Source organism: Brachyistius frenatus, unplaced genomic scaffold (assembly GCF_029030835.1).
Source record: "Brachyistius frenatus isolate BFR_SWC_R1_liver_20210118 unplaced genomic scaffold, ASM2903083v1 Contig_206, whole genome shotgun sequence".
Classification (NCBI taxonomy): Eukaryota; Metazoa; Chordata; class Actinopteri; family Embiotocidae; genus Brachyistius; species Brachyistius frenatus.
In genome coordinates, this window is record NW_027210805.1 from 1 (window position 1) to 142,172 (window position 142,172).

Sequence of the window (142,172 nt, forward strand, 5' to 3'; positions counted from 1 at the left end):
TGCTATAGTATGACTTTTTTTATCATATTTTGGACGACATGCTATAATATGACTTTTTATTCATAATTTGGACGACATGCTATAATATGACTTTTTATTCATAATTTGGACGACATGCTATAGTATGACTTTTTTTTATCATATTTTGGACGACATGCTATAGTATGACTTTTTATTCATATTTTGGACGACATGCTATAGTATGACTTTTTTATCATATTTTGGACGACATGCTATAGTATGACTTTTTATTCATAATTTGGACGACATGCTATAGTATGACTTTTTTTTATCATATTTTGGACGACATGCTATAATATGACTTTTTATTCATATTTTGGACAACATGCTATAATATGACTTTTTATTCATATTTTGGACGACATGCTATAATATGACTTTTTATTCATAATTTGGACGACATGTTATAATATGACTTTTTATTCATAATTTGGACGACATGCTATAATATGACTTTTTATTCATAATTTGGACGACATGCTATAATATGACTTTTTATTCATAATTTGGACGACATGCTATAATATGACTTTTTATTCATAATTTGGACGACATGCTATAGTATGACTTTTTATTCATAATTTGGACGACATGCTATAGTATGACTTTTTTATCATATTTTGGACGACATGCTATAATATGACTTTTTATTCATATTTTGGACGACATGCTATAATATGACTTTTTATTCATAATTTGGACGACATGCTTTTGAATGACTTTTTTGTCAGATTTCAGACGACATTGAGTTTTGTAAAGTAAATTAACCTCTTTCATCATTTAACCCTAACACAATTTGATCACTTTATTCCTACACAAGTCACTCCCTTTAATTCCAATACTGTGATCCCTTAACACGAACACTATTTTTTAAAAAAGTCAATTACATAGCTTTAAATGTACAAATTTACTTTTATATATTTATAAATGTAATGTGATGTAAATATAAAAATCTATTTTAAAGATAAACAATAAATTACAATTAAAATGGGAGCAAAACATTTTTTTTTTTGTTTTAATACTTTTCAATTAACTTCTTAATCATTGTGAATACTGCCCAGCATGTTTCTCCCCTATTTAAAACGATGAAACAATATTGTCTCCAACTCTTTATTGTAGAATTGATGCACACCAAGAACTGTTTTTAAAACCATCAGAATGGGATAGTCGTTACAAATATAAAAAAAAAAAAAAAACATCAATTACTCCTTTACTGGTGGTAGGACCAGCTACACCTGTCATTCCAGGAATAAAGAGTTTCAATAACTGCTCTAGCAGTGAGCCAAACACAGGTGTGAGCTCTACTCACTATTATCATTTTGGTATATTGTGTATTTTGTTTCTGCCTTGACAGTTGAGTTGCATCCAACTCCATTATTACTTCTGGAGGTGTAGTGAAGTCTTGGCAGGCACCTCCTATTTAAGGCATACAAAAGTCTAAACAACATGCCAGTTGCAAGGGCCACGTTCTCCAGATATAACTGAAACAAATTGAAAATGAACATCCAATAAGAAAAGACAGAAGCGTTGACGTCGTTGATAAAAGTAATATTTTCTACTCTATACTAGGGGGGGAGGGACATGACCCTCCAAAAACGTCTGTGGTTAAGCCCATGATTTCAACTGATCCATCACATACATAGAACATAAACAACACTGTACAGACAAGACTAGTTTGTAATATACCACTTTTTAACACAGATATAGATATTAGCACAAAAAAAAAAAAAAAAAAACTTTTGTGGCTGAGAACTTTAGATTTTACCTTTAAAAATGTAAAAAAAAAAAAAAAAAAATACAAACTAGCAATAAAAAAAATATACATTTTGACCTCATTCCTGAAACCCACTAGGTACATTCAAATATTGAACAAACAAAAATAAATCATTCAGTATATAATACAGATCATACAAAGCATAATCAATGAGGTAAATATTTGTTGAAATGAAATTAGTGGGCCTTCAGACTGTAGAGTTGGTTTGTCAGTCCCTGCGAAATGCGCAGTACTTCTTTTTACTTTTGATACATACAGCTACCCTTAAAAAGTATGTACTGCTGCATGTAAGCATGTATAACAATTGGCACATGATACTTCATCATAAAAATACATCTTGAACTTTGACCCTCCTGGTCAGATCCATCTGTAGCGCGACATTTGAAGGAAAAAGAAAAAGAATGCAATTTGTAAGGAGTACGGTTCTTTTGAAGGCCTCTTCTTTTTCTCCTTCTTCCGTTTGCTTTCCTTCCTTTAGTATTAAATCTTTTCCTTGCATACTAAATAGTATTGTAGTATGGATATTGGAACGCAGAGAGTATGAGGGTTAATAAAAAAAATAAAAAAAAGTGACCCAGTTTGATCCGTTTTTGTCCTTCTGTCTTCGTTGTTCAATCCACCGAGACACTGAAAGATAAGAAAATAAAATTAGGACACGTGAGTGAACAGTCTCGGCTCATTTGAATCCACCTCCGTATTACGTTTGAGTACGCCGAGTTGTTGTTTACGTGAGCAAGTTATTTTTAGAGGAACAGTTCTCACTCTATTGTACGCAGTGAGTATTTCAGGTTCTTTGTTAGCGCCACGAGCGTCATGACTTCAGAGTCCTCCAGTTTGTTGCCCATCAGCTGCAGCTCCATCAGATGACACGGGTTCGCCTTCAGGGCAGAGGTCAGGAACTGAATGCTCTTCGATGTCAGGCTGCAGCTTCTCAGTCTGCAGGGAAGCACAAAACACCACAATAAACATCTTTGCTAAACTTTGTCCCGTCTCGTTGCTCATCCGGAGGTGTGCAAGCTGGGTGTTACGGCTCTTTCTCTGGGACACTATTTGCGCTGAGGCACCGACCCAAAACAGTAAAAGTGTATTTCTGGTAAACGATAAGCAAGCGGCAACCTGCAGTGACGTCACCAGTTGATTTGCGAACGGCTGTAATGGCGCCCCGGGTTCAGATATTGGTCGTGGCCAGAATTACCATATTAGGGCGATGCGGGAAGGAGCGAACGGTGGATTTGACTCGATCTGATTGGAAACCCGATGACACTACACCCCGCCCACCGACAGTCGTAACCTGACTGCACCGCAGGCCTGTCAACTAAAAAGGCACGCCCCCCCCAAAAACACGACTTCTTTTTCCAATTACCGATGGGATTATTTTCAGATGGACCGCCGGAAAACTAATAAGAAAAGAGTTACTTCAGTTAACAAGACCGAAATAACTTGTGAAAAAAAAAAGTGTTGACATCAAATTTCATGAAAGAAGTTGAATGGGAGTCTATGGAGCAAGTGTTTTTTTTTTTTTGGAGCCAACCTCTAGTGGCGCTCGGTGGTATTGCAGTTTAAGGCACTTCCATATCAGCCTAATTTTTCCAGACCCTGAAACTACGTCCACTTTTATATGCAGATTATGGTTTGGTCTGAGAGTGGAAACACTTTTACATTTAAGAGATGATATGAACAATTAACTTACGACAGTTTCTTTAGTTTACACTGAGGGTTCTTGAGCCCCAAGCAGAGCTTCTTCACGCCCTTATCCCGAAGGTCGTTGCCAGACAGGTCCAGCTCGACGATGACGCTCTCCTTGGACGCTAATCCTACTGCGAGTTCGGCACAGCAGTCGTCGGTGATGCTGCAACGACTCAAGCTGAAAGGAAACCCAAAACGATGTGTCGATACACGTTTCGTAAAAAAAGAAAACTTTAAACACACTGTCATGCAGAAGTCTGTTAAAAAAAAAGAAAGAAAAAGTGTCTCACTTGAGAGTTTCCAGGTGGCTGAAGGGATTCTTCAGGCCCGCTGAAATTTCTCGGACCCCTTGGTCTCGGAGGCAGTTCATGCTGAGGTCGAGGTCCTTCAGCTCGACCGCCTGCCACTCGGATTGTTTCGTCCACCCGCTGAAGAGCTGCGAGATCGAACACAGGACCTTCGCCAAATAAATGCAACCCTTACCAGTGATTCCGCATCCTGAAACGCTGAGAGGGAAATATGAGAAAATGACATTAATCAGTGGTTCATGTGCTTTTTTCATACAGTCATAATAATAAAATTGTCTTGTGCCAGTATTTTTTTTTATCAAGGGTCCTTACTTGAGCTTCTCCAGACGACACCACGCGTACATGCCTTCGCAGATGATGGCGAACCCTGCGTCTTTCAAGTTGTTGTTGCTCAGATTGAGCTCGACCAGAGAGCCGGTTTCAGACTTCAGAGCCTCGCCGATCCCGATACAGCTCAACACAGTGAGGCCGCAGTGGTACATCCTGCCGAAGAGACGTGAAGAGACAGAATGTCGCCGGATCTCCTAAGTCTCTCCATTTATGTGGAAATGCAGTGCTGCAGTTATACTCACTCCAGTTTGGCTAAGTGCGATATGTCAAACATTTTAAAGAGCTCGTTGGCGCCCTGGTCTCCGATGATGTTGATGCTCAGATCCAACTCTTTGAGATAGGTGGAGTTCTTGTGCAGAGACATGGCCAGATAGACGCAGCCGTCCGTCTCAATGTTGCACTGTGACAGTCTACAAAAAAAGAAAAGAAAAAGGGGGCAACATATATGACAGATCTGCTGAATACAGAGAGGGACAAAGAGGCTCAACTCAGAAAACTCGAAGCTGTAAGTGCTGTCAATAAAAGTACTAAATCAAGCATCGGAATACTTCTGCAAATAAAAGTTCTGTTTTGGATTTTAAAGGAATTTGCCAAAAACTGTGGAAATGGGTGCGAGCCGAAAGCAATAGAGAGGCTGAATGAGAACATCCTCTGAGGGGTGAGTCTGGGTGGGTCACACCTTTAATGCATGTCAATACTATTCTTTCTACCCCCTTCATGTCGTGTCTCTCTCTCACTCACTCACTCACTGGTCCTGTCAAATAAAGGCAAAAATTCCCAAAAGTTACATCTTCAAAAACCCCAGTCGAAAACCATGTTTTCACTTTGTCATTTTGGGTTACCGATAGGAAGATTGACGGGGAAAATATTGCACGTGCAATTGCGACCGTAGGTTTACTTCCCAGCACTTACTTGAGTTTTTCTAGGTGGCATTCTGCAGTTTTCAGACCAACTGCAAGATGCCAAATTCCCATATCTCCTACTTCGTTCCTGCTGATGTCCAACTCTTCCAGTTTCGGGGCGCTTCTCAGAGCCGTGGCCAGGTATTTACAGGCCTGCTCGGTCACTCCGCAGCCCGACAGCCTCAGCACTTTCAGCCTGCAGTTTTGATCGCTCAGCCCGTGTACGAGGTTAAACACTCCGCTGTCGCTGAAGCTGTTGTAGCCCAGGTCCAGCTCTCTCAGGTGGGACTCCTTGGTGCTCATGACCGCTGCCAGCGCCGGACAACTCTTGTCTGTCAGGTTCGAGAATCGCAGGCTGCGAGGAGATTGAAGTTAGTGACACGTGTCAAATTAAGACACACCTCGAAGGAAACAGAAAGCAATTTTTTTTTTTTTATCCCCCCCCCCATCGGTCAACAGATCCCATAGAAAGACCAAAACTAACAGCCTGTTGATCTCATTATTATCATTAATAAATCAATAATTAATTTTAAATCAATTTTCTTTAATTTAAAATTAATTTTATAAAATTGGTTTTGATAAAGGCATGATCTTTAAGGAACCAGTATCTAAGTCAAGGTATTTGTACCAGTATTAAAAGTTTTTTGAACAATACCGAGCCCTATGTATACCATAATGGATATGCAAAGGGACATTATTTTTTTTGCGGTACGGGTTAGGTGACCCATTTGGGAACATGTAAATGCACAAACACTCATAGCATTTGTGTACATAACTAATTAAAAGCTGAACGTAATGAGTTCCAACTTACATGGCTTTCCTGCTTCTGAGAATATCCGGCAGCTGCCGGAGGAGTTTCTCCTCACATCTCATCGGCACTGGCATCTCGAATTTGTCTTGAATCCCATCAAAGTCCATGATCTTGTTCACCATGAACTCCCACTGCATTGGAGAGAATTCACCCATCGGACAGACATCGAACTTAGTGAAAAACTTGGCCTCGCTCTGGAGAGCCTGGCTGTCGTACTCCCTCAGACACTGAAAGAGCCCGAAAAAGGTGTCAGACAAAACGTTCTCCATGATCGTCCTCTTGGTGTAGACGAAGAGCACATCGTTGGAATCCAACAGGTGACGTTCCTTAATGAGGCCGAAGAGGAAACGTAGGAAGGTATCGAACTCCCCGTCGTTGCTCTTCAGAGCCTCGTCAACCAAACGCTTACAAGTGCAGCGGAGGGAAACCCTCGACGCTTTGAGGTCGTCCAGTTTAGCCGATGCGGCCAAGAACTCCAGAATGCTCCACTGGCCGAAGCGAAACACCGTGTGGTTGTGCAGCCCGGTCTCCTCTCTCAACACAAGCGGGCACTCTTTGGCGAAAGCGGATGCTGCTTCGGCGCTTATGTTCCTCTCCAAAAGGTCGGACTCAAATATTAGAGTGTCCTCGTTCTTCCGAACAAGCGCCAGCCTTTTCAGCTTGGCGATAACGTTGGAGTTCGATGCCTTCAACAGATTTGTGTAAATCTGGGTGAGATTTAAGGGATGTATTTTATACCCTTCGATTACTTTTAGGTGATCCTTAAAAACATGTGCCACGATGGTGCAGATCGAAGGTATCTGACACAGGAAGTCCAGGCTCCTCGATAGTCTCACATGGTCAATGGCTTTGTTGGCGAGATCCTCATTTCCAAGAACCGTCCTGAAGTACTGCTCCTTCTGTTCGTTGCTGAACCCTTGCAACTCAGTCTCTTTGAGAAAATAGCAATTAGGGATTTTTGCTGCCGCCGAATATCGCGTCAGTAGCCATATATGAGCATGGGGAAGTAAATTTCCCCTGATCAGATTGGTCACAAGACTGTCTACCGTGCACGCCTCTGAAACATTAATAACGGCGGGACAGCTGAAGTTTAGCGGGCGACGATACTCATCCAGTCCGTCGAGGATGAACCACACGTTTTCTTTATTTAAACTGGAAGCGTCAAGCTCCTTTAATTCTGGAAAAAATGTCTGGAGGAGTTCAATTAGGCTCAATTTCTGTTTGAGCAAATTGAACTCCCAGAAAGCGAGAGGAAACAGAAAGCGGATGTCATGGTGATCTCTCCGGTCGGCCCAGTTGAGAGCACAACTCTGCACCGTCACGGTTTTTCCAACTCCGCTCGCTCCTACAGTGATAACTGTTCTTTTGCTGGTGTTATGGAGGCAGTCGCAGGAGAAGATTTCCGCTGGGGTGACCCGTGTATAAACAAACTGCAAAGGAAATCCAGATTTGTCAACAAATCTCAATTCGTTCTGGTTCAGATTCGATAATCTTTGGTCCTCCTTGAAGTCCCGATAGCAAAGTCTCGGAGGAAGTAACGAGTTCTCAGGATACGCTTCAAAAAGTGTCCGATATTTTTTCCTCAGTGCGGTTTGGAGACAGGCTTGGAGATCCATCGCAAAGGCAGACCGTTCCTGAAAAGACGGGACAACAGTGAATGCAGTACCTACGAATTGGTGTTTGGCTGTGATAGTCTTGCCTGCAAGAGAAAAAAAAACAAAAACCACAAAGTCTCAACGAAGAGACACTTCGCTAAGAAAAGCACAGCCACGCATACAATATATGCTATAAAAACATCACATCAATATTTTTCATATTAGTGAACAGATGGTAAACTTTTATAGGAAACAGGAAGTGTGATGTTGCCATGGATACATGGTGAGCTAGACCGGGCAGCGACATCAGCTCAAACAATATTTGTTTACATTTAGGAGAATTAAAAACGCGGAAAAAAAACCTATTCACAAGTTTATTTTTTGCTACTGGAAGTACTCATCACTATCAGAGAATGACGCATCCTGGAAGGGTTTATCGGGGTTGTTGAACGTCACTGCGCATGCTCAGTGACGTCATGCGTAACTATTTAAAAAAAAAAAAAAAAAAAAAAAAAGTTTGAAAAACCGAAACTGATCATTTTAAATTATGCAAGTTAACCATGGTTTTAACCCACGAAACGGCCTTTCTAATGAAGAATAAATGACACCCGCAGCGGTAATAACTTCAGTTTGTTCAAATCTGGGTAAATAACGAAAGTAAGACGCCCATTTCCTGTTAGCGAAACGAGCTAAATACTCGCTCAACGGCGTTTAACGCGAACACGCTTCAGCTTTCACCAAACTGAACTGCGGCACGTTTGCGATGAAGCAGCTGCCGGTGTGACGTCATAATCACCCGTTTACTCATTAACACGCGAGAGATTGACCGAGTGTGGCAAACTCACCCCGAGCAGCAACTTCCTGGAAAGACACCGACGCGAGCCTGCGAGATGAGCTCACGTGTGAATCAGTAGCTGGAAACAAAACAAACAAAACACGCCGGAAATCCGTGTAAAACTTTGACCTCGGGGAGGGGGGGGGGGGGGGCGTAAAATGACGCGTGAACCGCGTCCGTGCGTCGAGAAACCCGGTACCGGTACCGGTGGCTGAATTTACCGACGTTCACGAGTTCTCTTCCCTGCAATTCGGGGGCGGGGTCTAATGTTTAGGACACGCCCACTTATATTAAAAAAATAAAATAAAATAAGGATTAAGAAAGTGAAACTGGATTTCTTCTCATTCGTCAGATTAAATCAATCCGTAAAATTCAAAGGACTGCTTAATCAATACAATTTAAACAAACTTATTGTTTTATCTGTGTTGGCTATTTTTAATATGTTCATGTTTGTAAAATTAGCACTATACAACGGAGCAATGGGATATATAAAAATTTTTTTAAAGAACATTTATTTGCATTGTTTTGCATTTTGAGAGCAAATTTTAAATGTCAAAAAAATAAAAGTAAAAGTTTGGGTATTACAGCCAGGCGTACAACATTTAGATTTGGTCCTCAACATCTCCACTTAATTCTTGTAAATCCCAAATAAAAAAACAATCTCAATCTTTTTATTTGTTTTAGTTAGCGTAAAATATCTTTGTATGTTATTATATTATTATTATAAGAGATTATGTGAATTACATTCTTCTTGGTGCACAGTTAGGCCCCAAAGTCCAAGTGAGGATACTTAGGGATTTATTTTTTTTCCAATTTAACGTGTTATTTTTCAATACAAATGATAGAAATTTAAGAATTTCATTAAAGAAAATGTGCATAAATTTTTTTATGTTTAATTTCCACTCAGTATTTAAATATGAGACTGGTAAATCGGCAGTAAAATATTCCAATGTTCCCATGCTGAAGGAGTGACACTGCCATTATGTGACTGTGAGAATCCTGAAATCCTATATTGTGTCACTGAATTCAGAAAAAAAAAAAAAGCAGCACACCTTTCAGAAAATATCATGCGGGAGTCAGCCTCGTTCAGAGAATATTTTATATATTTCCACAGTCAGCTTTGAGATTTTCATAACAAACAATAGAAACAGTGTTGATTTAAGTTGACCTCTAAGAAAAATATCTGGCATGAGTAAGTCCAGTATTAAGTCCAGTACAGAAATATTAAATCAGAGTACTAATCCTTGTCACTTTAGGGATGAAAAACATTTGAATATAAAAATATTTCTACACAGAAACACAAGCTACAATTGACCAGCAATTGCAGAGCAATAATAATAAAAAAAAAGACAATCATATATTGTACAATATTTCATTTTACTTATTAAATTAATGTTTTAGCAAGAAGTTTGAATGCTGACTAATTACTGGATGACAGCTGGAAGCTCTCAGTAGCACACTGTATGTTCAATTCCTTTTGAAAGCACCTGGAGGACAGCAGTTAAGGCAAAAGTTAATTACAAAAAATACAATATTTTACTGTATGACTTCTGTTTTGAGGATGGTATACACGCCCCAACATGTCCAGACCTTTCCTCTTTCTCAATTTACCACGGCACATGCTAAAATCCTGCACACCACGGCCTCGCCAAAGCAGACATTGGCCGACCAGACTTGCAACCAACCAACCTTACCATTCCATACTTCCATTCTTTCTTCTTCTTTTTTTTTTTTTTTTTTAGATGTTTGAGTAAAACACCTGCACTTTCCGGAGCCCGTCCAACAACCTGGTGGTTCCTCGCGAAAATCAAAAGTCACCTCATCATTTGCAAATCAAAGACATATTTTAAATCAGCATGCTTCCGTCTCCATTCAAATGCTCTCAGATCTATCTACAAAACAAACTTCTACAACCAATAGAAGAACAAAAGACTTATTGTTTAGGATCAAATACATCCCCTCCCACCCCAGACTATTCAACTTGAAGGCAGTTTCCGTTTTGCACGCTGGCAGGGACGCAGAGGTTCAGGTTCAACACCCTCCTGTAGACAAAGTGGAAGATCAGTGCGTGCGGCCGGCTGTGGATCTCGGCTTTGATCCGTTGAGGGTGGGTGTCCAGGGCGAGCTGCTGGCTGGTGTCCTCGGTGACCAGGAACAGCGCGTAGTTCTCGGGGTCGGGGATCTTGAACTTGTAAGCGCAGAGAGAGCAGACCTCCTCCGTGGTGGTGTACGGCTGGACGAGCAGGGTTTTGGCCGTGCAGCCCATGTCCAACTCTTGCAGGGCGACACGGAGATAGTTCTACGCAGAGAAAAAGTCCAGAGTCAAGATTTGGCAGAAAACTCCAAGAATGAAAGACAGACACAGGACTGATGTGTTAATAAACAAGCAGGCAGGAAAATCCCATGCGCTTGAAAGATATTGCATGCAGTTGTTCCACTAGGGGGTGCTGTCTACCACAAGTACTGACCCACAGATCCACATGCTGTGATGTTAGTGGAAACTGTTAAGTCCATTTTCACACAGCAGCTTTCATGCGTCTTTTCAATGCCGAAACGTGAAGTGTGGATGTATTTGGGAATTGGTACAACTTAGACTCACTGCCTGGATGTTCAAGGTGGGCTCAGGTCAGGCGGGATACCTGAAAGTCGTCCACGGACGGCACCGAACGCTGGGTGGTGCGCCGGCGGTGCCACTGGTGCAGAGTGTTTCGGGCCTCGGAGCTCAGCACCCGGGCCGCCTGCTCCTCTTGGAAGTTCTTGATGAGGGCCATGGCTCCGTAGGCGCTGGTCAGGTAGTAGCCTCCTGAGATAGAAAGCAAAAAGAAAAGACAGTTGGGAGATGAATGGAAGACAGACAAAACAAAACTGAACAGCTAAATACGTCAGGACTAGTTATTTAGAAATGAAACTAGCTGGCATAGGAGGGAGTTGAAGTGTCAGACACTTCCTTTATCGTGATCGAGGTGAATCACAGAGCTATATTTACAGTGCTGATGATCATTTCATCAAATGCTTCAGAAATTCAGGTTCAGCTTCTTACATTAGTTTACGCGCCAGACCGTTTGGCACTGATAGGAAAATATTTCATTCTGGCAGGGCTGAACCTGCCGTCTCTTCTGAACTGGTTCCAGCCCATTGAAATTAAACTGATTGGAATTTCCGACCCTCATGCTGAGGACTTTTCCTTCCTATGACTATATTTATGAAGCTTTCTCACTGAACCTTCAGGGTAAAGTCAACTTAGCTGAGGTGGTTGTGGTAAAAGGACTGTTATAGAATGAGCTCAAAAAATCCAAACAATGACAAATAAAGAATAAAATGTGCAAAACAGGGGCCTATACTTCTTCTTTCAAGCTTTAAAGTTGCATTTATTCATGTTTCTCGGCCACCATGGGGCAGCACAACAGACAGTTAAACACTGACATACAGTATCAAGTTGAGCAGCTGTTGGGGGCATATTTTTATCAACTGGTTCTTCTCCTGTTGCCGTTTCAAAAATATCTGTCCTTCAAAGTTTTCACCAGCTAATCGCCAACCAGCAGTGACGTCACCCGGATTTTGTCCGTCACCATCTTGCTAGTTCTGCGCGGTTTACGGCAGGAAGTGACCATATTTGGGCGAGCGGTGGATCTGACTCGATCTGATTGGAAGCCGTAGCCTGACTGCACCACAGGCCTGTCGATCAAACAGACACGCCCCCAAAAAAACACAACTTTTTGAAGCCTATTATTCTAATTAATGATGGGAATATTTTCAGATGGACCTCCAAAAAAACGAATAAGAAAGAGCGACTTTGGCCAACAACACCGAGATAAGTCGTGGAGAAATATTATTGACGGGTTGAATGGGAGTCTATGGCGCCTGAGGCTTTTTGGAGCTGACCTCTAGTGTCACTTGGTGGTATTGCAGCTTAAGACACTTCCGCATCGGTCTAGTTTTTCAGAGACGGAAGCTACATCCAGTTATATACAGTCTATGTTTACATCTCAGTATAAAAAATATTGACTACAGCAACTTTAAGGAACAACAGGAGGCTTTCTCTTGTTCATCGATACACCACCGTTGATCTCGGGACAGTTGGGAAAAGGCTACTCTGTTGGTGAGGACTTCTAATACGTGACTCCCACCCTTCATCTCTAATCACGCAAACTATTTCCAGCCATTTAACTTCCATTGACACACAGTTGAATGGTCACTGCTGACCTTCCTTTGATCAGGTTATACAACAGGGTGGACCTCACTTTGAACTGGCACCACACTGCAATGTGGCGGACCTCAAAAAGGAAACATCCAACATTATATAACTTCAAGTGGAGGTAGCGTCTCGTAAATGTCATTTTCAAAGCTCAAAGGAAACTTTCTGGGTCTCTATCTTTGACAGGGTGCGAGTTCACTCAAGAGTTTTGAATAAATAGTTTGAGAAATACACTTCATTTGTCGTTTTTCAGAGAGAAAAGAAGATTAACGTCTGAGTGTTAGCATGTGGTTAGCCCAGCCTGTTGTAAAGAGCCCGGCTCCGTCCAAAGTTCAAAACGGGCCGTCCGAGAACTCTAAAGCTGAAAAATAAACATGTCGGATCTCGTGTGTTTAAGGGAACAGAAATGTAAATATTTGTATTTTTATGGGGAGTTGTGGAGGGAGATTATTTCTCTCGACAACGCTACACCTTAAACACAGAAACTCTCAGTGTTTATTGGTGAGTTTTAGAGGTAACAGTATTATTGACTATGTATTTTCTACCTACTACTTGTAGATATCAGGGAAGCCAGCTCAGCAAATACTAAAAAAAAAAGAAGCTCAAAACATGTGTCTTTGCTTTTGTATGAAAGGTGCTATACAAATAAAGTTGATCATTTGTATTATTATGACTGACCTTCTCCTTGAAGCAGAGACGGGTCCAGCAGCTCCATCATGTACTGGATCTCCGTGTCCAGCTGCGGCATGTCGCACTGAGCCACCACGTAAGTGAGCATGGGCAGGAAGTCGTCGGCTCCGTACATCCTCCCTGGAAGGAAGCAGACAAGAGAGCGGAGGGGAAGTTAGGTGTGGTGGTCAGACCGCGGTCAGGCAGGCGGGAGGGAGCAGAAGTCATCGCTGTAAACAAGCCAAAAATAACGACTGAAAGAGGTGGAAAGGAGCTGAGAAATGAAAGATCGCCTCACCTGAGTTATCCTGCATGATGGTGTAGATGAGTTTACACACTCGCAGCAGCAGCGACACCTTTTTCTCGGGGGAGTACATCTTCCTCATGCTCAGGAACTTGTGGCGGATTTTCTCGATCGCCACGGGGTCGGGGGGCACGGCTCCGTCCACTCCCAGGTCCTGGGGCCTCTTGGTCTTCGCCAGGGCCAGGTTCTCCCTGAGCTGCTGCCAGGAGCCACTGTTCACCTGCAGGACGGCAAAAAGACAAGAGACGTTCATCCGGCCGGTCGACACATCGATGATATCATGTGATTTCCTCACGTAATAAAATTTGTATTTTTTTTTTAAAAGGGGGCAAAGAGAGCACCTGAAAGTCATATAGAGCCACCTCGATCACATTCTTCAGAGGCTTTAGGACACACTTGTGCATGGCCTTCTCCAGCACCTGGTCTGTGGAGGATGACACCAACACACACACACACACACACACACACACACACACACACACACACACACACACACACACACACACACACACACACACACACACACACACACACACACACACACACACACACACACACACACACACACACACACACACAGGTAAATGAGACACCAACTCATCAATATATTGTTAGAGGAAGCAAATGAGTAACATTTTACAACTGAAAGTGCGTCACCGCTGGTGACTGGATGTCATATAAAACTGAAACTTTCCTATGAGCGATTGTAAATACTGACATCACTGTAAATAAAGGAACTGGAATATTTAAAAGAAAATCCCTGTCTGGTCATCCAGGCACTTTATCACGTTGATAATTACATGCAATACGTTCACGATCATAAACCTTCACAAACCCCGAACATGGCAACTAATTCGGGCTTGAATGTTGTTATTCGGATTAAATCATCCTGTTTATTTTTTAAATGCATTTCAACCTCGGAATAAGTCATCTATAAGAACTTGAGTCGTCTAAATCTGATGGAAAAACATCAAGAGTGAAGACTGTGACCAGCTGAGTGCAAATCACATGACTGAAGGCATAAAGCTGGACGTGGGTGATGTGTGTACCATCGAGTAGCTGTAAAAATCAACAGGCTGGATATTTTACGAACGTCGTGAATTCAGTCGAAGCGTAGAACGTTTTTACCATATTATATATTTGTTTAAGTGACAAATTCCCATCAGATAAATGTAGTTAAATGCCATGACTTCTTCCTCCAGCTGGTTTGGTCGAGTTTTTCGTATATATAAAAAACAAAATCGGGGTCGGTTCTTGAACCTAATGAATTTTGTTGTGTGTTTAACCATATTACGTCTGTTATTTGTACCTTAAAATAAAATCAGTTAAAGACATTTTCATCTAGCAGTGAATTTTAGGCTGTTGTGTGCAGGTGTGGCCTTAACGCTTTAGGTCAGAGACTATTTAAAAAATATATCCCTAAAATAACAGTAACACAACTTTGAGGCCAAAATTAAAAACGGTGGGCTCGATGGATCGGAGAGACTTAAGGGAAATTTGAAATACATAAATCTCTTTCTCACCAGATAACAGTGAGATCTGAAAACCTTCAGTAACAACTGTACAGTATTACCAGGCAGCCTCTTCGTTGAATGTGCTCCGTTTAGCGGCCATGAAAAGCTGGTTGTGTTTTAACGACAGATACAGACTAAGACCTCTACGGTGGACTGGGTTAATGATTCGGCAACAGTTCCACATTGATTTCAAAGCTGCTTCAAAGAACTACATATTTCTGTCGCGTGTCAAATCCAGCTAAGTCAGTTATCCGTATAGTACATGATGAACAGGGTTATTATCTGTGGAGCATTAACACTGGTCGACTCTCCTGTGCTACACTAACTGCATCCTGCCAGTTATCATATCAACCATTTCTCCCTGAATAGCAAGAAAAAAATGAACCAAATTAGTAAATAACTAATTGACAGTAAAGCCAAATAAATTTCTTAATAAAATAAGAAACACAATTTCTTTGCTTTGAATTGAGATAATTATTCTCTCACTTCGTTTTAATATAAATGTTGATTGCTTTCATTTACCAGATAAACAAAACAAAACTAAATATGATGGTGCCTGATATAGGATATAATATCATAGTAAAATATTCCTAATAATGTATATATATTCAGATTAATTAAGGAAACCCTGTAAATGTCAGATCAATCGTATTAATGAAACGCTACTACCGAGTTTAATAAAACACTGATTACTCTAAATGTTCAAAACTACAGACTTCAGATGATAAATCATCATTGATGAACCTGACAGAGAAGATTAAATCGTATTTAAACAGCAAGAAAATCATTACAACGTCTGTAGTTTCACTCACGGTCCTGTGAGCTGCATGTAATTCTCAGCGTGCGGGCACGACTCTGTAGGACACTTGTCATGATACCTGCATATCAACTGTGGCAACGGAAAATGCTCTATTTTAAACTTAACGAATCACTGAACAGACTTTTCTTTTACGATTAATTGTGCAGCCCTAATATACAGCATTTTTAAATGAGTAATTTTTTCAAACCTGAATTTTTTCTCTCTTTAATTTCTGCCTTTTAACAACTTTTTTTTAGCCACAAAAAACTAAACCTTTGAAGTTTGACATTTCAACACCTTAAAAGTCATGTACCAAATAGATTGCATATTCACCATTGAGCTACAGTCTGGGTGGCTGATTTGTTGGAGTCTGACCTCGACACATCCAGGTATTTCACCACCCTATTCATGAGTACAACATTCATTCAGCTGACGTGCATTGAAAAGTCAAGACTACAACAATGGCTCCGTCTGTACCTCGGACCTCCGTACACGGGCCTGGAAACAATTCCTCATATATGCCCAGCGTGTTGCATCGACACAATTGTGTCTTATTGTTTGACTGACAAGACTATTCATGCTGCCCAGGCGTCCCCGGCATCCCCGGCCTCCAGCCGGCGGGTACTGCCGTGTTTATGCAAAATTACATGTTTTGAAACGCATGCAGGAATGCTGTTCGTATGATTGATGCTTTTTGCGGTGAGTCAGAAGAACGCCAGAAGATAAATGGTCCACTTACACTCCATCACAATAATCCTCCTCCCTCTCGACAAGAGCAAAGTGTTGTGGGTCACCTGAGGTAAGGCTTCGGCAGGCCTTTATTGCACGCTGTTAACACAAATGAATCAAAATGGACAGGAGGAGGCCCCGGATGTATACAGATGTGTACTCAGGGAGGGGGTCCAGATCCTCCCGAGGAAACACTGGTGCGCTTTGTGGACTTCCTGATTCCTTCCTTTTCAGAAAGGCTCATTTCCTTTGGATATTGAGCAATGTTTGTTATGGTGGCTTTATCTCGACCACAACCTGTTTCAAAGGCTTCCCTTCGCTGCAATAAACTAAAAGGAGCAGCGGCGAGGCAGTGGAGCGCAAACAAACACGGCCGGTCCAAAGCCTGAGGACAGCAAAGTGCACGAAAGCAAACTTTTTCAGTTACTGATTTACAAGCCAGACACTGACAGCTTTTCCTCTGTCTTTCTACTTCTTGACCTCGCCACAAATTTCGAAGCTTTTCACGCTCAGGCACTTTGAAGTTCAGATTTCTAGCTCCCACTTTCACTACAAAGACAACAAGCCCTAGAGCCGTCATTTCTCCGCCGTATAGCCGCACTCCTCCGTCTCTCTGTAAACGCTCTGGACTGGAGGACAGCAGCCACCAGTAAGCCCCACTTCTCCTTTCTTTTAAAACACATTCGGTGGGATTGTAGCACGACATCAGCCAGACCGTCTGCTCTCTGCTCACACTTCTGAGTCTCGGTTTAACACACACACACACACACACACACCCCTGACCATCGAAAAGCAGATATCTTTCCGGTTTATTTCATTTCCTGCTGTGCAAAAACATCTCGACATTTGTTCATCATCTCATTTGTGAGCCGCTTTATGTGCGTATCTGTGGTGTGTTTGCACAATCCGAGCGGATCACTGCCATGTCTCAGAACAAGGGCGTGCTGTTGTTGTTTACAATGAACAAGAGAAGTGAGATGTGCGCAGAGACATTCATATTCATGTAAAGCTATTTGGCAATAATTTGATCCCTTTGACATAAACATGGCTTTGATAAGAGTTTTTCCATATGTGCAAACGTTACCTTTTCAAATGTCACGACCTCAGCGGAGCAAATCGTCAATTTTAACAACATCCAATCGGATATCACTCTAGAATTATACAAGAATTTCAGTGTCAATTTCAATTTGAATACTTCTTGCTCCTCTTTTTCAAATGCAACCAAAGTGCAGCCAAGAATGAAAGTGTCTTCAATCGAAGATCAGATAATAGACCAAGATTATTTGATGGCACTCAATAATCAGTCCCAATAATTTTTTTTTAAAAAAAAACACAGAAGTGCCTGCCCTTTAAAATCTGCCTCAACTGCACTGAGAGATTATTCAAACAAGCCCAAGCCAAGAATAACTCGCTGGGTCGCAGCACACTCGTATTTCTGTAACTCCACACCAGTAATGAGGCAGACTCATATGGAAAACTTCAACTACAACTCTTGATTCCAGAGACAGTGGCAAGTTGGGGCGCTTGACGAACATCGTCAATGAATGAGGTCATTTTGAAATCCTTCTCCGAAGCACTGACACTTGGTTTTACTTCTCTAATTATTTAGAGTGAAAACATGGAGAGAACTGAATGCTGTCAGAAATAGGATATGACTAAAACATCGCACGCGCCCACGCGTGCGTGTAGAGATGACGCACAAAATCGGGACGTGCGATCCCTAGCCGTGCAAACCAACCAGCAAATCTCATAAGACTTACCGATCTGGTCCTCGGGTATGAGGGACTCGATGGGAGGGTCGAGCTCGGAGCTCTGGCGCAGATAGGCCTTCATCTGTGTCAGAAACTGCCTGAGAGTCTGTAGAAAGTCCATCCCTGACGTGTGACAGCTTCGATTCTCCTGAACGAAGCCGATGTAGTCCTGAACCAGGGAGCCGAAGTACGAGCTTTTGTCCCTGGACAGCTCGGCGATCCTTTTCACCGCCCGTCTCTCCGGGGTCATGAGGGAGCTGAGCATGCCGCTCATTTTGCTGAAGCGCCCCTTCAAGGCCCTGGGGAGGATGAAGGATCCCCCGCTCAAGCTCACGGCGACCCTTCGCCTCCGAGATTTGAAGGACGGACGGAGGCGCATCTCTAGGTCCGTCTCCAAGCCGACGCCGTAGTCTTCCTCCTCCTCTTCTTCCCCATCCTCGTCCTCCTCGCTGCTGTCCTCCACCGGGTCTTGGTGGTTGAGGTGTCGTGACGGGCTCGGGGCCAGACCCAGGGAGAACCCAGGCGACTGCGAATATTCCAGTGAGTCAGAGGAGGAAGTGGACATGCTCATGTCACTGAGCCGCTGGCGTCTCCTCTCGTTGGGACCCGACGGACTCCCGGCCGTGTTCTCCAGGAGGGCATCAGCGGGGACGGCAGGTGGAGGCTGGCAAGGCGGGAGCTTGGCACGAGACAGGGCCTTGGCGATGGTCTCGTCATCCAGGGCGATGTGGCAGCGGTGGGCTTCCAGATCGGGCTTCTTGGGCCTCGGAGGCGGCGGGTTTGAAGGCACGGGTATCGGAGAGCTGACACTCTTGGACGGGCTGCTGTGTTTGGCACCCATCGGTGGTCGAGCGGGTGCTTGGCGCCTGCTGGTGGACTGTTGTTGCGTCGCGGCCACGGCTACGGCCTCTGGCATGCTCTTGGGTCTGCCGGTAGCCGCAGGGGGTCCGGGCGGAGGCGGAGCAGGCCGCCGCCGCCGCGGCATTGAGCGTGGGGGAGGTGGGCGAGGAGGAGGGGCCGACTTGCAGTTCAGTTTGATCGGGCCTGCGTGCTGCTCGCTACTCGGGCTGCCGGTTAACTGCTTTGGTTCTCCAACATCGTCGAGGTCGGACTTGACGGCAGGTGAAGGCGGGTCGTCCTCAGAGCGTCGGTGGGGGCGGTGAGTTTGGAGGAAGAGGGGGTTGACAAAGCACAAGGGAGCGCTGGAGTGGCTCCTCTCCAGGCGAAAGAAAGGCGGAGGAGCGTACGATCGTAGGGTCGGAGGCGCACTGTCGCAGTGCGCGCCGGTATGCCACTGCTGTGACCCCTCGACCTCCTTGTTCCTGTTCGTGCGCTGGGGGCTGAGAGTACGGCTGACAGGGCGACAGGGACGGGGGGAGGTGCGGCGCTGGCTGCACAGAGCAGAGTCCCAGAAGCCTGTAATACACAAACACACAGAAAACACTCAGAGGCAAACATGAACTACCTTTCATCCAAACAAACACTTCTCCGAGGACAAGCCGAGATTCCCAGGAAGAGAGTATTCTCAAGACAGTAGCTGAAGGCAGCAGAATAAAAGATAAAGAACAAAAGGGAAGAAGTGAAAAAAAACACAAAAAAAACACAATGACGGCGTTCCTAAATATTTCTCACCAAACACTTCAGATGTTTGCACAATGTTTTCCGAGCCTCGTCTGTCTTTCTGTTGGGTTGTATATCTGTTTTCGTTTAGCCGGTGGCAGAAGCGCGGCGCACTCAGCCGCGCTTCTCTATGGTCTCTGATTCACTGGATGCCGACACACACACACACACACACACACACACACACACACACACACACACACACACACACACACACACACACACACACACACACACACACACACACACACACACAGAGAGAGGGAGTCACCCAAAGTGATCACAGAGTGGGAGGGCACTAAAACACACCACACGGTTCCAGTTCCTCCACTCCTCTTCCTCCTCTAAATTTCCCTGTAACTCCTCCACGGCCGGTTTAGGATACTTTTCTTTTCTAATGGACGTCTGTGTATCTTATCCGTGTGATTTTCCAGCTCCTTCTCCTTCCTGTTTTGCAATCGCCCCATAACACTGGAGCACATGTGCTCTCGTTTTGAAGCTCTTGTGTGCTTTTCCATTGAATCATTCCTTTGTTTTCAGCTATTTGTCCAGACGGTCCTCATTCTAACAAACTCTGCAGTAATAACTGCTTGAAAAGAAGGAACCTACTGTATCCCAGCAGAAATGCGTAGTTACAACACAACAATTTAATCACACTGGAAAAAAAAAAAACAAAAAAAAACAGGCAATAGATGTCATTTGAATGTGAAAATATCTAAGCAGGATCAGCACAGTGATGACCAGTGCTGCTGGGTAAAAATGGAAACGTTAACTCTCCAATTCCCGGGGCGATAAAAGAAGCAGGCACCAGCTGATACAACCGTTTCATATGTCTGATAATATCTCGGGAGTCTGGAGGCTGAAATGTGACTGTGGTGATCTTTCCTGGTCCACGTGAGCAGTGAGCACCTGACGCCGAGATGTCCGTCCGCAGAGCGAGATCGCCGCAAGCAAACTGACCCCAGTAACACGTGTAAAACTTAATGACCAAACCGAGGAGCAGTCTGATTCTACAGAGAGCACTTCCCTTTTATTCACTCAGCTGTAAACTCTCTTATAGAAGACTGTACTTAGCCTAAAAATGTTTTTATCTCGTCACCTAAACAGGCAGAATAAAACCTCTGACGAGTCGGCTTTTGTCTGTGCGTTTTGGTAGAAATTTGGTTTTCATTCACAAATTAAATCACTTCTACTTTGTTTTTTTGTTTTTCAAAAGCATTGTTGAGTTGCAGACAATAAAACTTGCCACTTCCTTCATATATTTCAAACTAAAAGCAAACCAGGAGGAGGAGGCTTTGTTCCTTCTGGTAGGCTTGACCTACGCTTTTAATGTGAAATGTCTACAAAGGAAGCTTCTAGTTCCACTCCAGGAGATTAACATCTATAGAGAAAACAAAAAGAGATCAACTATAGTGAGCAGTGGTGACTGACATTGCTCTCTTTGTACTGACGATACAATAAGATGTGTATGAACAAGAGAAAATTTGAAATAAAGATGCATCTCTAAGCCTTTTTTAAAATTTAGGTCAAATAAACCCTTTAATGCTAATAAAGAAATAGAGCATTGTGAATGTATTCCTGATTAAAATGAATATAACAAGAAGCGTCAACTAGCATTCCTGCAGTGGTTTTCAGAGCTTTTTGTTATTTGATGGAGAAATGTACAAAATGTCATGTAACACCATCCAAGCGGGGGGAAAAAAACTGCTGCTGCTTACCTGGCTAAAAAAGTTGGAAGATGTCATAAAAAAAAAAACATCAACAGCTGATCTAATTTTCAAGATAAAAAGCAAAGCAATAAGTTGAATTGGCTCAAAGCAAACACGACTGCGAGTCAAACGTCTCCGAGGCTCGTTTTGAAACACGAGTTTGTTTGTCGCATGCGTGAGTCCAGATTCCACAACACAGATGAAGGCGGTCTGCGTTTTGTCTTTAAATAGAAGCTTTCCAAGTGTGGAAGGGGAGTTTCCCCCTTCGATGACAGGACGGGCTCACACTTCCAAGGACTCTCTCAGCCTCGTCGACATCAAGAGGAGCGATTCAAAAAAGGCATCGCTGTCCGTCCCGACACCCACATCCATTCACAGGAATTCAGAAGTCGAAAAACACAATGACGGCGTTTCATCTTTGTGCGGCGCTATGACACGGTTAACAGCAGACGCCGGCTCTCGTGTGTTTTCATACATGTGAGAATGTGGTGTGATGGCATGTGTGTGTGTGTGTGTGTGTGTGTGTGTGTGTGTGTGTGTGTGTGTGTGTGTGTGTGTGTGTGTGTGTGTGTGTGTGTGTGTGTTTCCGCTCGCCACTCCCTTCTCACCCACAGTCAGCACTGAGCTATGTCGTAGGCCTCCGCTGTAGAAAGCTGACTCACTGCCGTTTCGCGGCAGCCGAGCCGCGAATAATTCCAAGAGATAAAGTGACTGAGTCTGCTGTGAAACCAGACCCGAGCGCTCCGTGTGAGCTGACGAAACAATAAATAAAACACAAAGACTGTCTGTTTTATCTCTCTTTGCCTGGTCTGACTGCCTGTTGGCAGGTTTATGTCAGTTTCTGCAGGTAAAGCAGTGAAAACAGTGAGATCAAATCACACATCTTTGTTTTTTATTTTTTTTATTTTAATGCTTCATTTGAGGGTTCGCCGACAGAAAACCAGACCACAAATGAGAAAGCAGGGACCTTTGGGATGATTATAATGTTAACTTTTTCTTCTTCCAAAAAAAAAAAATTGTTTTTCTAAATGCACCAAGATTTTTGTTTTACAGTCTGTCTGTTTGCAGTCCTTTTATAATTAAAAGAAAGTGGATATCCAATAAGTGTTGATTGTAAGTAAAACATTTCTCAATGAATTCTCTGTTTTCGTCTGTGTTGCAACCTTCAAATTTGTTGTTGTTCAAGCATGAGCGCCATGGACATTTATGTAGTTGTTGGCCCGAAGAACTGCAGGCTAACTGAGCTCTCTGGGTCACCAGGGGGCGCTCTAGATGCAGCGGAAAAAAAAACAAAACCTTGTTCTTTTTTTATGGGATTATTTTCAGATTGACCGCCAGAAAACTAATAAGAAGGAGTTACTTTAGCCAACAACCCCATAATAACTTACTGAAAAAAATGTATTGGCTTTGTATTTTATGAGAAGTTGAATGGGAGTCTATGAAGCCAGAGGCTTTCGGGAGCTAACCGCTAGTGGCACTCGGCGGTATTGCACTTTATGGCACTTCTGATTTCAAATAGCTGCATTTCCAACTCTAAATATAATCCCACAATATGCAGCGCGAAGGATGCTAAGGATCAATCTGGAGAGAGCATGCAAAGTTAGCACGACCATGAGGCCCGATTAGACGCATCAATAGGAAATACAGCAGGCTAAAGTTAAACCAGAATTATCCTTTTAAAACAGATCATTTATAGAGAACCTTGCAAAACCTCGAATGTGGTAATTAAACACGCGTGTTTATACAAAAAACAAAAAAACAAAACGAATACATAAAGCTACCTGCTCCAAGCTGGGCCACCTCCTCCAGTTCTTTCTGCGTCTTGGCCGACGCAATGGCCTCTGGGAGTTTGAGCATGAAGGGCAGGACATCTCTTAGGTAAAGAAAAACAGACAAACATGAGAAAAATGCAAAATGTGCTGCAAAAGAAACATGAAGAGTGAGAACAAAGATCGAAGGAGCAGCTGAAGCAGCAAGTCTCTGCACATTTACTGATCATTGTTTCCATGCATGCTGTCCTCATGTGTCAGCGATGCCTTGCCACAAAAGTGATGATGCCGTACGTTTGGTTGGCACAACACAAACTCTGAACGCTGGCATACAGAGAAGTGAAAACACTGATATCATCACTGATAAACATGCAAACAAGACCCTCTGTTTCCGTAACGCGGCCGGAGATGCGACGCTCTGCACACACGTCGGGAACTCCAGAGCGAACACGTATGAACATTTCTGAGCATCAGTGAAATATCAGATGCCTGTTTGATTTCGAGGTCCTTCTCTGCAGGCAGATCTATTGTTGTTTTTCGGTGTTGCTTGCAGCGCAACTATTTCCTGTGTCTGTTGTTTAAGTCCTGCGTCTGTCTGTGTCTCCCGAGATGGCACGAGATAAAACAAGAAGTGAGAGCCCCGGGGCACCGAGAGTGGACTGCTTACTCAACAAACATTATTTTCATCCATGGATTTTCCTTCTCTGAGTTTTTCTCTCACTCATCACAGAGCAGCAGCAGCAGCAGCAGCAGCAGCTCGAGCAAGAAACAAAAGAAGCCGTATGATGCGACAGATGGACAAACAGACAGAGAGAGATGCTTGTTGTTTACCTGCTGATACAGTAGAAGGCCACGAGGCGAAACAGATCCGCAAAGCTGATCCCAGATCCCTCCAGAGAGAAGGCTGCAAGGAGACGAAATGCAGACAGATTGAAACGATATTTAAACTCTGGCAGTCGACGCAGGAGCTGACTCTGCAATGTTCTGCCAATAAACTCCGGCCTCGTCAGCAATTTTTCAATTTTTTTTATAGTTGAAATTATGGGATCAAATTGGAGTCATTATTTAAAATCTACCAAAAATCCCCCCCAAAATAAACAAACTGAAGGCGTTTCACTGTTCACGATTTCACCTGTGAAAACATTTTTTTTACAGTTTCGGTGCTTCATTTTTCAGTTTCAGTTCTGACCAAGTAGGGAACCACTGTGATATCACCTATCGGTTTTTAAACGAGTATTTTAAAGCCGCCAGTCAACTTTGTATTTCATGAGAAGTTGAATGAGAGTTTATGGAGGGGGAGGCTTTTTGAAACCAACTCCTAGAGGCTCCTGGTGGTATTGCGGTTTTTGGCACTTCCGCATTGGCCTAATTTTTCAGACTCTGAAGCTAAGTCCACTTTTTTTTTTTAAACAGTCTATGTTTTTGAATGTGATACAGAAAATGTTGAATTTGTATGAACAGTGTGATGCACTCACTATAACAGGTTAAACGGGAGCAGATCGAAACTACCAACATTTAATCTTCTTACTTAAGAGATAAACAAGTGGCACACCACCACTGGACATTAGTATCAGGGCGCAAACCACTATTCAGCTCCTCTTTGGGTTACTAATACTTTTACTTTGCCTCATTTGAAACTGCATTTGCAGAGCTGTCTTTTAGCATCTAAATTCTACTCACAGCCAAAATCAAAAGACGGCAGTTACCCGTCTCAGTTTGGAGTTGCAGGAGAAAACCTTGTTGCAGACTTGTATTATTTTTGTTTTAAGAGTTAAGTTCATACTGTACATGCACCGGGCCAACTTGATACGGCGGCAATAGACTGGAGGCCAATTGGCGAGCAGCTGACCCACATCTGAAGGCCAAACCAGGCCAAGGGCTCCTCCCTCCCCCTCCTTCCCTCACCACCATATCTGCGGTTATCTCAGTAGGGAGCATCCACAGCTGGTATGTCATCATATTTTGGCAGCGTCACAGCTCCACGCCTATTTCCCAAAAGTGACTAATTATTATGATTTCAATCATCACTTTTACCGCCAGTAGAATAAAGTTTTCGCGAGAAATACACTAAAATCACAGCGTACAAACATTTGATGGGTGAAAACTGTTGAGCGCCTAAATGTGAAGTCGTACCTGTTCGCCGCCACTCGCTGCTGCTACGCAAACAAACGTGACCTACAACTACCGAAGATAATTGCATTCTCAGCAAATCTTACCCGCTTGAAGAGAAGTTACGAGAGCGGGAATGTCTGCTTGCGTCCACAGAACATGTTTTATCACTTCATGCCAGCAATTTCATGTAATTGGTGCATTTAAAAAAAAACATGGAATTTATTGATGATATTCTGTGTTAGGAATCTTTAATAAGACAAGACACACACACACACACACACACACACACACACACACACACACACACACACACACACACACACACACACACACACACACACACACACACACACACACAAATGAGGGCCAAACTGACTCTAGACTTCCATTTCTCTTTTTTGTTTTCTTTCGGTTTATCTTTCTGCACTGCGGAGGCAGACAGGAAATGAAATTAGTAAATCTCTGACTTGGAGTACAGTGAGACTACAGGAGAGCAAAGGAAACTGAAAAATCACAGTTTTATCTCAGATTCATCTCCAAATCACAGCTTTATTTGTGAAGTAAGTCTAAATGCAAATAATAACGTTTACCATCATCTAAAAGTGAGTTATGACTTGTGATATGTGTGATCTATTTGACTGGACATTAATTATTGAAATGATTGAATCCAACAAACGTGGTACTTACTGTACTGACTCTCTCTGACGGGGAAGTGGCTGATGTTGCTTCCTGACTGTTCTTCCTTCACACGCACGGAGAGGATTTTCCTTTGCAGAGCGGCCGACTTCCTGACCATGAACACCTGCACCAGGAAAAAAAAAAAAAAACACGAGACGTAATGAAGTGTAACATTCGGAGACACTCGCACTCACATCCCAGGATGGCAACCCCCCCCCCCCCACCCTGCTCACCCCCGGCGGCTGTTTGAGCAGCATGCGGCTGGCCTCATCCTCGCTGACCGCCAGCAGCAGCCACACCGGGTGGGTTTGAGTCAACCGGTCCAACACGCTCATCCTCCTCCGCAGCGAGTCGTACCCAGAATCCCTTTCACCACCACCCGCTACGCCGCAGTGGGAGGCCTGCAGGTAAACCCCACTCTCCAGCCTGCAGAGGAGGGGATACACAGAGAGAGTTAAACACGCCTGCCACCTGCTGGTGAAAAATGGACATCAACATTTAAAAAGAATGTGGAAGGAAAATACTATCAGCAGTGCAGAATAACCTGGAGTCAACCGATACTAACATGTTTGTTTTTTTTTAAATATAATTTTTTTAAAGTTTTCCGTTTTTCGATTCCCTTTTTCTTCTTCTGGGCTGACGGAGTTCTTGCTTGGTCTTTTTATTTCGAAGTGCAGCCGGGCGTGGAAGCAGCTGACTCGTTCTCAACACTATTTTTCTCATATTTTTTACCCTTCGCTGCTGATTTTACAAAACATTTTGAAAAAAAATGTGATCGATATCCTGGTTTTGACTTAAAACCGTCTCTGGTTGCATGAAATATAAATAAATTCCGTCTGTCGGAACTTGAAACAGCAGAGGAACCATCAACATTATTAAAAAAAAAAAAAAAAGCAAGATCAGATTATTATTTTTCTGCCACTGCAGTGTTAACAGAACTGCATCCTGGAAATTTGTCAAATCCAGTTCAGGATCAAAACGGACCAATAAAAGTGACCCTGTTGAAGCTACATGTGACATATTTAATAAACTCCTAAAATCCTAGAAACACTGGTCAACACTCGCTCGGTTTTTTTTTCGCTGGAGGATAATAATATGGATGACATTGGTAACTCCCTTGATAAAAACAATAAAAGACCCCCCCCCCCCCCAAAAAAAAGGGGTTAAACATTTTGTTAAATAAGCTGCTTTCTGATGGTTTCGGTGATTCTTCCAACGACTGCGTCATAATCCTGCAGAAAGAGGCCACTCAGGAAATATCGCTGCCACGTGGGTGCACATGGTCTGCAACGTTCCTTAGGAAGGTGGAACGTGTTGAATTAACATCGACGTGAATGTCGGGACCCAACGTTTCCCAGCAGAACATTTCCCAGAGCATCAAACTGCCTCGTCTTCTTCCCGTCGTGCATCTCGCTGCCGTGCGAGACAATTCATCAGACCAGGCCGCCGTCCTTCTGTTCAGTTGTGACGTGACTGCGATTGTAGGCGCTCTCGGTGATGCACGGGGGTCAAGTGAGGGCTCTCTGACCGGCGCAGTGTGTCTTCTAACACCTTCGTATCACAACCGGCATGAAGGTTTTCAGGAGTTTTTGCTACAGAAGCTCTTCTGAGGGGGTCCGACCACGAGGAACGGCCATCTCTCCGCACACCCATCACACGGATCACCGGTTCATTGGCCGTACCTTCCTTTGACCACTTCTTGGTAACCACTACGCAACCAGGAACATCCCCATAAGACATCTTATCCATCACAGTTTGACCCTCAGGTCTGTACCGCTGCCCCGTTTTTCTTCCTGCTTCCATACACATCAGGAAGCTACCGCGGCCTCGTACGTCCCCACCGCACCCCGACAGGTGTTGTTGTGTTAATGATCGGAGTATTAACAGGAATCAAAAGAAGGCCGGTCGGGTTGATAACAGTTGGAACCAGGACGTGAAGAAAATGTGTGAAGTAAGTCTTACCCTTGAAGCTCGATGGGGTCATTGTCCGTAGTCTGGGAAGGTTGGACCATCTCTTTCGTCAGCTCCCCGATCTCCGACGCAAACGTGTCAATCAGCTGGAAGAAGACAGAACGAGAGGTTGCGACTGATGAAGGAGCAAAAGAAGAAGAGGAGGGCGAACGGCAGTAAACGAAACCGACAGCATTGCTCAAGCACAAATGAAGAAACGAGAAAGTGAGCCTGGCGGACGGAGGGACGAATGTAGAACAAAAGGCAGGGAAACGGTTAGTCACTTTTCCTGTGTGTGGACCTCACTTCCTACAGGCAGGAAACACGGACACAAAGCTTTGTTTAAAAAAAAAAAAAACGAACCACAGTGAGATTCAGATGGAACATTTCCTCTTATCAGACTTACAGAGATGCACGCGTACAACAACTCGTGCCCTCACTGAAAACAACATTTCTACAATAGCCAGCGCCGCAGCTGTAAACATCTGGAGATATCTTAGCAGGAAGATTTATTTCCGATGTCTCGCAGGACTATTTTCAGGCCGATGAGAGATAAGACTTATCACCGCTGTCACTCAAGTCTATGTACAGCGCCAATTAGTCACCAAAATAAAGGACGCTAGTGACAGAACGTCCTCCAGAGCAACGACTCTGATAATTGATTGTGCTTTTGTACTGCGTTGAGTTTTAACCAAATGGCACCCATTGGTTTTCCAGAGACACAAATGACCATATTTGGGAAAAGCGAGGGGGCGGATCTGACCCAGGACTTGAAAACGCTGTAGATCAGACCGGCACATACTTTATCGTCGGTATATAGCAACTCAGCGTAGCGTTATCATTCAAAACCAGTTAGTTTATAGTAGAAGTTTAGAGAAAAGTTTCAGTTCTGGATGATGCAATGCCGGTCGGATGTACGCACTATGCCCCGCCTACCTATACTGGAAGCCTGACAAGTCAATCAAACCAGACACGCCCCTAGACAAAACCTCTTTGAGGCCTAATATCGAATTAATGCTGGAGTTATTTTCAGAAGGATCATCAGAAAACATTTATATTTGTATTTCATGAGAGAAGTTGATGCCAGAGGTTGTTTTTTTTGTTTTGTTTTTGTTTTTTTTAGAGGCCCCTCAGTGGTATTGCACCTTCAGGCAGTTCTGCATTGGCTATACCTTTCTAGACCTGGAGACTACGTCCATTTTCATAAACAGTCTACGGTTTTCAACCTCGCAACTGTTTTTACGTTTTCAAATCATTTATTTTGAATATTCCGAATACAAAACCGGCTGCTCGGCTCATGAAGTGACAAGACGGCACACGAGATGGATCCAGAGCAGGTGTTTTTAACGTGAGCCCTCCCCCAACACACACCCAACCGCAACTCAGACAAACTGGAGACAAATGTGCACCCCCACCCCTCCACCCCACCCCTCCCCCGTCAAGTAAACAAGCAGTATAATGCAGCTGTGGATTTAGAGGGGACGAATTGACTTGCATAAAAAAAATATGCCGAATTAGCAATTAGCGACTCCTGTTTGCATCGTACCTCTGAATGTACAGACAACTATCACCGCATTACTGTGATAGAAAGTAAATATTGAAAAACTTAATTATTCTTTAGGAACTTCTGGCTTTAAGAGGAGTGTTGTTGGTTTTTTTTTTTCAAATGATTTCCAGCCCAGATTTGTGAATGTTTTTTTCAAGATAGACAACGGAAATAATTACATCCCAGATTATTGTTTACCCACACAGAATCTAAAGCAATGTGAATCACGCCGTGTTTGATGAACAGTTAAAGTGCCTTGTTTCCACAAGCCACAGTGAGCTGACCAAATGCATTGACAGAACAACAATAACTAACTCCCAGTTGTTTTACAGAACATCTGTATTCATCAGTCTCTTTTTTTGTTTTGTTTTTACATCTCATAGCATCTTTGCCTCATTGACCCACAAATGTATTCCTCACTCAGCACAACTGCACACAATCCCCCACCCCCACCCCCCTTAAAAACCACAGAGTTGAAAACTTGGTTGATAAACAGACTGACTTCATGTTGTCTTGTTTTTTTTTTTTCTTCCCCGCATTTTCCACATTCCTTCGCTCCACGTTTTTAGAGCTCTCTCCGGGATTCAAAGCCTCCTCAAAAAATATCTGAGCAGATGTTGAAATCTGGATGCTTTTTCACTGATTATCTGGGTCAAACTGTGCAAACAAGAGTATGACACTTACTGATAGCACTTTGTAGTTTGGCTTTCTTGAAGAAATTGTATTTACTTGATTCCTGTTGTTCTGGGTTTTGTACCCTCATGGTTGAAATGCACTTATTGTAAGTCGCTTTGGATAAAAGCGTCAGCTCAATGAAATGTAATGCAATGTGACAAGATGGTTTCTGAAAGACATTAAGTGCTTACATTTCATGCTGTTGAATATTCCCCCCTAGCACAACATGATAAAGACCAGAAAACCATCAAGTATCATCTGTAAATGGTAAAAGTATGAGAAATCTCAGTGTGATAAAACCGACTCGTGAAGAAAAAGGACTTATAATAAAGGAGTTTCTGTACCAGAGCTTAAATTCTACCTTTCAACCACAAGGAGGCAACCTTTTCCCAACAGTCCTACTAAAGCTGGGTTCCAGTCCAGACCACAGTCCCCACAGGGCGCTCTGATTCCCCCACCCATTGCAGGACTAAGTGGAGCCAGCTCTGTTAAAGCCACAGACTCTCCCAGCTTTGTGTCGGGTCAGAACCGGATTAAACAACACGGGTTGACGCGTTAGCTCAGATGTTACTGCGGCACTGAACTGAAGACGGGCGGTCTCGACAGCTGAAGTGTCGTTTTTCCTCTCAAAGAGTAAAAAAAAAAAAAAAAAAAACACCCAACAAAAAACAGATGGTACAAACAGCTGAGGCGGCAGTTTAAACAGCGTGACCTCTGAATTAGCCCTGCTAGACCTGTGTTGATCCACCACAGGAAAACACTTTCAAAATAAAGTGTTCTCAACTTTCAGCCCTCGACAGTAACAAAGAATGATCTCACATGAGGTTCAGACAACAGCGTTTACGGTATAGTGCTCCTCGAGGACAGATCCAGGTGAAATTCAAGCCTCTATATGAAAACTGAGGCACAAAAGGAAAGCTACTGTAGACGACCAACCAGGCGAAGATGGCAACGGTATGTTAAAGCAGAGAACTTCAGCGTATTTGTGGTAATTTGAGCCATTTTTGTGGCGATATACTCCACTAAAGTAGAACCTTAAAGGTCCACATTGTAAACATTTAGATTTAAATTTTGCTTTTGATTATAAAGCATTATAACACTAGGTGCATCTAAAATACCGTGGAAGAGTCTAAATGAACACAGCTTGTAATCAGCAACTGTGGTGTTTGGACGTCTGTAAGTTTGTGATGTCACAAAGCCACGCTGATTTTACCACTGTCCAAACTTTTATGTGGAAGAAAACACAAGGTGGTCAATCTGTTGCGGAGCTACAAGAATGAAGAAGACATGTGGTTAGCCGGAGTGTGTCACTCAGGATACAGTCAGCCAATCAGAAGAGAGGTTGTTGATGTCACCTTAAAGGTACAGACACAAAACAGCCTGTTCTTGGTAGAGATCCAGAAAGAAGCTGAAGTAAAATGATGTGAAAGAGTTATGGTTAACCACAAACCACGAGACTATAAATAATAAAAAAAAAAAATTCAAATCTGAGACCTTTTAAAGATAATTTGACAATTTGTGCAAAAAAATGTAGCTGCCAAGATGGATAATGTAATATTTGATCATCTTTCTCAATAACTAAATGACCAAGAACAATATTTTGGTGTCATCTGTTTAATTGGGTTCTCTTAATCCCCTTTAAGGACTTGCATTACACAAAAATCAAGAAAATTCTGAAGGGTTCACAAACTTTCAAGCACCAATGTATGATGCTAGCTTAGCTTAGCATAGCAACTGAAAGCAAAGGGAAATAACTAACCCCTTGCTAGCTGGATGTCTAAGTTTAACGAAAAATGCCAGTCAGCACCAGTAAAGCTCTGATTAAAACAGTTTACGTAATCTTGTTTGTTTATTTTGGTCCTTTTCTTGAGTGGAGGAAGTGACCTCCTCAAATATTGCTGTAATTGTAAGGTTGCACTGCACCCAGCCAATAAATAGTCCCACAGTAAACCTCCTGTAAAGTGACTATTACATAAACTGCTTTTACACATATTCTGTTACCGTTTGACCTTGGATGTATTAAAAAGAACTTGATATTTTTCGGTTCAGAGAATTCAATCCTATGAAATATAAACTCTCTCTGTTTCGACAGTCTTTTTCATGTTTTTTGGCCCACAGAGCGAGTTCCTCTGCAGACGTGCTGCCAGAGATTTCGTACAAAATTAATACTCCTCGAACCGTATGATTTCCTCGGGAAGTTCCAAATATTACCAGAACGAATTGATCAAATTCTGGTCATAAAAAAAACTCCTTTTTTTTGTTCATGTCAAAATGCATCCACGTCTCTACAACTGCTCTTTTTTTTTTCCATAAACATGTAAAAAAAAAAATGCTTTTCAGCGCAGCATGTCAGCGGGTTGTGCCACTACACCCGAATTGCTGTGTTCAGCTCTGTTACTGGGGGCCTTGTTTGGACAGAGAAATGCAAGTTATTTCCCCTTCTTTGTGTCTTTATAGTCGTATCGAATCCTAAATTAATTTGTGTTTAATCAAACGTGAAGCCCGGTGGGAACTCTGTAAGTGGAAGCAGCTCATTGTTCGCTGCAGGCTTTTTTATGCAGCCATGGAGAGAAACAGAAAACATGGTTATTACCTGCTGTTAGGAGACAGACGCCGGATTATATGAATAAAAATGAAGAAACGCAGCCAGAGGAGGAGACATTGGGAAATTCCTGAGCTATAAAATGAAGGTCGGCGGGCACGAGAGTCGCCGAGTCATTGACTGGATCTTGGCAGAGGGCCAAGCAGAGACCCAGATCTCGTACGCAAACCCGACAGAAGATGGTTTTCACTTGCGCAGCTCCTTTAAGAATTTTGCATGTGCATGTGGAGGTAAGCGATTCTCTCCATGGGCTGCTGTTAAAGCCACAGATGGAGTCACCGCAAAACTATGTGCTTGGTTTTTGACACAGACGCGAACAGAGAGCGCTTTCACAGGGCTGCTGAGGACGGAAAAAGCTGGAAAGGAAATTAAAAATGTGAGTTTGTTTCTTATAGCTCGAGTCTGCGTCTGAGTTTGTCTTTATTTTTAGCTTTAAGAGGTGTTTAATATCATCCGAAGGCGCAGAAGCAGACGAAGTGAGCAGATGCAGTCAGGTGAGAGCTGCGACTGTGAGTGCATCACCAGTTTTAGGTCCCTCGTTTAACAACATTCACACAGTAAAAGTGTATTTTATACACTTAGTTGCCAGTTTATAAGGTTATATGGAGCTAAGCGGTGGATCTGACTCCCATCTGAATCGAAACACGGCGATGCAACATCGCGCCCAACGATAGCCGTAACCTGACTGCACCTCAGGCCTGTCAATCAAACAGACACGCCCCCAAAAACACAGCTTTTTTAAACCTTATTTTCAAATTAATGAGGGATTATTTTCAGACGGACCGCCAGACAACTAATAAGAAGGAGTGACTTTAGCTATCGCCACTGAGATAACTCGTGGAGACATTTTATTGACTGAGAAATTTATGAGAAGTTGAATGGAAGTCTATGGAGGCGGAGGCTTTTTGGAGCCGACCTCTAGTGGCACTCAGTGGTATTGCAGCTTAAGGCGCTTCTGCATCGGCCTCATTTTTCAGACACGGAAGCCACGAACACTTTTATGTACAAATCAGCATTTTCTGAGATTAGTAGCGTTCCTGTTGAACTCCGCTACAGCTCGGATAGTTAGACAGTCTGTTTATCTGCTCGGGCCTTAAAATGCCAAAGTGACAAGCAGTCGGATGAAGCTTGATTAAAACTCAAGTTTGGATGCTTTTATGCAGTGGCTGGAAGGTCAGCTTCAGAGTAGCATCATGCATCATCCACGACTTCAGTGCATTGCTTCACAGAGGGTTGGGCACTTCAGGTTCAGGAAGATCTTCCCAATTCCTCAGCGGCCCTGCAGGCTAACACTAACCAGGTCTAACACACACACAACACAGTTTATAGCATTCGACTGGCAGGACATGAAAGAATGATGAAGGGGAGAGCAGAACCACAGAGGAAACAGATGAACTCTAGTTTTTATAATTTTCCAGAAACAGATTGAGGGTTTTAATCAAGTGTGGTTTTGGTGTGTGCGAACCGAGAGATTTTGAGCAACTATGTGCGTGGCGGAGAAGAAAAGAGAAAACAGAAAGATTAAGGAAAGAGACACAGATGAAAGAGAGAGAGAGAGAGAGAGAGAGAGAGAGAGAGAGAGAGAGAGAGAGAGCGAGAGAGTTTTATTACTCCTGAGTGTGTGTTTGTCAGCTGGCCAACAAGTGCAGCTGGTACCGTTCATTTCCAACTCCCCATCAATATCTGGCAGAAAGTGAAGGAAAACCGTCGAGACACAGCTCCACTTTAATCAGTCAGTACTCGATTACATTTCCTGAAAATGTGAGGAGAAAGTGACAAACGACAGACGTCAGAACAAACGATGTGAGGATCTGAGGTAAGGATGAAAAGCTAACAGGATTAACTCTGACATCAACTCCGTCCCCGAGGGCGTAAATCCAGACGTTATTGAGACAGAAAGCTCAGAATGTTATTTTTGTAGCATGACAATAAAAAGCTATTTTAAACTTTATGAGAACATGTGAGTGTGAATGGTGAGTGTGGATCTGACTGAGATACACAGACTGTATATAAAAGTGGACGTAGCTTTCGGGTCTGAGAAGTGAGGCAATTGCGGAAGTGCCATGAAGTGCAGTACCACAGACGGCCACTAGAAGTTAGCTCCGGAAAGCCTCCGGCTTCGTAGACTCCCATTTAGCTTCTCTCACGAAATACAAAGTCAATAAATGTTTTTCACAAGTTATTATGATGTTGTTGGCTAAAGTCACTCCTTCTTATTAATTTTCTGGCGGTCAATCTGAAAATAATCCCGCCATTAATTGGAAATTAAACCTCAAAAAGCTGTGTTTTTAGGGGTGTGTCTGTTTGATTGACAGGCCTGTGATCCAGTCAGGTTTCCACTATGGATGGGCGGGACGCAGAGTCAGATATCCACCGCTCCCTCCTCCCGAGTTTGTCCAAATATGGTCACTTCAAAACAGCAAGATGGCGACCGGAAAAATGCCAAACATCAGTAACGGCAGTTCACAATCACAATTCAATGAGTGACGTCACTGTTGGTTGCCGCTTGCTGAACAACGCTATGCCCCGCCCACTTATAACGGAAACCTCACTGAACCCCAGGCACGTCAAGCAAACCAGTCACGCCCGCAAACGTGGCTCCATTTGCGGCCTAATATCTAATGAATGCTGGAATAATTTTCAGAAGAACACTGATCAGAAGGAGGGGATTTAGCAAATGACATCATAATGACATCATTGTGGAAAAAAACCTCCTTAACATTGTATTTTATTACAGAAGCTGACACTTTTTGGAGCCGCAGACTACATTCATTGTAATATACAGCCTATGCTCAAACTACAGATACCAGCTAGTAACTAGGCTAGTTACCTTTCACGAGTATTAGTTTTGTCCACGTTGTTATTTATGATGACAGGATTCTGATTGTTATGTTTCATAAACAACTAAATGATGAACACGTCAGTTGATTTAATGTGATCTTTTTGATTTAACGAAAGGAAACAGTAAGTTGATTTAACTTAAATCGATTAATGCTGAGGTTGTATCACCAGCTCGCTTACATTTTAATAAAGTTTTATATCCGCTAATGTACCATTTTTGCAGCATTTCTTTTCATATTCATAATTTAATCTTAATTTATTCTTTAGTGGAGAGATTGGATTTTTTTTTTTTAATCTACATATTTGCATCACCAATCTTATGCTTGGAGTAGGTTTTTTTTTCTCTTTCTTGATTGACATCAAGTTTCTTTTATGTGTAAACTTACTTGGCAATAAACCTCATTCTGATTCTTATTTTTAAACATCTGTCAGAAAAAAGGAAGTTTTGGTTTTAAGTAAGCTTTTATCAAAAATTGAAGAAGTGAAACAAGCGTAGATTGTTTGTGGGTTCTTTCCTTTTTCTAAACATCAGCCGCTGAGTCACCATTTCCCCGAAAAAAAAAAAATCAAATTTGTCACACAGGAAGTGATGCGTTACACATTTCCGAAGTGATTTTTACGTCCACAAAGCCGCTCGGCCCTCACCTTAAAGAAGCTGCCGCTCCTGTCCGAGAGGCCGCAGGTTGGGTTCCCGCTCGGGGAGCCGGAGGCCATGTTGTCTTCTCGTCCCACAGAACTGGGTCCTTATTACGTCTGTGACGAGGCTGAAGCTCTACGGGTCAAAGAAAAAACCACGTCTCAGTTGTGGTGCAACCAGAGGAAATTCCTGCTCCGGCCACAGACAGTATCATGGAGGTGCTTGTGTGCTGGAAAGCTTTCACTCTGATTCTCCTTTTTCCTTCTGCTCTTGCCCCCCCCCCCACCCCCATCTCAGGTAATTACCTCCATCATTATTATTATTATTATTATTATTATTATTATTTGGCCTGAACTTCTGTCCTCTCATTACCCGTCTGTCCTGCTTCCTCTACGGTATCATATTCTCTCTACCTTCTCGTCCTGTATTTTGTTCCCGTGTCCTCATACGTACGTGATTAAAATTTCCATCTCGTACAGCCTCGGCTCCCGACGCAGCTGCCTTCCCTTCCCCGCCCATCGTAATAGCAAGCTTCAGGCCGAGACTTCCTCTCCGCGAAGCTGTGAAAACCTAAACGTCTGGTGGTTTTTTAACCAAAATAAACACGCTGACATTTTTCCCAAATGAGCCGAGCCTGTACAGGACTCTCTTTGAATCTGTTTCTCTTTCATTATCTTCTCTATCTGTTCCTCTATCTGTGTCCGATCCATCCCTCCACCCTCCCCTCTCCGTTTGCAGCCAGGCCGAAGCTATTAGGCCGAACCCTTCCCTTCCTGGCAGAAGTTCACAGCCCCCTCGAAGCGGGGAGATGCTGCCGTTTTTGTCTGTTTCATCTCACACAGAGAGGAAGCCATCACCAACCCCTCTCCCCCTCCCACCACCCTCCCTCCCCCGCAGACGGCGCGCGGGGGTGAAAGGGAAGAAAGGAGCGCTAACAAACATGGCCGCACAGAGTCCTCGGTGTCAGCACACTTTCAAACAGTCGAACGTGAAAGTGATGACTCGGGGAAACTGAATTCCAGATCAGGTCTGCTGCGTTTGCAATGAGGCCGACAAAAACATTTTCAACTATCAACTGCGAGTCTGTGATGTGTTGCGGTGACACCACTGCGGGTATACTCCATAAAAATCGTGAAAATAATAAATTCATTATTAAACTGCACTGATCAAAAATATCCTTCATCAAAACATGTAAAAATCACTTAACTTGGCTACACGGCGCGTTTCAGGCTCTTTTAGCTAATTGTTTCGGTCGTGTGGTCCGCTTAACTGTTTTCGGTCATTTTATTTTCAGCAAAAAATGTTTTAATAAAAGCTGATCTTGCATTAATCAGGTGTAACCTCAAGCCAACAGCAGAACTAATCGACAGGGAAAAAATAATTAGTTAACAGCTAACTGGCTAGATGAGACCGTCGTCCTCTGAAGAACATCCCAACCAGACTTTTCACAGTCATTAATTAATCAACGATCCAAATCATTCTCTGGTTCCAGTTTCTAAAATTTGGGGATTAAAAGCTGTTGTTGTAAATTGAATATGTTGGTTTTTATACTGTTGTCAAAATGAGGAATAAATAATGACTTCGTTATTTGCAAAATTAATGACAGAGACAGATTAATCAGAAATATCAGTAATAGTTAAAAACCTTGAGAAACGCCACTGAGGTGAAATAAACGCTAACGTACAGTAGAGACTTGTTTCCTGACCGTGAACTGAAAATCTGGCTGCAGCGGGACGGTTTCATTTCCACCGAGATTCAGAGGATCTGAAGGGGGAACTTTAAAACATGAACTTTACTAATCACATCCCGCTGAGGTTGTTTATTTAGAAGCAGTCAGCGACAGCTCTTTGAGTTCCTCCGCTGTTGATTCTGGAAAAAAAAAAAAGACCCGGCGGCGGTGGCCGAGGCCAATGAAAGCTCGGACGTAGAGGTGAACGACGTGAACAAACCTCAAGAGTGTCGGGATGGATCAGAGGGCATGCTGGGTATTGTTAGGAAACGAGATGACCTCCCATACCGCTGCAGCTCCTCGTCACAGCTGCAGTTGGCAAAAACAACTGTGGGAAGGTTGCGAAGCCCCGAAACACTTCATCAGAAAGTGCGTGTTGTTGTTTTTTTTTTCCCCCCCTCACAAACTAAACGTCTGCGTCGTAGTGTGCGGTCATGTGTGTGTAAGAGCCTCAGCTGCAAGTAAACAAAAGCTCATCTGAGTGCCTCTTTGGTAGTTTTGTTTCAAAGCCCACTCTCATGGAGGAGCCCCTAATTTTCTCCCAGTGGGTGTCACGCCGGCCGTGAGGCCACGCTGACCTCCACCAGCGCTGGTGAATAGCCGCAGTGTTCGACGGGAGGTGGCGCGTTTTTTTTATCGTTCCCATGTTACTCTATTCTTTGCGCTAAGCTACGCTAATCGTCAACTTGAACAAGCAGATGTGAGAATCTTTGCGTCTTCGCTTTAGTTTTAACGCACAAAATTATCTGCAACTACGTCCCACATTATTTCACCTCAGTTGACGCGACGTCGTTGTTCGCATCGGCTCAGCGTCAGTTTTATACGAAGGATGAACGGCGAGGGAACTCGTCAACGTCTTTACTAAAAAAAAAAAAAAAAAATGCTGTGATGGAATTGACGGAGTGAAAAAGTCGACGACGATCTTCTTCGGTGGTAAAGCAGCGAGTTCAAGAGGACACGGGGACCTCGTGAGGACGGGAAACTGGGCGAGAAAACAAAGAGACTGGATTCATGAGACAAAGACAACCGCTGAAGAATTAAAATTCCTTCGTAGTAAGGATGAGTCGTGATTTTTAAATATTCTAATAGTTATCAAAATGTAAAAAACAAAAAAAAAAAAAAAAACGTTTAGCATACGCGACAATCGTTGTTCCTTATTTCCCCCGTTTCTACCAGCGCCTGGTTGTAATGTGTTTCTGCCGTCAGGAGGTGGCAGTAACGCAGCTAAAAGCTGTTTGCCAGCTGCTATTAAACAAAAAGGGGCGTGGCTAATAGTTATCTGTGAATTTCGAACAGTATTTTTGCTTGAACTACCCATCCGTACTTCATAGTTCCCCGTTTTTTTTTAATTTTTTTACATGAAATCACCAAAACTTGATCTAAATAATAATGTGATGGGTCAATTTACTCAAATAACAATTATTATATGGCATTAACGAATCAATATTGATCCATTTTAGTCCTTTGACATACGGCGAGACATGTCCTCATCAAATCACAAAACATCCACGACGGCGTTCACCGAAACTGTCGTGGATGTTTTGTGATGCGGCTCCACGTGTGGGGTCAGAGGTCGGGCGGAGAGGCTATTTCTTTACTTATTTATTAATAAAGTCTAATCTAACGTTCCCCGCGCTGCAGGATAAGAACCAGACGAGGGCGGCGGGAAAACAGCGAGGGCGGCATTTCATTCGAAATTCACTTCGAACACGTTGAAAGCCGCCCCTTAAAAAGTCGGGAGCAGAGAAAAGAGCAACAAGTGCGTCTCCTCTTCGCAGAGCAGAATGTGGGTCAGCGGTTCTCGGTGAGTTCAGCCCGAACCCGCTGGCCCACGTTGTGTTCATTAAGGAGGACCAAAAAAAAAAAAAAAAACTGTTTTAACGCGAGGAGGACGGACGGACGGCTCCGATGACTTTCATTCTTTCCATGAAATGTTTGCGAAAGCATCTGTCAGTCGAACACCGGCGGCCCGACCCCCTAATCACAGCCCCGAGGCCAGGACGCTCCAAACTGTCGCCGAGGCCAGTTATGATGAGAGCGGACAGAATCGCGGTCGGGAACCGTGTCGGGCACCGGCGACGCCCAGAGTTTCCATACTGAAGGTCAGCAGGGGGAAAAAATAAAATAAATAAAAGAAGCCCGGACTGTTTTCCTCCTTTTAAATTCTACACTGGATCGGGACTGCGGCCCGCGGTGCAGCGAGGTGATGTCTCGAACCTCTGATGACTGAGAAGAAGAAGGAGGAGGAGGAGGAGGAGGAGGAGGAGGAGGAAGAGGAGGGTGACAGGAAACGAAGAGGAAACACTGTAATTACCGAGATGGAGGAGACAGAGAGGGTAAACAAACACGGCAATTTACGGACGATGTTTTGATCGATAAGCTGTGAAAATAGCAACAAAAAAAACAAAAAAAGCCTTAAGAGCCTTTAATAAGATAAATACAGAGCTGGCTCCAGCAGCGGGATTGGTAACCATAGGAACCAGCTAGTCAGCTTCGCTTAAATCTTCCTGCGAGCAACGCCAAAGCGAAGTGATTAACACGCCCGACGCGTAACAACAACCAGACAACTCGGCTCAGGTTTCCCTCCGCGTCTTGTCCAGACGCCAAAAAACATCGCGTCGCGAAGACGTTGAAGGAATCTGTCCCGGTAAATCGGATTCTGATAGAACGCAAAGTCGTTGCCGTGACAACGCACGACGCTTCACAATATGGGATAGTTGAGACGGATTCTGAAAACGTGGACGCTTCATAAACTTCCCCCGTGTGAAATATGGTCGCAGTCTGTTCCTCAGTTATGCTGCTGAATAACGGACAGTTCATGGATTCTGGTTTCTTGAGAACGTTATGATGTCAAAGTGAAGTTGACCTTTGACCTTCTGGATATAAAGTGTCATCGCCTCATTGTTTCATCCTGTTAGACCTTTCTGGGATCGGATTTTTTTTTTTTTTTTTTTTTCCCAGACTTAGCACGTGAATTCTTGAGTTGTGAACACAAACGTGTTTAAAAACAATAATGTTTAATGAAAATAAATGTCAGGTTTGTTGGAAAGCTGCAGGAAGCTCGGGGTTTACAGTGCTTTGTGATTTAATTCGTTGAATCTCCACAACAAAAGTGGGAAGTGAAAAGTCATCTGGACCCACAGAGTCGCAATAGACACATTTGCGGGAAATAAATTAGGTGTAAATAAACCAGAATTATCCATTAAGATCCGGTCAAACAGCACAGTTGGTTGCTTTTCTCTCTAATATGAGCAGAAACACCAAAACTTCATTTCAAATTTGGGCAATTTTACTCTTGAAGAGCCTCCAAGACGAATTCAACAGATCTGACATCAGCGGATCTTCAGCTCCTGTGAAAGCGTTCAGCGTCGGGTTCACTCTCACGCCGGTAACTCGAGCATCTGCCGGAGTGACATCGCTTTTCATAAACCTGTGGAGTTTTTCTGCTCCGTTGTCAAAAAGCCGCGGACAGAAGTGGTTTCGACAGGGACTCCTCGTTCTTAAAGGAACGACGCGAACCCCCCCCCCCAAAAAAAAAACTTAATCAGCTTCATAACCTGAATCCGGCCCCTGCTGCGAGGTTCTCTTTCATCAAAATACCTTTCTGCTGACTCGTGTCCCCGGAGCAGGACGTGACGAAGGCTGTTTGTGCAGAAAAATCCCATGAAGGTTAAGCTCTTTAACAGATTCCAAAGAAGCTTAAATGAGGTAACTCGCCCCGTTATTATCCTGATAAATGTCAGAGAACTGCTCGTTCAGAAAAGAAAGAGGAGGCGAGAGCTGCGGTGTGTTCAGGCTCAGACACGGCTCTGAATGAAAACAAATCTCGGAGGAGAGAAAGTCAGCTGGAACGCAATCAAAAGAATTCAAAGTATTGATGGTGAAAAATAAAACGGGAAATTAATAAGTAAGGTACCGTGTGAAAGTTATTAGAGGCGGTCGAGGGGCTTTAAAACTTTGGGGCGGGGTTTTTGTCTTTCTTCTGTTTGCTGAAGGGAAAGGTGTTTTATTTATTCTATTTTCGGCTTTGTTTACAACCCCGCTTCGGAAAAAAAAAAGTTGCGACGCTGTCTAACGTCTAAATAACAACAACGAAACCTGTGTTTGCGAACTGAAAAACATCCGGCGCAACTGTTAAGCAGCTGAAATCCCACATCAGGCAAACATGGCAAAACACGTCACTTTCAAAACTCCAGAACCTGGTCTCCTCAGTTCCCCAAACGTTTACAGAGTTTTGTTAAAACAAGAGGGGAATGCAACGAGGTGGCAAACATGTCCCAACTTTTTTTGAAAAGGGGGAGCGAGCGGTGGATCTGACTGATCTGATTGGAAACCTGCCGATACTACATCCCGCCCACCGATAGCTGTAACCTGACTGCACCACAGGCCTGTCAATCAAACACCCCCCCCCCCAAAAAAAAAAAAAAAAAAAAAAAAAAAGAAAAACACAGCTTTTTGAGCCTCATTTTCTAATTAATGACGGGACGGGACACAATCAGAGACACGCGACAGATCTGATTGGAAATCCAAGGACACTTTGCCCCACCCACTTATTGCAGAAACCTGACTGCACCACAGGACTGTCAATCAAACAGACGCCCCCAAATATACCGCTCTTTGAGGCCTAATATCTAATTAATGATGGAATAATTTTCAGATGGACTGCCGGAAAACTAACAAAGAATGACTTTAGCTAACAACATCAAAATAACGAATGGAAACATAATTCATGACTTAAAATTTTAATGACAGAAGTTGAATGGGAGTCTATGGAGCTGGAGGTTTTTTGGAGCCGACCTCTAGAGGCACTCGGTGGTATTGCAGCTTAAGGCGCTTCCGCATCGGCCTCATTTTTCAGACACCGGAAGCTACGTCCACGAAGATAAAAACTTATAATATCAGACAAATATGAATAAGTTTAAACACGTAATGATCCAGGCTGAAAGCAGCCCACTTTTTTTGAACCATCTTTAGTCTCAACATACTTTGCAAACCCAGTAATCTCGCTTGTTGTTTGTAACCCCAGCAAAAAAGGTGGCTAAAGCGTGACGTCAGAGTGGGTAGCTCCGCCCCCCCCTCCCTACCAATACTTTTTCTACAGTGCCTAAAAAAAAAATACCATCAGACTGTATGCATCATGTGGAGGTCGTTTTTCAAAGTAAAAGACAGTTCTTTGAAGTCTGTGTGATATACAGCCAGACACATGGGTTCACTTTTTACTACAGCTTTAAGTTATCTGTTAAGGCTGCAGATATCTGAGGGGGGAAAGTAGCATAGCAAGGTCTTTGAGTGACCTTCCTGAACTTAAAAAACAAAACAAAACAAAAAAAAAACGCTGCTGCTGAGATAAAAAATTAGACCCAGAGAGAGAGGAGGGAAGGAAGAAAGGAAAGGGAGGGGAGGGGAGGGGAGGGAGGGAGCCTGATGGGAAAAACAAACCCAACTCATGTAAACAAAGCAAAGAGTTGAGTTTTCAGACACACAGATGAAGTCATCCAGGAAAAACTTCCATCAAACTCAGTTAGAAATAAACGACACGTCGTGCTTTTTCTTCAAAAGATGGGTCAGCAGACAAAGACAGCTCCGCTCACCTTCGAGTCGTCGCCGCACTAACTCGCTCTTTTCCAGCTGTTGCGCTCCATCATATAAAAAAAAAAAAAAAAAAAAACACACACAAAAAAACAACAACAAGAAAACCAAAAACAAACTCCGATGTCCTCTGCGTGTTTCCGGTTCGTTTGGTGACTAACGAGGAGCCTCGGAAGTTGTTTTTTTTTTCCCCCCCGTGAACTCCGCCGCTTACATGGTTTAAAATGCCGGGAGAAGACGCGGAGACCCCGGGCGCGGATCAGAGGACTGTGAGGTGTGAGGGACACCGGGGCATTGAGGAGGAGGAGGAGGAGGAGGAAGAGGAGGGCTGTAATATGACACCTCCAGCTGATTGGCTAAAGAGATGAAAACATCTTGTCAAATTTTGTCTATAAATGTTGCATTCAGTGTTGAATTAGAAAAGAGAAGTGGTGACATTTATTTATTTATTTTTTTTTTACTACTTTTAATACTACTTTATATTTCCGGTCCGCATTTCAGAGGGAAATATTGCACTTTTTTTTACTCCACTGTATTTATTTCAAAGCTGAAGTTACTTTTCAGATCAATATTTTAATTATTAAAAACATGATCAGTTTGTTAAATATCAATTGTTATAAGCAGATTAGAAGTTTCAGCAGAATCGTGTGTTGAAATTAGCTCGACGACATTAAAATGCTGCTATCATACGTTAATAATATTCCAGTAATTTATAGATGATTAATATAAAAACTCTTTGCACTTTGCATACTGAGTACTTTTCATACTTTAATCATATTTTGCTGACCGTACTTATACTTTTACTTAAGTAAGATTTTGAATGCAGGACTTGTACTTGTAACTTAAAAAAAAATGTTATTGTGGGATTTCTTACTTATAAGTAAAAGATCTGAGTTCGTTCACTGCTGGTTAATATCTAACTTTACATTTGAATCATTTTAAACTCAAACTGAAGCGGCTTTTGAAGAATGTTCAGTAAAGTAGTCGTGAATGATCTGGTGCATCTGGTCTGGTTTTATGGTGCATTTCTCTCATAATTTCTCTCGTATTCTTCTGTCTGTAGTTTTTTGCCTCAGGATTTGAACGTACACATCCACTGACACACCTGCAAAGGTTGGTCGGGTGTACGGTCATGTAGCTCCAGGCCCTGATGAAGACCACAAGCCGAAAAACACAGTGGACTATATAAAGTTTTTGGATACTCGAAGTGTTGCTGGAATATTTACTTGTTTCCCAGTGTTTATTTTTTCGATAGTAAACGAAAAATTTGGGTGTTTTGTCCGCTGGTCAGACGAAATACATTTGAATGAGTTCATTTGGATGTGTGTGTGTGTGTGTGGGGGGGGGGGGTTATAATACAGGCTTTGCGATTGTGGAGCCTTTTACTGACTGAATCTGGGTTTCTTGTTTGAACAGGTGGAAAGTCCGAGCCGGCCTTGAAGGGTTAAGGTGACAGGGTGGTGGGGGCGGGAGGGGGTGGGGGTGGGGGGGTTGTTATAATATCATAGCAGCAGGAGGATACTAAGAAAATATTAATAAAACTGGAGAGGGTCTTGCTTTATTGAAAGAATAACATAACCCCACACACACACACACACTCCCTCCCTACTACAATAATTTATTTACAGCCCCTATTGTGTCATATCCAGAGAGTTCAGGGTTGTTGCCTCACAGCTGTGGAGCTTTTGGACTGAATCGGGTATTCAAAAAATAGTCTCAGAGTTAATAAAATGTCATCTACTTTTAACTATGTAACCCACGTTAATAGGAATATTAGAGGGGGGGGGGAAATCATCCTTAAATAATGTAGACATCTTTATCTTTCAACCCCTTTTCTAAAAAAGTTGGGACGCTTTGTTCAAATTTAACAAAGCCCAGAGAAGGTGGCGGTGTTTCTGGATCATGTTTATATTTAGTTTTTTCTTTGCATGGTAGAGTTTTTACCTGCATTTGTGGATGCAGCAACAAACTGTGTTCACGGACACATGTTTTGTTTTTTAAGTGTTCCTGAGCCCATGCAATGATTTCCAGGACAGAACTGTTTGTTTTTAATGCAATTCCGCCTGAGGGTCCGAAGATCACGACCATCCAATAGAGATTTTCAGCCTTGTCCCGTGTGTACAGAGATTTCTCCAGATTATCTGAATTTGTTAATGATATTATGAACTGTAGATGATGAAATCCACAAATTCTTTGAAAATTTTACGTTGAGGAACATTATGTTGCACTGTTTGCTCACACAGTCTTTTACAGAATAATGAACCCCTCCCCATCTTCACTGCTGAGACTCTGCCTCGCTAAAATGCTCTTTTTATACCCAATAATATTACTGATCTGTTGCCAGGTAACCTAATTAGTTGTGAGATGTTCCACCAGGTGTTTTTTTTTAGCACTACACAACTTTTCCAGTCTTTGTTGTCCCCGTCCAAACTTTTTTGAAAAGTGTTGCTACCGTCAAATTGAAAATGAGTATATATTTTGCATGAAATATTAACAATTCTGTTTCAACATTTGATATGTTGTCATTGGTCTATTTTCAATTAAATATGGGTTTTATGTGATTTGCAAATTATTGCACTCTGTTTTAATTTAAATTTTACACAGCGTCCAAACTTCTTTTGGAAATGGAGTTTCCAAATTTTGTATTTTAGGAAACAAACTGTTATGGCTGATTGTTGTCCAAATAAACAGATGAATCCAGGTGGTGCAGCTCATAAAGACATGAGAAAACGATGTGTGTATGTAAATCAGTTTATTGCAAGAAGACCACTGGGAACAAGGCCAACATCTTAATCTCTTTCTGGCTCTGAGCTCGGCCCAGAGGTCCTCATCAACAAAAATGAGGATTTACAAACACATCAACAGACATGAGCATTAAACGACAATAATTAGCTGAAAACTAACTGCTGTAGGCCTACATTCTAAATACTGTATATATCTCAAATATAACTGCTCACCAGAGGTTATTCCAACATCTGTGTTTATAATAGCATATTCCTCCTGATATGTACAGCATAATCAAGACAGTGCCGTTTGGATCTTTGAAATGCATTAAAATTACACACAAAATAATTGGAAGTATGAAAGAGGCATGCAAAAACCGACCAGTATTTATTCTCTATGTAGCCTACCTGAAAACATACCCAAATCACAGCCGTCCCTTTGAGGTGTAAAGCAGCTCTACAGCGCCCTCTAGTGGCTGCAGGAAGAGCATCATCCTTTTAATTAATCAGAAAATTCATGAAATGAAATGAAAAAATACATATCTTCCACATTTTGTCTGAAAACATGCTGAAACAGAGTGGCAATACTGTTGACATTTTTTTTTTTTTTTTTTTTTTTTTTTTTTTGGGGCTCAAACACAGTCTGAAGCCTCAAAATACAAGGAATGGCACAAGAGTTCAACACTGTGTTTATGAAACAATATGCTGTGAGAGTTCAGAGGGTGGCGTGCCATCACTACACACTTCCTGTTTCCTGTTTGGTTTCCTCACTAAGTCAACATGCGAGGGGATTGGACGACATGTTCGGACCAGTGAGACGCGCGTAAAAGATGCATTCCCCTCTTTTTCCAAACTAACATACAAATGTCGCAGTATCTTTCCAAACTATACAAAACTTATAAATTATAAAGTTCTATTCTTAAATATAAACAACATCAAGTCAGTTTCCAGTACTTAGGTTATATATTAGATACAGTACATCGTACAGCTCCGTTAACAAAGAGTGGAGAGCCTTCCATTGAAGTCACTGTACACGATCCAAAGGGCTGAAACTGGTGCTTAGACATGATCTTTGAATAAATTAATTCATAAATAAATCATGATTATGTCTTCCCAGTAACAGTGGTATCCTTGGTTCTCCTCCGGACTGTCTTACACACACACACACACACACACACACACACACACACACACACACACACACACACACACACACACACACACACACACACACACACACACACACACACACACACACACACACACACACACACTCGCACACACACACACTCGCACACACACACTGTGCACTCGACTCTTTAAGTCCAAAATCTACGACTCCTATTCTAAAAATACTTTTGGCTTTAAGAAGTAACAACGTTATACTCAGACTAAAAACTAACTCTTTTAATATAGTAGAAGAAGGGAACTTTAACTTCAGTAGTTACATGTTTAGAAGTACCTGTAGACGCTTTGCAATAGAATAATAAAAAGAATTAAATCTCTAATCCATAAAGTGACAGTGCTGGATGTCAGTTCCTGGTAGATCCCTTTCGGAGAGTAAAAGCCTCACATCTACTCGGATATGAAAGAAAAAAAAAAAACAGCCAAGAATTGACTCTATGTGAATGGTGTTAAATACCTGTCAGTGCAAAGCAAAGAGCTGTGGGTGGTACAGCATGCTGTGGCGGCCGGTACTGAGCACGGGAGACGTGTCAAAGCTTTTTTTTTTTTTTTTTTTTTTACTGGCGGACCCAAATCACTAAAAGTAAAACATACAACAATATCATCGGATCGTTTTGGACTTCGCGAGACCGAACCGGGTTTTGTGCATAAAGAGAATCCCAAAACATGAGCTAATATTAGTACTTATATAATCCTCAAATATATACAGAGAAAAGCCAGTTTTTGCTTAAAAATACCTTAATCATGTGCTTATATCCAAACTTGTACAAAGAGTAACAAACAATCCAGCTCAAAAGCGCTGGTTTTCTCTCTCTCGTCTAGCCTCCGTTAGTCAGTTACAGTAGCAGCTTGGTCACCAACAGTAGCCTAACCGTCGGTGGTAATACAGTTAAGGTCCCTCCAGCCAACCTTTTGATTCATTGGCAGCAATCTCTGCTGCTGCGACTTTCTCTTCCAGTCTGGTCCCAAAAAACAAAACAAAAACTCCGGTGTCCTCTCCCTTGCGTGTATTGCACCAAAGACAAATCATACAGAGCTCTATTTCTCTAAAAAAATAAAAGGTAGGACTTGGTTCCAAGGCGCCGAGAAACTGGAAGCCAGGTGAGGTGTCCTCCATCTGCCAGAGGAAGAAGTAGGAGGAGAAGGAGAAGAAGAAGAAGAAGAAGACGAGGAGGAGGAGGAGGAAGAGGAGGAGGAGGAGGAAGGAGGTCAGTGGATGTCTCGGCACATGGGGAGGTTGACGAAGATGAAGACGTTGAACTCGATGAGGATGGAGAAGCACAGGAAGATGGCGTACAGGACGATGCAGGCGAAACCCAGTCGCCGGTCCAGAGTCCATTTGTTTAAATGGACGCCGAGAACCTGAAGACACAATCAGAGAGACACAGTCACAGAGACACAATCAGAGAGACACAATCAGAGAGACACCGTCAGAGAGACACAATCAGAGAGACACAATCATAGAGACAGAATCACAGAGACACTATCAGAGAGACACAACGGATCTGATTGGAAATCCAAGGACACTATGCCCCGCCCACCTATAGCAGAAACCTCACTGCACCACAGGTCTGTCAATCTAACAGACACGCCCCCAAACATACCGCTCTTTGAGGCCTAATATCTAATTAATGATGGAATAATTTTCAGATGGACTGCCAGAAAACTAATAAGAAGCAGTGACTTTAGTTAACAACACCATAATAACTCATGGAATAAATGTACTGACTGTGTATTTAATGAGAGAAGTTGAATGGGAGTCTATGGAGCCGACCTCTAGTGGCACTCTGTCGTATTGCACTTTAAGGTATTTCCACACTGGCCTCACTTTAGCTACATCCACTTTAATACACAGTCGGTGTGCAACACCCCTTCATTAATTTTCAGGGGGCGGAGCTTTTGAAGGAGCGGTGAATTTGTTTGACTGTTGAGCTCGAATATCAACGATATATCTCCAGAATAGCAGACTCTTCCTTCAACTTTTCAAATGACCCAAATACGCATAGTCTTTGTTGTAGATTTTTTTCGACAGCTACATAGAAGAGAAACATGAGGTCATGTGCAGTCAGCTGGTTGACTTCAGTCTGTTTGACTGGTGACCCCTTAAAATAATCAACTTACAACTCCAACATTTTCAGGCCTAAAGACATAGAAAAAAAAAAGCAGAAAAGAATGAAACGCAGCTAATTTTATGAAGCAGAAACAAACTCGTTATTTTCCCTGCAAACTCTCAGATTCGTCTCGGACGTCACGATCCCCGGGGTAGGGAACTGTATCTCTGCTGAAAGCTGGCGGGGACGTGTTCACATTATTCCTACATAAATCTGTGCCTGCGATGCATGTTTGATGAACGTTGTTCTGACACTGAATCACCAGGACAAACCTCATACAGGAAGCTGCAACACATCTCGTACTTACTGTGACGAACACTGAAGCGAGTAGGAGTCCGACAGAGAATATGAGTCCTCTGCTGTTCAGATGGATCTGAGGAGACAAGACGTAGAGACATAAAAACACCGTCAGGTTCCTAAATGACCTGAAAACACAGTATTTTTATTAAGTCTAATAAGACAACTAAGCCCTGATTTACTAAAATGTGTTTTAATTTCCAAATTTCATCTATTGATCTTTTGGTTTTTCCCCACAGCAGTGACTTTCTCGCTGAAAAATCTCTCATAATCTTTTGTTCTCGTTATATTTTTATTTCTTAATTCCAATGGGATCAAATTTCCTTTTCCCTTTGCGGTCATTCTGTGTTTTTTCATGACTGGAATCGCTTTAAAATACTCAAAACACCTCATTTAAACCGAGCGATTTGCACCCGATATCGGTGACGCACCCGCAAAATAAAATAAAAATGTGCAAACTCATGGAGTAAACACCCAATTTAGTACCCTTTTAGAGATCTTAGTAAATCAAGCCCGTAATATCTTCTCAGATGATAAACTGCGGTGCCCTCGCAAACAAACTGCTCTCATCCTTCACGAGCACATTCCTGTTCTATTCTGGTCCGAGTCGAGCTGAATCTCCCCCCCGGCAGAGCCGAGCGGCACTCACGATGGAGCCGTAGTCGATGCAGAGCGTTTGCAGCGTCCAGGGCAGGCCCAGGCCCACCAGGATGTCAAACACATTACTGCCGATGGAGTTGGAGATGGCCATGTCTCCCAGACCTGAGGCGAGGAGAGCAAAACTGTCAAGGTCTGTGTACAGTCGGGGAGACAAGTTGACTGTGACAAACGATATTCAGCCACGCAGCGCCGCTTCCTCCTCTTGTTTTTTGTTTTATTCAACACGTGTATTGATTTCAGCTTCATGCGCTCGCTCTCTCTCTCTCTCTCTGTGTGTGTGTGTGTGTGTGTGTGTGTACCTTGTCGCGCTACGATAACACTGGCCATGCAGTCCGGGACGCTGGTGCCCGCTGCCAGGAAGGTGATGCCCATGATGACATCGGGGATGCCGAGAGTGAAGCCGATCACGGTCACCTGAAAAGGAGACGGACGGTGACTCGACACGCCGGCTTCTTATTGTCTTTTTAATCGTCCTCTTCCTAAAGCTGACCTTTGACCTTTTGCCCCCCCCCCCCCCCCCCAAAAAAAAATCCAATCAGTTCATTCTCGGTATCTAGTGAATGGTTTTTTTTACCAAGTTTGACCAAATTCTCTTGAGCCGTTCTTGAGATATTTAAACAGCAACCAACACTAATGTCACCTGTTGGTTTTTGAACGGCCGTTCAAAGAAGTGACCATATTTGGATGAGCTGGGGGAGGAGCGAGTGGTGGATCTGACTGTTCTGATTGGAAACCCGGCGATGCTACGTCCCACCCACTGATAACTGTAACCTGACTGCACCACAGGCCTGTCAATCAAACGGACACACCCCCAAAAACACGTCTTTTTGAGGCTTATTTTTCTGAGGATTTTTTTTCAGATGGACCGCCAGAAAACTAATAAGACGGAGTGACTTTAACAAACAACACCGAGATAACTGGTGGAGAAATGTTGTTGACTGAGAATCGTATGAGAGAAGTTGAATGGGAGTCTATGGCGCCGGAGGCTTTTTGGAGCCAACCTCTAGTGGCACTCTGTGGTATTACAGCTTAATATTTCAGACCCGGAAGCTACGTCCACTTTTATATACAGTCTGTGGAGATATCACGCTTACGAGAACGGGACAGACAGACGGACAACCCAAAAAACATAAATCCCTCTTGCTGGGGATATCGCCGGTGCCGAGGCATGTAAATCCAGTTGAGCAGAAGCGGTTTTAACACCCTTGAAAGTTCAGTGTGTGAGTGAGTGACTGATCGGACTCACCATCCAGACCATGATGTACGAGAGGCCAGCGATCCACATGGTGGCGGTGAAGAAGGAGACCATGAACCACCTCTCCCAGCGGCGCTTGGCACAGTTGGGCACGGTGAAGAACAGCAGCAGGGACAGCGGCCACATGGTCACCCACTTCAGCTTGTTGCACGCACCCGCTGCACGGACACGCACAGGACAACACGTGTTGTCATGGGTTTAATCGAGCAATAATACAGGAGAGGGTGCGCCGATGATGTCGTTAGAGCGCACCCCTCGTGTGTAGTATTGCTTACCAACAAAAAAAAAAAAAGAAAAGTAATCTAGATCTATTCATATTGTGGGGCAAATCTCAAAATATTAAACTTTTTGTAAATGCGATCTCCGCTTCCATGGCAAGGCATGGGGTATGACTAACAACTGGAAAACAATCAGTCGCGTCAGCAGAAGCGAATGCAAGGTGTGCAATGTTTACCACTCCAGGAAGTAGGCCGACCCCTTAGCAACGACCCTAGCAACCGATACGATTTGTAGTCCGTTTGAATGCTTTCTGGAGATGGTTTCTCAAACTGAATAAATACTCACGTTAAAAACACTAAACTGCTCAGCTAGCTCGGTCGTATTGTAAGTAAGATATCCGCTGAAAAAAGAAACAGATGGACTTCTGTATTTTTAAGATTTTAGCACCAGCATGTGTTAAAAGATGTTTAAGTGCGCGGCTATCTGTAATGTTACAGTACGGGTGCTCGGACCGACAAAAAGGACCAAAAGAAACCCGATTTCACCGAATGAGTCACATTTAATGGACCTCGAACAAGTAAAAACAACATTATATTGCATATAATATGAAATTTGATTCTAATTATATATTCCCATTGAGAGGGCGGAGTGATATTTCTAGTGATGAGCAGGGCTAATGTACAGTTGACCATTCAGATCTCTGGGTCGGATCTACGTGTCGTATAATGACAAAGACAGACGTTCACTGAGATCATTGTTTTAAAAACACACCTGGAATTTTGAAGGGCACCACGGGGCCATCATTGTCGTCCTCTCCCTCTCCCTCCTCGTCGTTCTCATTGTTCTCGTTGTCCTCGTTTTCGTTCTCCGTCTCGTTCCCAGACTCCAGCCGCTGAAGTCTGCACCTGCCGTTCAGACCCTGCTCGGCCACGCCCATCCCGTTCTCCAAGCCCCGCCTCCCCTGAGCTCTGGCCGCTGAGTCCGAGTCGCCGTTGGTGATGCGGTTGACCCGGGTCTCCGAGGTGTTGATCAGTCTTTGTCTCTGGAACATGGTCGCAGACAGACATCACGACGATATCTCCAGGAACACATTTGGACATTTTGTTTTGCTTTTGTTGAATTTTTACACAACAGAAAGCAGAAAAAGTGTCTTTATTTTTATCTGAGGCAGAACTTTCCTCTTCTTTCTGTCAGAAGCACAAATGTGTTTGTTTGGTTTGGATTTAAATCTAAACTGCAGTCTGCAGCAGGCAGGTGTCTAAGAGCATTAACATTCACTCTGCTGCCTCTCCTGCTCAACCCACACAGACTTATTTGGTTTTGTATTTCTGCTAAGTCTTTGCTTTCTGGCAGCGATTCTTTAAAGTCACTTCACTTGACAAAACTAAATTTCTCCTCAGAACTTTTTTTTCTTCCTCCCCTCCCCTCATTTCGAGTCACCAGCAGCAGGTGAAACCAGGTGACATGTACGTACCTCGTTGATGAGCATGCGGGAGGCCATGGTGAGGCGGGTTCTGGGCGAGAAGTGACTGGTGATCATGATCCTCATGCCGGCCTCGGAGAAGGTCAGCTGGTGGGGGTAGGCAGACAGCAGCTCGTCCACCATCAGCACCGACGGCTTGCAGTGGAAGTTAGCTGCAAAGAAACAAGAGACAGAGAACGTTTGACTCCCAAAATCCTTTCTTTTGGGGGTTTTTTTCCCCAGTTTTTTTCCAACTGAGAAACATTGCGAAGTTAAGAACTGTTGAGACCGAGTTGTAGATGTCAACGAGTGTAACGCTCTTTTTTTAGTCAGACCGTCTCCAAACCAAAATGCGACCGCTCGCCTTCTAACCGGACAAAACAAAGAGATCGCACACATCTCTCCGACTGTATCCTCACTTCACTGGTTTCCAATGACGTTCCGCTTCTGCAGAAACATGATCACGTTGCAGACAAGTTGACCTTTGACCTTCCCGATATAAGACGTCATCACTCGATCGTTTTATGCTTTCAGACATTTGTGTAAAATGTTGTCCAAAATTAGAGTGCGAAAACGATTTACTACTATTGCCACAAACATGTTTTGTAAGGTCACGGTGACCTTTGACCTTTAAAAATCAAATCAGTTCGCGGAGTCCATGAGAACGTTTGTGCCGAGTTTGAGGAAATGTTCTCGAAAATAATGAAAATGACGGACGGCCTGCAGCTAAAGAGACATGAAAAGGTGGATAAAGGTTGATATCGGCGCACAAAAACAACAGGAATCTTTCAGTTTTTATTCACACATTTTGAAATGTTTCCAAAAAAATTCAAGACTGGATATCAAATAAATTTTCCAGCACATACCTGTTTTTTAATTTAAATGGTAGAGTAATTTACTGCTCCCGTTCGTCATAAATATCTTCACGTGTTGTATATTTGATATTATTCTTATCGTATTGAATGTTCTTGTGGCTAACTTTGGGCTTTTATTCGGTTTAATTGTTTTCAAGTCTTTTTTTTTTTTTAAATGTTTCAGATTTTTTTGTTGTGTATAAATGTGCCAAAAAAAAAACAAATTTCACTTACTATTGAACCGTTTTTTGTTTTATGTTTCGTCACCATTCAAATAATACGTCTACAAACTATCTGGCTTCTATATTATAACTCATATTCTCTGTGTAATTGCACGTCTATACTTCAGGATGTTATTTAAAACATCAGGAACGTTAATATCAGTAACACATCACGGTAGAAGAAATACATCCAGACGCAGCAAAATGACGCATCCCCGTCGCAGGTGAGCGCCGAAGTGCGGCGGACCCGCGGCGCTACAACACAACACGCAGCAGGAAGGTGGAGTGATGATGAACCGTGGATGCTGACTGCAGATATTTAAATGCCTCACCGCCAACATACAGCAACATATGTCAACACAAAACAAGCAGCTCCGTGTTCACAGAGTGTGTTTGTGCTGTAGGCAGAGAGGGGAGAAAGTATCACACTCAATATCTGGCGTCAGACTCTCAACTAGAGATAGAAGAACGAACTGAGAGAGTTCAAAATCTCGAAGCAGCACCTTTGAGAACCAGATAGATTTTCACTTTGCAGGAACATGTCACTCTAAGGCTGCACTTAGCGAGGCACAGCCTCATGTAACGCAGCACCAGACAAATTTCTTAAACGTAGCTGGTTTTGCAAAGTTTTATCCACTTGGTTTTTCGTGAGATGTAACATTTCCAGGTCCAGGATACAAAGAACAAACAGTATCTGAAGGATCTCAGGAGTCCGCAACAGCAGTTCACCGTCAGCTACAACCCTTTCTGTTGATATAGACCAACGTGGTCCGCCTCATGTTGGCTCCAATAATACTCCGGCTCCACAAGAGTCCCACTCAACTTCTCTCATGAAATACAAAGTCAGTAAATGTTTTCATTGCGGTGTCATTTGCTTAAATCACTCCCTTTTTTATTAGTTTTCTGGTGGTTCATCTGAAAATAAACCTGTCATGAATTAGATATTAGGCCTCAAAAAGCGGCATTTTGGGGGGACTGACATGTGGTGCACTCCAGACCTGTCAATCAAACCAGGCACGCCACTAAGCATAGGTCTCTTTGAGGCCTCATATCTAATGAACGCTGGAATTATTTTCAGAAGAACCACCAGAACACTGATCAGAAGGAGCGAAGTTATCTAATGACACCATAATGACTTGTGGAAATCATTTACTGGCTTTGTATTTCATTAGAAAAGTTTATGCTTTTGAATGGGAGTCTATTGCAGCTGACAGTTTTTTGTTGTTGTTTTTTTTAGAGGCAACCCCTAGTGGTCCACAGTGGTATTGCACTTAAGGGTACTTCTGCATCGGCTCCACTTATCAGACCCGGATACTTCATCAATATTTATATAAAATCTCTGAATTTGAATAAAACCTTTTGATGCTCAGTGTAAGTAAGTTGTGGTAGGTCGCCTCCTCTGGCTGCATTTCCTCTGCAGAAATCTGAAGGACCTTCCACGAGTCCACTCGTCTACCAGCTACTAATCTGAAGCTGGAAAACACACTCAGCCTTGGCAACCGTCTGCTGAACCAGCGAGCCACCTGCCAGCACGGCTCTCTTCATCACCTCCTCAGCTGAGCCCGAGGAGCAGTGCCGGGTTCTCACCGGGGCAGCTGTCAACAGTACCAGAACGAGTTGACAGAGCGGGCTGTGCCAAAGCAGCCTCAGCCAGCTTCTTGCACTGCTCTCCTCTGCTGGTTGTTGTTGTTGTTGTTGTTGTTGTGCCCCACAAAGTAGTTTACCTCCGAGGGCAGACAGACAGCTGCAGACAGCAGAGTAAACACTGGAGGCGCTGGGAGGCCCGAACAGTCACCTCTGAGACGTCGCTGACATTCAAAGCAACTCTGCAGCTCTTAAAGGAGACGGAGACGTAAAAGGGCCGAGGGGCAACCGGCGGTGATGTCACCCGTTGGTTTGTTCACGAAGCCTCCAGTTCAGATTTTGTCCGTCGCTATCTTGCTAGTTGTTATAACTGTTGAGGAGCTGAGATCCTATATCAGGCAAGAATGGAACATTTCACTTTCAAAATTCCAGCAACTTGTCTCCTCAGTTCCAGAGTGTTGTTAAAACAAGAGGTGATGCAACACTGTAAAAATGCTCCTGTTCCAACTTTTTTGAAATGTTTTCATAAAATAAAAAAATATTTAAAATTTTCAACCAAGCAGCCACCAACAGTGACATCACTCGTTGGTTTGTGAACGGCCGTTATGAAGCCTCGAGTTTGGCCGGCACTATCTTGCTAGTTCGCAGCACTGTGGAGCAGGAAGTGACCATATTTGGACGAACTGGGGGAGGCGCGAGCAGTGGATCTGACTGATCTGATTGGAAACCCGACGATACCCTGTCCCGCCCATCGATAGCTGTAACCTGACTGCACCACTGGCCTGTCAATCAAACAGACACGCCCCCCAAAACACGGCTTTTTTAAGCTTATTTTCGAATTAATTACGGATTATTTTCAGATGGACCGCCAGAAAACAAATAACGAGAAGTGACTTTAGCCAACAACACCGAAATAACTTGTGGAGAAATATTATTGACTTAGAATTTTATGAGAGAAGTTGAATGGGAATCTATGGAGGCTTTTTGGAGCCAATCTCCAGTGGCACTCGGTGGTATTGCAGCTTAAGGCGCTTCTGCATCGGCCTAATTTTTCAGACCTTGAAGCTACGAACACTTTTATATACAGTCTATGAAGAGGACACTTGCAGCTACCATTAACTCGCTCAGAAGGAGAGTTACGGCGTCCCTCTATTGCAGCAGCTGCACCAAAAAGTGCTCAAACGTTTTTCCGCAGACTTACAGCGGTGACACCGACTTTCTGGTTGGAGGCTCAGTGCTCAGCAGGGTTTTGTCACGCGGAGCTCCAAACCGAGGGGAGCACTGGACCGATATCACCGCACACAAAGCCCGAAACATCAGGAGAGAGGATCAATCCGGGGCGAGTAAAGTCATCCCTGACTGTTCCATCAGGGAGCAGAATAAAAATAGACGAGCAGCGGCGCCTCAGCTGCCTTTATGTTTATGCAAATGCCAGAGATGAGCAACTGCAACCCACAGAGCCTTTTTAGAGGTCACAGTGGAAACAGAAGCACACTGTGATACCTTTCTTCAGCAGGACCGCGGTGGCATCACACGTGACGTTGTCCTCCAGGTCGGTGCTGCCCGTCAGCCCGTTGGCCAGATTCACGGAGCTCTTCTTTCGACGGTCAAAGTAGCGATGCGCCCTGCCGTTGAACCTGAAAAAACCGTCGGAGATTTTAGTAAAGACGTATCAGGTCACTTCAGGTCTTCGCTGTTTCTGATGAAGATCACTCACTTCATGATGAGGATGTAGACGGCGTACATGAGGATCAAGACCAGAGATTCCCACCTGAACGCAGACACAAAGTTCTGAGTCAGTGAGTAATTTAAAAAGCTTACAGATGTATATTCAGGGTTGCGCAGTAAACATCAGTACGCACCAGCACACCTTCTCGTCGTAGATGAACTGAAGAGGGGAAAAAAAAAAAAAAAAAAAAAAAGAGGACAGAGAGAGGACTTAGGTGGAGGCAGCAATTCAAAGTTAAATCAATTCTGCATTTCAGTGTCTGTGCCACAAGGGGGCACAAACAACCCAGAGCTCAGACAGACAGCAAAAGGTCAAAGTGTGACCTTTTGGTTCATTACATCTCATTTAAAGACATGAAACACTGCTTGATTATAAACTGGGTCAGTGCACATTAATATACATTTCTGCGAATTTGGCATGAGTTCGCCAAGAGGCTGTTTGTGTCTGCAGTGGACCGATTTTTCATAAAAACTGAACATAACATGAAAATAAAAATAATAATAAAGTCACTGAGTTTCCTTATTCTGCATCTGCATGTGCTATTAGAAGTTAGATTAGTGTACGGAAAATGTACTAACATTGCTCAGAGAGAAAGATATTCAAAAGATTTCATGTTTTCAGTTCGTTCAAATTTAACTTTTTGCATCTGTGAGTAGAATGCGTATTCACGCTTACTTTCGATGAAGTAAAAATACTTTAATGCTATTCAAAATTTGATTCAAGTACAACCGTGTTTCCCAAAAAGTTGGGACGCTGTGTAAACCGTAAATAAAAACAGAACGCAATGATCGTAAATCACATAAACCCAAAGATGTTGAAATGGAGGAATGTTATTGTTTTATGAAAAACATAAACTTATTTTGAATTTGATGCCAGCAACCTGTTTTAATCAAGTTGGGACAGGATCATGTTTACCACTGTGCTGCATCTCTTCTTCTTTTTTACAACACTCTGTAAACGTTTGGGAACTGAGGAGACCAGTTTCTGGAGTTTTGAAAGTGAAATGTTGTCCCATTCTGGCCTGATATAAGATTTAAGCTGCTCAAGGTCTCCTTTGTCGCATTTTTCATTTCTTGATGCGCCAAATGTTTTAAATGGGTGACAAAAACGTGTCTAAAGTAACACCATTATTTATTAAAGATGCATTAATATGCAAGTGGTATTTGACTGTTTTAGTTGGGTAATTTGGACCTAATTTTTTGCTGTTAAGTCTATAATTAATCATCATACTTAGGAAACTTATAAATAAAATCGTAGCCTGTGAAGTAACTGACCAACTGTACCTTTTAAATGAATAAAGTTCAGCAGAGTGAAAACGTGCAACATTTCCCTGCATAAAATAGAAATGCACTCCCCCAAGTAAATATTTCCTTTATGCATTGCATTGTGGGACTTGCATCCTCTGTACTGATACTAAAGCTGTCCAGTAAGCGACCGAAGGAGGTCTGTTCTTGCACACTGGACCATGTGAGCTGCGTGTCTGCAGGTGAGTCTGCAGCAGAAGCTCTTACCGCGATGAGCGCCGTGATGGAGAACGTGTAGTAGGTCGAATCCCGCAGCAGACCCCAAGGAGAGAGCTTCACCGCCTGAGAGAGGAAAAAGAAAGAAAGAAAAGGAAAGGACAAACAGAGCGATAAAGCACACGGACAAAAAGCAAAGATGAAAAGATTCTCAGAGAAACACTCGACCTTGCTGTTAGACAAAAGCCTCTGACGTCATCAGCCTACTGATGTAAACACGGGAGGCCTGAAGTCAAGCTCCCGAATCGGAGTCAATTGTAAAGGGCCGCGTCCTGCGTAGGGAAGGTGTGTTTGTTGGCTTTTTCGGAGCCCACAATGCGGTGACTAACTCTTTAACGCTCTCCCACACAGCACGCACTGTGTGTACACAAGAGGAAGGAGTCAGAGGGCACATCTTGAACGTGCCACTCCCAGCTGTGGGATCGTTCGCTTTGAAACGTTCGGCGGTGCTGAGTTTTTTCCTCTTTGTAAAAGGAAACCTGCTACGAACAGAAAGTTAAAGGTAATAAACAGCAGCGAGAGGTGCGCGGGCTTGGACGCGACCCCTCATTCCCCCTCCCTCTCCCTCTCCCGCACCCACCCACCCCCTCCCATCCCTCCCAGCTCTCATCGCAGCGCCCGTCTTTCTCCCTCATCATCTGAGTATGATTACATAATGCACAATCTGGGATTGCATCACTGTTTTTGGAGTGCAGCGCATATATTTTTCAGAGCAGAGAGCTTATCCTTGTACTGCGCTCGTTTCCATGTCCCTCGCACGTCAGATAGGATCAGAGAGGGGGGGGGAGAGAGAGAGAGAGAGAGAGAGAGAGAGAGAGAGAGAGAGAGAGAGAGGCCGCTGTGTATAATGTTATCTCGGTATCTGCTGCTGCGAAAAAAAAAACACACAGCGGCCAGGATGTAAAGCAGAGAGAGGAGAGAGATACAAACGATCTGTCGGGATCGTACCGACGTCACGTTGCACATGCGGCCGAGCACGGAGGGGAAGCGGAGGGACGTGGCACACAAACCAAAAATATCAAAACAGAGATAAACCAAATATGAAATATAATCAGCGTGCAGGTTTACAGATCAGGAAGCTGCCAGATGTTCGAATTCTTAAATTTGATTTCAAAAGATTTTTTAAAAAAGTACACGTACTACATCTTAATATTTACTTTTAAAACAGCGGTGGAAAAGTCAGGACATTAACTGAAGTGCCGTATTTGACTTTCTTGTACTTTACTTGAGTGTTTCCATTCTCAGCTACTTTATACTTCCACTGCGCTTCATTCATCCGACAGCTTTAGCTACTTTTCGGATGAAGATTCGACACGAGATTAAATAAAAAAGTTTTTAAAAATCCAACATATAGTTGAAGATGAAACCGGCAGTTTCCAACCTGACGTCTTGGCGCACTTGTGTACTAACACCCACTATTTTGATTGTATTGACGCTGTCTAGTACAGAAGCATGCAGTGCGCTACAAGTACCCGGATGATGCACTCAAAACGGTCCAAAAAAAGATGGACGCTTTCCACCCTAAACGGTCGCCATCTTGGATGGATTAGAGGAAGGGGCGGGGCCACCGACGTAAAGGATTTCAAATTAAGACGTCTGAGGAAGCTGCTGATGTTTATTTTTCCATTACTGTTGCTAGATAGAAGAATCAGTGTGTTTATTAAGTGTGTTAAAGAGAGGATGCAAAAACGTGTTGATTTCTGGGTGAAATAATGCAGACATTTTGCCGGGTGATGTGTTCATATATTGAGGTCATTTCCTGTCAGTGCAGAACGGCACCGTGTAATTTGAAACATTACTGTGGTTTAATTTCGATAAATGTTCAAATGATATCTCAGCAAAAATCCAAAACAGATTTGTGGGCCAGAACTTTGTGTTTTTCTGATGTCGTATATTATCATACATCAGTCAGAGGGATCAAACCAGCACTTTTACTTTCATACATCTGGCTCATACTCTTTTTTTTATGCAGGACTTTTACTTATAATGGAGTATTTGTACTTTACTGTATTGGTATTTTTTAAAAACCCATTTTTTTAAATGGGGAAAAAAAAAAAAGAAGATATAACATTTAAATCATAACATTAAAATCCCTGTTAAACATGTACTTGGGTCACAGCTCACGTTTGCTGCCTGCCACTGTGTAAACCAACAGTGTGTGCCCTCTGCTTTTCCCTCTGCATAAACATGGACGCACACTCTAGTGGCTCAGTATTTAAAGGTGACATTAGGCCAGCGGTTTTTTCGCGCTGTGAAAATGCCACCGGGTCATCTGAGCGGCGAGTAGCTTCGGCGGCGGCGGCGGCCGTGCAGCGCCGACACGATGATGTCATACCTGTCCGGCGAAGAAGCCGCACACGCCGATGATGCAGAGGATGTTGAAGACCGCGGAGCCCACGATGGTCCCCACGCCCACGTCACCTTTGGTGATGAACACGCCTGGGGGAGTGAGCCGGCACACAAACACACACACACACACACACACACACACACACACACACACACACACACACACACACACACACACACACACACACACACACACACACACACACACACACACACACACACACACACACACACACACACACACACACACACACACACACACACACACACACACACACACACACACACACACACACACACACACACACACACACACACACACACACAGAGGATGAGTTTACAGAGAGTCGTACTGGACTGAATCCTGTTGCAGCTCGGCGGCGGTGACAAACAGATGTCACACAACTGTCAAAGCACTTGTAAACAGTGAGACACACACACACACACACACACACACACACACACACACACACACACACACACACACACACACACACACACACACACACACACACACACAGTAACAGACAGATGTGTCTTCACAATTTTCTACAAGAAAATGTACATGAATGTGACTGCATTTCAAATCCTATGATCATATTTTAGTCAGTGGTATATAAAAGAAATATATATATTAATTCATTATTTCAGCAGACGATAAAACCAAATATAATTTATTTTCTGATGAAATAAAATGAAATAAAGCAACATTAAATGTCTGTATGTATAATTTGAGAAATACAGCGACATCATGAGTAGTGTGCCTTCGATGTTCTTCGTATTGTTGACTCAGACGGATTTGGTATGCCGAACACACACATGATCAAATTCCAAAAAAAAAAAAAAAAAAAAAAAAAAAAAAAAGAGAGAAAAAGTGGAAAGACCACATGGCCTTTACCCATCAGCAATGCTCCAGAGCTTATTACATAAGATGACTTTAATGTGATTCTGATGTGATTCAGAAAATTGAAAGTGTCTTGGGATGAAAGCATTAGCGTAAAGCCCCGTACGTTTCCTCCCCGGCCGGTTCAGAGACCGACGGGCCCGGATGTGGGAAAAAATGTCGTACCTATGATGGAGGTGAAGAGCTCGGGGGCCGAGCTGCCGGCCGCCATGAAGGTTGCGCCCGCCACGTCCTCGCTCAGGTTGAGACGCTGAGAGGGGGAAAAAAAAAAAACACAAAAAAAAAACAAGACGCCGCTGCGGTCAGAGAGTCCAGCCACGGGGAGATCAGTCACCGTCTGACCTGCGACCCGTGAGCTGATCGTTAAGATCCGACCGAAGCTTACAGATGTGCTGCTGTATAAATAAATAAATCTGTTAATCTGCTGTTTTACCGCACGGTTTTCAAACCGCACGACACAGCAGTTTCAATAAATTAAAATTAAAATTAAAATCTCTGTCCTTCTGGACTGTTCCTTTTACCGGAAACCAACGCTATTTTGTTAGAATATTGATATATTTGTTCAACATAGACATACAAACACAAACACCGAGCTAGCTCTTTTACAACTTTTGTATTTCCTTATGTAAAAGAAATCCTGGTAGATAAAAAAAACAAAAAAGCTCCTATATTAGAAATGTCTTTTTTTCTTTTTTTTCTTGTGCTGTGATATAAACATACATACTGAAATTATGTAGATGCACATATTTCATTATATCAAGATGTCTATATTTAGAGTTTGTAAATATGATACCCGATAATGGCTTGCTGTATTTTTGATGTGGTGGGCAAAGTATATTATTGTATGTAAAAGTTCTGTTGGAGTGTTGAATGTGTTTTTCGATTTACAAACAGCTGCGAGATGCAACTGGAAACTCAGGAAAAGCTAATAAGTGGAGTCCAGATTTGTTTAACAACGAGCAGATTTCACAGCGTTATTAAAAAAATTAAAAAAAAAGAAGACATCCCTTAGAAATAAACATCTAGACACCTTCCAGTATCTGAGTTTTCAAATGAAACCCCTGACTTCATCAAATTTCCAGAGTGCCCGACGTAACTTTACTGGCTCTGTGACAATATTTTCTCATTGTTTTGACTGGAAAAACATTAATACCTCACATATCTTCTCCAAGGAGGGAACAAAGTAGTCGTCGCAGACCAGGGCCAGACCACAGAACATGTAGACAGTCTGTAACGAGAGACAAAGAGTCAGGACCATTACAATATTGTGAATTATTATATATAAAAACAGGGCTGGAAGTCCACATGAAGACACCAGCTTGCACCATTAACCGTACGAAACATATCTGTGATTTATTTGCTGATATTTTAAATGGCAGGTGATGTTGTTTAACAACTTCCACGACTTTTTATTCTACTTTTGAACAAATCCCTCAAAGGTACAGTCAAGAATGCCTCTGCTCCGGCTGCCTCATTAAATTTACATGTAAATTACCATGAAAAATTAAACAGCGAGTCTCATAACTAAAGGCGAAAGAGTCACAGATCTGATCCCATACAAATTCACTGGGGTACATTAACAGATCCGCCATTAAACATTCATGAATAACGCAACTATGGGCCCACACTGTTTACATGTTTAAATAGGGATGTTAGTTTTCACTTTTAAAACATACTGGCATTAAAAAGAAGTCTGGGAGGCAACGTTATTTACATGGCTGCTTCTTATTCGCCCACTCACGTTAGGCATCTGCAAGCACTGTGACATCTGAACTTGAATATCACTTAGCCCAAGCTAAAGAAAAAAAACAAAAACAGACTCATGGCAAACTCCTACTCTGTATGGTTGTTCATTAAATTATTAACACGTGCTCCACAAATGCAACCCTTTAGTTGTAATATAATGATTCTAAAGTAGTTGTCGTATACCGTTCTTTAGAAGTGATATCAATTTATCTTACAGTTGTATTTTCCACAACTTTTGGGCACTTTCAGCCGTTATTTTTTTTCTTTCTTTTTAACAACACTGTAAATATTTATGAACTGAGGAGCCCGGTTGCTGGAGTTTCGAAAGAGAAATGTTGTCCCATTTTTGCCTGATAAAGGATTTCAGCTGCTCAAAAGTTGAGGGTCCTCATATTTTTTGTTTCGTGATGCACCAAAATGTTTTCAATGGATGACAGGTCAGTCGATCAGTTTAGCATCACGAGGCAGTTTTCCGCTTCGCCTCAGTCCACCTAAAAAGATCTTGGGCCCAGAGAAGGTGGCATTGTTTTTGGATCATATTTATATATGGTTTCGTCTTTGCTTGGTAGAATTGTAACTCACATTTGTGGACGCAGCGATGAACTGTGTTCACTTAGAAGTGTTTATGGAAGTGTTTCTGAGCCCATGCAGTGATTTCCACTGCAGATTCATGTCTGTGTTTAATGCAGTGTGTGTGTGTCCTCATTCCCTCAATCACGATACAACTAATATGCGATAACCAGCATTATCACTCCCAAAAACCGACTTACGATACTTTTTTTGCAAACTTTAATATGTAATTACCAGACTGTGAATGTTGTCAGACTTAACTGACAAACATCAAACCACTTTCCAATTTCCCTGTTCCTTCTCCATAAATTATTATCTCACCAAAATAAGAGTGTAAAATCTGCAAATAAACTGAACAATATAGGTGTTTGGTAACCTTAAAAACAATTGTGATTAAATCACAAAACAAACAAAATTGGGCATAACAGTGAGCCGTTGTCTCCTGGCAGGTATCCTTATATCTGTAATCAATCTGGTAACAATCTTATATAGTAGTGGCATGTTTTTTTTTTTCCACTCCTAGCGTATTATTGCATAAACATCCAAACCCATGAAACTTTTCCTGTGCGTCACGTGATAAACACGCAATACAGAGCACACAGAGATGAAAGACAAATACCGGTGATCAAGAGAAGAAAATGTCAGGCAGTGACAACAAAGTGAGTGGAAACATGTGAACAAAGGAAAAGTATGAATATTCTTACAGTTTGTAATAATGAAGCCTTTCAAAGACCTGCTCACAGCGAGCCTGACATGAAGAGTGAACATTCCTTTGTCCTTTTTGTGCTCGGCAGTGAGTCACACTTCGCTGAGCACCGGGACTTCTTCCATTTCCTGTTTCTGAAAGCAGGTGAGAGCGAGCTGAACTTCTCCACACCTGTGTAAGAGCCATGACTGAGCCCACACACTGAATTACTTTCAGTGCGCGCGCGCGTGTGTGTGTGTGTGTGTGTGTGTGTGTGTGTGTGTGTGTGTGTGTGTGTGTGTGTGTGTGTGTGTGTGTGTGTGTGTGTGTGTGTGTGTGTGTGTGTGTGTGTGTGTGTGTGTGTGTGTGTGTGATGAAGAGGAGTGCCATAAGCTCGAGGCCATCAGTCACTCGGGTGGAGATTTGTCAATTCTGGGTAAGCGAAAGGTTAAAGGCCCCATGTAATCCTGATAACTGGGTTTAATCTGGATTTAGGGTTGAGACGGAGTGTAGGGAAAACAACGGCCTTCATCACTCTCTCTCTCGAGCAGACTTGAACAGGGCGTGAGCGTGAGGGAATGAGGCTATGCTGAACGCACATTTGTTTTTTTATTCGTGCATATGTTTTACACGTCACGGAAGTCTTTAAATCTGCGGTTGTGTTCGTGTTTATTCAGAGCACATGTGATGACGTCGGCGTCAACGAGCTGTGCAGAATTAGAGGCGCGTCAGCCGTGCAGCTGTCAACAGAAGAGCAGCAGTTGGAAGCTCAACGCTCAGATTAAAATTCAGAAATAATAACTTCTGCTGTTGCTGTTTTTTGGTTGTTGGTTTTTTTTAACACCAGAAACACTCATGATCAATGACAGCCTTCGCTCCGGGATCAATTCGCAGCTGCGCTGCTCGATAATACAGGGGGGAAAAAGACAAGCCTGGTTTAATCCAGTGTTTAAAATCAACATCCCTGAAATGAGACCACATGCTGCTACAGATGCAGCCTTATTCAGACAACATAAGCCAAAACATAAGGTGACACGGCCTCTGTTCTGTCAATTGTTTCGTTGTTTTTATAATTGGGCTTTAAAAAGATTGTTATTTTTATCTTTAACCTGTAAAATAGCATAGAAATAAGTGCTAATGGATTCTGTCTTATTATCACTGTTTAAAAATCACCTTTACATCTCAAAATGGAATAACCTTACTAATTCAGATTACACTTGTTCAGCCATTTTCAACATCGTTTCATTATTCTTTTGGGAGCTTCCAGCTTTTATATTAAAATTTTACTTTTCAGCAGTTAAGTTAAGTTTTGCATGACAGTATTATAGTAAAATGATTTATTATTTCTGAGCTGAATGTTTTGCACGTTATCGTTAATTTCTGCCATTGACATTTGAGCATATTTCAGATTTTTTTTCATTCAACATATATATATACGCAAAACATTAGAAAACACAGCACCAAACAAAAAAATATATAAGGAACTCTACAAGACACAAATAATTATCCAATAAGGGCTAAAAAAAAAAAAAAAAAACAAGAAGCAGCAGATCGTTCACGACTGATTCATCTTTAAAAATTGGGTTCCAGTTTGAGTTCTGTGGGTTCTGTTACAGAATGAATTTAGTTGTTGATGAAATTCAATGAATAGACATCAATACTTGAAACAAACGTTCTCTGTTTTCATCTGATTTTCTGCTGTTTTATATCATTGTAAATTCATTATCTTTTGGTTTTGGAGTGCTGGTCAGTCAAAACAAGCAGTTTAAATATGTAACTTTGGGGTCTGGGATATTTAAATACACTTCTTTTTACAAGACTAAACGATTCAACAGTGATTTAAATAAATCCTCTGATTAATTTGGAAGAAAATAACCCAAAATCAAAGTCTACGTGCCAATTCTTCTTGAGCTTTCAGTGAAATTTGCAATCAAAATGTCTTTATTTGCTGACAAGGCCAACAAGTGGACCCTGAGTTGAGATTACTGACTGCTCCCGTGGTCGAGCGGGAACTTCCACGGTCAACAGAAAGTCACCGGACGAATAAATTAGCCTCGGCATGTTACGCTGCTTTTACTTGGCTCCTTTCCTACAAACCAGTCTGGGGAAATTTCAGCGCAAATATTTGATGTCACAGTTCAAACACACACGGTCAAAGCTGGGCCCTTTTGTCCCAGACTTATTTTGTGTCTGAATATTGTATGCTTGAAAAGGGGGCCGGTACATCAGCTCGACAACTGTACAGTTTATTCTGCAGATTTCAGCCCCGACTGTCCTTCCATGTGCTTGTACACAGAGCAAAGTCCAATAACACCTGCTATGAAATGACATGGGGCACATTACTCTAAAGGTTAGACATCAGTAGGAAATAGCTGGTGATGATATACTACATATATTTGCTTTTATTTAAAAAAAAAAACATCCAAGCATCCTGGAAAAGGTTAATTTAATTTGCCCTTCTGCAGCAGGAGAAGGCGAACTCAGAGGGTGGGTGCGCTGTAAGTAGCGACATAGCCTGGAACGTCAGACCTGGCGAAATGGCCCTTTCGGAAGTTCTTAGTGCTCGGTTTATGCACTGCAAAGTTCCCCTGAGACGCTGCTCGGCTGGCATGATCCTCCATTACGGTCAGCCCTCCAGAGACTATCAGCAACGTGGGTCATCGTGTACCGGAACATTCTGCCTGCTGTGTGCCATTCATAATGGAGTGATGGCAGAGGGGCTCCATTGCAGCCTCGGCCTTGCATATCGACCCCTGCCGGGCCGCGCTGGAGAGGCCAACGCGGCTGGTCATGCGTGCGTTGGACCCGACTAGCTGCTGCCGGAGTGGAGGAGACGCGACTCTTTTCGTGTAACCTTGAATGATAGCCTGCTGGCAGTTGAACCCTGAACTTAAAAACGGTTGTTGAAATGTTTTCATTTTGATGTTGCAGTTTGAAGGATAAGGCTGACATTATTCTCTATATAGAGAGTGCTCATGCACTGCTTCATGCCTTTTAAATATTTACAGTTAATTTAGATTTTATGGACTCTACGTATTATATTTGGATTCATGAAAATGTCATGTGAAATTTCAGAGTTTTCTTGATATTTTTAGCCTCATTTTTACCTTGAAGTTCTCTTAAATGATTCAAATTTGCTATACCTGTTTTAAAGTCAATTTAATCTCCAGTCACTAGCATCCCTAGTTTAAGGATGCTAGTGACTAGCCTTGTAAGGTAAGTTGCCAGCCTTACCTTATCTTTGAAAAGCAAGATGATAGCCTCGGGATGCTAGTGACTAGTGAAGTCAGTGACACGTCTAATGGCCTAGGTAGACATGTAAGTTGCTTGATTGAATGATTAGCTGATCTTAGCAGGTCGTTGATGTATTAACAAGGAAGCAATTCTTCTGGCCTCATTTTCCACTACTAGCCGATCCGTCGCTGGAATAGCCACAAACACAGGCTGCCACAGCCTCTCAGTAGTCTTATTTCTGTCATTCTGTTACAGGTGTCCTATTGATTTATTGTAAACTACATTATTCGTGCGGGATGGCATTGAAGAAACACGTCCTCCGGAGCAACAGTGTGCCTTTCTGATGTGTCTTTTGGACGACGATGAAACAGGAAACATCAGGCTTTTGGCCACGCAGACGACACGTGAGTTTTCATGGAATTATTCGACAAACGAGAGAAAATGAACGAGAGCACACGTGAATGCAGAGTTGTGAAGGTGAACTTACACACAGGACATGCAAGGCCACAGCTCCTTCCGTTCTCTCTTTGTGCGTGAACAGATCTGTCGGGAACTCGTGCAGAGCTGCGGGGGGACGGGGACGGGGACGGGGACGACAGAAACCCAGGGTTAGTACAGTTAATAATATACAGTATGTGCGTATGTGTGTGTTTCTGCAGAAGAGAGGTCAACCCTACGAGCACAGCCACCCATTGAACTCATCCGTACTGACAAGGAGCGTTGCCCAGAGAACACCTTGCCCAAAGTGTGTGTGACACACCGAGCTCCCGCTGCCAAGGACCGGCGCACCGGCTCGCTTCCTCGGAGAGAACAGAGAAACGGTGGGAGGACGCGGCGAGGGCAAAGAGGAGAGAGCGTTGTAAAAATAGAGCGGGAGGATATTTAGGGTAACGGCAAAGTGGGAAGGAGAGCAAAGGAGAGAGAAAGGGTGGTGGCGGGAGCTCAACCACAATACCTCGGCATGGGAGTGTGAGACCACGTGTGAGCGGGGCGAACGGGACAGAGAGAAAGTTGGCAGACGGAGACAGTGTAAAGGCAAACAGGAAGCGGTGGGAAAAAAGAAAAAAAAAAAAAGAAGGAAAAAAAAAGGAGGAGGTTTGGCTTTGAAAGGTGGCCCGAGTTATTCTACCCTCTCCCCGTGGCTCCTTGACTCCTTCCGCCTCTTTCCACTGCCAAAGACCAGTGACAGGCGCTTGGCTGCCAAGGAGCGTCGAGGAACCTTTCGCTTCTCGCCCCCTCGAGCATCAAGTCATCCCTGTCATCGTCTCCTGTCACACAGACCGGGAGCCCGTTCGCAGGCCGCCGCTGACATCTGCTACATATTTCAGCAGTCGCTGGAAAAGGTCAGCCAGTCATCAGGCACAGATTTGGGCTAAGGCTACTGTCTGCTGGCACGTCATGTCAAGAAACGGCAATGTCAGAAGCAGAAATGGTTTACGGGCCGGTCTTGGAAAAACCTGGAGAAAGAACAAGGCACTGAGGTCCAAATAATGAAGTGTGCAAGAAAGAAAAGACATCGGACCTTACGGATTTACAGCAACACTAGTTCAGAGCGGTTCTGTGTGCATATTGCACACAATGCAAAGGTGACAGTTGGTCTTGTGTTGGTTTGTACATCATGATTGTGATTCCACTTTGGTAAAGCCTCAATTAAAAAGGAGAGTTTTAGGAGGTCATCGTGGATTAATAAAGGGAATTACTATGAAATTTATTGTTAAAATACATTTTAACTCAAAATTGACAGTTAAACTTTAGTATGTTAGCTTATTTTGTATTTGCCCTGGGTTTCGCAAGTATTTGATCTAAAACCAAAGAACTAAACAAAGTGAAGGTTTGACCTGAAGAAAATTTCGAAGGATTACTAAAACCAGTATAATTCACCCTGAATGCCTGCACCAAATTTTACGGCCATCCATCCATTGAGTCACGTTGGCAGCAGTTAAACCTCGACAACATTTTGCAGCTCCTGGGGAATCCCAGTGCGTTTCCAGGGCAGATGAGTTATATAATCCCTTCAATCCATCCAACGGTTAACATGTAGAGACATCCCAGTTCGGACTATTATGGCGGACCAAGTAACCGAACAACAGGAACATCATTGGAGCCGTATCCCAACAGCTTGGCTAGAAACCTACAATAACTTCTGAATATTGTTATTTATGTTTTTAACCTCTTAAATCATTGCCTTTGTTTTGGAAACTTCCAACTGAGAAAAATCACTCAAATTCAGTCAGTAGCAGCTCCACAACCGCGAGTCAAAAATAATCAACCCCTGAACTCGATAAATCTTTGGGACAAAAAAAACGCTGCAAATTAGAGAGTGAAAAAACAGTATCATAACAAAGAGTCAGTGAAAACTGATGTCGCCGAACCTGTTCGAAAAAAATCGTCAGCTGCAACTCGACCAAATTTGAAGCGACAGCAATGAAGCACAATAACGCCGCATCCATTCGAGTCGCAGCAGTTCCAGAAGAGGACAACGTTTTTCTTTTATTTCGGCATTAGAGTCGACAGCGTGACACCAACTAGACAAGAGGTTTGGCTCGGAAGCACTGCGGTCCGGTTACGTAGTGTTGCAGCCTACGGAGAGCAGAAGCCTCCTGCATCATTCACAGGGACTCGAGAGGAAGGTAGGCTGACCGCGAGTAGGTGAAAGAATGAATGAGTAAAGCGGTTGCGTGAGTTCAGAGAGGTGGAGTAGTTTTATCATCCCACCTACATGTTATTTCAACTCCTTCACAACGTTGCGCAGAGAGAGAAAATTAGAGCAGAAAGAATAGTTCACTACTTCCCCACTGTTTTTCTCCCACTCCCACTCCCAACCCCTCCCCCCCCATCTCTTTTTGTGCTTTGCTGACCTATTTGCATCAACAACATCTCCGTGTTTGAGAGGCCGCAGTCCTTCCCCAGCTCTGTGTTCCGCCGATATAACTTCTTTTGCCGTACACAAAGCAGAGCAGCCAGTAAAAAAAAAAAAAAAAAAAAAAAAAAAAAAGCCACAGAGGCTACAAAGCAGCAGAGCAGAAAGCCATCTCACAGCGACAGCTGGATGTGTTTAATATTTACTGTTACAAGCCGGTGTTCGCTAGCTCAAACCCAATCCAGCCAAAATGCCAGACGAGTGTGTGAAGGGAAAGAACGAGCGGCTCTCATGGCATCGAGGAAAAGAAGACACAACACGCTCCGGCCTGAGATAAAAAAAAAAAAAATCACGGCAAAAACACACAAAAAAAAAAGAGGAAATCTCCTAGAATGGATTACGACAGCGACGCATAATAGGAGACTGAAAAAGGGAACGGCTGGCACAATCTATACCAAAAATGCCTCCGGACGTCTTCGGAGAGCCCGGCAGATAAAAAGCCCGAAACAGACAGAAAATAACTCTCAGAGAATTTCCCACGAGAGGTAATAATAAGTACACGTGCGGATGTGAAGCAGAACTACACGCTCCCACCGGAGACCCACCGAGCCCTCGTGATAAACAAGGTGTTTTATACACACCGATGCTGAAAGGTTCCACTTCACAGCACCGAGCTCACACTAAACCCGAATCAGAAACACATGCTCGCCGAGCGGCACCGGTAACGCACACAAACACCTTCCTCCAAACAACGACTCTGCAGTCACTGAGTCACTGTAATGATTTGTATTTCTAATCTATATTTCTATTTTTTTTTTATGGGGAGGGGGGGGGGTTTCAAAAGCACAAGAGCAAAGTGTAAGAAATTAAGTGAACATTATATGTGCAAACATAAGCCACTACTGTTAGTACGTCTGGCTAACTGGAGGATCCGCAGCAGTAGCACAGATTTACTTCCGAGGTGAAAGAGCATTTTTAATCCCTAATTTATTTTACAGGATTACAGTTTACATTTAAGGCGAAATATAATCAGAGTTTAGGTCGACAGTAGCTGAATTGTTTCAGTCAAATACCGCCGAAACTCCCCATCTGTTGGTTCGTATTCATCCTCAGAGTCCTTCCTCTCGTGTCCTTAAAATTCAACCAGCCCGACTTGGAAGTGGGAAAGTTTGGATTCTCTGAGTGGAAAAATACAACTCAAGGCCGGACGAACTAGAAAATATACCGCGAAGAAAATGGGAGTTTTTTGTTTTTTTCTGTGCTTCAAGAAGCAGGTTTGATGTACGTTCAGATGGCAGAAAGAAATGCTCTGAAAATAGCCTGACTTGGATAACCTATCCAACATCAGTAATTTAAAATGTGGAAAAGGGATTTGAATGGACGACGACGAGGTCGCTTCGTACTTCTGTCTAATCTAAAGCAGGTTGTTCAGGGTGCCGCCGATGTTGCCTGTTTGTGAACTAGAAAGTGGGAACGTTTCCAAATGGACATTTTCCCAATTCCCTGCTGCCTGACTGCGGTTATAAAACCCCATTAATGGGAAATATATCAGGTAGAAACAAACTGGAATCATCATCGTAGCAACAGTAACTAAGGGGGACAGGGGCTTAGCAACCTGTCACGTACCAAGGCGACGTGTCAAATGGATGAAACTAAAGCACATTAAATGGTCTATTTCTGCGCGATCAAAAACAGTTATAATAACTCCGGTCGGCCCGAAATGGGAACTCTCCGTCATCAGAGAGAAGAAGGTGAGCGGCGCTCTACATGAGCAGCTGAGACAAAAAAAAACCTCAGCAGCTGAGTCCCGTCGAGTGGACACGTCGATGGGGCGGCGTTCGTCGTGCCGGGGGGACACGCGTGCAGGCGGCAGATGCACTCGTCGCCATGGCCTCGTCTGTTTGTTTTTTTTGTCAGCGTGAAGGACGCATCGGCACACACCAAGCACCTGCTACATGTCACAACCCCGGCTTTATTACTCCAGTTGGCGGGGGAGAGGGGGGGGAGAGGGGGGGTTGACTTTGATTCAGTTCACCGAGCCTTGAAGTAACGTCATCACAGAGACGACACGTTTTTATACCATTCATTTTCATTTTTTTTTATCCCCCCTCCCCCTTTTACTCAGTCGCGCACGGCGACTCTTGGCCGGACGCCGAGCGGCTTCGCTGCCCTGGCTGAAGGCGAGGCAGCTCAGACGCGGTGACAGCAGCTACTGAGACACTCTGGACATGCGATGACGGCGGTCACCGTCCTCAGCGCGGCGAGTGCGTGTCCTCGTGGACGTCAGCGTCCCAGTTGTGATTGGGCTTTTTTGAAGTATGCTGATTTCGTGTTTGCATATTTACTGTGCTGCAAACAGGACATTTTAGATCCCAGTAAAAATTAAGAAGATTAATAGGAGACTTTTATTTTGGGAGGTGCAGTTGCAGAGGTACAGAACCGTCAATCAAACATAACGCTTTTTTGAGGCGTGTAATCTAATTAATTATGGAATAATTTTCAGATGGACCCCCGGAAAAATAGTAAGAAGGACTGACTTTCGCTAACAACACCAAAATAACTTGTGGAAAAAACTGTATTGACTTTGTACTTCATGAGAGAGGATAAATGGGAGTCTATGGAGCCGGAGCCGACCCCTAGTGGCCCTCAGCGGTATTGCAGCCTGTGGCATTCCCGCACCGGCCTCACTTTTCAGACCCGGAAGCGACGTCCACTTTTACATACGGTCTGTGCTTAGATCGTTCGCGAATCTATCAAACTAAACGAAACAATCCGATTCCAGACAGAATCACACGAGCAGTCAGTCACACGCAAAGTTTTTGATGCGTTTCGTCAATATGCCCGGCCGCCTCGTAAAGTGCGCTCGACCGTGTCCGACTGACCTCCGTAGCAACAGAGTGAGTGTCTCCTGGAGGCACAATGTGTGTAAGTGGCAGAAAGGAGAAAAGGTGGAAACAAGAACAGACTGCTGGCCTCGACCTGAAGGGAGTCACTCTGCTGCCGCCGCCTGCCACCGCTGCCGGGCAGTACACCAACCATTAGCGACGACGCTTGATGTACTAACACGGCGAGCGCGGGGCCGAGATGCGGTGCATTATGCATGATATTTGGAGAAATATACAAAAAATATATATATACACGTGTCCTGGTGTACGATGGGGAATGGGGAGTTGCGTTGGGTCAGCAGAGAGATAAGGAGAAGGAAAAGAGGTGTTTCCGGTGTGAAGGATGTTACCTGAACTGACAGCTGAGCCCGTAATATTTTCTCAGAAGCCACGACGATAAATCAGAACGGCGAATTGTGCACACGAGAGGAGGGGAAAAAAAATAAATAAAAAGTGATGCATCGTCATCCTGGTAATTAGTGCAGTTGTAAGTGAGGTCAATGGGTTGAACACTTAACAGCTGCTGATGGTGCTCTGGCCTGAACCAACCCTGCTGGCTGTACACACACACACACACACACACACACACACACACACACACACACACACACACACACACACACACACACACACACACACACACACACACACACGCGCACACAGTAACACACATATTCACGAATACGCACATGCAGCACACACACACACACACACACACACACACACACACACACACACACACACACACACACACACACACACACACACACACACACACACACACACACGTGCAAACACACAAGGCCACTGAGACTTCCATTGTTTCCCCCTTTTCTGCAATCATCCCGGGGTCCCCCCGTTCGTCTTCGCGATGCACAATCAGTGTCAATCAATGTATCAATCAGCAATCAGGCTTCAGCTCGCGGGGGGACACAGTCTGCTTCGTTCTGCTGCCGGAGCTGCCTGCCTGCATCGTCCCATGCCTGTCTAATTTACCCGGCAATTTGGTGGGAGCCACTGGGAGCCGACGAGGAGGGGCTCACTCGTAGCACCGACTTTTTTTTTTTTTTTTTCCCCCGTTTGACTCGGTCTCCCCCGTGACGGAGCTCCGCGGCACCTTTGCTTCTCCTTTATGCAACGTTGAACACACTCGGATACACGAGCGCATCACGCTCGCTGCTGTGTTTGCAGCAGATTTGTCGCTTCTCCTTTTGCTTCCCGTCTCACTGCCCCTCAAAACTCTCGCTTGCACTCTCTAACTTTTCCTTCGTCTCGCGCCGGCCGCGAAGACGGTCTCCTGTTTAAACCGCCTCTCACGAAATCGGTCAGCAGAGACCCTTGAAATGTTTCAGAAAGTCTACGGCGATGAAGCGACGAGCCGGGCGAGGTTGTTCCGGGTGACGTTCGCGTTTCAAGAGGGGGCGGAGCTTCACCGTCCGAGACCGAAGAAGACGCGTCAGGTTCAGGAGACGCCAGATGGGTTTTCTTTGACGTTGGCGATGGTTGTGCAACCGTGAATTCGTTCCCCAGAGTCAGACTGTCAACACCGAGTTCTACTGGGACCTTCTGAGGAGTCTGAAGGAAAACATTCGCTGCAAACCACCTGAACTGTGGCGCCATGGCAACAGAGTTCTCCAACATGACAACACACCCGCTCACAGCAATTTTATCGCCCACAACAACACAATCGTAGTTCCCCACGCCCCCTATTCACACTACTACTTTCGATTCCCCAATAATTTGTCCCAAACTTTGACGAGCGCTCTGTGCCCGAAGCGTGGCTATCTCGCGTTTTGCTGTAGCGGGCCAGCGTGTCTATTTCACGTTTTGGCGCGATACCGGGTTGGATCGTCAAAGACTCTTACATCCCACACGTTTCTTTTTTTTTTTTTTTTTTTTTTTTTCACATGGCCACAAAATCTCGCGTTCGTTCATCGAGATCGACTTCCTCCTGATTGAAATGAGGTGCGTGAGGTCGTCACACCTCCACGTATGTGGACGACGGTGTGTTCATTAAAAGGGAAAGCAGCGCAGAGGAGGTGAAGTGAGAGCTGGTGCACATGCACACGGCTGGTGTGTTGGCCTGAAACACATCTACTGTACAACTCCCAGAGGAGGCCCACTCTCAACGTCTTTACCTAACCCCTCCTCGCCCCCCCCCCCCCACTCCCTCCACATCTTTCATGTTTATTTATAACCAGCACGGAGCTGGGGTTGAAAAGGTGGAGTAATGCTCCAGAGTCTTTGGGGAATTCCAGCAATCTCTGCTTTTGAGATATAAAATATACAAGCAGGAAGCCCCCCCCCCCACCCTCTCCACCCGCCCACCCACCCCCCACTCCCACCCCTTGTCCCAGCTATAATCAGCTACAACCCACCACCACTCTTACTCTTCTCCTGCAGGAAGGCTAAAACTACTGGCCGCTTTAAGTCGCACACCAGCGCTAATCACGAGTAATAACTGCATCCTCACATTCATATCAGGCTTAACGAGGTCGAAGCGCGGCGCAGGCCCCCCGTTCAATGAAGCCGTCAAAACAAGCGGACGCTAAAGAAAGCGACGCAGAGTGTTGTCGCGGCGGCTACATTGGAGGTTAATGGCGTCATTACGTGGGGAAAAATTGCATTGATAAGCCCAGTTTGTCACTGTGAATTATTCAGAGGGTCGTAAGTGGCTCGTCCTGTCAGCCGAAACCCACCTCGGCGTGAATGTGATAAAAGGCGGAAGAGGTTTTTACGTCAAATTTCTACTCCTGTCCTCCGTGCCGTGTTTTTTTGTTGTTGTATAAAGTCACCTCTCCCCCAAGCCGAGTAAGAGCCCGGGAGTCTTACGTAACGCAGGGTAAGGCTCTGTGTGATGGGGGAATGGAGGGGAGTATGGAGGAGGGTGTGTGGGAGGAGTGGGGGGGGGGGAGAGGGAGAGGAGTGGGGGTGGGGGGGGGTTGAGGGCACTTTGGGATATTTGTGTGTGAGACAGAGCAAAAGTGAAAGACACGCAGTCAGGAAACGCGAGAGTGTGTGTGTGTGTGTGTGTGTGTGTGTGTGTGTGTGTGTGTGTGTGTGTGTGTGTGTGTGTGTGTGTGTGTGTGTGTGTGTGTGTGCATGCGTGCAAAAATTTTTCTGCCCTTCTTACTGATGACATAATACTTTCAGGCTGTTGTCATGGAAACGAGCAGGCACCTCTGGCTGGATTTGGCATTGGGGTGGGAGGAAGATGGCAAGGGGAGGGGGTTGTCTAACTGCGTTTAGATATTTGGATGACAGGCTGCTATTTGGATTGCACTGTGTGTGTGTGTGTGTGTGTGTGTGTGTGTGTGTGTGTGTGTGTGTGTGTGTGTGTGTGTGTGTGTGTGTGTGTGTGTGTGTGTGCGTGTGCGTGTGCGTGTGCAAACGCTGTTTTGCTCTTCTGATGACTAAGCATATTATATTACAGTTTGGTAGAGACCAGACTCGACCTCTGGAGTAAAGGCTGAAGAGAGGATTTGACTGTGTGTGTGAGAGTCACAGAGGGAGGCGGAGCAGCACAAACATACACTGTAACGTAAAGATGGCCGACGCGTCACATCTTCCTCCCACTGCGCAAAAAGCGAAGACAAAATATCGCGGCGTTGTCCTTGTGCTTGTCATTTGCACCCAAAATCCGCGCAGTAGTGATCGCGGGGCGGGGAAATCACAGACTGTATATAAAAGTGTTCGTAGCGTCCGAGTCTGAAAAATTAGACAGATGCAGAAGTGTCTTAAACTGCAATACCACCGAGTGCCACTAGAGGTCAGCTCAAAAAAAAAAAAACTCCATTCAACTTCTCATGAAATACAGAGTCAATACATTGTTTTCACGAGATATTTCCGTGTTGTTCGCTAAAGGCCCTCCTTCTTATTAGTTTTCTGGTGGTCCATCTGAAAATAATCCCTCATTCATTAGAAAATAAACCTCAAAAAACGGTGTTTTTTTTTGGGTGGCGTGTCTGTTTGATTGACAGGCCTGTGGTCCAGTCAGGTTACAGCCATCGGTGGGGCGGGACGTAGTATCGTCGGGTTTCCAATCTAAATCGATTTAGATACACCGCTCGCTCGTCCCAGTTTATCCAAATATTGACCGGCTCCAAACCGCTCCGTAGTAGAAAGATGGCGCAACGATGACAGCATTCATTTCCAAAATATTTTGGCTTCAGTTTTGCTGTGCTGAGATGTCATCCATCTTAGTGTACAGTCTAAGAGCTATGATTTATAATATATTTTATACTTTAGTTTGTGTCCTTTTAAGACTCTTAATTAATTATAGCCTTGGCTTATTAGTTCAGAAATCAGACAAATTATTTGCCTTCAGATATTCTCTTCAGTTTGTAAACAACAACAATAACTGATTCGGATTCAGACTGCGGATAAATTACCGCCGCTTTCAGCCGTTCGTGTTGTTTAAGTGGAAAAAGTGACCGTCTGAACCAAAACACGACGCCAACGCTTTGTGGCATTTCACTGCACACGTAAAAACTTCACCGCACTTGAATAAAAGATTGTGAAAGAAGTTATTAATGTTCCTGAAAAAAAAAAAAAAGACCTGCGTGTTTGATCAAACAATAAATTAGTCACCGTTATCCGACTGTGATAAAAAAAAATGTTCCATCATAAAACCTTCACAGGGTTAAACGAGAGGACGGTTTGATGTTGCGAAATGCCACAGCTGATCTCCATTAGCAGATCCGAGGTGGTGAATAATAAATTCAAAATATGCCATTAATGAATTCCCCGCTAACTCGCAGCACAAAGAGGTGTGAAACATCTCCCTCTGCTCGGGCTCATCAGACTACTTTTTAACTGGAAGCCGTCCAGTCTGTTACGAACGCAACGATTCTGAGGCTCACATTTTTGGTTAATTATGCACAGAGGGAAATGTGTTTTTTTTTTTAATTATTATTATTATGTGTGTGTGTGTGTTGTCGCTGTTTTCTATTGATGTGAAACAATAGAGAAAAAAAAAATCTCCTTAAGTGGCTGATTTGAAAGAAGAGCAGTGCGATCTGTATTAAAGCTATAAACTCCAGATACACTTGATCAGCTTCATCTTGTTTTTTTGTTTTTTTTTGCTCTTCATCCCGCTGCTGTCTTTGGAGGACGCGTTTAATCAGCCTCTAAATCTCTAGATAACAGAGAAAAAAAATTTAAATATGCCACAGCTGGCATGTACACTTATTTTGTATCCAGTCAAAGGGAATAAGTCCGCTGAAGCGTGGCGCAATCGCCCTGAAAAAAAATTAAAAAAAAAAATCTGACTTTCCTCCTCATTTCGAAAAAAAAAACAGACTAATATTGACTTTCTTGAAGCTGCGAGACGTACTGAGGCTCAACGGGCAGCAGTTTGTAGTTTTAAATGCAGCTCGGGACAATTAAAAAGACGACGGATCTTGTCTGTAGGCTCATCATTAAAACACAGAACTGCTCCTTTAATCTGTGCGTCTTTGAAGCCACATAAAAAAAAAAAAAAAAAAAGGACAAATTATAATAAATAGATGCCTTAAAATAGTTGCCGGACTTTGGCCCCATGCACCATATGGCTAGAAGCAAAGCATTCTGGGAGACTGACCAGGCGGAGAGGGTGATTTCATGTAAAGCATAACACTGACACACACACACACACACACACACACACACACACACACACACACACACAGGATGAGGATGAGGAGTTTTTAGATGTCACGTGGCGCGGCGGCGGCTGCCCCCGCCTCCCCCGTCAACTGGGAGCCGTCGACGCTTGAACGGCGCCGGGACGACGAAGCGGCGAGGACGGCGAAAACAAAACAAATAAAAAAATAAAAAAAATAAAAAACAGAGGGACGACGGCACTCAGCATAACAAAAATAAATAAATAAACAATGATTAAAGTTGCATTTCCCACCCTTGGGGATGTGTACAAGCTCATCCCCCGTGTACATCCCGTGCATATTTCCGAGCGCACGTGGAAGGCTGGGGGCCTGTTCTGCACATGCTCAGTGGGCGATGATGATGCGGCCTGACACATCGCATGTCGTGAGCGTAGTTACCGTGCTGAGTAATGTGTGACATTTAAGGACTCCCGCTTTTTTGTCCTTCCTTGCACGGTTTGAAGCACGCACACACCGCCGCCTGAACTAACATCTCTACACACACACACACACACACAGACACACACGCACACATATATATACACATATATATCATGAATCCCTGCTCCATTTAGCTGAACAGACATACTTTCTGCATGGTTTGAGTGTGACACATCGCTCACCAGTTCATGACTCTGTATTGGCTCTCATACATTTATACTCGTTTTTTTTTTTTTCCTCTGTCTTTGCATTTCTCGGCGGAAGTACAGTCAACTCAGCGCCGCACTGTCTCACTGCTGCAACAGTAATCACATGCATGATCTGCGTATGAACACCTGCGTAAGAATAGACTCGTTATTAATGGATGCAAAGCTCGCTGGAGGTCGTAGAGGACGGACGGGTGAAAAATCTGCGTGGGAATAACGCAGGTCGGACATCACCGCGTGAAACAAGCGGCTCCGAGTCGCGTGCTAAGAGGACGATTCGGACTTATTTCAGTCTGGAGTATTTTTCCATTAGGGGCTATTGTGTCTCTGCGGGTCGGGCTAACTTTGCCTCTCTATTGTGGAGTTTCAGGGAAACGAGGGAGTCGCACAGAAAAGCTCGACCTCCCCCTGCGGCTTTCAAACTAATTTCTACATGAATCATTTCACATTTACCGAAAAATCGGATGTTTCTCTGTTCAGCGGTCATAAAAACGAGCGGAGACGACACTTGCCAATAGTTACTGATGAAGGTTATTGCTTCCTCCTGCTGAGTGTGCATCAGCTCATCGATCACCCCCTCATGTTTAAAACCTACCTACCTATAGTAGAGGAACTCCTCTCCGCCAACGTCAGAGGGACAGATTAAGTTTTTTTCTGAGTATACAACAGGGAGGTTAAGGATCCGATGTGTAACGAGCAGCGGTGCCGCGTCAGTCGGAAAGACAACATCCTCTATTTCACAAAGCGAGGAAACCGTTTCAAACTGTCATTAACGGACTACGCTGCCAAGGAGATGAGAAGCATCACGGTCTCTCTGATTCAGCCGGTATCAAACGCATCACAATGTACGGAATAATTCATCAGAGCAGCACATTAGGAGGTCAAGAGGGGGAAAAAAAACATCAGAGGTTTTTACAAAGTACAAAAAAAAAAAAAAAAAGCCTGCAGTCACAATCAGGTGCTGATATGTGAAAAAAAAAAAAAAAAAAAACTCTTCCAGATCTCTAATTAACTTTGCAAGCACAGTTATTATTACTGATAAAAAAAAATATTCAAAAACGAGGGCAAACACAAATGAAAAAAAGGGGTTGGGATTACAGGAATGTCCTAGAATTATTATAGAATTGGTTTATATACATGTAATTGGTGAACATGCCTCGTGCACTTTTAACGGGACTGACTGCAGTCACACATGAATGCATCTCAACACCGCCCCTAATACCAGCCTAAATAGGTTGCATTACATTAGATTAATTTTAAATATTTTATCGCCCCGTATGGGATAAGAAGACAACTCTGCGACTCCAGCTGCACAGCACATGATTACGTAAATCTACATTATTTATGTACACAGGAATGTACTGTTTAATTAGCTGGTGGTTTTAAGGTGGGTTATCGTCATCCTGCTGCAGCGGAGTGCAGGTACACTCGGGGCACATCCAGACGGGAAAAAGAAAGAAGATAAAAGATGAAACAGATGAACACAAGATGATGCCGTCATCCTAAAAGAAGTCACGCCACGTTCATAAATGGGGAGCCACTCGAAGGAAATTGTTACTTTTTCATGTCAATAAGAAAATGCTCTAAATGTTATACTTTGCTCTTATAGCAGGTGTTTCCGCCTGTTTGAACAATATGCAGTGCTTCCTATCCTCAGACCTTCAGCCGCTCAGGTATACTGATGGCTGCCAAAGTATATTTGGTGAGCCATTTCGGTATTTATTTATTTATTTTCCTGTTATTTTCTATTTCCAGCCTGTGTCTGGGCTGCAGCACAGGTTAAGCTCCGCCCTGAAGTGACACACACAGAGATCAGAGGACAGAAACGCAGCAGAGACTCTCACACTGAGCTGGAAAACAAACGGCTGCTCACGAATTAGGTAAATATCATGAATACAATATTTTCAGCTGAACTGCACCAGCGGTGGGCGGAGCTATAATGAGGAGTTTGGCTGAATGCTGCGACTTTTCAAAATAAAAAGACCTCCAGTTTCACACAGGCTCCAGCTACATACTAAGTTTTGACTTCGATATGAGTTTCTCTCAAGATGGATCTTCTTAGTTAAATCCTATATTAGATGGCTTTGTTTGATGCGTTTCAAAACCAGTTTGGCCCCTTAATTGAAAACATAAAGAAATGCACACAGAAAAAAGCACGAACACGCTGTTGAAGTTAAGCTCTTGCGATACAGAATGTGTGTTGAGTACCATTTTGCTTTTGTTCACATAAAAGAAGCGTATTCAGCTGGTTTGGGTGGAGCTCAACTATGTGAATAAATGTTACTAAACATGAGTAGCTCCTGGACGCTTTCATTCAAGTATCTGCCATCTGCCATTTGGGCAACAAATAGTCTCCCTTAATTTTTCATTTGTTCCACAAGTTTTTAAACAAAAAGTGCCCATAAATCATGTCCAGCTGGTGTGGCTTTACTTTCATCAATCTCTGGTGCAAAGTGTGCGAAAGTGTGTACTCGTGCGTCGATTGTGTGTAGGAGTGCGATGATGTGATGGAATTAAGAGATTAAGAGAATTATATTGTCATATGAACAGTATAAAAAAAAAAAGGGAATTACACTGTACAATGAAATATGTACTTTGCTTGTCCTCCCTAACCTAAACAAGAAGACATATATGAATATTTACAAATATAAACAAAATAAAAACAAATAAATTAAATAGAATACAAATACAAGCAATGCAAGAAATAATAATAATAATAATAATAATAAAAAGCAAACCAATTTCATTACAGGGACAAGTTTTTGGGACATCAATGTGTAGTTAGAATAATCATCGACTGGAAGTCAGTTGTTTGGTTTCTGGTTGAAGTTTCTAAATTAACTACATGCGCCTCCACCTTCGGCGTCATCGAGATCAATCAGCGCGTCAAAAAACCCAAAAAAAGAACACAAATAAAACCCCTCAAGTTCAGGCACAACCCTGAAGCCTTTCAGTGTAACCACGGTGACTCACTGGTAAAGCGGTGCGCGTCGCCGTGGCAACAGATGCTGCGCAGCTCGCTCCTGCACCGGTTTAGGTCTCAGTCTATTGAAGCGGTGCACGAAGCTCACCTCCTCGTGACTCATCTCTCGACTCCTGTATTCAGATCGGATGAATGAGAGAAGTGATTTCAAAACGGCATCGACCGGCATCACGAGCGTCTGAAGGGCAGCGCCCCCCCCCCCCCCCCCCCTTTCCTCTCCCCACCCTGATGATGCATTATAGAAGCGGTGCGTGTTTGTAGAGTTTTGCGCAGCACGTGTCCTCTCGGGCTGTGAAATTATATTACCTCCAAGAAATCGCAGGTCGCTCACAAAACATTATTCGAATATCAATAATGAAAGAATTTCTGTCCTGCTTCTGACATTTTTCATGTGAGTGACTCGTATCCACATTGCCATTATCTCAGCGGGAAAACCTTTTCACATCTGCACCGTGGTGACACAGTGCTGCATCCGAGGTTTGAGCCTTCACGGCGATTAAAGTTCACATTCACACCGTCTGCAGTTTTCCTTCTGCACCAAACGATGATCACTTTTTCTCTCTCGTGTTTTTAACACATCCTGATTCATTCGAATTTTTTAAGATCACGAATCTTAGTCGTTCAGTTTTTCCTCCAAGCTTTTAGTTCAAGTAATCCTGCCATCAGCTGAGTACACGGGATATATTATGTCCGGTATTCTGCGTCATCGCCGATCTTACATTACGGGAGTGTGACACTATTTCCCATCAGACACCAGCTGTTTTCCAAACAATGAAAGTCTCTGTTTCACACCGACGTGCAGCCGACTGACATTTGCGAAGCCGATTATTCGAAGGTTTTGACAGTCATCGGAGCTCTGACGGGCGACACGCCTCTCTCGCCCTGACCTGACGTACTATTTTACACGTTTCTTTGCCAGCAGTCTTCTCCCGTTTTTCCTTTGCCAGTGTATTGCTGCATTTTATGGGCACGGTACCGCCACTAATTATCAAAAAAGTAGACTACAAAGAAACCATCGGCAGGACTGTGTCACCTCACGAGATAAAAAAAAAACAACCAACAAAAAATAACTCCGCCTCCTCTCACCATCAAAACAAACCGCATGCCACAACAGGAAACACAGGAATAGGAATGAGGAATATGTTAAATGAGTTTTCTACACGCTTCCAGGTGTAAGAGACAGTAGGCCCATGTGTTGCATTAATATATATTAAACAGCATATCTTATTTTGACAGCAGATGTAGCCTTTGTTTTCTATATTACAGTCACAGACCGACTGTTCTGTAAAGCTACGTCACTTTTTGTAGTTAAAAAAGGTTCGAACTAAAATATCTCTGCGATGTGCATCGTGCCTATGAAGTAAGAAAGTGATTACATATTACTCTTTAGTAGTTGTTTACAAAAGAACCGCAATTTTGTTCTAAGTCCCGCGATTTTGCCGCAAAAACTCACTTCATCCCAATTTTTTGAGAAAATCGGCAGTAAAATTAAACATATTTGATCAGAACAATCACAAAAAAAACTCTGTGAAATCATGGAGGGTCTAAATAACCACTTTCATATATACTTGTATATCTTTCCACAAATGTGGGAGTTAAAACTCCAAACTAATAGAAAATGTTCTTATCGTGACTTCACACAGGAGACTCGAGGGTTTCAGCGAATGTCTTTGTAGCTGCAGAACATTGAACTGTTTCGATCAAATTTCAAGGAAACTTCAATCCAGAGAGGAGACGTTCTCATGTGGACTCCATCTTCAGGAACAAGGCAGACTCTTCCTCCTTGATGTCCGGCCAAATTGAGCAATCAAGCGGGAGGAGCATTTGTTCGGGGACAGAAGAGAAATCCCAGGACCACTCTGACACTTTCTTTTTTTTTTTGAAAATCTGGCAGTAGAGACACGAGTCAGAGCAGAAACTCTCACGTCCGTGTCGAAAAGCAAAAAGTGAGGGAAAGACACAGACGTCACTTCTGACCAAAACAAACCGGAGCTGGCGGCCGCTGTCGCGTGTGGCGGATATATAAATAACCTGCGGTTTTCACTGTAGAGACCGAAAGCTGAAGCTGCTTCACCTGCTTCGTTGGGGAAAATGCATTATGACAATGACCCGAATAAGGCTGCAGGAGGAACGAAGAGAAGGTCGCCCCTGCGACGGCTTAGTGACAAAACCAGGAGCCGAGAAAAAACCCTGCTGAACGTTTTAAATCCTGCCGAACGTTTTAAACCCTGCCGAACGTTTTAAACCGGGCCGAACGTTTTAAACCCTGCCGAACGTTTTAAATCCTGCCGAGCGTTTTAAACCCTGCCGAACGTTTTAAAGCCTGCCGAACGTTTTAAACCCTGCCGAACGTTTTAAAGCCTGCCGAACGTTTTAAACCCGGCCGAACGTTTTAAACCCTGCCGAACGTTTTAAACCGGGCCGAACGTTTTAAACCCTGCCGAACGTTTTAAACCGGGCCGAACGTTTTAAACCCTGCCGAACGTTTTAAACCCTGCCGAGCGTTTTGAACCCGGCCGAACGTTTTGAACCCTGCCGAACGTTTTAAACCCTGCCGAACGTTTTAAACCCGGCCGAACGTTTTGAACCCTGCCGAGCGTTTTGAACCCTGCCGAACGTTTTAAAGCCTGCCGAACGTTTTAAACCTGGCCGAACGTTTTGAACCCTGCCAAACGTTTTAAACCCGGCCGAACGTTTTAAACCCTGCCGAACGTTTTGAACCCTGCCAAACGTTTTAAACCCTGCCAAACGTTTTAAACCTGGCCGAACGTTTTGAACCCTGCCGAACGTTTTAAACCCGGCCGAACATTTTAAACCCTGCCGAACGTTTTAAACCCGGCCAAACGTTTTAAACCCGGCCGAACGTTTTGAACCCTGCCAAACGTTTTAAACCCGGCCGTTCACAGACACTCGGCGTCCGGCTGAAACAAACGCACCCGGGTCTGCCACAACCTGAGATCTGCAGCCGCCGCTGGAGGTGCCGCTGATGCTCGATGCCTCATTTAAATGCATTTTCAGACTGTCATTTCATATTGAATTAACCAAATTGATTTTTAAATCTTAATGTTTCTTTCTCACTCAGGTCTCTCGACCAACAGTTATTAGTGGTTCCTTGATCAAAAATGACGACCCGGGCCGAACGGGCCTTCGCTGTTGCAGCTCTGGAACAACCGTCACCTCCCCTTCACCAATGTTTAAAAGCCGTTTAAAAACCTATTTATTGTCACTGGGCTATCCGCTCAGACCACAACTTGGTACTTTTGTGTCACTCATGTTAGCTTGTCTTGATTTTGATGTTACTTGTTGTTATCGATCAAGTCTGTTCGAGTGCATGACTGTTTGTCGATGTGCAGCCCTTTGGGCAACCTTTGTTGTGTTTTAAATGTGCGATACAAATGAATTTTGACTTGACTCGTGAGTAAGTATTCAAAATTGCGTCTCTCGATCAAGCCGAGTTCAACACGTTCTGCTCCATGAACATTTTACCACAGACCTGAAACTTGAGCAGAGAAAACATCAGATTTTTGGGGGTTTTTTTTTTTTTTTTAAAGAAGTCGTAGAAATTCGTAGTGCTGAACCTTGTTGCCATGGCGCCACGGTTCGGTACTGCAGCAAACGTTTTCCCCTCAGACGTCTCAGTACGTTCACGGTAGATGTGAACGGTGTTGACAGTCTGACAACCTGCTCATTTTGGTAAAAGCAGCTAAACTCAAATTAAAAAAACAGCGAACAAAGCTAACAAATAGCTGATTCAGCAAAAAAAACAAAAAACATCTAAACTCACGTTACTAAAGAACGAATTTTGCTACAAAAAAACCTCAAGTTAAACAAAAAGCTAACATTTGAAGCATGTTTTACTACTTTCCGACTTAAACGTTGCACCAATAAACTGTCAAAAGAAAAGTCTGCAACATTATCCGACAAACCAGAAAGAGGAACTTTCTTGTTAACACAAACTAATTGGGTTTTTTTTGTGGGTTGTTTCCAAACCAGTCAACAGACGAAACTTTACAGCTTCTGGTAAATCAGCCGTCCGTCCATCAGTTACGTTTAATGTCATTATCACACGGCGTCTCTCACTCTGATGAGGACAATGAATTCAGTTTCGCTGTTAACGAGCTCGTGTCTTTTGGTAGATCTCAAACGGTCTGGTCTATAATTTGCGGAGCTGTCAATCATCGCCGAAGCCTCCCGGTTTCTCGGCGTCGCCGCCGTGCGAAGAGCTAATCCTCAGGATGAATGAAATATTTTTTATCCATGAAGCACATCAAACACCTTTTTAAAAACACACCGGCTTTGTCATGCAAAACAGAACGCGTTGAATTTTTTTTTTTTCCACATCTGCAGTCATGTACCGCCATTAAACTCAAATATTAAAGGAATTTTAAAAATGAGTGGTTTTTTTTTTTTTTTTTTTAAATCATTCCGAGATACGAGCATGTCGACTGAAACCAAACAACACACGAGACAATTAAGCATTCGCGTAATTAAAATCAACATCACGACTTCTAACTTCCTGTCGGCTCTTTATTATCTAATAGGGAATATAAAATGACAAATATAAACAACTGAGGGCGACACAAACAGCCGGTTTTATCTTCCGTTCGCGAGTCGCGCGTGCTCTAACTCCAGAAAAAAAACCAAAAAAAAAGCGTCAGTAAAAGGAAGATGTTCGTGGCTCTCAGGAAAAACGGCCTCGACGTCGCTCACGGTCACACCGGCGGGATGAATCTTTGAAAGGTGTGTCGAGACACTTTTTGTTGTTGTTGTTGTTGTTGTTGTTGTTTTTTTGCTGCTGGCAAACAACCTGACCTCTATAATTCAGCAGGAGGAACTGGGAAGCATTTCCTCCGCGTGAGTGGGAGGAAGAAGAAGAAGAAGAAGAAGAAGAAGAAGAAGAAGAAGAAGAAGAAGAAGAAGAAGAAGAAGAAGAAGAAGAAGAAGACAATCGACGAGACGGGAAAATAAATAAATAAATAAAGGAAAACGGCAGCGGGAGACAAATGAAACATCATGTCGGAGAGATGTTTGTGGGAACGGGAGAGCGAGGGAGGAGCGGCGGGAGCTGATGCCGAGGAGACTCTCTCCGGCTCCACTCGGCTAATTGCCGTGATGGATTGATCGTGCCGTATTCCCCCCGAGACTCGCAGCTCTCCGGCTCGCGCAGCAACAACAACAACAACAACAACACGGCACGACTTCTGCGCGTCGCGTCGGGGCGGTCACGAGCGAACTTCGCCGCCGTGCGCAGCGGCTGTTGATCCGGTGTTTTCGGGAGGCGGCGGCGGCCCACTGGCGGCTAATGATGTAAATGTTAGTGCGGAGGAATTGATTTCTCCGAGGAAATCATCGCGGGGACGCGCTCGCTGGGTCAGTCCTGCGTTTGATTAGTGGAGGGGCTCCTGTCGAAAGGCTTTGCATCATTTTTAGTTTATTCATTTTTTTTTCTTCCGGGTTTGATTTATTTATTAGCTGTGTCAACGCCGATGCTCGCTTGCCCGCTTACTTTACCGGCCCCTCTGGGCACGTGGGCGGGCGGGGTCTGGGGGGTCTGGGGGGGGGGGGGCGGCAGAGCGAGGCTGCACCACGTGAAGCGAGGCAGGCATGAGACCAAACCTATAAACACATGTACGCTGAGCCAACCAGGGCGCGCATGCACACACACACACACACACACACACACACACACACACACACACACACACACACACACACACACACACACACACACACACACACACACACACTCTCTCTCTCTCTCCTGCTCGCTGCACAAACCAGGGGCCAGCTTTCTTGCATTAATCAATACTACTCTTCACGGCTGAGGCGCACGCACACACACACACACACACACACACACACACACACACACACACGCACACGCACGCGCGCGCATGCTCGCACACACATCGCATTCCTCACAGGGAAGCCCTGATTAAGTCATCGCAGCCTCCTTTCCTAAAATGGAGTGTTGCGTCGAAGCCGAGCCGAGCGGAGAGGATGTTTAATAACGGAGGAGGACAGCCTCCGGGGAAAGACCCCTGGGGAGAGCAGTCACGTGCACGAGGGGGGGGGAGGTAGAGGGGGGGGGTCCCGAACTATCAGTCTAATCACACAGCGTTACATTACATTAACACCTGTGTTTGCAAATGTGTTGCACACCTAAAGGAGAGATACGGCGATGTGCTGCAGGAAACTGAAAGGGAGAGAGAAGTGTGTGTGTGTGTGCGTGTGTGTGTGTGTGTGTGTGTGTGTGTGTGTGTGTGTGTGTGTGTGCGTGCGTGCGTGTGTGTGTGTGTGTGTTGAAAAGTTCATCTCATCTCATCAGATTTGCTGCAGATGAAAACGACAGTCTGACTAATCTCCCCGTTGCTCACACATCTTCAAGAAGTAATGGATTTTTCTTCCTATTTTTTTTTTCCTCGCCAGAAGTGCGAGGCAGCGTCAAAGTAAAACGCAGCGTCGGACGGTGGATCCGGGCAGCGAGAGCCCTCAAAATGATCAACTCTTTGTTTGTTCGGTGGCCGAGTGATAAAAGGAAGTTCAAGAGGAGGGAGAGCGACGGCTCCGTGTTTCGCCTCCTCGTCGACACGCGGTCACGAATCTTCGCTTGGGTTTTTTTTGTTGTTGTTGTTGTTGAAACGAACGGAGAGAGAAATAATCACCGAAGCCACAAACCATCCCGAAAGCAGACGAAGACGCCGACGACGCCGACGCCCGTGACCCCCCCTCCCCCCTCCCCATCTTCGACTGGCGAATGGCGGGAGGGGCGAAGTGTACGAAATCAACAGCAGCGGCGGGGTCGTCACAATTAAAATCAGGGAGACGTGATGGCGACTGCGGTTTCATGTGAGACGTTTCTCTCTCTCTCTCTCTCTCTCTCTCTCCCCATCGTCCCTCGAGCGGGTTTTTTTTTTTTTTTTGATCAGCGGGCCTCTAATTTCAGGCAACAATCATATCAGAGCCTCCGCCGCGACGCATCCTCCTCACGTCGGGACCCTTCGTCATCAGCCCGCCTCGTACTCGACTCTGTGTGGCTCACAAGCACACACACACACACGCACACGCACACGCACACACACACACACGCACACACACACACAACCCGTTGTGTGCACGAGTACAAGCTCGGGCTGTCGGGAAAATTGAGATGACGATTAACCGTCATCCAAATAATCCAAAACGATATTTCTCATTGTGTGCCACTAATATTAGAATAACCCAGATCATAGTTGAAGAACGAAGCTCGTGGAGATTAAGAGGAATTCATTTCCGTTTGCCCTTTAGGCTGTGAAAACAAACATTTCGTAAATAACGACTTAAATATACAAAGAAATTACTGATACTGACAGGTACCCATAATCAGATCAAACGCTGTACACCACGGGGGGGGGGGGGGGGGCGCTAACTCTCCACACATCTGATATTAAACCGCAGACGAAGAAGGAGGCGGGGCGACGAGACGATGTCATTAAAAGAGCGACGCCAGGCCTGTCAATCAAAATGAAAAATATTCCCGAATGATTCAACATTGGCTGGATGACAACAGTGAAAGTCTTGAAACGTTTTATACAACAGCAGAGCTGCTGACTTGTTTATTTCCATGCATGTCTTCTGTTTCGTACCAGAAGAAAAGCTGGCGCCTTCATTTCCCACAATGCAACCCGACCACCAACAGTTCAGTTTAAAAACTGAAATATGTAATGCTGGTTTTTGACTCCGCATCCGTGAGACAGTTTTTTTTTTTAATTAATTTTTTTATTTTCAAGTTTCAACTTGAAGACATTCCTCACACGTCTCAAAGCTTCATGCAGATTTTGCAGCAGCGCTCGTCCAGACTGGTAAAATGAACATCGACAGCCCGACTGGACGCAAACTGCAGTCTCGCGTGTCCACCTTTACCTTCCGTCTTTCTTTCTTTTTTTGTTTTACATTTCTGATTTCTTTCGCATTTTCTGGAACGAATTTTTTTTTTTTTTTCCCGATCTTTCCCCCACCACCCTCCAAACACAACGGACAAACATGTGCTTCCACTTCCTTCACTTTCCCACATCAAAACCAATTCTTTCCCTTCAAAAAGGTCAGATGAAGGATGACTCACCGCCTTCATCCTCCCCCTCCCTCTCCCCTCCCCCTCCCCCGCCTCCACCGCCCCAGAAGAGTACGTCTCAGGAGCAGAAATCACCTGCGCGGGGGCCGAGACTTTCAGAAAATGGAGGTTATTTAAAAAAAAAAAAAAAAACTCAGGAGGATGGCGGGGGCCGAAGCCACCGGGGCGGGTGCTTTTTAATTTTAGCAGCGAGAGGAGGGAAAGAGCAGCTACTTTATAATAAGCAGGAGAGGAGAATGAGTCGAACTTTGACCTTGGCTCCCTTTATAGATGACAGCGGCGACCTTGGGAGGGTGAGATGAGAGATTGATGACGGTCATTTTGCCTAATGAGCTCACGAGAGGGCCGCCGCTCCCTCCGAGGAGGGGGGGGGGGGGAGTTGGGTGGGAGGGGAGGGGGGGGGGAGTGAGAAACGAAGCTGAGTGTTTTCTAAATTTGAAAGTTAGTTGCAAGGTGTTGGATTTCAATCCCTCTCGCCGGCGCTGGCTGACTTCAAACTTTACAAACAAAGCATCCTCACACGCCATCCGCGAGCGCCTCAAACGAGAAGTTGCTCGTTGATGATGGGATAAAAAGGTCACCATGGAAACAGGGATTTTTTTTTTTTTTTTTTTTTTTTTTTTATGAGATGTGGCCACCATTGAGGGGAGCAGCCGAAGAGAGAATTCAGTGCGAGACGGTGGAGGGAACGCTGAGAAGTGGAAAAGAGTGAGAATTAAAAACCTGCAGGATCCTAAAAAAAGATATGACGGAGACGGGAGAGTGAAAACCGCTGAGGCAGCCAGAATATGTCACCGCCTGCTGTAACTAGTGCTCATGGGAAATCATCTGACCTCACAATCTGGGTTACCCCACGTTAAGAGGAGAAAACTGTGGGAGGGGTTGGGGTGGTGGTGGTGGTGGTGTGTGGGGGGGGGGGGGGGGGGGTTAGAACGACAGAACATGTGGGGTGAAGATGATTTGTTTCCCACTTTCGCCTCTCTTTTTTTTTTATGAGGGAGGGAGGAGGGGAGGGAGGGGAGGAGGGGGGGCACTTGGGTGTCCTCTTTCTTTCATCCTGTCTTACCTGGAGCGGTGCAGTTCTTGGATTCTCCGTCACCCTCCAGCTCCTCCAGGCTGCTGTTGTCCATTTCCTGCAGCAGCCTCCTCCCGACCCACCGCTCATCGTGGCCGCCGCCGAGGGTGGAGGCGTCGAAACCTGCAAGACGGGTGTCACAGGAAAAGAAGTACTTTCAAAAGACAATCGAGGTCCGTCGGGGTGCAACGTTTTCATGCGCAAAAATGTGGAGTCCGAAACCTTTTTTTTTTTTTTTTTTTTAAACCAAGCGGGCGCTTATAGACGCTGGAGCGGTACAAAATACCTTGATAGCAAATAAACCGAAAGAAACCAAAGTCGTGGCGTTCATCTGTGTAATTCTCCGAGTTGGAAAATCTTACAAAAATAATAAAGCAGGTTTGACAACATGCTGCCACTTCTGTGAGCCAAACAAACAGAATGAGGAACAACTGTCGAGCCGGACGGCGCCAGCAGAAAGACGGCCCGAAATAAATGTTTTGAGTTCGAGTTGGGCATGTTGTTAGCAGTAGAAATACGCTCGCTGATCAATTTAAGAGCCATTTCCTGCTGTACTCTGATGCAACACACACGCCCGTCCACTAGAGGGAAGCGTGTCAGTTTCGTGTGCAAAAAAAAAACAAAAGAAAACCACGAGGAAACCCACGTGGTTCGGGCTAAAAAAAAACAACAACTCTATAGCAAAAAAAACAAAACACTTCTACAAAACACTTTGTTGCCGCGAGACTGGTGCCCCGCCCCTTTCGGGTGAAAATGAGTGACTTACGCCACCGAGCCCCGCCTCCTGTCCCCTCCTTCCAATGGACTTCGACAGCCGTTCTACGTTGTCTCATTACGCCTTCAAGTGACCTGTCGTTGTTTCAAAGACACGCCTACGTGTATTATCGTGATCGTAACCGTGGGTCACTGCAACAGTTGCATTCGAGTAGTTTGGAAAGATATCGTGCGCCAGACCAAATCCGTTGTTTTTTTTTTGTTTTTTTTGTTGTTGTTGTCATATCCAGATTGCATCGCTCTATTTTTAAAAGTCCGTCCATCTTCTTCCTCTTATCCAGCGTCGGGTCGCGGCGGCAGCAGGTCGAGCAGGTTCGTCCACGTAACCCCTCCAGGCAATTTCTGCCGGCACAGATCGGATTTCTTAAGGCGCGCGACAGGTGACGTCATTTTCAGAGACAGAGTTCAGCAGCATCTACGCTACCACGAGCGGCGCTTTCGTAGGTTGGACATTTTGCCGCCACGGAGGACAAACGAGAACAACAAGTCCGCGAGACAGACGCCCGAACCAGCTGTCTTGCTGGCACTTTGGGAGGAGGCCTCTGGTCCGGGCGAAGTCAGAAGGAACCCGCCGGAACGAGACGATTTAATCAGGAAACGTCTGGCGGCTTGGGGTTAAGGTGAGTTTGTCGCGCTTCAGCGTCGGAAAACCGCGGCGCCAGCATAACTACGCGTACGCCGTTACCACGGCAACCCCTGCAGAAAAGGCCGTCGACGTCCGGACACACCAAATCTGATCCGCCAACTTTGCAAATGAAGATCCGATTTACTTGCAGTCTGGGAAAAATCCACAGGCCTCCGTCGTTTGCCGCCTCAGAGATCTTCAGTCCAGCCGTGATGTGAAAAAGCTTCTCTTTCCTCAGAAAACAATCTCGGGACTTCTGGAGGTTTTTTTTTTGTCCCACCGTTAAAATGCTGCTTCGTCAGCAATGTTCTGATGATCAATAACCGCAGGTTGTCGTACTTGAATGTACCTCTGATGAGTCGATCAAATCCACCTGAACGCTGCTTCAGCGGAAGGAAACAGCTCAAGGAAATCCGACCTTGATTGATCGCCTGGGTAATAAAGCAGAATCTGAAATATTTCTTCTTCATTTTAAGTCTAAAAGTTGTCCTGTTTTTAAATGTTTTCTAAACTTTCTGACAGGTTTACACGAAGATACGACCGCTTTTTTTTTTATTTATTTTTTAAGGTTGTTTTTTTTGGACTTCGCTTTTAACCAGTTTGTTTTGCAGGGTACGTTTGCAGGTAGGAAAAAAAAAAAAAAAAAAGTGCTTGTCGAAGCGATTTGTTGTATTTTTAATGTCCTGGCTCGTCTTCTTTGTCGCATTAAAGTTTGATTCTTTATGTAACGGTGGAGAACAGCTGGGGGAGAGGAGTGCTCAACAGATGTGTCACTTTAGTGTGATCCACCCCCCCCCCCACACACACACACACACACACACACACACCTCCCAATTCATACATTGAAGGGGAATTTCATGATTTTCCAAAACAAAATCCTCTTGGTAGGAGGAGGTGGTGGAGGGGGGGGGGCAACAGCGCACAAAGTGGGGCTCCCAACTGTGGCTACATCTGCACATTCTTCGAAGAAAAGCAGCAACACCAATGAATTCATTTCATACTTCACAGAGCCCAGCAGGAGCGAGCCGGCCTTTCCACCCTGCCAACCACAAGTCTGGCCTGAGAGAGGGGATTCAAACAGAATTAAAAAAAAAAAAGAGCCCAAGTTATTCAACAGTCCTCGAGGGGGGGGGGGGGGCACGGCTGAACTTCTCACCTAGCCTCACCTCCACCGCACCGCAGCGGTGTGAGGATGTCTTTTTTTGCGTGCCAGCGCAATGCTGCCCCCCCCCCTCTCTCCCCCCCACCCCTCCCCCCTCACATATCTTTTCGCTATCTTGCACACGGAGCGAGGAAGAGGAGTGTGGGAATGATTAATGTGCCACTGTGAGGAGGCGGTGAGCGCGCCCCGCTTCCCACATCCACAAAACATCAAGCTCAATTTATAGCAGAACTTAATTAAGGCAAATCATAAATAATCAACTTTAATTGATATTCCAGCAAGCTGATTAAGAGTTAACAAGCACACAATGGGGACAAGGGAAGGGAAGGGGGGGGGGGTGCATTAAGTGTTTCGTCGTCTCTGATTTATTTTTTATTTTTTTTCGAGCACATGCGGAGAAGCAGCACTGTTGCGTCTCCGCCGTAACCAAGGACACACCGTGGGGAGGAGAGGCGAGGACGAATCTCACTGATGATGCACAAAATCAGTAGTGGATGAATATTCATGCAGGACCTTCTGTCCGTGGAAAGCGATAAATACATCTCACTTTAGCCGGCGCTGACTCAGTAATCAAGTTCAGCCAAAGATGGATTGAAAAAAAAAAAAAAAACGGGAGGAAGATGCAGACGTTGAGTCGAGAGCTGCAGATGTTTGCTGTGGAGGAAGAACTGCAGTTGTTTTATTAGGTGTCAGGGTGACTGCTTGTAAAAAAAAAAAAAAAAAAAAAAAAGGAGTGTGTAACCGCTGACGGTTGTAACCTGGAGAGAGAGGTGCAAGGCCTTTATACCCTGGGGCTCGCTGCCCTGATTTCACCGCCCTGCAGCTGAAACACCTGAACACGCAGGAGCCTCCGCATCCCTCGGCCCTGAATAGTTTCCCAGAGTTAAAGCTCACATGAATTCCCGTTATATGGGCGAGCTGTGTACCTGGATGACAGAAGGCGACGCCTCCTCAGGTCACACTCTCTCCGGCGTGCAAAAAAAGAGCCCGTAAACACACACTTTTTGGTATGTTTTGCTCCTGTTTGGGAGCATTATTCAACTAAAAAATTAAAAAAATAAAAATTAACTGGAGAAAGATTTGGGGAGAATATCAACAGAGAAACACTCAATAGTTTACGGTTATTTCACTGTTTAACTACTATGAATCTACTGTACGTTGCATTTGAGCACTTGATACCTTGCATATTTGCATTTTATGCACGTTTCTCTTCACTTACTGTTTATTTGATTAATATTAGCCTGCTGTTATTACATTTTTAGGATGTTTTCATTTTTTTTTTTAACCTCCTCTTTTCTTGACTGTCTGTATTGTTTAATTGCAATTTGACTTGTGGGAAATCAAGTTCCTGAAAAAGGCTTCTTTTTCTTTTTTTTTTTTTTTTTACAAATATCTTACCACACAGTCCCGTCGGAAATGATTTCACACCTAAACTCCCAAAAGCTGCTCGTTTTTTTTTCTTTTTTTTTTTTTTTTTTTAAAGGGACGTTAACGTGTCTTTGTGAGGACAACACGGCTGCGAGTATGGCGACAAAACGAGGAGAAACGTTAAAGAGGCAAACACGAAAAGCAACGGAACAAACGAGCTGTCTGATAGAGGGGGGTGTGGGGGGGGGGGGTGGAGGCGGCGGGAAGGGGGTAATTCAGCTCCCTTGCACCGGCATCCCGGAGCCGGAGACGCGCGTATAGCTACGGCTTCAATTCCTCACCTGAATTTTCCGCCAAGTAGGAAAAGCCCTTCACGACCAGCAGCAAGCCGCCGAACAAGCAAATCTGGATCAAAACCAACTCCTTTCGCTTTTTCCGCCTCGCTTTGACCTTCTTCTGGTTCGGCATCACTTGCGTCGCTCGATTCCGGAGTCGGATACCCGGCGGAGACATCCCCTCTGCCGCTGCCACATCCATGCGGAGCCCCGAAGGAAGTACCACCCACCCCTCCACACCCCCCCCAAAAACAAAATAATTATAAAAAATAAAAAAATTTAAAAAAAAGATAAAAGAAAAGAACGAGCAAACCTCCTTTAGTTCCCAGGGAATTGACTTGTCTCCCGGGGACGAGTGAAAAAGTACAAAGGGGGGGGGGGGAGACTAACAACAACAACAACAAACAAAAAAAAACAAAAAAAGTTGTAAAATTGGTATCGCTGGGATGCTGCGAGGCAGAAAAAAAAAAAGGGGGCTGAAACGAGCGAGCTTCTTGTTCGGGAGAGCCGGTTTTGTCTTCTTATGTCATGTTAAAATGTGGTTTTGGAAGTAGTAAGGCAGAGCGGGGCTGCACGAGCTCTCCATGGATGCGTCCGTCTGCTTGAGAGAAACACTGAAAGGAGGAGGGGGGTGCGCGAGGTGCAGGGGCGCGCGCGCACACACACGAGGACTACATTGAAAGCCCGGTCCAATAATCTGGATTATTTCATACGGCCCCTTTCATAAATGACCCTCTACATTTGCAGCAACGTGTAAACTTCTGTCCCGATCACGACACATTTTACGCGAGGCTGCTGTACGTACGTATTTTGTATTTTCATTTAAGTCCAAGTTAAAAGGACAATTTGTTTTCTTCATTTGACGCAATTCTGATTATTTGTTGCGTCTCTACGGCCACGCGGTAACTTTTTGCACTTTCCATCTCCACGTCGTAAACGAGCCTAACCGCGGCAACGTGAATTATTTTTTTTAACTGTAGCGTCCGACTGAAAGTAAAGACGGAAATTAGCGGCTGGGATTGGACATTTGGCGACTGACGTTACAAGAATGTAGACTGGATGTAATGATGGACGTGGCGTCTGGATCTGAAAACTTTGGCGAATGCGAAGATGCCATAAAGTGCAATACCAATTGGGGCCACTAGAGGTTGGCTACAAAAAGCCTCCGGGTTCCATAGACTCCCATTCAACCGTTCTCTCATGAAATACGAGGTCAATACTTTTTTTTTTTTCCACAATTTATTATTTATTATGTCATTCACTAAAGTTCCTCCGTTATATTAGCTTTCTGGCAGTCCATCTGAAAATATCGTTAATTAGATATGAGGCTTAAAAAAAAAAAAAAAAGCCTTGATTTTGGGGGGCGTGTCTGTTCTACTGACAGGATTGTGGTGCATTTAGGTGTCCCCCCCCAAAAGTGGGCGGGGCATAGCGTCCTGGGGTTTGAGTCAGATCCAGCTCTTTGAGCGCCGTCGTCAGTCCCATGTTGGCCTTTGCTTCCAGCTGATTTTGGGGAGATGCAAAACACTATCTTCGGGATGGCAGTTTTTCATTAGAAGCTGCAGATTCATCAGATGTCGTTCCACCGCTGGGATTCTTGTCATCCACCAACACACGGGAGATTTTTCCAAGGAGGTTTTTCCCTTCAGTCGGGCGGAGGAGAAGAAAGCGCAGGAACCCCACCGGTTTCCTTAACGAACGTTTGTTTTTCATGACGTCCTGTTTTTTTTTTTGCCTCCGTCCTCTTGAGTCTCGTCTCAAATTAGATTTAGCTCCTCGTCTGCGGACTCCGCTTTCAATAAATATGACCGAACCTCAGAAGTAAATAACCTGCGACCGGGTGATTTTATAGGTCAGCCCCAGAAGTATCCTCGGATCGAGACCCCTAACGCAGTTAATAAAATGTTTGCTTCTGGCAGCAAAATTCTTGTTTTCTAAACAAATGTTTAATATATAGATATCAGTTTTTTGGGGGGGGGGAAAGCTGCAGGGAGCTCAAGCTCAATCAACACAATAATGGGATGTAACACCACAATAAAATAAATCGGAATTATCCTTTAAGAATGACAGTCATTAAAGCCGCATTACTTGATTTTGTTTCGGGCAACTCTGCAACACTGACGCATTATCACCTTGTAAATTGAACGTGTCAGCACACAGTTCGAGCAGACAGTAAGCAGCATTAGCATTTAAACTGAGTCATGTTTCTGGCCACGGGACAAAAGCCAATCCAGTGTTTGCTCTCAGTTTTGTTTTTTAAAGGCTCTGGTTCAGTAAAAAAAAAGCTTCAGCTAAAAGGCTAACTTTGTACCCCGTGTGCGGCTGGACGGGTGGAGGGTCAGCCAAAACAAAAACCCAAAAAAAACATAACCAAACCAAAACAAAGAGCTGAAAGGAACCAAAACGGTCTCCGAGGCTGAGGGGGAAACTGCCGAATCGGCTGATATTTGTGCATAACAGCGCAATTTAAATCATATTGAATAAAGAAGTTGATGACTTTAGAATTTGTAATTCACATTTATGCGGTTTACTGGAGTCCACATAATGCAGCGATAATGCAGCGGTTATGAACGGAAAAATACAGAAATTGATCCAGTTGAGAGAAATTGTGCCAAAAAAAAACACAAAAAAAACTGCTCACAGCTGCATGTGTGAAAAGTGCTTCTTCCCCGGTGGTGTGTATTCTTACAACAGCATATAGCAGCATATATATATATATATATATATATATATATATATGCATATATATATATATTTTTAAAAAACAGCTATGTAATTATTAACATTTTAAAATTAAATAACAGTAAAAAAAAAAAATGAACTGCAGGTGCATATCCACTCTCGTGTAAACTGAAGTAAAACTGTATCAATAAATGACAAAGTGTGTTGAAATTGAATAAATCCGAAGGAAGAGGAGGAGCTGCTTGTCGGGTTGTGTGCCTTTGACTGCCCTCTTCTGGTAATGTCTTTTATTGTTATCCCATTGCAGCAGCTTGTACCTAAAGAAAACTTTCAACAATGTAAAAAGTTCCCTCTGATAAAAAAAAAAAAAAAAAAAAAAAAAAAGCGGCAGCAGCGAGTTTTGGACTGACGTTGTGGAGCGGCGAGCCCAACAAACGCCGCGGCGTTTCGCCTTCCGGCTCCTACAAATAATAACAGTTGTAATGCTATGGATCTTAAAAAATATGTAAAACTTCTGAGCCAAAAGCGAATGCCGTTCCCTCCTGAACGCGGAGAAAAAACAAGAAAAAAAAAACACAAAACACGTGTGGTGTTAAATGAGCGCCGGAACATCATCCTTCATCAATCCCGGGACGGATGAGATGTGCTGTAGTATTTTCTTCGGTTACACGATGGTCGTCAGGTCATGCCGATTGATTTCACTGGTGCCTGCTTGTACATGTTCGTCTGCTTATTTTTACTGCATATTTGCGGCCACAGAGCAGATACGGACCGCAGATTCATGGCTGATGTTTCTTTTACGCAGCGATTTTTTTTTTTTTTAAATGAAACAGAACTTTTAGGGATAATGGATAATACTTTATCCCGGGCCAAGTGGGTTTCTTGATTGTCGGGCATGAGGTTTCATATAAATAGCACTGGAAAGTTTCCAGCAAGAATGGAAAAAGTGGTCGGGGCTCTAGGCAACTGGTTTCATTGTGCTTTATTAACCCTTTAGACCGTGGAGAGCCGAGGCTGATCGAGTAAAAAAAAGGGCGAAGAGAAGAATGAAAGAGCTGGGCATCGGATTTTCCAGATAAATAATGAAAATTGAATGTGGCCTAAAAGAAAAAAAAAAAAAAACTTTCTGGATGTCGTTTACTCTCAACTCGACTGGCCTCGACTGGAGGCTTTCAGGCTGCCGTGAAAAAAAAAACCTGCTCCGTCTCAATTACAAAAAGCGAGCTCGGCCCGGGCATGAAGTTACTAAACAAGATGAATTCCCAACCTCCCAGACGCACACACACAAAAAAAAAAAAAAAAAAAACCTGAGGGGAAGGAGGGAAGAGGAAGGAGGAGGAGGGCGGGGGGGCAACAAATTAAATCCAGTTAAATTGTTTTTCCATAGCCAGTGGGCTTGGCAAAGGACACACACACACACACACACACACACACACACACACACACACACACACACACACAAAGATGTAAGATAAGTTGCAGAAAAAGACAAACCAGAACCAGTGTGGCTTCAGATGTAGGAGAATGCCTGGAATTTAACCCACTTTTCCCACCATGTCCGACTGACACCGCGCCCACTCCCACTGCTCAGGACGTCCACAGGAAGACAGGCAAACAGCCACACAGGTGGAGACAACCCCGTCCAACATCTGCTCACACTCACCAGCTCTGTTACAGCTCTGATCGATTGCAGCCCCGGTGAGATGTTTTGGTACACACACGCGCACGCGCACACGCACACGCACACACGCACACGCACACACGTCTTTACTATGAAGCCTGTCTGGCAGTGGGCATCACAATGCAGTCACTGCAGAGGGTAAAAAAGCTGCAGCTTCTAGCCCAATTCAAAGCCGCACCGGGGCCAGGTAGGCAAGCAGACACATTTGGGTCACGTCTCCCCTCCTTCTCTCCGAGAGCTCCCGGGTCCGGGCTTACAGCACCACAACATGGAGAAACCTCAGCTCAGCATCACGAGTGGGGTGGGTGGGTGTGTGTGTGTGTGTGTGTGTGTGTGTGTGCCAGGAATAGCACGTTTGAGCTAAAAAAAAAAAAAAATGAAGGAAAAAAAAAAAAAAAAAAGGGCTAAAGTTGGGACAAGACAAGCCAGGTGGTGATGCCGAGAGGAGAAATAAGGACAAGCATCCCTGCTTTTCACGTCTTAAATAAAACAGCACAGCAGGAGTTTCTGTTGACATCTTTATAAAAACGACAACAAAATGTACATTCGCGTCTGTCGGAGCGACAGCGGGACAGCGTAGTCACGAGAGACGTAGAATAAATAGTAGATGTGTTGTTTTTCCACGAGGCCGCAGTTCGCCCGGTGAAGCGCCGCCGGCTCTCTCTCTCTCTCTCTCTGTCTCCGTCGCTCTCCGCAGAGGTAAAGTGCAGGTGATTGAGACAAACTCGACTCGCAGCCGGCAAATCGCAGTTCCTCGATCCTCCGGCCTCACGACGGACCGCTTGCTGAAGCGAGCGGCACGACACGGCCCCGCGGTCGGGACAATCGTTTCCCTCCGAGCGGGCCGACAAAAACGAGGAGCAGACGAGATCGAAACGTTTCGAAAGTCCAACTTAAATCGCTTGTAATCGTCAAGTTTGTGTCTTTTTTTTTTTTTTTTTTTTTCATTATCTTTAGAAATCTACAGCGAATACCGTTGACCCCATTGAGAGGAAAATACGAGATTTAGCTACAAAACTAATGTGCGACGTTAATGTGTAGTTTTTAAGCTTTTCGGCTAACGAATCAACTGTTTACCCGGCCAACTAATGCCCCGGCCCAATGTTAATTTACAGGGTTTTTTTTTGGGCTATTTGGTTAATTAACAATTAACGAATTAACTATTGTGTCGATTTAGAGTTTTTAACTTATTTGGCTAACTGGCTAATTAGCACTCGATCTCTAAAATGTATTTTTAGTCTGCAAAAACTAACGCGCAATGTCGATTTGTAGTTTCAAAGCGACTCGGCTAACTGGCTACTCGGACCTTTAAACCGGCGATGCATTTGTCTTCCCCGTTAGGATGTTCGCAAATCGAGGAAGTCAGCGTGTAACGCAAGATGCGCCCGTACGTGCGCAGGAGGAGAAAGACGGCATTAGAGATTTAATGTGTAAAGTTGAAGGCTGTTTTGTTGCCGCTGCCATCTCCGTTTAATATTTAACCTCGTCCCTTTAGCCTGTTGATTTCTTTTCTCAAAAAGAGAGCACGGGCTGAGTAATTTACTCCGCAGACTCTTGGAGCAATTTCAGTTTTGACCTTCAAACCTACAGTCTGCTCACAAAGGGACGTTAACCTTTTAAAATAAGACTTCGCACACGTAAGCCGGTCATAAAGGAGCCAGTGGTGCGATGAATGTGGTTGAGGCCGTTATATTCGGACTGCCCTGATGTTCTTGTGTCTGCGCCGCAAGCAGAGGACTTGGGAGCTGAGCTGAGCTTCAGGGTCGGGGCCGCTCTGAGCTAAGTAAAGTCTCTAAGTAGAGATTAAGTGGGAACAGACAGGGACAATGTGAAAGAGCAAGACGGAGACAGATGGAGGCTGAAACGTCGAAAGAAAAGGCACCGTGGAAAAAAAAAAAAAAAAAAACAACAACAACAGAGTAAGCTTCGTGGTGGGAGGCCACACGGTGTGTAGATGTCCTCTTCCTCCCGTGTCACCTTTCACCCTTCACAAATCTAAGAAAGCCAGGCGCCGTCGTGCGGTCAGGACTTCCCCTCTCTCCGCCACGCCGAGCCGGTCCGACGACGTTCTGCGACAAGTCCACGACGGAGCGGGGAAAAAAAAAAGAAGAAGAAGAAAAAAAAAAAGAAGCCTTTCCTGGGGCCGACCCGGGCACGCCGACATGTCCCCGCAGTGAGACATCTGCACGACAGGAGACAGAAGACAGAGCAGCGGCGTTTTAGTCGGAATCGTCATTAATCATTGAGGACCGAGATCGGGGATTGTGACGAGAACAAAACACTCGGGTACCGAGTCCACGTCGACGCTCTGAAAATGGTGAGAACGGTGCACCGAAAGAACGGAAGGCGTCGCGGACGCCGTCGATACCGGACGATAAGAACGAGTGCATTGTCTCTCCCTCGTTGTTTACCGGCAGATCATATTTCAGACAATCTTTTTTTTTTAAATACAGATATTAAACCTCTGTTGATTGGTCTGCTCAGCGTGTCGCTCCGGTCAACATGTGCACATCACAGATTTCGGCTCTTCTGGAGAAAGAAGAGACTCATAATCGAAATAATAAATTTAGACAAGTTCTGAAAACCTTTGTACTCTCAGAATTAATTTTTTTTTGTTTTTGGGGGACTTTGTTTACTTGTTTGTTTGTTACGTGTATTTTTTTTTTTTTTTTTTTTAAACCTGTTGAAAATCAATAAAGATAAAATGAAAGAAAACGTGTGCGGCTATGAAGAATCTCACTCTTTTGAGTGAATGCGTTCATATTCTGTATTTTACTGGCAGAATACATCGTCAGATCAAGTTTATTTTTTAATACTTAAAGCAATGAAAGTAATAATAAAAAGACATTAAAAAAATGGAAATTACATCTTGTCTAAATACATCTGTGGCAGTTGTGTAGCAGGAAATTTGAGAACAATTAGAGCAGCGACGGTCTATGTGGGTTGGAAGTAGTTCCCGGCAGCAGGAACCGTCTCGTACTCTGTTTATATCGAAACGAAAACACCGCAGACAGAAAAGGAAGATGAGAAAAGGATAAACGGACGACTGTCACAAAAAAAAAAAAATTAAAAAAAATGACTCCATCAGAGGAACGCTTGCACGGCTCGTGTTTAAGTCATGCAAAGCAAACCTCGGGAACACAGATTCCCTCTTTGAAATATGCAGTGGCAGAGCCAAGCAAGCAGGCAGGGCCCGTGTCTGACATCTCTCTTACATCCAAATTTCCCTCCCCACCAAACAACACACACTTCCAGAAGTGCTGCGTGTGCACTCTCCTGCCGCATGCGCGCGCACACGCATACACACACACACACACACACACACACACACATACACAAAAATCCCTGGACTTATCAAACATTTTTCTTCTTCCTCATCCCGCTCGCACCCCCACCCTTCCTCCCCTCCCATCCCTGGCTCTCTGTCAGAAAAAAAAAAAAAAAAAAAAAAAAAGGGCCTTATGTAACGAGGTGCTGCAGCCTCCAAGACTTGGGGCACATATTTACCCAACATGCACTTGGGGATTATACAGCGCAGGGCTGTAAAGGAGTTTTTGGGAGCTTACAAGGTCCCGCACAGGACAAACAAAACGGCACTCAACAAGTAAACAAAAACCAAAATAACGCCACGTCACGCCTCCAATTCGGTCCGCGTGTAACTAACTGCACCTAATGCACGTCCGTGCGTGTGAACGGAGGATCAGGGAGGACGGGCGCCGGTTAAAGAGCGGGCGCCCGGTTGCCAGTTCGCCGGCCTAGCCGTCGATGTGCGTGCCTGCCAGGAGGGTTCACGCAGGGAGAGGAGTCGAGCCACGGGAGGAGCCGCCAGCAGCAGCCTCAGCAGGGAGGGCAGGAGGGACGCGGAGGGAGCTGACTCAATGCCTCCCACTACTCCTCTTTTTTTTTTTTTTTTTTTTTTTTGCACTAGTAAACAAATCCCGACGGCGAATAAGAAACAACCTCCTCCTCCTCCTCCTCTTTTACCCCACCTCCCCACCCACTCATCCACACAGAATGAGAAACAAACAGGTCTGTCTCTCATGAGCGTTGCCGAGTTGCACCGCAATGTCAACAATAACAACGGGAGCGGGCAGAGACGGGAAAAGGAGGAGGAAGAGGAGGAGGAGGAGGCGTGCAAGGCAGCAGTAGAGACTCTAACTGCTTCTCACTGCAAATTTGATGCTGCCATATTGCGCATGACACAATACACTAATATAACAAATGGGAGAGGACAATTTTTTTTTGGGTGGGGGGGGATTTGTTGACAGTGCACAAAGGCACAGCTGTAAATTCTGAGAACGGCGTCTGTTTCTAAGAGTTTTCAGGACATTTCAGGTCAAACTGTCACATTTTATTTCTTTAAAATATCTATTTCTATTTAATAGTATAAAAGCTGTAGAATACAGGACACTTTTTTTTTTATTCAATTTTTTTTTAAATTTAGATTTGTAAACAAGAGTTATAAGACACAGGACAACAGAAACATCGGAGCTATAGTAAAGGTTCGAACACTATACAGTGTTTTTTGCACGTAGACTTACTTGGTGGGACGCACGGGTATATTTGGCGATTAATGCTAGCATTTTTTTTTTTTTTTTTTTTAAATCTGTCCCGAGAGAACGACGCTAGCGACGCGATCGATTACCGATCGCTGCTTTCACCTGTGATGCCTACGGACTGACCTGATCACCTGCATGTACAGATGGTGTTTTACCCTCTCAAAATAAACCAGAAGAAAAGACCAAGACTGGCCGGATCGAGCGCTCAGTTCCGTATACAGTCAGTAAAAAGCAGTAATAATGAGTAAAAAGTGATTTTATGGGCTGGATGTCTCATTTGCTGCGACCTCTGAAGCGAGAATACACACTAGACAAGCTATCCAACGCCTCGCACGTGTAAACAAACCGCCGTGTGCGAATGAACATGGAGGTGATTATGTCAGCTGACAAAATGCCCCTTTGTGATGGGAAATGACGTTACCGTGGCAACCGTTCTGGCACACCGGTCCAGTTGTAGTTCGTACCGGACGTTCACGTGTTTACGCTGTTTCCTTGATTTTTTTTTGGTTCAATTCGTGATGATGTCACTATGGACCCATATTTGCACTACGGTGTCTGTTTTATTATTGTTGTTTTGTTGTTGTTGCATATTTATGCTCTTCTTGTTTTGTCTATTTATTTTGCACACAGTGAGACGGTGAGAAACTATTTTTCGATCCATCTGTATGTCTGTATGTCATTTGGTGGATTGACATTAAAGAAATTGAAGTTTATTCAAGTTTCCTGAACTAATGAACAAAATTATGTTTTCTGTTTGTTGTGCTGCCCCCAAGTGGCCAAAAAACAACAACAACCAATTAATGCAGCTTTGAGATGACGTGCTAGAATAAGTGTTTAAGTAGGAATAACATTACCGTTTCTATCGTGGCATTTGCTTCAGCATTTTGGTATTTTGTATTGACCCATAATAGAATAAAAACAAATAATGACTCTCTAGTTAAAAGAGAACTCACAGTTGCCCCAAAATGACCTTTATTTAACAGCGAATAAACAAAGAGCTCTAATTAGAAACTTGGAGACGAAGTTAAAGACTCGTCTGGTGTTTTACGGACCTGCAGACACCCGGTGTGAGTAGGAAACCTGCATCCTAACAGGCTGCATGTGTTTGTGTCTCCTCGGCACGCTCACCCTGGCGACCTACGACTCCCTCTCCGAAGACACGTCGCCCTCGGCCCCGCTGCTGGCGTTGGGGTCCGGTCGGGAGCGGTGGGCGACCTTCTCCCTGCCCGACTCCGAGGGGCCCTTGGAGCGCGTCTTCTCTTTCCTCTGCTGCTGCTTCTCCTGTTTGGACAGCTGAGGGGAAAAAAAAAAAAAAAAACGAGAAACGGGAAAGGATGGATCATTAATTCCTTCTTTTCTTTATGGTTGATGTGTAAAATTCAAACCAGAGGAAACAACACACGTCATGAAAGAAGTACAAAACCATCACTTTTTTTCTTTTTTTTAAGTTTAAAGGTGGATTTTCTCTTGACAGATGCGAGCTTAGTTGAGAATTTTTTATGAAAAATATATGCTCATTTAGAATTTTATGCCAGGAACATATTAAAAAAAAAAGCTGATAAAAATGTCTCCGTTTCAACCATAGACTGGATATAAAAGTGTTCGTGGCTTCCGGGTTTGAAAAAATTAGGCCAATGCGGAAGTGATTTAAACTGCAATACCACCGAGTACCACTAGAGGTAGGCTCTAAAAGTCTCCGGCCCCATAGAGTCCCATTCAACTAGTCTCATAAAATTCTCAGTCAATACATTTTTTCCACGAGTTATTTCAGTGTTGTTAGCTCAAGTCACTCCTTCTTACTCGTTTTCTGGCGGTCCGTCTGAAAACAATCCCGTCATTAAAATCGAAAATAAGCCTCAAAAAGCCGTGTTTTTGGGGGCATGTCAGTTTGATTGACAGGCCTGTGGTGCAGTCAGGTTCCAGCTATCGGGGGGCGGGACGTAGTATCGCCTGGTTTCCAATCAGGGCAGTCAGATCCACCGCTTCCTCCTCCCTCCAGCTCGTCCAAATATGGTCACTTCCTGCTCCAAACTAGCAAAGATGGCGCCGGCCAAAATCCGAACCAATGGGTGACGTCACTGATGGTCGACGCTTGGTTTCAACATTTGATATGTTGTCTTTGGGCTATTCTTAATTAAATATAGGTCCACATGATTTGCAAATCATCACGTGGTGTTTTTAATTTACATTTTACACAGCGTCGTCGCAACTTTTTTGTAAGCTTACTTGTAGATAACGCAAAGATTTTTTTTTCTAAAATGTAACTTATTTATGTTACTGAAAAATATTTAAGACCCGAAAACACGTTTGTAGGGCCTTCAAATACAAAAAAAAAATAAATTAGTGTTTAATGTTCATATTTTCATTTTCGTTTTTGTCTCAGCTGCAGCTGAAAACTGAGCTCGCTGTAGCTCAGTGGGCTCAAACGCACGCTTTTGCATGATGACTTGCAAATCGTGACCTTTTGCCGCATGTTCGGCCCTTCGCCCAGAGGTCCCGACGTGCATGAGAATTAGTTTAATTAATCAAACGGAGACGGAGAGGCACGCACCAACACTCCACGTCCGAACAGACGGCCGCTTCTATTCTCTCTGCAGTCGGAGCTATTCTGAGCCGTCATATGATCACCTCAATGACTCCCTTGTTGTGACTTGCGTGCGCTCCCCTCTCGCACACTTCAAAACAGGCTCCTCACAATGCCACTCAGCTCTGCTAGTCGCTGCTCCGATCCAAACCGCTCCTCCTCCTCCTCCTCCCTCTTCCTCCTGCTCCTCAACGGTTCATAAAGCATCACAAGTAATGATGAAGTCGGTATTCTACCCGTCATCTGAAAGAGGCCCGTAAATACGGCACGCTAAAATTTTCATGGCTGCTGGGGGAAAATATTTATGAACTAAATGTCATCTTTAAAATCCAAAGCATTGCATAAGATATTACATTATTCAGAGAGCAGACAGAAAATGAAGACGTGAGAGTTGTTCCCACTTGAACCCATCAACATGCTGTCTTTGTTGATGATCTGGTCCTCAAAAAAAAAAAAACACAACAAAAACAAAACCAGGGGACATTTGACATCTGACATCAGACCAGACACCGACAGGGAACACACAAAGTCGTGAGTGATCAATATTTCAGAGGTGCGAGGCACATTCAAGCCCCCCAAAAAACTCTGAAATCCGGCCTGATGAAAGCCCCGATCTAACATGATCAAACATTATATAATTCCTGTGTACGTTGGGTTTCGGCCAAGAGTCTGAATCAGAATGCGCAAAACAGCGGGGTGAAACGAACAGGCAAACACTCCGGGCCGCGCTGCCATCGACCGCGGCCTCCGGCGTCCCGGAGAAGAAGAGGAAGAAGAAGAAGAGAACATCCAAACAGGATGATTTTCATTGCTCTGGATAACTCCATTGTTTACTGGCCGCTTGACCCCGTGGTCGACTAAATCCCCGATTCATGGAAAGAAAGGAACAGTGTCTGTTGGCCGTTGCTTTATTCCCACACACACACACACACACACACACACACACACACACACACACACACACACACACACACACACACACACACACACACACACACACACACCAAGCTTTAGCCTATTGGCTGGCCTTTTATCCCTCATGTTCAGCCTTGGCTTTGGCCCCCTTCGGCCCCCACAGCAAAACATCCCAAACAGACAAGATTAAAATTCTGAGGACTGCTTAATATCCCTCCCTTTGGGGCGAGCGAGCCAAGCCCACCGAGGGGAGACCGGCCAAAAGCCGGACCGCAGCCAAGGCGCGAAGGACATCGGCCTTGGGTACTGAGGAAGTAGCGAGCAGCATCGATTCCTCCTCTTCCTCCTTTTCTGACAGCTGGAGGAAGAGGGTGAGAGATCCCAGTCACCGAGGGCAACTGTTTGTCGTTGCGCGGATTAACGTTAAAGCTCGTTAAGGGCAACGGAAAGTTCACAAACGATTTGTGAACTGCTGAACAGACATGAAATCTGCGGCACACGTTAATGGTCCCCAGAGGATGAAGCCCTCATTTTTGGCTTTAAGTGAAATATTCCATCTGCTGGTCTATTGATTGGTAGGAAAGATTGTCACGTCCCAAGAGGATATATTTGACTTGTTTTATTGATTCACAGTTATTCTTCTGTTTTCAGGTCTAAATTCTCTCTATTGCATGTCGATGTTACCGTTGATATGCCTGCACAACCAGGTATCGTAATGAAACGTGAAATAGACACGCCGGTCCACTACAACAAAACGTGAAATAGACACGCCGGTCCACTACAGCAAAACGTGAAATAGACACACCGGTCCACGACAGCAAAACGTGAAATAGACGCCTCAGAAATGTACTAGGAACTTATTTTGAACTTTAACATTTTGGGTTTTAGGTGAAACATATTTACTACTGTTGGATTGATTGTCATGATAAACAAGGTCAGATTTTTACTTCTACTGATACTCAACTAAAAACATAATCAGGTCAACTGACATTCCCATCAACCTCAGCTGTAGTTTGAGTTTACAGAGTTTCTGCACTGTCCACAAACAAAAACCATCAGCTACACTCTCTCGTCGTCTCATATTTTAACCTTGAATCTTTGTTTTGATGTGGCTGAAATCCTGAATGAAAGAAAATGCAGTGGAGTTGTCGTCGTCATCTAAAAATGAGATCACACAAAGCCCCCAATCGAGATTGAGATTTTATTACGATTATTTGTGCAGCCGTACTTTTCATTCCTGCACCACACAAATGTCCTTTTTCTTTGAAAGCATCGAGCACTTGAAACCCTGTCGAGCAGCCGAAGCTGCCTCACAGCATGGAGAGTAAATTACTATGCATGTACATAACCCTGTCTGATCCGAGTGCACAGTTTTATAATAGAAAGGTCAATGTAATAAGAGGCATCTGGGTTTGAACCTGGTTTTATGAAGCGTACAGTTTATTCCGGGCAACTTGTACACAAAATGGGAACTACAGCATGAAGTGGAATCATCCTTTAATTAATTATCATTTGCCAACTCACAGCTGAAAGCAGAAAAGGGATATACGATCACCTTATAAAGTTGTAATAGTGAACACGCTGGTAAAGACATCCAGCAGACAGCTGATAAATTCAAGTCCAATAGTCGCTCTCCATTCAGCCTCCTGAGACAAACATCTGTATCTTTACCTGCTCAGTTCTCCTCAGTGTTCACCTGAGTAGCATCAACCATGTGGTTGATCAGAGATTTCTGCCGAAATGAGCTAAAAGAGGCTAAAAAGGCGAGTGGAGCTTCAGTTCTCAGTGTGTTTGTCACCATGAGCAAACATCTTTCACATTACACAAAGTACTTTCTATTGTTTATATTAAAAAGAGGATTTTTTTTTTTTTTTTGAAGCTTTAATGTTGAATTTAATGTTGAATGCAGCCTTAACCTACAACTTGAGTAATTGTTAATTGGCTGCATTTTTGTATTTTTTTTGGTCAATTTGTATTTATTGATCATTATTTTGTTGAATTTTTGATGCCTTTGTGGAAAATAGTAGAAATGTAGCAGAATTTGTAGGTTGTAGAATCAAAACAAGCCAAAAGAGGCTAAAAAGCTGTCTTCTAGGTGGGGAACAGAAAATGTGGAAGATAATCCATCATTTACATTGGATATAATCTTTTAAACAATAATTGATATAAAAACTTTTTTTGCAGCTTTAATGATGAATACAAGCGTTTACATAATTGTTTAATTTGGTTTCTTTTTATTTTTTTTATTTTTACGAAGTTGCTGTTACTGGTACTAATTTAATTACTAATGAAGTTTACATTTTTAGAACTTAATTAGAAGGATGACTCGAATGATTTTCCAACTATGAAATGTAAATATCTTTTCCGCAAACCTCTAAACGACACATTTTAAGAATCTTTATTAAAAATGTTGGTCTGTGTTTCTATAAAATCTGTTTGTTTGGCTCAAATTTGATGAATCTTAGTTTACACCAACATAAACACTCAACAGTGGCAGTAAGCACATTTCTTTCTCTACTCTTTGATCTCATTCAAAATAAAAGTGTCTTTAACTGCAGAAGTGGAGCCGGTGCACCCAACAAAAGAGCAAATATCTCCATCTAGTGGTTCAAAATAAGAAATGAATGGACTTCTTGACACTTCATACATGAGTTGAAGTTACAGTAGCTACAGAGCTGCAGGTTTTTCTCTACTTCTACAGTGGAGCTATAAATGAACCAAAAAAATATAAAATTCACATTCATGCTTAGAGTTACTGTCGGTAAAAATGCACTTCTGACAGAAATATTCTCACTGAAGGTTTGACATTTATGAGCTTTCAGTTTTATCTGGGAGCGAAGTCCATCCACTGATGAAGACCATGACAAAAACAAAAACAAAAAACCATCAGGCTCAGTAACGTACCTGTTTGGGGTCTGCAGGTCCGGGCGGTGACGTCAGCTCCACGGTGACCGGTCCGTCGTTCTGGATGTGGACCTGCATGTAGGCTCCAAACTTCCCGTCTAGCAAAAAAAATAAAAAATGTTTTAAAAAGAGACACAAATGAATGAACACAGTGAATAAGAAGCCATCATATAATCCTGTCTCTTCTATTAGCGCCGTTAGATAACTGTTGACAGGAAGTGTTGGGTTCAGTTTGACGGCCTGACGTTGGAGCTCTGAGACATTGGGGACAAAAGACGAAGGCGCCACGCGAGGACAGGACGTTTCAACTTTAAATGTTCTCCTTTTCTTCCACCGGGTCCCCGAGATTAATGACACCATCTGCACAATGAAGCCGTGGGCCGCGGCGGAAAAAAAAAAAAAAAAAGCGCTGCATCATCGTTTTTCCCTCTCTGGAGGGGGGGACTAATTAGGAAGCCTTATGCCATCCCTTGCTGGGACGAGGTGTTCTCCGCACCTGCTCCCCGGTGGGCTGACCCAAATTCGCCGCCACCGTCACCGCCCGGCGCATCACGGCGCCGATAATCCGCCCCCTAAACTGCCATAACCCGACGCTGGGATGGGAATACGGGCAATTAAACGGGAGTGGGACGAGGCGCCGGTCCAAACTCACGAGTGGGAAGCGATAACGGCGACCTCTCGACACGTTCCTTTTTAATTAGCTCGGAAACTAGTAACTGCAGGGTTGTTGTTTTTTTTAGCCTCGTTGTCCCGCAGCCTCCCGGGACTTTATTCAAACTGGCCTCTCACGACCTCCTCACTTGTTCACTATGACCATTAAAATGTTTATTTTTTAACTCTGGCTTCACAGAATCCATCATATTCTCAGGTATGAACAAGCTGCGCGATATCTGAGGCAGAGCTGACATTAGAAATCGTGAAGAAATAACTCCCAACAAGAAAAGTCATCATCCGATTTCAGTATTGCGAAATTGTAAAGCAAAACTTAAACTAACTGCATTAAATGTTCAGAATGTTACAAAATCATGAAACTTTGCTTTGGCCGTCGGTTCGGACTTTCAAACAATAAAAACATCCTTAAATCGGAAACGAAAAGTAAACTCCTTCCGGCGCAGGACTTCGACGGACGCCGGTAAAAGACGTCTACGACCTTTCCTTTTCACGCACCTTTAATGAGCTCCGGCTTGTAGGCGCTCCTCAAGTTCTCCAGGATGCTGCTGTAGAAGGGCTGGGCGAACTCCGCCGACATGGCCGAGTGGAAGTCGGGCTTGTTGCCCTTCAGGATACACTGCAGCGTGAACTGGCTCACGCACAGCACCTCCAGCTCCCCGTCCATCACGTTCTTCGTCCACGCTCGCCCGTTCTCGTCCTCGAACAGACGCAGGTTCAGGATCTTACGAACTCTTGAGGACACAAGAACGGAAAGCAGCGGCTCCTCTGATCACTCTCGGTTCAGACTGCAACAGCAATTTATTGATCCGTCACAAAGATTTCAGTGGTTCAAAAAGCATTTTTGGAAAATCATATACAGACTTTACATTTCTGCGAGGGAATTGTTGCTCAATGCTGCACACGTACTTTTGTTTGTTTACTGATACTGGATCTTTAATTTGTAAAAAAAAACAAAAAAACCTAGCATGTGTCAAATAAAACATGAGCTGGTATAAAATTTAAAAAAAAATGCACAAATTCTCCCTTTGAAACGTTTTGGAGCAGAAGTGGTAGTAAAAGAAAATACTCAAGTAAAGTACCTGATATTTGTACTTAAGTGCAGTTCTTGTGTACATTTTCGCAGTGAGAGTGCAGTTCACACACACACACACACACACACACACACTCACATGTAGTCAGCATCCTTCTGGGTGTCCTCCACTGATATTCCCAGCAGGACACACAGTCCACGTCCGATCGAGCTGATCTGCTCCTCTCCGACTGCGGAAAAAAACATATACACAAACCGGTTGGCGAGAGAACGAGGAGCCCGTTCTGATATTTACGGTGGATGTCTACGGCTGCAACGCTATAATTTCACAGGACTTTTTCTGATTGGGAAAAAAGAAAAAAAAAAAAGCATTACATTCCTTATACCCCAGCGTTTAGTGAATTGTGTTTGCATTTGTTTGATATTATCACAGTCTACGACATGTCAAAGATATATTTTGATTTGAATACTTTTCAGCATTAAAAAAAATTCCCGTAAAAATGTTACATATTAAAATTATTTTCCACTTTTACAGTTAATTTTTGTCTAAACCGACATCAGCCCTGATTATAACAACCAAATTTTTTTTTTCTAATTTTTTTTTTTTAGGATTTTAACCATTCAAATACAGTTTCAGGTGAAAATGCTGAATATTTAGAAAATATCGAGTTTGATAAATGTTTAAACAGTTTTCCTGGTGGTTGTTGTTGTTGTTGTTGTCGCCACGCAACCCTTGACTGACAGGTGAACTGGCAGGCTGACGTCACCGTGCGCGGAGGAAACAAACGCAGCCGGCGGTCAGGTTTTTTTTGTTTTGTTTTTTTGTTTGTCGTCCAGCTGTCGGGACCTCCCAACATCCAGATTGATCTCGGGACCTCCCAACATCCAGATTGATCTCTGCCTCGCCGGTTTCCTCCCCGCCGGCAGCTTTTGACCGGATCCATTCATTTAACCTGGGAACGGGAATGCTAATGCTAAGCTTTAGCTTCAGCTCGCACGCTCGGGTTCAGCGTCATCAACGCCTCAAAAAGCCGCGAGCCTCGGTCCACCGACGCTTTCAGAAAGCGCGCCGGGTTGGGCTCGGGTTTGACACTTACCCGTTACGCTCGCCCGGGTGACCCTCTGAACGACGGCTTTCATTGTTGTGCTTTTTTTGTGGTTTGGGGAGCACGCTGTCACAACTTCCGGGTACCCGCAGCGTGGACGGCGCGACGTCGCTATCTAGCGGCCGAAACCGGAAGTACACGTGGTTTTCGGGAATCCAAAACGCTTTTTTTTAATTTATTTTTTTATTTTTTTTGTGATACGGTTAATTCACACTTCACACACTCTTGATTCAGACCCGTATGTACAACATAATTTATTTATTTTTCACGGCAGACTGACAAAGTGCGAAATTAACCTGGGCTCTGTTCAGGACGTCATTAAAACACCTGTGAACTTCCTGCTCCGACACGTGACACATCTGCTGGGGAAGAAAGCTGCACAGTTTACTCAAGTGCTCGTACTTATGTGCAAAGTAATTCTTAATTTGATCTAACAATATATAAACCTATATTTATGAGGCGGTACAAAATAATATTGGAATCAGCCTTGAATGTCGATTTCTGCCGATAAAAATGACGCTTTGTGTCGTGACACTTCATAGGTTCAACAACACGTCTGCAGTGTGCAGTTTTTTTGTTTTTGTTTGTTTATTTAAGTGTCTGACATGATCAGGTCATACAAGAAGGAGCCACATCGTGTTCCTTTAACTCTTCATCTTAAGAAACATCATCGAATTTACCCACATATATATATATAAATATGTGCATACACAAATAGACAACTCCGCGTTTGCTTGTTTAAATAGGACATATGCAACATTTTCCGAACGTGACTGTACACTCGATCCGACTAGATATAATGAGCTTTATTTTAAATAAGTGCAAGTGTGGAAGCTGCACTCTGAAGCTGAGATGACTCGCACACACACATGCTTAAAAACACAGGAGGTTATTTAAACATCGTGAGAGTTTGTAACGATAGTTCGGTGGTCGACCGGCATCCAAATGCGGTGGAAGCGCCATCGAAGCAGGACGGGTGTGGTTTTCCTTTACAGATTATAATAATGTCCTCACACACACACACATACGTAGAGATTTACACACATTTTGCAGCTACTTGTCCCCGGTCTCCGGTCCTCCGCTGAAGGAGCTGATGAAGTTGTAGACCCTCGTGCTGTACGGGACAAAGTCCTCCTTGTAGACGATGGTAGTTTTGGTGTAAGCGGTCTCAAACACCACCTCGTTCGGATTCACCGGCATCTCCACCGGCTCCACTTGTTTTTCCATGGAGGGAAACATAAAGACTGATGTAGTTATCGGTTGGTATTTTGTGTTGCCGACTTTCTAATTTAATACAAGGCAACACTTTAACATCATTGTCTGGAGGACAACATACAAATGCAGTCTCTATAGTGACTAAATGATATCGTGTTACACCGCTGGAGCTGCAAAAAAAAAAAAATCTGTCAATTAATTGATTAAACGATCAACAGTAATTTGATTGGCAACTATTTTGTTAATCGATTGTTTTAAATCATTTTTAAATAAAGAACATGATCAAATTCTCTGATGGCAGTTTCTATATAATATTTCCTCGTTCCTTTATTCCTCCATGATACTATTTTTTTTATTTTATTTATTATTTCTTTTTCCAGTAAAGTATTTTCCAGAATGTCCCATTAAATGTCTTTTTCATGTGTTAGCGTTTGTAAACTTTTACAAGAAACAAAGCTTATTGTCGCAATGGAAACATGACAATATGCTGACATGAGCACCATTTTATACATTTAAAAAAACAAAAACGCCGAATGAACTATTAACAGTTACTTGTTCATGTGTACAACTGGATGAACTGACACCTATCAGTGAATTACTTCAATTTTGAAGAAATCCTAAAAAACCTGCAGATTCTCAGGCGAGTTCCCTTTCCTGCCTGATAATTAAGAGAAAACTGCCTCATAACCGGGATCAGAAATGGGAAATATGCATCAGGATCTCGTAATCAGGTTTGCTAACTATTAACAGCTGATTCGGCGAAATTTAACCTCCATAAATGTAAATAAATGTGGACTCGAACCAGGTTCAACGTGCATCTCCTGCGACGGTTCAGAACCTGCCTGAGAATCATGCGATTTTAAAGATCTCTTCGGTGTCAAAGTAATTGAGTGACAGCTGTCAGTATACTTAATAATGCATAGAAGAAACGAACTATTAACAGTTAATTCGGCGTACTTTACTTTCGTCTACCGACCAGCATGTGTGCGTTTATTTCATATCACTCACCCGGTCTGTCCTCATAACGACCTGTGTATCTGAAATATGCGTACGAGCCGATCATGGTCCACATGCCCACCGCGTACACTGCAGACACTCTCGTATTCCACCTCAACAGGTCTTTGAAATGCATGACGGCTCTGCAAAACCGGGGCTGCTCTTATTTTGGTGTCAAGGTTTGGGTATCTTCCGCTACAGCGTTGAGGACGCCGCCATGCCAGTTAGCCCGGAAGTACTACTGCAAGTAAAAAAAAAAAAAATTTAAAAAAAAAAACTTCCGGATTGTGTCCAAAACAACAAAAATATGTTTTCAATCGTTTCTAAATGAAAAAAAAAAAAAAGTTATATATATATATATATATATATATATATATATATATATATATTGTCTTGCTGGTCAGCTATGTCACAATGTTCCTTTTAAAAGTTTTGATAACAGATGCAAAAAGAGAAAATGTCAGAGTATCCCATATGAGCAGGGTCGAAGAAAAAAAAGTCAAAGTACAAAAGCGTTTTGGTGCAATTGGAGCCAAAGACTGTTTATAAAAGCTTCCAGGTCTGAAAAAAAGAGGCCAATGCAGAGATACCTAAAACTGCACTACCACCGAGGGCCACTAGGGGCTGACGATAAAAATATATATATATATATATATTTTTTTTTTAAACTCTAGCTGCAGAGAGTTCAATTCAACTTCTCCCATTAAATACAAATTCAAAACATCTAAATATGTGACGTCACTGTTGATTGCCGCTCGGTTGGCATTTCTTTTTGATCCGCTCCCGTTAAACTTGATAAAGTTAATAAAACAGATGCGCTCCTGTCGTGGACTGCCGGATACTGATTTTAATTTTTTACAAAAGCAGAACGTAACCAAGCGAATCCTTTTAAAATAAAATAGCTCTGAAAAAGGATAATATCTGTGACATCTACGTGACCGGGGAACATGACAAACCACCGAAACAGGTGTGGGAAAGATTTACAGCTCTGTTAATGAGGCACACGCGATATTTTCTAAAAACGATTTTTCATGTGGAATAAGTTTCAGGTGCAGGGATCCTGACGAACACCTGTGGCTATCAGGTGTGTCCGTACAGGAGGGATGAAGATGATTCATACGGCAATAGATATAAAAAAAAAAAAAAAAAATTTAAAGTCAGCATTTTTGATCAGCAGCATGAAACGGTGTTGAAATATCTTTAATTATCGTTTCACAATTGAGACTTCTTTGGTTTAATTTGAGGCTAGAAACTAATTTTTTTAAATCTCTCTGGAGGCCCTGAAGCATGCAAGTCAGAATCCGTACTTGCCAGCACTTAAAACATACCTGACTAACAGCATTTAGCCTCGAGGTGTGGATTCTTAAATGCTACTCATTCATTTTTCCCTGAACTATCCATTTTTTAAATGCTTAAAAACTTCGAACCAGGAGGGACATTATAACAGTTTCAGCCCATTAAAGACAAAAACAAGAACACAGTAGCTGGTTAGATCGAAGGTTAAAACGGATCAGACGGGAACGCTGACGTAAGACAGAAGGAAAAAAAAAAACATCATGTCTTTTGATTGCTGTTAAATCAACAAACATTCGTTACAGCAGAAACATCGTGTCACAAAAGAATTCATTCGTCATTCAAGTTTCATTCAAGATGGTTTCAGACTTGTTCAAGCAGCGGATGTAAAAATATCACACGTCCGTCACAAGATCGGAAAATGACACTTCTCTCTATTCTAGCTCCACAATAATCTCCTTGTTAAGCTGTTTTTGAACCTTGCATTCATGGTGGCCAGAGGATGAACCCGACGGACTCTGTTGATCCTCTGATTGTTCCTCTTGTGCCACCGGCTGCTCAAAGTTTCCACTTACCCTGTGAAATATAAGACGGACTGTCATGATGTTTTGGTACTGATGCTCATGTTCCCTACAGGATGAATCACGAGACTAGTTAAATGGGAGTCTATGGAGCTTTTTGGAGCCAAACCTCTAGTGGCACTCGGTGGTATTGCAGCTTAAGGGCACTTCTGCATCGGACTAATTTTTTCTGACCCAGAAGAAACGTCCACTTTTATATGCAGTCTGTGATCGTAACATAGAAACCCTGTTGTGAAGAATGTGTTTCGTAAAAACAAACCTGACAAAGGGCCGTGTGAGTGCTGTGCCACGCTCAGTGAGCAAGTCAGGCCTCGCTGCCTCTGTAAAAGCCAAAGGCATGTAAACACACTCCGACTGCACGATTCTAACACAAAGAAAACATATTTTTTTATGTGTTTTTTTTTACAAATTTCAAACAGTCTGCAGTTTTTTTTTGTTTTTTTTCAAAAATATATACTTTTTTTTGTACTGATTTTGAATATTATTTAGGCCTATGACATTCACATTCCTCGAATATGTGTGACTCAAAGCTCATACTGCATATTTCATTCAGTCCTGAACACCTCTAACAAACCACTAATCACAGCAACAAACAAAAGTGATTAGTACTACACACATTGTTCAACCACTTTTACTATCTTTACCCCCGTGTTTTACGGTTCTACTCTCCGAGCCCGGGGCTATTTTTCCTGCACCATCTCCACAGTGCGCCTGTCACCGGCTGCTCTCACTCTGTTGGAACTTGTCGACCGAAGCTATGAGTCAGACAAAGCTAATACATAAACTCTGCAGGCACATCCAATCTCACCGCGCTCCTCCAGCGACCTGGACTTCACTTCTTCACTCTCATTCTGCTGCTGCGGGGGGGACGATGAGAGAGCAAGGGATTATTTGTATGCAAGTGATCTGAAAGGTAAAGTACCAACAAACAAAAACAAAAAAATCACATTTGACCAAAGATTGAAACTGTTTCTCTTATGAGGAATGATGCATGATTGTGCGGTTCAAGGTCTGTTCACCTGTGCTTTACTACAGCTGCAGCAAAACAATTACAGTAACAGTTCCATAGCAGCCCGTGATTGAAATTTATTTAGATGTTTACACTGACAACGGAAGGCCAGACAGACTAATGTTTACAATATGTTTTGTAACCTGCAGGGTTTTCTTTTTAGAAAATGACTTTTAAAGAAAATGTATTGATACCGTGCGGTGAAACTTAAGTGTTTTGCATGTTTATTAGAAATACGAGTAAAAAGTCAAAATAAATATTCTTAAAAACGAGTTGTCTAAGGAAATACGGGAGTCACATTAAACCATTACGCAATGTTAATACAAAATTGCACTTTGGGTGAAGTGTCGTCTGTTTGCAGGTAGCGACGCTCGCAGCATAGTAATCAAGTGTGAGTTGTGGTTGCACAGCAGTTGCTGTGAGTGAGAAACAGTTAGTGTTAATTGCGCATGAAGCGTCAGACGCTGTGTGTATGCTGTGAGCAATTTACAAATCTGCAAGTTAACCTTATGTTTTGTAGTAATGTTATTAATGTAGTGTTATTTTGAAGGGGAGAGTTTATAGCTGTGTGGCTTTTCCAGTCACAAACGTTGCTTTATGTGTGTTTTAATAGTTCAGTATTCTGATTGAATATAAAAGGACAATCTGTGCCATCAGACTGAATCCTCTCTGCTATTTCCTGCAGAAAACTGTTGTATTTGTTTGTCAGCAGAAATAATAATGATGTGATTATTTAAAGCCTGGGTATGCAGTTCTCTGCAGGAAGTATAATAATAATAATTATTAGAATATCAAAACCATCCCGCTAGATGAGCACTGTAATCTGCACGCAACACACATTTTTTTGTGTGATTTTCTGCCATTAAATTATCTGGAGATGTGAACGTGCATCTGCGCTGTTTGTAGAACAGCCAATAGGGATACCCTCTTTATGAACAGACCTCTCAATTTTTCTAAAGCCTGAATACAGAGGAAAGAGGTGCAGAAGTTAAGTGTTCTCTTAGACCGCTTGAAATATGATTATTATCTACGAAAGCGTATTGTTGCCACAGTAGAAAAAGGACCAGTGTCATGTTATAACGTGAGAAAATTTATTGTCATAACAGTAAATTTGTTTAGATTATAACAAAATGTTTTTGTAAATGTTTCACTTTATAACGTCATACTTTTTGTCTTTTCTGGCATGGTAGGAGTTCATTCCTGAAACTATTACATTTTTGCCAAAAGATGTTAAAAAATGTTTTTTAAAACTGCACGTTCTAGTTTTAAATTAGCCAGTGTAGCATTTCGTGTAACACACCCACAGATCAAACCTATAGACTGTATATAACAGTGGACGTAGCTTCCAGGCCTTAAACTTGCAATGCCTCCGAGTGCCACTAGAGGTCGGCTCCAAAAAGCCTGCGGCTCCATAGACTCCCATTCAACTTCTCTCATGAAATACTAAGAAGTCATTATATTTTTTCCACAAGTTATTATGGTGCCATTCACTTAAGTCGCTCCTTATTCGTTTTCTGGTGGTCCATCTGAAAATAATCCCGTCATTAATTAGATATTAGGTGTCAAAAAGCGGTACGTTCGGGGGCGTGTCTGTTTGATTGACAAGCCTGTGGTGCAGTTAGGTTTCCTCTACAGGTGGGCGGGGTGTATTGTCCTTGATTGAGTCGGATCCATTCCTCGCGCCTCCCCAGCTCGTCCAAATATGGTCACTACTGGTTTCAAAATAGCAAGATGGCAACGGCTAAAACACCGAACCCGAAGGCGACATCATGGTTGATTGCTGCAACATGAAACCAGAGATAAATGGGCCAAAACTAAGATTGTAAAATTTTTCTACATACAAAAAGTTAACATTAATTCTTTAAAACATGCTTTTGTGCATTTTTTTTTACTAATAGTGGCTTTAAAAGGATGTTTTATAATTGCAGAGTTACATTTTTACGTTCTGTTGGTTGTATTTAAGCCTCTCAAGCTGTTTTTCAATCCATCTGTTTGACTGATGGGAAGAAATTCGATGTCATTTCCCACGGACATGAAACCTCAGACCTTCTCCAGTCAAGTTTCTGTGGAGGTTTTCTTTTACACTGTAAGTCCTCCTTTGTTTAAAGGAAAGTCACATTCATCAAGTGAACAACGACCTACGCCCTAGTCCATAGATCTCCAGGTGAACACTTCAATTCAATGGCATGTCGGATTGTAAAGAGTCTTATGTTAAGAGACGACGTGACTTCAAAGGAGAGGAAATATGACCCCAGAAAAAAATATGACAGTGTGCAAATACTGTGTCGGGGGTGTAATAATGTTCCGGTTCAATGAAACTGCGTCTTTTATACTGCACACAATATACCGTGATAAACCATTATTTGCACCAGAGACATCAAATTAAATGCTCTGTTTTTTTTGCAGCTCGCGTTGGATGGACAATCAAAAGACAGTCAGGACAGTCAGTTTTGGTGGGGGGGCCGGAGGGAGCAGCAGAGGTAAGATCGGAGAAACGTTGGTCTGTAACTGTTTGGAAATGCAAACCAGGGAATGCAGGGAATTAAACAGCACTTATGGAGGTTGATTAGAATTTTAAAAAAATAGTGTCTAGATGGCAGCTTTTAAAGGGTCAGTTCACCCAAATTACAAATAGAAGTTTAAGATATCTGTGTCTGAGATTTCTGCCTCTTCCTTCTACTGTCTGTCAGGAGTTTAATGGTGAAAAGTAGTTTTAATGAATCCTTCTAAAAACATGTGTGCAGGAGATGATGAATTTGTATATTAATTTCAATGTTTTCTTTTTTTACAGTAGTCACAAAATCAGTAACGACTACTCGACGGACATCGCAAAGTAAGTTTTTACGCCTCACACATGCGTATTGATCATCGGTTTGTTGTTGGATTACACACAAATTGGAATATGAACTTTGAACATAGAGTTGCTTTAATATATTTTTGGCCACCAGGAGGCAGAAGAAGAACCTAAAAACACAACAATGACTTTTTATAACCTCATCCACTCTCCTCTTAGCTCTGGTTTGGTCTTCAATTTATAATATCACCAAGCTAAACACTTGTTCACCACCTCACCTTTTTTCTCTTTAAAGTAAAATTCCATTTTTGGAGCTTTTAAAGGTTTTGGTCTTACAAGGGAGGGAAATGTCTGGCTTGTTAACTGCTAAATGCCAAATGCAGTTCCACCAGCTTAAGTTTTTTTTGTATCTGCATTAATAGAGTTTTTTTTCTTTCTGGTCAGCCAGAAGCAGTGCAAACAAGTTGTTCTTCTTTCTAAGGTTGTTGCTGGTTTTACGCATCCAGCAGCTACGTAGCAACGTTAGCATTAATTTTGACTCGTGTTTGGCGACCTAAAGGCTAAACGCTCCGCCGTGTTCACTTGCTACTCACCAACATTTTATTTTGGTTGTTTATCACAGCTTTTTTAATGTGGGCCGTAAAACCAAAACAATGAGCTGAAAGATGTTAAAGTCAGGAGACAAATGATCTGTGCGAATCACACCTCCCATCGCACATGCAGCTCAACCCTCGAAAATATTGATCATGCAGATTTAGTAATAGAGCCGGGTCAGCCACTACGGAGATACGTTGAAGTCATATATACAGAGTCTCCTGAGGGCGATAATGGCCCGCCAGTTGACGGCTTATCATTTTTATTAGACAAAAAAAAAGATCATTAACTCGGGCAGCACCAACTGTGCGTGCCATAAATCAATCTCATAAAGAAGTGGGGAGGATTTAAAGGGCAAAAGACATGTTTGAACACGGTTTCAGGGAATCAGAGGATGACTTGGGGATTGTTATTTGATAATACAGTCGAGATGAGTGTTCACGTTATAGGTCAAATACTAACGCTGCCCTAACGCTCTTGAAACTTGGATTCAGGCGATCAGACTGAAGCCGGCCTCAAGAGTGTTTCATGAGCGCTTTAACAAGATCTGCACTTCAGAAATTAGATGAAAAGAGGGAAAAAAAAAAAAAAAAAAGACATTTCTTTTCGTCCAGGTGAGTTTTCCCCGAGCGCAGGTGGGTCAGGTGGAGGAGCTGCGTCAGGGGGCTGTGGCGGCACAAGCAGCTCTGTTCTGATCACATCCGGCAGCTCCCGCTCCGGTGGAACCGGTGGATCCGGAGCCAGCAAGGGCACCGGGGGCATCAGCATCACCACCGCAGGAGCCTCGTCTGCAGGTGCAGGGCGTTCGGCATCGGGGGCCGCTGGGGCCTCTGGCGCAGGAGGTGGGTCCTCGAACATGTCCTACAGTTTTTCAAGCGGCGGCAGAGAAAGCAAAAGGGAAGGCCTCGGACTCGGTGCCGTGACGGTTTCCACGGTGACCAAGTCCAGCCACAGCGCAGCAGGTCGCGGGGAAGCGAAGAGGGGATCATCGTCATCCTCAGCGATCACTTATTCACCTGCTGCGAAGGAGAGGAAGAGCGTGACCACCATGGCGCAAGCTCTGTCGGAGGTCTTTGATGGTAAGTCCGAGGTCAAAGGTCAAGTTGTTGGCGCTGACGAAGAGGTGGCGGGAGTTTCACGATCTTTATTTCCATGTTCTCAGAAAGTTCAAGCACGAACTCATCTCCAGAGTACAACAGGAAGGAGTATGGTGAGTGTTACTGAAATGTCACATTGAACTCTAAATTGCGTACACACATATAAACTATCCTTAATTGGTGTGTTTTTCTTTTACTATTTTTGCAGGAAGTTCAAGTGCAACATCAACTTTTGCCACTAGAGGGAGAAGTCAGAGCAGAGGTGCCCTGACAGCTTAAATCCATAAATATCAGTGACATGTCAATGCAATGAATTGTAGGTTGTTTATATTTTAAAGTAATCAAGACAACCGATTGGTTTGGTTTCCAGAGAGTGAGATCAGAGCCAGGCTGCAGAGCGCTTCTCCTTCAGCAAGTTGTGAGTATGACGCACGTTTTGTGTTCTTCCGCTCGGACGTGTCTGCTTTAAAATGCATTCACGGAACACGCGAGCTGTCCTCCGCCTGACGTCCGCTGCGCTCCGCAGGGACGGAGCTGGACGACGTGAAGCGTCTGCTGAGGGGGAGAAGCTCCACCGGCACCAGCCCCACTCGGTCGCCCAACAACACGCTGCCCATCCCCAAGAAGGCCGGCGTGGAGACCAGGACCCTGTCGGAGAGCTCCGGCACAGGTTCGATCAGTCGGAGGTTAAAGTTCAGATGTGACTCCTGTGCTGTGGAGTTACAGGTCTTTTTTTTTTTTTAGATGACAATAACATGATCATTTTTTTTGATGTGAATCATCTCTCCGTCTTCCCTTTCAGAGCAGTATGGCAGCGTTTGGTCGGGAGGTGTGAGCAGCAGCCACGGTTACAACACCAACCCCAACAATCTGTCCACGACCTCCGGCCTTTACCTGTCAGGTCAGTCACATGTGACGTCCCGTAACATGAACAGTGAGACTATTAGTGCGTGTTTTAGGGGAATGAACTGGACATTATTTCAGATTATTAAATATCTGTAGTAGGTTATACGATGTCTAAAACATGTGTTTATCTTGTAACAGAAAAGTAAACAAAATCCAAAGAGTTTGTTTACTTTTTTAAAGGGAAAGTAAACAAGATTCAAAGAGTTTGTTTACTTTGCTAAAGAAAAATAAACAAGCTCCAAATAATTTGTTTAGTTCGGTAAAGAGAAAGCAAACAAGGTCCAATGAGTTTCTTACTTTATTGAAGAAAAATAAACAAAGATCCAAAGAGTTTGTTTACTTTGATAAAGAAAACTAAACAAGATTCAAAGAGTTTGTTTACTTTGATAAAGAAAACTAAACAAGATCCAAAGAGTTTGTTTACTTTGATAAAGAAAACTAAACAAGATTCAAAGAGTTTGTTTACTTTGATAAAGAAAACTAAACAAGATCCAAAGAGTTTGTTTACTTTGATAAAGAAAAGTAAACATGAAAAGATCTTGTTTCAATGAGCCAAATCATTTTAATTAAATGAATCATTTCAACCTGCTTTTGAAAGCCTTCGTGGACTAAAAATGTGAAAAACCTCATTGTGTCTGGATTAAATAAATGTGGAATAAAAAAAATGTACAACGTCTACTTCTTATGCAGAATCTCTGCTCTGAATTCATTCCGCAAAACACATTTAAAGCTGCATGAAACACCTGAAGCGTGTTCAACGATTAAACCATCAAATGCAGGAAAATCTTAATGTTCACTGTGATTCACTCTCACGCCGCAAATGTCGGTGGCTGTGTTTTTAACTCTTGTGATGAGTGGTAGAAAATATCTGATCCAACTATTTTCTTTTTAAGTGTTTTTGCTGCCATCTGCGACAGATGGACAAAATAAAGCCGTTCTGTTTCTGTCGTGTGCAGGAGGAGTTCAGAACAACCTGACTCTCGGTTCTCCCTCTGTGAGCGGTGGACTCTCTGCCGGCGGCTCCGGTGAGCTTCCTCCTGTCGTGTCCAACTCCACGGGGTTTAAAAAACAAACAAACAAACAAACAACAACAACAAAACATTTTGTCCGATGTAACCACGATGTTCATCCTGTTCCTCAGTACCGGTGTACGGCGTGCAGAATAACCTGACCAGTACCGGCCCCGCTCTCCTCTCCCCCGCCACCACCGCCGCCACCACGCAGATCGGTAAAGCGGCGATCCGGGGGAATATAGTCACCAAATAATATCCTGATAACGCCACCTACAAATCTGTTTTTGTCTTTTACAGTTTATGGCGTGCAGAAAAATGTCACAGGGATGAGCACAACCACAGGTGAGGTATCAGGAGAGGACGACACGTCAGTCCGTTACAATGATATCGAGTCATTTACAGAGCAAAGAACAAATAAAAAAAACAACGGCCAATCGTTAAATCATCTAAAGTAAAAAAAAAATGAATGTCTTGTGTTCGTGTTTAATGTGTTTAATGTGTTTATCGTGTTTAACGTCGCGTCGTTGGCGTCCGACAGCGAGACCCAGCAGTCCCGCCAACGACGAGGCCTCGGGGAAAGACTTCAAATTCGTGCTGATAGAGAAGGAGAACGCTCCCGTCAAGAAGGAGACGGAGCGGCTCGTCATGGCCAAAGACACCGGGAAGCAGTTCATGTCCGCCACGCCCGCTGCTCCCTCCGGTAACCACGGCAACGACTACGCGGTCAGAGAGAGCAGTTGAGCTGATGGTGGGGGGGGGGGGGGGGGGGGAGTGTCTAAAGGATGCAAAACATTAATTTTAAAACCTTATTATTAATTGCTGTTGTAGGATTTACATAAAATCTAAATATGGTTAAGAAAAAAAAAAATGGCAAAATTAGCTCGCCCGAGTTAACGAGCCAAAGTGCAGTCAATGTTGTTTTTTTTGTTGTTTTTTTTAAAGTTGGTATAAGGCGTGGTTTAACAAGTTTTTACGAAAAGATTTGATCAGAGATGCGTAATTATTAACCATTTCCTGTGTACGATCTTGCAGCTATGTACTCTGTGGACTCGCTGAAGAGAGAGAAACAGAAGCTATCATCCAGCACAATGGAGGAAGGAACAGATGGTAAATGGAGACGGATAATCAATAAACTGTTTTGATTTCATCACAAACGTGACGTCCTTTTTGTAATCAATAAATAATGCTGCGTTATTTATTGAATTTTTTTTTTTTTTATAGCTTCAACCCTGAAAGTTGCTACAAAAGACAAAGCCACCTACGCAGGTACTATTTTATATTGTCTCTTTCATTTATAATCTGTTGTGTATCCAGATAATAAAGTTTAAAAAAAAAAAAAGTTGTAAAAAAAAATAAACAACCCCAAAACTTTTTTTTTTTTTTTTTTTTTTAAAGATTCTTCTTGATTGTTTCCACGAAGAGTATGTTTATGTACAAACAGATATTTTTTTTTAGTTTACACTGACCTACAGATTAAGTTGACAAATTCGATCGCTACAAATGGAGCAAAATGTTTTGCAAAATTTTCTAGAAAAAGATTAATTAAATATTTAGAAATATGTGGAAAGTAAAAGTTTGACATTACCGCCCTTAATTTCATGATCAGACATTTGATCATACATCTCATATTTATTAGCTAAAGTTAAAATACATTAAAACCGGGAAGAGCTTAATTTCAATTTTACCACGTTATAATTCATTTACATAAAAACTGAAGTGGAAAAAGAACAAATTAGGAAAATCTATGTCCGCTTAAATAAAAGTATGTTAGCGTATTAAAATGTACATTAGCTTAGCAGTTGTACGTTACTTTACCAAACGTATGTTACCTCACAAGATTTACATTATCTTACAACTACGCTGAATCATCAAATTTATGTTAGTTTATCAAACATACATCAGTTTACCAATCGTGGTTCTGTCCACCAAATATACATAAGCTTACAAAATGTATTTACCTTATAAAATGTACATTGTCTTACAAAATGTACGTTATATTACAAAATGTACGTTACATTACAAAATGTACGTTATCTTACAAAATGTACGTTACATTACAAAATGTACGTTACATTACAAAATGTATGTGATATTACAAAACGTACGTTACATTACAAAATGTACGTCATATTACAAAATGTGCATTACATTTAAAAATGTACGTTACATTACAAAATGTATGTGATATTACAAAACGTACGTTACATTACAAAATGTACGTTATCTTACAAAATGTACGTTACATTACAAAATGTACGTTACATTACAAAATGTACGTGATCTTACAAAATGTACGTGATATTACAAAATGTACGTTACATTACAAAATGTACGTTATCTTACAAAATGTACGTTACATTACAAAATGTACGTTACATTACAAAATGTACGTTACATTACAAAATGTACGTTATATTACAAAATGTACGTTACATTACAAAATGTACGTTATCTTACAAAATGTATGTGATATTACAAAATGTACATTACATTACAAAATGTACGTTATCTTACAAAATGTACGTGATATTACAAAATGTACGTTACATTACAAAATGTACGTTACATTACAAAATGTATGTGATATTACAAAACGTACGTTACATTACAAAATGTACGTTACATTACAAAATGTATGTGATATTACAAAATGTTACATTACAAAATGTGTTACATTACAAAATGTATGTGATATTACAAAACGTACGTTACATTACAAAATGTACATTACATTACAAAATGTACGTTACATTACAAAATGTATGTGATATTACAAAACGTACGTTACATTACAAAATGTACGTTACATTACAAAATGTACGTTATCTTACCAAAAGTGTCTGTTATCTAACTTTACTATTCATTTAATAATAATATATCAAGTGAAGAAAAATGTAATTATACAATAATAGGAAACAATATGGGACTTAGCGTGGCATATACCTTAACTAATCAATACAAATTAAACCGTATGTCGAAAGCTTTTCATTCGGTGCTCCTAGTTGGCAGCCGTTCAATATCTCAGGTGCAAACAGGTTCAACTGAACTTCAACCTACTTGTTTGTTTCTCAGGGATCCGTAATGATGAGTCGAGCCTCGGCTTCTGGTCCTGCTGCAGCTGGTGGAAGTGGCTGCTCGGCCTCCTGCTCAGCCTGCTGCTCCTCCTCGGCCTCCTCTTTGGACTCATCGCTGTGGGTGAGACGGGAAGTGTTTTTCAATCAACATGTTGTTGTGACAGGTGCTCTGCACGGGTTTGACCTTCTTACCCTTTCGTCCCGCAGGTGAAGAAGTGAAACGCCTCAGGACCCGCGTGGAGGCTCTAGAAGCCGTCACCGGCACCGCGTCGGCCAGGTCCAGCCGCTTTTCGGCCTCTTCCGGCATCAACATGATCGACCCGCTGGACTCGACGCGCATCGACAAGACCTCCGCGGGTTCCACCCTCACCGGCTCTGATAATGGGATCGGCCTGGGGGCTGCCGGGCCGGGAGGAGGAGGCGGCGCGGGGACCGGACTGGGTCAGGACAGCGCTGCCCTGCAGAGAGCCGTTCAGCAGCTGGTCAGGGCTGAACTCCGCTCGGGTGCTGTGAGAGGTACGGAAATGTGACATTCAGTTTGAGAAACTGGACATCGATTGAGGAGATGCTCAACTTTTTTTGTGTGTTTAGAAACTTTGGCGTACTCGTTGAAAGGGGAGCGAGGAGAACCGGGTTCTAAAGGTGTGTTTTCACCCAAGTATAAAATAATTGGTAGCTGATATTTTGTTTGTATCTATTAATATCATGCCTCTTTATTTATAGGTGATCCAGGGGCACTGGGACAAAAAGGTGAGGAAGGACTCGATCAAATGTCCACATGTATTAAAAATTTGTGCAACCTTTTTGGCTTCCGTAAACTGGAACCAGCTGTTAAAAATTGGTCTTTTTCAGGTGATGGCGGTTTCCCCGGCCTGCCGGGTAAGACTCCCAGCAAATGTGTTGTGAGTTTTTCCTTCCATAAAAGGCAATAAACTCACTCATCCATGTCTTTTATTTCTTAAGGTCCTCCCGGGCAGATGGGTCACCCAGGATTGGATGGACCAAGAGGACCAAAGGGAAGTGCAGGTATTAAGTTTTGTTAATTTTTCTTTATAAAGACGCTAGAAAGTAGAAAACAAAGGGCTCAGTCTCGCTTCCTTTCCGCCCAGGTGAACCGGGTGCCGAGGGACCAACGGGCCAGAGGGGCCGGGAGGGACCGATGGGCCCCCGAGGAGAGACCGGATCACCCGGTTTTGGAGAGAAAGGAGATAAAGGTTGAAAATGTTCAATGTTTACGTCAGCCAAGTTAAATATAGGAAAAGTTGTATTGATGATGATATTGGTTTCGACAGGTTCTCAAGGTGAGCCGGGTCGTTCTGGTCCTGCTGGTGTTGCTGGACCAGTGGGTCCAAAAGGTGAGATCAAGGGTCATGATGGAATTATAACCCAGCTAGTTTTAAATTGGATGTCGGTTTTAGCCAAATCATAAATCCCTAAATGTTAAATATCAATGGTCAGTATGTTTTTTTTTTTGTTTGGTTTAGGTGCCACGGGAGAGCACGGAGCTTCAGGAAGTCCCGGTAAAGATTCGGTTCCTATAGATATTTCATCTGTTTGTTGGTATTGATCGACAGTCCTTTCTGAATTAAATCTGTAACACCTGCATTCAGGTGCTCCTGGTCTGAAGGGTTTCCAGGGTGAAGCCGGAGCTCCAGGAGCTAAAGGTAAACGGGCTTTACGTGATTTTCAGATTGAACTTTTAAACTGTTAAATAAAATGTGTTGTTATAGCAAATGAACAAATTTGGTTTCTAGATTTTCAAAGATAACATAAAGTAAAAGTGATAGTAGAAAGAAAGCATTTGTCAGTTTAGAGACGAACTCTCGGGACTCTCTATGACTTGATTGATTGTCGGTAATTCAGGCGACCGAGGAACTCCCGGCCTGCCAGGAACCAAAGGAGAGAACGGAGAGAGGGGATCACGTGGACCTGCAGGTTTGTCTCGGCAAAGCTTTATTAACAGTCATGTAAAGATTAAGTAATAAAAAAAAACTGTTGTAGAACCCAAGAAACAGATCACAACCGGTTCAAAAGCCCTATTTATTGTCAAACTGTCAGTTTGTCGACTTCGTGAAGCAAATTCGAAGTAGTCTCACTTTAGAGGACTTTAGGGTATTTTTTTATTCCATTAAAATGTAGAATAGGCATTTTAGAATAAACGGGTTGTGATTTCGTATAGTAAAATTGAATTTGAATTAAAGGTGAACTTGGACAACCTGGACCGCAAGGCCCTGCTGGACCAAAGGGAACGAAAGGAATTACAGGTGAGGTCGAGAGTTAGGGAATATAAAACGAGGATAAAACATTTAACTGTGTCGTAACTTCCTGTGAACTTCTGCGTCTACATTTTTAGGCGAATCAGGTTCAATGGGACCCCCTGGTGTGAGAGGACAACCTGGGGTTCCTGGAGATGTCGGTCCCCCAGGTAACACCAAACATAATCTACTCAGCTTTAATCGACTGCATTAAAATTAAAACCATTTTTCCCAAACCTCATAAACAAACTGTTTTTTTTTTTTTCTCCAGGCTCTCCGGGGGTTCAAGGACCGCCAGGTATAAAAATAGATACTGATAATTAAACATTTTACTCCACCTACAGGTTAAAATTTGTATATTTTATTAATATCTTTTTGATCCATCGTGACAGGTATTGCAGGAAATCCGGGACACCCTGGTGGTAAAGGTAATGCCGTGTTTCCTTTCAAAACAATTGATATATGTCTATAATGTTTCGTGTCATATTGAAAACTAACAAAACTTCATCTTTCAGGTGAGCCGGGATCACCTGGTAAAGTCGTCGCCGCCGGTAGGACCAGCGATAATTCTTCTACTAATCACACGAAGCAAATCACAGATTCTTGGAAAGTGCAACTGTTTTTTGTGTGTCTCCTTTTGTTTTGTAGCTGGCTCTGATACTGTCGCTATTCCCGGACCTCCGGGACCATCCGGGCCTCCAGGTCCGGCTGGACTTCCTGGTCTGTCTGGTCCCATTGGCCCTGCTGGTCTCCCAGGACAACTGGGTGAACTATCCAATCTCTTGACCCATGTTAGGCCTCTGGGATGTATCCAAAATCTGGACGGGTTGTTAAATGTGATTTCATCGTTTAGGTCCAAACGGAGAACGAGGGGAGAAAGGAGAACAGGGAGAAAAGGGAGTGAAGGGGGAACATGGAAAACCTGGCGAGCCTGGTACCAGCACCGCGTCAGAAACCATCACTGAGACCAGAAGTGCCAGTAATACCTCTCTATTTCTTTAACCTCTTAATTCACGGCATCTGGTGGTTGTATAAAGAATATTACAGTAAAAGCTGATCTGTCATCCATGTTTTCATTCCTCAGTGGCTGGACGTCCTGGCCCACCTGGACCTCCAGGGCCTCCTGGAGAACCTGGTCTTCAAGGTCATCCTGGTACGTTCAAAGCTATTTGTAAGGTACTGAAGAACAGGGCTTTAAACCAAACTACTGGTTCCGTAAACGTTGTTGTCACTGTTGTTTAGGTGAGACTTTAGCGGGTCCTCCAGGCCGCCGAGGTCCACCCGGAGAGCCAGGTAAACAACTATCCAGCTTTATAGACAGTGCGATAGATGAATAGATCATCAGCATACATAAGCATTTTAGCAGCATTTTTGTCTTTTTTTTTAATTTTTTTTTTTTTTAATCGATGTGTTACTGTCCTCACAGGTGTTGGTAAACCTGGACCTCCAGGAGACAAAGGAGAGCCCGGTAGCTTTGTTCCTACATCAGGTTGGTAAAAAAAAGTCTCATTTCAGATGAGCTGTAGGTTGATGACTGGAAACTTGTCATGTTCAGTCTCTGATGTCTTCGATTCTCTCTTCTGTCTCAGAAACCTTCTTTGCTGGACCACCAGGACCTCCAGGACCTCCAGGCCCGGAGGGCTCAGATGGTAGATTGAACACATTAGAGAATTTTGCAAAATTTACGGAACTAATAAGCGAATGTGGAAGGTCTCGGGTTTAGACTCTATCAGAACATTTTTTGTATTTGTTCTTTTTAGGTGGCCGAGGACCTCAAGGGTACCAAGGTGAGAAAACGGCATTACAGTTTAGAAAGTACAGGTTCTCAAAGACAATTTCTTTCTTATTTTAATGACGATTGTTTCAGGTGAACCAGGACAACCAGGTCTTCCAGGAATTCCCGGAGAACCCGGTATCGGTAAGATTTTTTTTACCATGTTTTAATCAGCTCAGTTGTCATGGAGATATTTCCAGGATCAATAAAGAACCTTGAAGCTCTGATTTTGAAACCACTTGTTTTACGTCAGGTTTTCCAGGTCAGCCTGGGCCTCGGGGACCTCACGGACCAAAAGGGCCTCCAGGACCTGAAGGTAAATTTAAATGTGACCTTTTTCAAATCCCTTCTTATGGAAGTGTTGGAAATCCTCCTGTTTTTACAGTGAACGGTTACATGCAAATATGTTTCGCCCTGTTTCCTTTTAAGAAGAACTCAGCAAAGACCAGTTTGTGCCTGATACTATTTACGCTTTCCGTGCAGGTGATGCAGGACCTCCCGGTTCCCCAGGAGTCTCTGCTGGTGAATCATTTTTTAATATTATGTGTTAGAAGAATTTCTTGATTATAATTGAAACGGGTAAAAGTGGAATGTTGATTCTCAGTGGGATCGGCACTAATGAGAGTTAAATGTTAAATGAGTGAAAAAACACATTATGCCTTATGGAGATTTATCATAACTATCAAGAGGAATTCGGGTTTACCGGTCGGTCTCGGTTCGCGGGATTAGATATTGGACAATTTTGTTTGGTCTTATTATATCCGTGCAATGTTAAATCTGGACAATGCTCTTTAAATGGAACAATGATTAAAAAACTTTGTCTCCAAAACACATTTTAATGAAAATAACGAAAATTATAATCAACTATTAAGATAAAAATGTCTGTAAAACCGTGTCACCTTTGAACTGAAATGTGAAAAATATAGTTTTTGGACTGTGTCTCCCTCTAGTGGTCATTAAAGGAACAATATTTAGCAACATTTAGTATGCAAATTGTTACTTTTTTTTTTTTTTTCTTCTACATCTACATGTAAGTTTATTTGGGAATTTGTGTTTATTGTTCCAGGTAGCTCATTCAGTCCCGGACCCCCAGGCCCGCCTGGTCCACCTGGAAGAGATGGAAGCGGATCCGGGTCGGCTGATATGGGCCAGTACATTGCAGAGTACCTTCAGCGTGAGCCGGCATTTATTTATTTACTTTGGCTTACGTAACACTGCAAATGAATGAAAAGGAGAGCTGAGTGAAGTGATCTGCTTCGACGTGCAGGTGGTGGCATCAGAGACTACCTGACCGGATCTCCCGGTCCTCCCGGTCCTCCGGGGCCTCCGGGCTCCCCGGGGTCTGGAGGGGACGGACTCGTGAACGATGTCGCCAGCCGAGTCATCGCCTACATTCAGGGTACGACCGATTAAACAGTAACCTTGCATCTATTCCTACACGGGACATCGGTATGTGAAAATACCCCTCTTTTAACGTAACATATTCAGGTTCAGGGAGAGGATACGACGGGGTTCCTGGTCCTGCCGGTCCTCCAGGTCCACCTGGCGCCGTCTCTGTCAATGACATCATCAACTTATTACAACGTAAGTCTCGTTTGAAGATGCCGGTAAAGTTTGGAAATAAACCTAAACGGTCGGCGATTATTTGTTATTCCAGACAGCTTGGTTAGGTTGCACCTGTTCTTCATTTTTTTGATGTCACATCGATGGATTATTTGTGACCAGGGGAAGACGTGAGGAGATACATCAGTGGTCAACCGGGTCCACCGGGACCCCCCGGAGCTCCGGGCCACGGCAGCTACAACTTTAACACGCAGGAAGTGGCTGAACGTGTCTTCAGTATAATGAACGGTGGGTGTTCAAGAGAGTCTTCAGGTGAGCTTCCCAAAACCCTGCTCTGTTGTGTCTGACTGCGGGTGTCCTGCCTGTCACCAGAGAGGGGCGTGGCCGGTGTCCCTGGACCTCCTGGACCTCCCGGGGCTCCTGGAGGCTTTGTATCAAGTAAGAAACAACAACAACAACTCAAAGTGTCCATGTCTAAAGTTACAATACTCTGGAGCAGATGTTCATTTTCATTATCCATCCAGGTGCCGGTCCTCCAGGTGTCCCCGGTCCACCAGGACACCCCGGACCAGCAGGTCCACCAGGATTCGGGAACTACATCAGCTCAGATATCCGTGACTACCTGCAAAGTAAGTTTGACAGGAAAACATTTGCTTTATTGTTTCAAGGAAGAAAATATACATTAAACATCTGTTCTGCTGCTCCTCCACAGGCGTCTCCTTCAGAGGCCCTCCGGGCCCTCCTGGTCCCCCGGGGCCCGAGGGCCCCCCGGGTCAAATCCGTGGACTGGTTTCCTACACTGAACACGGCACCGGAGAGACACTCAAAGCCGACCGACAAGAATACATCAAGAGTGAGTTTTACAGGAGCGTTTCACCAAGTTAAAACTCCTCGACCCCGTTTGAGGACACGAGGAGGTCACGACCTTAGAAAGAGGTCACGACCTTAGAAAGTAGAAGTCAAAAGCGCCGCAGCACATGCGAGTGTTCGATAGTATCTGCTGCGCGTTAGCAAAGAATGAATCCGGCGGACTTGCGTTCGAATCTGCGGGCCTCGACGTGCACTGAGGTTACTATTAATAACCATTCAAGAATTCTACTTTTAAGGATTCAACAGAACAAAAGCGTCACTTCACGAGTCTTTCTGCGTCGCAGTCACACACGGAGTCGCGTCGTGTCGTGTTCTTTCTCCAGGTGACGGTTTGAGCAGATCAATGTTCGGACTTCCTGGTCTGCCGGGCCCTCCCGGACCTCCGGGGCACAAGGGAGAGCCAGGTTTCCCCGGCGCCAGAGAGCGGAGGCTGGACACCGGAGACTACTCCAGCATGGCTGTCAAAGTAACTGATTACATCAAATGTAGGTGGAAACTAGACCTCACAGTCCGGAGCTTGAATCCGTCTTAACACACCCTCTCTTTTATTTTGGTATACATATTTTTTTTGTTTGTTCCGCAGCTCACGGTCTGCTCCGCGACGTCGCCACAGACTCTGAACGTGGCGTTCAAGGTCCTCCGGGACCGCCTGGACCTCCGGGACGCAGCCAGTTGGTTAGCTCCCGCGAAAACGTCGTGGATGTGGTGGAATACATCAAATGTAAGTCGATAAGAGCTTCAGGTGGTTTTTTTGTTGTTGTTTTTTTTAATAAATAAAGCTGGAGTCCAGTGACGACAGGTTGTACTTCTCCGTGTTATGTACAGCCCAGAGTCTGTTATCGCCATCTGCTGCACATCCGACACGTCGGATGCCGAAGCTTCTTTAAAAGCCCCGCTCCGGTGCTGACCTGCGTCACTTAAGTTTCCTCTCGCTCACAGCTCGCGGTTTGCTGCACGACATTGTGAAGGACTACAACAGCCGTGTCTTCCAGGGACCTCCGGGACCACCGGGGCCGCCGGGGCCCGCCGGACACAGCCGAGGGTTTGGTTCCCACGGAAACGCCACGGACGTGGTGGAATACATCAAATGTGAGCAGCTAAAAACATTTGAAAAAGTGAAAACACATTTAAAAGGAACCGCCGTGACGCTTTCCCTCGTCGCCCGTTTTGTCAGCTCACGGTCTCCCGCGCGACACCGAACGGGGCCACAACGAGCGCGTCGTCCGGGGGCCTCCGGGGCCGCCGGGTCCTCCGGGCCCGCCGGGATACAGCCGGCTGTTTGGCTCCCACACGAACGTCACTGATTTGGTGGAATACTTCAGAAGTAAAGAACATTTACCGGCAAAATCCCCCAGCAAAGAGAAAAGTGAAATGAAGCAGGTCAACAGTTTTGACAAACGACTGGATTTGTCCCCCACAGGACACGGAGCCACAGTGGGACCGCCTGGGAGACCAGGACCGAGAGGGGACGCGGGACTCCCGGGACCACAAGGAGAGAGAGGTACAGTAAAAAAAAAATTGTTGGTGTCGTCAGGACTGGTTTGGATTCAGATTTTATGATTTGAAATCAGCCGTTTATAAAATTCAACATGGGAACTGGAGTTTCCATGTTGAGAAGTGTTTGAAGACACTGCAAATGTTGTGTGTGTGTGTGTGTGTGTGTGTGTGTGTGTGTGTGTGTAGGTGAACGAGGTTTTCCAGGGCCTGAAGGACAAAGAGGACCACAAGGTGAAAGAGGTCAGTTTTTCTGAACATTTTGTGGAAAACGATTTTAATATGATTGGACACGTTTCACTGGTTTAATCTGGTTTTGTTGTCGGAGTTTCAGCTACGGGGAAAAAAAAAAAAAAAAATCAGTATTAGGTTATAATGTAAAAAGTTTATTATAATAACAATATATTTTCACGTTATTACGACGTCGCGTTTTAAGGTGAAACGTTTCACAACTGTAACGTGATAACTTACAGCCCGATATTTTAACAGGAAAACCATAAATTGAATGAAGCGGTTTGGAGAGCTGAGAAAGGGATACGATCTGATTTAGTTACTTCCTGCTCGGGTTTAAAATACGCGCTGGATAAAACATTGCAATAAGTCGGGCTGTGTGTACGCTAACAAGGACTTCGCAAAGACCTTTTGCTATTATCGCGGACATGAAGTGGATTTGCACATTATGACCGCTTGATTCAGATAAATGCAACTAATGGGGTCATAAAGTGAACATAAACTATAAATAGCGCTACATCACTACATGAAATGAGTCTTGTACTGTATTTCATTTCATTTCATAGCACTTTCCATTCATCCGTCTTACTTTCGCAAATTTTTTTTTTCTATTTATCCATCTTATTTTATTGTATACGTAGTTGTAATTTTTTTCTTATTGTGTACACCTTGTTTTTTTTTCTTTTTCCTAACTGCGTTTCCATGTTGCTTCGACGACTACATTTCCCCACTGTGGGATTAATAAAGTCCAAGTCTAAGTTTAAAGTCTGTCCTGTTAAAAGTGTCGATAATCGTTGCTTTAATTTTCAGAATAAGACGAGCAGCGACAGATTTATTTCAGTGTTTCAGTTCCGGTTCCTGAGATTTTTTTTTTTTTGTAATGGAAGCTCTTCGTTGCGTTTCAGGAGAGCTCACGGTGATGTCCAGAAGAAGAAGGAGGGACGCCGGTGTTTGAGACTTTTGAGTGTCTGGTGAACGAACTGAAGCACAACTTTATTGCTGTGTAATTATATTTTTGTATCGTCCGCTTAACATTATGAAATCAGGGATCGTGTCGTATTGATTAGACTGTGTGTGTATTGAGGGGTGTCGGTCAGTGTGGTGACGTCTTTTATTCTGTGGGACTGAATGAGTTTACTTCCTGTTCAGTTTTTTTTTTTTTAATACTTGGGGGATTTTATTGACCGATGAGTATTTTTTGTTTTATGATGATTTTTGTAAAAAAAAAAAAAAAAAAATTGTAGTTTGTGTCAAGAATTCAATTAAAGAAGTAAACGGCTGCAGTCGAGAGGAAATCAGTTTATTTACAGCAAAATGGAAAAATCAACATTACACAGGAAATCTAAAAACTATACACGTATTAAAAAAAAAAAAAAAAAAGCATAATGATTTCGATATGGTTTTTATTTGTTGGTGAACTTTCAGAATTAAAAAACTTGATTTGCAATCATCTGTTTGAGACCTTCAGTGAGTGAATAAGAGGCCGATTAGCTTTCATATAAATAGAGACTGTTCTGTAAAAGGTGCACAGCACATGTGGTTATCCGTTTTATTATTGAGTTGATAAAATGAACCAATCAGAGGTCGAGATGGCCCAAACCAGTCAGGTCCATGCGTTGCATCATTCATAAAACATCAGCCTGAATAATAATAATAATAATAATAATAATAAAAAAAAAGAAAAACTGCAAAGAGCTCAAGTTATGTTTGAAGTTTCTTTGAATACAGACACATCTGTTGAATAACCGTTAATATGCTTCATAAGACCTTAAAAAGGCGATCATAACAGGTTTACAGTATATTCATTTACGGAGTATTAAGGCTATTAGCTAGCATGCGAATGAAAACACGTTTATAAAAATACGCCCGGCAGGCCTACCCACGATGCATCTGGGGGCAAAAATACCACAAGAGGAGGAAGATACAAAGGACGCATGAATCGCACGAAACTCAGGCCTCCAAAAACTCTTAAAAATGTTTTGTTTTGTTTTTAAGATTTCTCATTCTTTCTTCATCCCTGAACAACGCTGCGGCAGAGACTCCACGTTTGATCGAGTGGTTTTACCTTAAAGAATACAAAACACGCCGGTACTTAAAATGCTTTCTGTCCGCCACGGCGGTGAATTCCTCAAGAGTCCGATTAACGCTTCGTCTCCGCGCCGCCGCCTCCTCCTCTTCCTCCTCGGAGGGTTCAACACCACAAAAAAAAAAAAAAGAAAAAAAGCCGCCTTGTGCTCAAGACTAAAGGCATCCCGCAGGAAAAAAAAAAAGTCCCTAAACGCTGCATTAAAAATCATGCATAAGATTAATGTATCACGAGCTAAAACTCTAACACAGAAATATGTAGGATTTCATAAAAAATATACCGTTTCATGGTTCCTTCGGCAGGAGCGACAGTAAAAAGTCTCCTTTTCTTCTTCTTTTTTTTATGATCAGAAATACATTCTATTCCATAATCGCTTACAAATGATAATTACCGCTTCGTATTTATTCAAATTAAGTGGTATAAAAAAAAAAAAAAAAAAAGCTTTTCCTTTTGTCCTTAGTGCAAAAGTCTAAATGAGAGAAACGTCGAGCAGCAAATCAGGATGAGAAACTGCTTGGATTTTTAAAAAGCGTCGAATTCTACAGGCACTGGATTCTTTGTAAAAATACTTCAATCGCGAGAGGAAGGTTGAACCGTCACTTCAGTGGGAACACAGAACCTGAAAATCTTCGGCATAATTCTCCTTCAAAAAGACCGACTCTAATAGAAAGTATGAGAACACGAAGGGTCCGGAGAGAGAAAATAACCCTCCGAAGGCAAGGCAGCACAGGCTCAGTCTTTACCGTCTTCATCAGTGTGTGTGTGTGTGTGTGTGTGTGTGTGTGTGTGTTTTTGTGTACTTCGGGTTTTCTCCTAGAAGCCCGTGGAGTGAACGCTGGGGATCGGGTAGAACTTGGAGATGCGGCTCTGGGTGGAGGGGTTAAGGCACTCCGACTCGCCGCTCATCTTGAAGAACACTTCCTGTTCCTGCAGCTTCCTGGCGAACTCCTCCTCCAGAGCCTGCAGGACAACACACGACAAAAACAAACAACAACCTTAGTGTTGTGGCCACGTGTTCTCCGACCTCCTTCAATATCCGAGTTCAGACATGGTGAGGAGGTTTCAGGTCCCGGCATCAACTCCTCCTCCACCTTTAACACCACCTCTCGCCTGGATTCTGTAAGGAAGTCTGTAACGCTATTTTGTCTGCACGGCTTCATTCCCGCCGCGAGCGCCTCAGCAGCGTGTCGTCTGTCTGATTTGTTGAGTTTTCCTTCATTTTTTTTTTTTTTTTCTCCTTCTACCGGGTAAATTAAATTGTTAAATTGTTTTCGGTCCGTTTTGTTTTCATCATTTCTGACTTGTTTCTATTTCAGTTGATAAGGCAAAAAAATAAAATAAAAATAAATATATATATATATATATATATTGTATGGCTGTGCTCTTTGGGTCTGCTGTATCAAGAACAAAACACAAATCTGCAGTGGAAATCATCGCATGGGCTCAGGAACACTTTTGAAAACCAGCACCCAAGTGTTCATACTCGATGTGGTGACAGCAGAAACTAAGACTCCGCTGAAGGTGTATTCTTTCAAATATCAGTGTAACGTCTGAGGACCTGGTTTTAATTGTCTTTGACCCTAAATTAGAAGGTTTCTGACATTTTGAAAGTCGCCTTTCATGCCAATTTCCATTAAACTTGCACTTTTCCCATAATGCTAGTTTCTCCTCCTTTTTACATTTTCAAAATAAATGATAAACGTATTAATTAATGCTTTAACGTTCGCTTTTTCCAGCTGC

At 43.5% G+C, this 142,172-nt stretch overlaps 7 protein-coding genes across 12 annotated transcripts in view; 1 reads left to right on the top strand and 6 right to left on the bottom strand.

The window, feature by feature from the left end:
• Positions 1-1,117: 1,117 nt before the first annotated feature.
• On the bottom strand, positions 1,118-8,493 carry LOC138633080 (NACHT, LRR and PYD domains-containing protein 12-like). 2 transcript variants are annotated; one of them, XM_069719095.1, is made up of 9 exons: positions 8,273-8,493; positions 5,833-7,466; positions 5,032-5,376; positions 4,362-4,529; positions 4,102-4,272; positions 3,772-3,987; positions 3,486-3,659; positions 2,558-2,731; positions 1,118-2,422 (listed from the first exon to the last, which is right to left on the bottom strand). In XM_069719095.1, the coding sequence occupies exons 2-9, from the start codon at positions 7,446-7,448 to the stop codon at positions 2,407-2,409; spliced, it is 2,880 nt and encodes a 959-aa protein (XP_069575196.1). In that variant the 5' UTR covers positions 7,449-7,466; positions 8,273-8,493; the 3' UTR covers positions 1,118-2,406. The 2 variants fall into 2 exon arrangements, with proteins under 2 accessions (XP_069575196.1, XP_069575197.1); XM_069719096.1 differs by lacking the exon at positions 8,273-8,493 and having other exon boundaries at positions 5,833-7,513.
• Positions 8,494-9,344: 851 nt separating this feature from the next.
• On the bottom strand, positions 9,345-43,926 carry LOC138633077 (ras and Rab interactor 2-like). Of its 2 annotated transcripts, none has more exons than XM_069719089.1 (13): positions 43,683-43,926; positions 36,371-36,497; positions 28,074-28,168; positions 26,345-26,537; positions 26,121-26,235; positions 24,153-24,225; positions 23,334-23,425; positions 18,233-19,639; positions 13,772-13,854; positions 13,425-13,650; positions 13,136-13,267; positions 10,902-11,065; positions 9,345-10,561 (listed from the first exon to the last, which is right to left on the bottom strand). In XM_069719089.1, the coding sequence occupies exons 2-13, from the start codon at positions 36,437-36,439 to the stop codon at positions 10,235-10,237; spliced, it is 2,976 nt and encodes a 991-aa protein (XP_069575190.1). In that variant the 5' UTR covers positions 36,440-36,497; positions 43,683-43,926; the 3' UTR covers positions 9,345-10,234. The 2 variants fall into 2 exon arrangements, with proteins under 2 accessions (XP_069575190.1, XP_069575192.1); XM_069719091.1 differs by having other exon boundaries at positions 10,472-10,561; positions 10,862-11,065.
• A 2,491-nt stretch (positions 43,927-46,417) lies between these two features.
• On the bottom strand, positions 46,418-97,699 carry LOC138633085 (sodium/potassium/calcium exchanger 3-like). Of its 2 annotated transcripts, none has more exons than XM_069719107.1 (17): positions 97,461-97,699; positions 93,182-93,313; positions 69,476-69,552; positions 63,907-63,981; positions 62,919-63,003; positions 61,836-61,939; positions 59,492-59,566; positions 58,114-58,139; positions 57,969-58,022; positions 57,755-57,888; positions 53,605-53,765; positions 52,902-53,172; positions 51,903-52,069; positions 50,956-51,070; positions 50,646-50,758; positions 50,007-50,072; positions 46,418-48,705 (listed from the first exon to the last, which is right to left on the bottom strand). In XM_069719107.1, exons 1-17 carry the CDS (start codon positions 97,654-97,656, stop codon positions 48,478-48,480), a joined length of 2,079 nt encoding a protein of 692 aa, XP_069575208.1. In that variant the 5' UTR covers positions 97,657-97,699; the 3' UTR covers positions 46,418-48,477. The 2 variants fall into 2 exon arrangements, with proteins under 2 accessions (XP_069575208.1, XP_069575209.1); XM_069719108.1 differs by having other exon boundaries at positions 48,614-48,950.
• A 6,054-nt stretch (positions 97,700-103,753) lies between these two features.
• Positions 103,754-115,691, bottom strand: dtd1 (D-aminoacyl-tRNA deacylase 1). Of its 2 annotated transcripts, XM_069719093.1 has the most exons (6): positions 115,579-115,690; positions 114,621-114,711; positions 113,947-114,182; positions 112,780-112,877; positions 107,505-107,669; positions 103,754-103,999 (listed from the first exon to the last, which is right to left on the bottom strand). In XM_069719093.1, exons 1-5 carry the CDS (start codon positions 115,619-115,621, stop codon positions 107,514-107,516), a joined length of 624 nt encoding a protein of 207 aa, XP_069575194.1. In that variant the 5' UTR covers positions 115,622-115,690; the 3' UTR covers positions 103,754-103,999; positions 107,505-107,513. The 2 variants fall into 2 exon arrangements, with proteins under 2 accessions (XP_069575194.1, XP_069575195.1); XM_069719094.1 differs by lacking the exon at positions 103,754-103,999 and having other exon boundaries at positions 107,326-107,669; positions 115,579-115,691.
• A 425-nt stretch (positions 115,692-116,116) lies between these two features.
• On the bottom strand, positions 116,117-118,012 carry LOC138633078 (small integral membrane protein 26-like). Its single transcript, XM_069719092.1, has 2 exons — positions 117,811-118,012; positions 116,117-116,801 (listed from the first exon to the last, which is right to left on the bottom strand). The coding sequence occupies exons 1-2, from the start codon at positions 117,932-117,934 to the stop codon at positions 116,641-116,643; spliced, it is 285 nt and encodes a 94-aa protein (XP_069575193.1). The 5' UTR covers positions 117,935-118,012; the 3' UTR covers positions 116,117-116,640.
• A 6,487-nt stretch (positions 118,013-124,499) lies between these two features.
• On the top strand, positions 124,500-139,544 carry LOC138633081 (collagen alpha-1(XVII) chain-like). Its single transcript, XM_069719097.1, has 50 exons — positions 124,500-124,518; positions 124,705-125,148; positions 125,232-125,279; positions 125,375-125,428; positions 125,537-125,584; positions 125,693-125,836; positions 125,969-126,067; positions 127,032-127,097; positions 127,214-127,300; positions 127,383-127,427; positions 127,624-127,785; positions 128,118-128,192; positions 128,307-128,351; positions 130,158-130,280; positions 130,367-130,675; positions 130,751-130,801; positions 130,883-130,909; positions 131,012-131,038; positions 131,123-131,185; positions 131,269-131,373; positions 131,452-131,514; positions 131,644-131,679; positions 131,770-131,823; positions 132,023-132,094; positions 132,361-132,423; positions 132,513-132,584; positions 132,686-132,712; positions 132,807-132,842; positions 132,930-132,965; positions 133,063-133,179; positions 133,268-133,387; positions 133,499-133,549; positions 133,657-133,707; positions 133,841-133,903; positions 134,004-134,054; positions 134,175-134,201; positions 134,282-134,332; positions 134,442-134,504; positions 134,681-134,710; positions 135,255-135,362; positions 135,456-135,587; positions 135,914-136,039; positions 136,124-136,184; positions 136,241-136,380; positions 136,464-136,604; positions 137,561-137,710; positions 137,796-137,945; positions 138,042-138,122; positions 138,305-138,358; positions 139,252-139,544. The coding sequence occupies exons 1-50, from the start codon at positions 124,500-124,502 to the stop codon at positions 139,299-139,301; spliced, it is 4,317 nt and encodes a 1,438-aa protein (XP_069575198.1). The 3' UTR covers positions 139,302-139,544.
• Positions 139,545-139,571: 27 nt separating this feature from the next.
• Positions 139,572-142,172, bottom strand: part of LOC138633084 (STE20-like serine/threonine-protein kinase) — a 208,649-nt gene continuing 206,048 nt past the window's right edge. For both annotated transcript variants that reach the window (XM_069719106.1, XM_069719105.1), the window contains one exon: positions 139,572-141,392. In XM_069719106.1, coding sequence (XP_069575207.1) covers positions 141,246-141,392 — 147 coding nt within the window. In that variant the 3' untranslated portion in view covers positions 139,572-141,245. The remainder of the gene's footprint in view (positions 141,393-142,172) is intronic.

Bases quoted from the DNA above. Each gene is read 5' to 3' on its own strand.
- LOC138633085 (XM_069719107.1), bottom strand. From the start codon at position 97,656: ATGGATGTGGCAGCGGCAGAGGGGATGTCTCCGCCGGGTATCCGACTC. The intron at 59,567-61,835 runs GTATGACATCAT...TTCCTCTCTCAG, and splicing joins GCGGCTTCTTCGCCGGACAG to GCGGTGAAGCTCTCTCCTTG. The intron at 57,889-57,968 runs GTGAGTGATCTT...CGGTTTTTTCAG, and splicing joins GTCTACATCCTCATCATGAA to GTTCAACGGCAGGGCGCATC.
- LOC138633080 (XM_069719095.1), bottom strand. From the start codon at position 7,448: ATGGATCTCCAAGCCTGTCTCCAAACCGCACTGAGGAAAAAATATCGG. The intron at 4,273-4,361 runs GTGAGTATAACT...TCTCTTCGGCAG, and splicing joins TCGCACTTAGCCAAACTGGA to GATGTACCACTGCGGCCTCA. The intron at 3,660-3,771 runs GTGAGACACTTT...GTTTCCTTTCAG, and splicing joins AGCCACCTGGAAACTCTCAA to CTTGAGTCGTTGCAGCATCA.
- LOC138633081 (XM_069719097.1), top strand. The intron at 125,429-125,536 runs GTGCCCTGACAG...TTTGGTTTCCAG, and splicing joins AGGGAGAAGTCAGAGCAGAG to AGAGTGAGATCAGAGCCAGG. The intron at 126,068-127,031 runs GTCAGTCACATG...CGTGTGCAGGAG, and splicing joins CTCCGGCCTTTACCTGTCAG to GAGTTCAGAACAACCTGACT.
- LOC138633077 (XM_069719089.1), bottom strand. From the start codon at position 36,439: ATGGCCTCCGGCTCCCCGAGCGGGAACCCAACCTGCGGCCTCTCGGAC. The intron at 19,640-23,333 runs GTAGCTTTATGT...TGTGTATTACAG, and splicing joins GGTGGCCCAGCTTGGAGCAG to GCTTCTGGGACTCTGCTCTG. The intron at 13,651-13,771 runs GTGCTCTCTTTG...GCCGTCCTGCAG, and splicing joins TGGCTCTATATGACTTTCAG to GTGAACAGTGGCTCCTGGCA.
- LOC138633078 (XM_069719092.1), bottom strand. From the start codon at position 117,934: ATGCATTTCAAAGACCTGTTGAGGTGGAATACGAGAGTGTCTGCAGTG. The intron at 116,802-117,810 runs GTGAGTGATATG...TGGAAAAACAAG, and splicing joins TCGTTATGAGGACAGACCGG to TGGAGCCGGTGGAGATGCCG.
- dtd1 (XM_069719093.1), bottom strand. From the start codon at position 115,621: ATGAAAGCCGTCGTTCAGAGGGTCACCCGGGCGAGCGTAACGG. The intron at 112,878-113,946 runs GTGCGTGAAAAG...TTTTTTTGCTAG, and splicing joins CAAGCCGGAGCTCATTAAAG to ACGGGAAGTTTGGAGCCTAC. The intron at 107,670-112,779 runs GTACGTTACTGA...TTTTCCCCTCAG, and splicing joins GACCTGCAGACCCCAAACAG to CTGTCCAAACAGGAGAAGCA.